Source organism: Pelodiscus sinensis, chromosome 5 (assembly GCF_049634645.1).
Source record: "Pelodiscus sinensis isolate JC-2024 chromosome 5, ASM4963464v1, whole genome shotgun sequence".
Taxonomy (NCBI): Eukaryota; Metazoa; Chordata; order Testudines; family Trionychidae; genus Pelodiscus; species Pelodiscus sinensis.
In genome coordinates, this window is record NC_134715.1 from 48,493,436 (window position 1) to 48,637,614 (window position 144,179).

At 39.0% G+C, this 144,179-nt stretch overlaps 1 long non-coding RNA gene across 1 annotated transcript; it reads left to right on the forward strand.

The window, feature by feature from the left end:
• The first annotated feature begins 27,913 nt into the window (after positions 1-27,913).
• Positions 27,914-80,669, forward strand: LOC142829590 (uncharacterized). The gene is made up of 4 exons (XR_012904140.1): positions 27,914-28,144; positions 30,330-30,379; positions 35,689-35,789; positions 80,649-80,669. It is a non-coding gene; the product is annotated as an uncharacterized LOC142829590 (long non-coding RNA).
• Positions 80,670-144,179: the final 63,510 nt, after the last annotated feature.

Sequence of the window (144,179 nt, forward strand, 5' to 3'; positions counted from 1 at the left end):
TGCTAGGACATACTGCTTCTCCAATTAAGAAAGATCCGTTTGTTTTCATTGGAGTTATCCAATCCACATGTACAAATAAAAAATAAGTTCTCTTGCCTGTCATTCCATATTCTTGCTCTGTATATTTACTATAATATTTGATATATAATAGATGACAAGATTTGCTGTGCTGGGTTAGGATTTTTAAAGAACTCCCTGATAATACTGTGGTGTTTTTGTGTGGATGGGGTTCTATTTATAAGCATTGTTCTTCCCCTTGGTCCATGAATATTACTTGATTTTCACAGATTAAAAGAGAAATTGGACTTTCCTGTGGCATTTGGTCTTTGATGGTTGTTTTAACCATATTTAGAACTACATGTAAGATCTTTTCAGGGCTCTGAATATGTAGAAGTTCCAAAGTAAGTAAGTTTAAAAAAGAGTTCAATCATAAAAATCACTTATTCACAAAAATAGCAATATTTAAATTGGGTTAACTAGTTACTACAGCCTCCGGCCTCTTCACCAACTAGTTTGATTACTTCCCTATTTCTCAGAAATGGAGAAATGCCAGAGGCAAAATTTTCTTCACATAATACATGCACAAGACTAGCATATCATCACTCACTTATGCTGACAATGCACTCTGGGCTGGTGGTGGGGGAAATGATGGCACACTTTAGTGAAAAATGGTTCTTTTAAAGAAGAGGAAAGAGATTTCAGAATGTGTGCTTGTTTGAAAGGAGAAAAATGGTTAAACATTCATTTTACTCACTGCTTGTTCTAGGCTCTAATTTAAACCATTCTGCCTGCACTCTTACACAATAGTATTAAATACTGTAAGATAATTGAAGCAACTCTCAACATATTCTTGTTTCTTCCTTTCCACTCCCTTACCCTCAGCCCACAGCAACACTTTTTCCTTGTCTTGAAACCTAAGTAAGTTGGATGTTTATAAAAGAAAAATTATAGCATTGGCTACTGCCTTCCTCAAAAAGAAGTCTACACTTTGCCTCCTTTGAACTTGTGTGAGACATAGCCTTTTCTTCTAGGGAAAAAGTAATTGGTGAAAATGAGTTGAAGTTAATGTAAATGCCTTTAGAGGCTAAATTTAGAGGATCACTAGGGACTTATCTAAACTTACAGCACTGCAGTGGCTCAGATGCACTGTAGTGCCTTCTGAAGATCTCCCCCCCCCCCCCCCCATTGGCATAAGTACCCCATGGTCTTGAGAGATGGTAGCTTAGTTGATGGAATGAGCCCTCCTGTTGACCTTGCACTGTCTACTTCAGTGATTAGGTCAGTAGAACTGTGTTGCTCAGGTGTGGATTTTCCATGCTGCTGAACAACATTGTTACTACCAACCTATGTTGGCATGTACATCAAGCCTTGAACTACAGTCCTGCAACTGGATCCACAGAGGTATTCCTCTACATCCATGCAGACTCAAACTTCAAAGGGAAGATGTAGTGGTACTTCTAAATAATCCAGTTGCATATTTTGGGCCTAGTATATCAGGGGAATTTTTCCTATATAGAAAAATTTTAATCTGTTAAAAACTGCTGTCAGGGCCTATACACATGAACTAATGAGAAATCATTAAGAAATCATCAATAATAATTTATAATGTGTGGTAAAACAGTGTTCTGCAGCAATGGGTTACTGCCAAACAGATAAACCATCTGCAGAGAACCTGTTATACTATCAAGGCAGGTACAAAAAATTTAGAACTCCCATAGGAAGGGAAGTAAATAGAAAAATAAAGAAAGAATAAAGACTTTTCAAATTTTTTCATATGAATCAATTTTAAAAATGGTCCAGTTCTTTACCCATTTAAGAACTATGTTGTCAAATTTGACAATGCAAAATTCTCTTTGAAATTAAACAAAAAAAAAGCATGTTATGGCATATAACTGTCTGCACCCATCAAATGTGTGTTTCCTGTCTTGTTTGCTCACAGAACTGGAAGCTAATCTAAATCAAAACACTATCAATATTGGTGTGTATAATTAATTACTATTTAATTAAGCTTCTAATTAGAAAAAGATTGAAGAATCAAAATTGGGATCTTAGAACTAGCAATTGGGACTTGGAATAGAGGTTAGGACTTGGATTTAGACTCAGTAGGTATGATCACTGCAGTCAAATACACATGTTGCTAAGTCTGAGTTTTAGTTAGAGTTGAGTTGAGCGAGGGCTATGGGGTTTATAAAATATTAATGTAGATATTTGCTTCATGGGGGATCTTGTGAAATCTAACACCACATTTGCAAAGGACAATTAAGGACCATCTCTGGAAGAGAATATACCATGTTGTTTTTATACCACCTGTAGGAAATCTACTTCCATTCAAAAAGTTGGAAATTCAGATACACCATTATAAAGAAAGTTCAGTTTGCCAGAAGTTTATGGAAAAATGATTTTTGGAGATACTTTCATTTAACTTTTTAATTGGCAAAAAATATTGTCAGTGCCAACACTAACTTTAAACTACCTTTTTACAGTTCATCCAAAATAGGGGAAGTTCGTATGTATTCAAAAGTTCTTCTGGCACAAGGCACACAACAGTTATGCATTTCTGATTCAGAAGACATGCTGTTTTATTAATTAGTGTACAAGGAATTGTTAGGTTAGATTATTATGTTCAATTAAGTATAATGAATATAATTAATATAGATGTTTTAGGTTGTTGAGTTAATAGTGCTATTAAATGCTGCTGCTGTTTTTGTTATAGTAGGATACCAGAGTTTAAGATAATGAAAAAGTAAAAAGTTTTAGTTTTGTGGACCAAACAGCTTTTCCTCTTTCATTATATTAGATACTTCATTTAACCAAAAGCTCATAACTTTAAACACAGCTATTAATTGTAATTCAATTATTGCATGCATGTACACTATATTATACAGAATTCCAGAAAATGTTACTCCATTTCTGTTTAAAAAAAAATGTTCTTTAAGTGCGGCTATAAAATCCTTTTTGCAGTAGAGGGGTAGGACTGAGCTCCAACTGAAGCATACAGGATTTGTATATTAACTCCTCTTGATATTGGTTGGTGTTACCTATGTAAATCTTTATGCCCTAGAGAATGAATTCTCTAAGCAAAAAATGTTGAAAGGAAACTTGGCTTGTGTGAATGAAGTTTTTTTTTCTATATGCTTTTATTTCCAGGAAGCAATCACTGAACCAATAAACAGCATGCAATCTCCCTTCACCCAAACCACTACAGTTATTCAGACAGGTAGATTACAATAGAATGGGGCCTTCAACTTGCGGGGGGAGGGAGGGAAGATGAAGAGAGAAGCTTTTTTTTTCTCAGGACCTGAGTATTTAAAAGAGTCCAGGGCTCTGAACCCTTTAAATTGTCACCAGAGCCCTGCAAGACACTGCCTGGCAGCACTGAGGGCTAGCTCAGAGAAGCCTTAACCCCTAGCTCTGCCCTTTCCTTTCAAGGCTCTGCCCCTTCCAGGGGGTTTGAAGCTGAGCCACCCCACATACACGTGGCCAAGTGAAGTCTGGTGCTAGTCTTGCAATACAAAGAATAAACTTAATCCTGTAAGACTCTAAACAATGCATTAAATGGTTACATTGGTGTACTCAATTTCTTTGGAGTTTGTTTTTGATCCGAGGAGCATAGAAACAAGACTAGTGAGTACACAATTCCTGTTGACTCTCATAGTCTTATGGGCAAGGTAACTAGACTTCTGCACTGATTTCAGGATGCCTGCATGGATGACTGAGTATCCTTTGGAATCTCTGTGGGTGATTGGGAAAGGAGTGCAGAATGCTGCTCTGGTTGGTGGAGTCAACTTATAGATGGAATGGGTATTGCAAAGTGGACTGGACCAAGTTTTGTGATGACTGGTATATAGGAGGAAAGAATCTCTGGCTCAGATTGAGAACATTGCTAACATGTGAGTGTGTCCTACTGTAGCCAGACAGGAATCCCCTCCCCCCCCCCCCCCCGTAACATCCATTTTTGCTTGCCTGCAGCATACAGGGCACACAGAGCAGAAGGCCCAGGCTGTGTGACCGTGAATGGCTGTAAACAGAGATATGCCAATTGCTGACCAAGAGGCTGCCAAGGAGGACTTAACCCACATTGATATGAACACACAGCCATCCGCGGGGGGCGGAATCTCTCGCCCAGTAAAAAAAGTCTAGTACTCACAATTTAGTTCTCTCTTGCACATATAAATTATTTGAAACTTGCTTGTAAGAACTGGCACCACAAAACGGACCAGTACAATTTGGCATCTTAAGATAAGAAAGAGGATACGGGCCCCCAGGGGTATAAAGATGGGTCCAGCAGCACATTTACTCTGAGTGTCAATCTACCATCCATCTGCTGGTCGGGTTAGGTGTTTGATCTCCCGAGGTTCCAAGGGGACTCCCAGCTCGTATTCGTCTTTCCTAGGAATTGAGAGACCGGCCCTGGCCTGACACGCTGGAGTCGAGAGGCACAGAAAGGGGTAAAAATTGTACCTGGATGTGGTCCTTTGTCTTAAGTGTACACATAGACTTAGAGCTCTTTAGAGATTAAGCTGTCACTTGGTACCATTATTTCTATTTTCTATATTTTCTTTATAACCATTTTTAAAAATGGTTATTTGCTAACAGTTAAGAAAGAGAGCAATAGCCATTGTAACCATATGCTTTTATAAGTTTTTTTTAATAAATCTGTAACTGTTTAAGCTTTAACCTGACTCCTTCAGTTGCTGTAACAGAACCAAGCACAATTTAAAAGAACTTCAGCCGGTCATAAAGGACAGGTATAGGAAGAGCTTGGGCATTTGGATCTGTGTCACTCCCAGGTGACAGATCCACTGGGGCACTTCTCAGCCTTTCCTAGGCTGCCCGCTGCGAAAGAACCCTGTGTTCTAGCAGCTAAAATCTGAGGTGTAATAAGCCCTTCCTATAAAGGGGTGTCTGTTGGCCAGCTCGCTATCCTCTGCGATGGGACCCCGGTCCTAGCAGTAAAGACACAGATGTTAAACCTTTTCTTGGATGGACACACACACACACACTCTGCCCTGACCGTCGGCTGACACCTACTTATGCATAGGACTGTCAGTCACTCATTGAACTCGCTAGCTATTCAAGAACTCCATTAGCACATACACCATGAACTGTTAAGAGTGATGGTGCCATGTACCACTCATGAATAATCTCTTAATTTACCTTGCAATAAAACTCCTCTGGTTCAACAATAGCATGGCTAATATTCATTAGTTATGTCAGGGTAAAAATATTTGTCAGAGAAAATGTTAGCCTTAATGTCCATGTGACTTCTTCCCCGTTTGTAAACTACATCCTCTCACCTTTTCTCCTGAACTGAGCTGGTGTAAATGGGAATCCAGAAGAGTTGGGGCCTCTATACACTAATGTAATTGTTTGGAAGAGCTTTCAGTATATGCAACTTTTTCATTTTTCAGCATACACAAATATTCATGCCTTTTCTGGCAATCTCTGATCTACTCCATCACTTATCACCTTTATGCAATTAACCTACTTCCTAAAATGTCTTAACCTGTTGGTTCCCACTCACGACAGACAAGCATTGGATTACAATTCTGTTTATTCTAAGTAATCTACATACAAAATGAAACTTAAGCAGATGTTGCTCTTTCTAAGTAGAAATTCCATATTCATGTTGAGCAAAAATGATATAAGCTTTTGCTAATGGTTTTTCCCCCAATAGAATTACCCTTTCTGTCTCAGTTCCTGGTAGATAGTAAGACACTGCTGGGTTAGATAGAACCCAACAGCAACCAATTGCTGATTTACCATCTGTTGTGGTTTAAGGTACAGAGAGAACAAGAAACAGCTTGTTCCCAGCGCTTTTTTCCTTCCCGAGAGCTTTTTTCCTCTCCCAGTTCTTTAATGTACAAACAATACACAATTCCTACACATATCCTAGATATGGTCTGGTTACTCCTTCTCTACAATGCAAAGTTGCCCACTCACAGGACTTTTTCTAGCATGTCTCTTGAGATTGAACCTTTTTTAAATTTGGCAGAGCCTAAAGTCCTAAAGTGCTGTTTTAGAATTAACTATGTTCTGCATTTTTCTTTACCCAGTAGGAAAGACTAGCTGTTAAGGTTTCCTCTATTTGTTGCTGGGGGGTAAGACTGAGAATGTGTGCTTACTTCATGAACGTGGGGGAGGGAGGGGAAGAGGCAGTAAGTCTGGCATGCACACACACATAACTTGAGAGGGTTATTAGTGCAGCTTAATTTGTTCTGGAAAGAGACTAAGTTATTCTCTTAACTTGAAAGAGGTAATAAGGGGAAGGATTGGAAAGGCAAAACACTAATGATTTAGACTCGGAGGAACAGTGGTGTAGTTAAACACCATCTCTTTCTTACACACACCTTCAATGACTGAGTATTTTTCAAAGCTTCAGAGGGATAGCAGAGTTAGTCTGTAACAGGAAAGACTTAAAAAAAAAACAAATCATCTAGCAGCACCTTAAAGACTAAATAGTTACAAGAGGTTGACAAGAACAATTAGCTTGCACTTGGAAAGGGAGATGACCAACACCAGATTCTACCCAGACATCAAGAACCATTAGCACCTTCATTGTTTGGTTGGTTGATAATGTGCAAGCCATCCAATATCAGGATTCATATAATTTGCATGAGAACTAAACTTGTGAATGAAGTTGTTCCAACCCTTCTCTGTGGAATTGGTCTGAAACAAAACAGCAGAGTGCCAGAAGATTAAAACTAGATGTGTAGCTGTGTTAGTCTAGATCAAGCAAAAAACACTTGATCTGAGGAAGTGGGTCTGGTCCATGGAAGCTCATCACCTAATAAACCATCTTGTTAGTCTTTAAAGTGCTACATAGTCCTGTTTTTTGCTTCAGAAAGATTAAAGTGTTCTCTAACAGGTTTTTGTGTGTTGCATTTTTGGATATCTGATTTGTGTCCATTAATTCTTTCCCGTAGAGACTGTCATGTTTGGCCAATATACACTGCAGTGGGGCATTGCTGGCATTTGATGTCATAAATCACATTAGTGGATGAGCAATATTTGTAGTATAGATAAAAATGTTACTTGGATTTTAGAGAAAGTATTGACTGAAACCCAGGCCTCTAGTTAAGTAACACTGAACTTTTTACATATCCCTAAACAATAGGTTAGATATAAAACCTAAGAATACCAAAACGTTTAATTTATTACCATACATTTTCCTGGCAGCTCTTCCTTCACTGCCTTTAGATTTTTACAGTGTATATGTAGGGAGCAAGAGAGTTTGTGCATGTCATACTTTTAGCAATACGGAACTTTGCTTTGTCTGAAGACTCAGTCATACAATTAACTCAGTGAGGCGGGGTTCAGCTGGCCATTCCAGGCTGCACTGACCCTAAGTGGGCAGTACCAGCCAAAGTGACCTTGCTGGCCACATATGAAACATTGTTTTTTCTCCTAACCTTTACAGGGGTTCCTGGAGGTGATTTCCTTCTCTGATGGATGAGAGTTTTGGCTTAAGTCTGATGCCTCCTATTATGTGGATAATCAGGATGGTTCTAGAAAACCTGTGCACCAATTTCCCAGGAATTATTATGGCACTAAAATTTCTGTCTTCTAGTAATGATCTCAGATTGAAGTTGCAGATCTTACAGAATAATTTACTACATCAATTGATAGTTCTTGTTCTAGAAGACCCAACCTCCCAGTTCACCATTTCTTTCATAACCCCTAATTTAAGATGATACCTCAGCATAAATCATGACTCCTTTTTTTTTCTGAACTCTCCTGAACCTTCTCCTATGTGCTCCATGGGTCAGCATAAGCTTGTGCAACCTTTTATGTATGTATGTATGTGTGTATTTATTTTACATTGCTCATAATATTTATAGTCCTGTCAATCCATCAGGGTTAAAATATTCAAAAACTTTGTCCTGGAGAAGAGTGGAATTAGATTATGTACTATGTTTTCCTCTCTTACCATGTTCAATTCATACTACATTTCAAAAATTTTAAGAAAAAAAAATCCATGAAATCCTCCTCCTTAAAGCAAGAAAATAATTCAAAGTCTGTGCTCCCCACTCCTCCAAGACAGGCTTAAGAACACCTTTCAGAATACAGTTCTGTTGGTGCAACATCTCCTTCTTTCTGCCCTCATTCAAATTTAGTTTTCCTTCTGTTCTTGGACTGTTTTTCCTGGTCTGTTTTCTCGTTTCCAGTTTGTAGACTGATGGATTTCCAGGGATGATCAGTCTTTCTCCAGGTAGATTGAGAGAGGATTCAGCTAGAGATCTGCCCACATTCCTAGTGGGATCTGGTTGTTTTCTCTTCACTGTTCCCTTCCAGGGATTGGACTCCAACATTTCCCCTGCTTACTGGACTATCTGCTAGTGTGTTGGATATTCTTTACAAATGTAGACTATTTTTTTTTCTTGTTAGTAGAATACAGCAAGCCAATTAGCTTACCTTTGGGAATTTCTCAGGGTTGAGCTAGCTTTCTTTGCATAGCTCAAGCAGCTGACCTTTCATCTTCTGTTCATGACTCATTTCTCCCTATCTCTTCGTTATTTCTATTCTGTAAAGACTGTTTCTCTGTGCTTTACTTGTACTGCTCTCAGTTTTTGACCATTCACACTGCATCTGTATCCCCCTTCCCTAGATCATAAAGGGAACCAATTCTAACTCGTGGCTCCTCAGACTTTCTTGGGTAGAAACGCGTGTCTCTTTCCCTTCTGACCAGGATTTTTCCAGGTTGCAAGTTTCCTACTTACACTGGAATATTCCCAGCAAACCAGACTGTTTGCCTGAAAAGGCCAGTGCCTTCTCTTTGCATTATTTTCACAATTTTTTATGAGCAGCGCAATTGCCAGCAGTTACGCATCTCCACACAGCTCTTTCTAAGAGAAGACACTTATATTTAAGGTGAAAGCATTGCAGATAATACATTAAATAAGTTCTTACACATATGCTAAAAGCCCTGCCATGTGTTACCAATTAGCCTGAAGAGGCCTGAGTAACCCAGTGTCCTTCCAGGCTCTTCCTGGAGGGATTGCAGCTCCTCTTGGCAAGGAGCTTCTTTCTGATCCATAAACTAGGGCTATTTAGCTCAAAAGTACATTTTGTTTTCTGGAGAATCAAGTTTGAACCCTTATAAACAAACCTTTCTGAGGGTGTTACAACATGAGTGAATTTCCCTGATCAACCCTCTCCCCAGTGTCATATTTACATGATTCTCAGTAGCCACAATAACTCCAGAAACTTTCTCCTATTGAATTGCATACTATGTATCTATGCCACCATGATACATAAATGTAATATAGTACAATTTCATAAAAGTATCACAGAAAATTGGCATAATTTGTTAATGTCATATTATACCAATTGTGAATTTGGCCCATAGTCTGAGTTGCAAAAAATAAGTAGATGCCTAAAAACTTTTCTGTCCTTTGACACTTTAAAAGAGTAACGTGACTAAAAATATACTAATGAGCCCTGAGAGAGGTCTGAATTAATGGGAAAAAAAGTTGCTTGCGCAAAGCTTCAACTTCAGCTTCAAAATTTTTACAGAAATGTTCAGTCCTGAATATGAAAGACCTTAATTCTCCCTTTCTGTCTTCCTTTTTTTAAATGTATCCCTTAATGCATTTTTGACTTTTGTCCAGACAAAAATGATTCACTGTTGCAAACTGCATTACACTTCAGTTGCTTGCTGAAACGATTCCATTTTTGAAGTTTGCATGAGCAGAATCTTCTTCCATATCCAAAAAACAGATCCCAAACTTGGATCTCAAAAGTTCATCTACATTGAGATGTAAGGTTAATGTATTCTATTGTAGGTTTCTTCACATATCTTGTTTTATGTCTATTGCCACTGTAAGAGGGGAAATTTCTCTTTGTTCCATGTAGGGCCAATGGATGCAAAAGGTTGAAGCAGGAGAATAGTGGGAAAAACTTTGTTTATATGTAATGAAACTTCAGTATTAAAGGGTCACTGCCACTTATAAATGGGGATTAGTATTCACTCACTGCACGTTTACAATTCGGATGACAAGAGACTTCTAAGAGGTGATCTAGATCTAGTGTACCCAAAGCACTGTTTATGCCAAGTGAACTAAAGAACTTACACTTCTTCAAGGTGGATACTTAATCTAATCATCTTAGATCACCAAAAGAATGACTTTTTGGCTGCAACAACTGAGCCAGCTGCAGCAAAACCAGCAGTGATCCCCTTTCTGCCATCACCATTAAATGTCACTAGAGTCAATTAGAATTTTTTGTATTTGCCCAGGCAGCTGTCCAAAGGTCAATAATCTATTACTAGAGGGAGGAGGACTTGATGGTGGTTTGACTTGTGCATTGACTGAACAGCAATAATGATAGGTTCAGTTGCACCTCTTTCTGGGCAATACTGAACCCATTCCTCTCCTTTATAACATAATTACTTACTGCTTAATCTGTGCCAAGAACAACTTTCAAGTGTGTTTTTAAAACTATAACATTAAGAATAAGGAAGTGGTGATGCTCTCTTGAGGAAGTGAGGCAGTTAAAATAAGAAATGGGGGAAGAATGTGATGCGTATGTATTACAACTGATCTAAAGCCTGTGATGTGTATTGTCTAGTTCTAGTTGTCTGTCTGTAGTTTAGTTCTAGTTGTCCGTCTGTCTAGTTTAACATGAAGCCAGGTTCAGCATTAAGGTCAGAATTTCAATACTGCCTCCATTCGTATCTCCCATTCACAACTCTCATAGAGTCATAAATGCAGGAGCATTTTTTAAAATCTCTTATCTCAAATATTTGCCCTAAGCTTTAGATAAAAATTCTACACTGGAATATGATGTAAGCTGTAAAATTTCAGGTGGATTACTATGTTACATTTATTATTACTGTTAATCCCATGATCTTTAACTTTCTAAATCTCAGGCAATAACTTTATTCCTTTATTTATTCCCAAACAAAACTTCAGTATCTTGAAGTGAAGGGTGAAAGATAATGCTTGCCTTTTCATTTCTAGTTTCTGCAAATGCAGTTGCATACTTTTTTTCGGAGGGATTCATATATGACAAAGTGGTTGAATGAGTTACACAGTCATACAAACTTCATGGCTGAGCTGAGGCATGCATAGATAAACTTGTGTAGGTATGTAGTCATGTCTGCTCCTAATTGGCAAGCATATCCAATACTTGCATGGTTAAATTTTAAATTCAGTTTCCGTGAAAGCCTACCCATGCAATATTGCAATTAGCTTTGCACAAACATTAGCACTAGCAAAGCAAAATTTCTCAAAAGTTCATGGAAAATAAACCCAGAACGTGTACAACTAAAGGAAAACCATGTAAGTATTTTAATGACTTTTCAAGAAAATGTTAGTAGTTTTGCCCAGGTTTATTGTGTAGTACTTTTTGCCTAGCTTTTTCCCCAGAGCCAAATCCATTCAAGCAAAAAGATGAGTCTGTGGCACATGTAAACAAATATAGGGGGACCGGCATTGTTTAAAATTTTATCTGAGCACAGATTATGTATTCTAACAATTGTTCATGTACACAAGATTGGCAGATGGAAATTTAAAGGGCTGTCTGAAAATTTGTTCCTGAAGACCAAAAAAAAAAAAATGAAAATTACAGATTAAAATATTTGTACAGGTGTTTCCTTTATGTCCATTCTATCCTGTGGATTTCAATGGGATTATAGGTGTGCCTCTTACAACAAATCTTGCCCTAAGAAGACAATAGCCACTGAGTCCTATTTTTCCCCCCTCGATGGTCGGAAAGCAAGACTTGAGTCCCTGCATGAAGCCCAATTTCACATTTTTACAAACCCTTCATGTGGTTGAATGGATGGGTCAGAGGTGGATTATGGGAGATAGAGCCTTTTAACCTCTCCTTCAAAAACATTTCCAGCTAAAATTGAAAATTTAAATTGTTACAAGTTTCAGAGGGGTAACAGTGTTAGTCTGTTTCTGCAAAAACGACAAGGAGTCCTGTGGCACCTTGAAGGCTAACAAATGTATTTGGTCAAAAGCTTTTGTGGGCTGGAACTCACTTTATCAAATGCATCTTAATGTGCTTCTGGCAAGGTGGTTTCCAGCCCATGAAAGCTTATACTCAGTCTTTAAGGTGCCTAAGAACTCCTTGTTTTTTAATTATTTTGTCTGCTTAGTGGCCTGTATGAAAGAAGATGCTAGAGAACAACAAGATAGTTACTCCAAATCCGAGAGATTTTAGAAATTTACGCCTCTACTGCCATGTTATACTTTTCCTCTGCAAAAGAGCTTTTTTTCAAGGCTGTCAGTCTAGTATATTTCATACATACAAATAACTAATAGCAGTTGGCTGGCTGCAACTGCTTTACTTAAGGTCACTTTTTAGCACCCTGTTTTTATATGTTCAGAATTATGACAATCTCCTGGGAGACTGAAATTTTCTATGCCTTTGCCTAGAGGTGATTTTTTTTTCAGAATATTTAAGGAAAATCACTTCAGTCATTCCTGAGTAATTGCAGAATAAAAAAAAATATACTTAGTCAGCATTTCAGGACATGTTTGCTCACGAGTAATCTTTAACACTGCATGAATGTAGTTATTTTTATACTTACAAAATTTCTGGAAGAGAGAGTACGAGACTTAGGAAAGGTATGGATTATATCTGGTGAAACTCAAGGCCCATTGAAATGCATGATGAGTTATCTGTGATACGAGTATCCATTGTCCCTAACCAGGTACAAAATTTAGACCTACAAATAATATTAGTTGATCAACAAATGTACTGCTTTGTGAAAAATCACAACTCTGTATTCAGTTGCTTTAGTATTGGTGGATGTATAATCAATCTGAATTTGTGATGCAGTGCATACATACTAATTTTAAATAAATAAAATCAACTTAATTCAAGAGTCACCTTCCTCCTCTTTTTGAATTTGGAAAGCTCAAAATCATTTTAATATTCTAGTATATTTTCAACATCTTTTCTATAGATTATAATGTTTTTCTGCTTGCTTGTAGAGAAGTATGACAAAATACTGCACAACTCATAACTCTCTGGCTTTCATGAACATGATTTTTAAAAGCTTTTAAAATAAAGAAACAAAGCAGAACAGTATTGTCTGAGGTCAAAAGTTATTCAAGATTCAAAATTGATTTTCTAAAGATGGATATCTCGTAAGTCACCAAAAATATTCTTACCAGTTACTACTCAATACTGTACTTCTATGGGAGAAATAGATTATATTGAAAAACTCAAAGAAATATCAGAAGGAACTAGGGAACAGAAAGTCTATATGTGTCAAATAAATGACAGAAATATATATGTAAGAAGACAGATTAGAAACATGTATATGTTGAGGGAAATGTGTGATCAGATTACAGTGACAGACATGCTTACAGAAAAACACTGTCTAGGAGATAAAGAACCTGATTCTGACCTTAAGTGATTTTTTTACAATGGAGTTAATTCCATTGACTTCTATGGAGTGTCTTCTGACTTGCATTAATAAAACTGAAAGAATAATCAAACTCTATAGAGTTTATATATGTGATAGAGGATATGTGGTATGTTAAGAACTAGCTGCTATTATATCTGAAAGACATAGTAATTTATCAAAAGGAATGAGTGTTAGTGATGGAAGAAGTATATTGAATTAATGACTGGCTTAGTATTAATGGGGGAAAATGTGGTATTCTGATAATGATTTAGGCTCTCTAGCCAACCTGAAAAGCTAAAATTTGAACAAAAAATCCTAATAAGGGGGTTGCTTAATAATTGACTAGAGATGTATAGTGGAAATAACTAAGGAATAATGCATATTAATGAATATAGGTTGATATTGCTTCCTTTGTATGTTTTGTTGACTACAGGCAGTCCCCGGGTTATGTACAAGATAGGGACTGTAGGTTTGTTCTTAAGTTGAATCTGTATGTAAGTCGGAACTGGCGTCCAGATTCAGCCGCTGCTGAAACTGACCGCCAGTTCTGACTTACATACAGAATCAACTTAAGAACCCCAAGCGTCCCCAAGTCAGCTGCTGCTGAAACTGATCAGCAGCTAATTCCAGGAAGCCCGGGGCAGAGCAACTCTGCTTCGGGCTTCCTGTAGTCAGCGCTGGTCTGTTTCAGAAGCGGCTAAATCAGGACGCCTAGGGCAGAGCAGCTGGGGTGCTGCTGGGTTGCTCCAGCAGCGCCGCTCCTCGGCACTACTGGACCAACCCAGCAGCACCCCAGCTGCTCTGCCACAGGCGTCCGGAGAAAAGCCTAGTCTGCTGGGAGGGGGGGGGGTACTAGCTGCGCCCCTCCCCCCCCCCCCACACACCCCAGCAGACCAGGAAGACACGGGCGGCAGACCGAGACGCACCGCGGTCCCGCCGCCTGGGTCCTCCGCGGCTTTGCTCCCCGTCTCCCTGGTCTGCTGGAGACCAGCAGACCAGGGAGACAGAGGCTTTGCTCCCTGAGGATGCCGGCAGCGGGACAGCCGCGGGGCGTCTGGGCTGTCCCGCTGCCAGCTTCCCCCGCAGCTTTTGCCTGCAGACCAGGGAGACACACAGAGAGCCCCAGAGTACACGGGCGGCAGGACCGCGAGTTCCCGCAGTCCGTGTACTCAGGGTCAACCCCATTCGTAACTGCAGATCCGACATTTATGGAGCGCAGTGACCTGTGACTGTGGTGATGTTTGAACCATAATATGACTGGCCATTCTAGAAATGTTTTTAAAATTTTAACTTTGAGTCCCTCTCTCTCTAAGAATTATCTACAATACCTTTCCTGAACACTGTAATTTTAAGGTTCAGTAGCCAGGAATCCTTCCTTTTCCAATGATATTTAGTGCACATTTGTAGATACTAAAAAGACCACAAAATATGGCTTTAAACTTGTCACTGTTCAGGCTTGAACAAAAATATGCCTGCTTCGGTTCTAGGTTAGGCAATATTCAACTCTCACTAGTGACAACCTTTTCCTATGATTAAAATGTCATGACTTTTAAAGCTGTATCTCACAAGTCTTCAGGGATGGAATTCAGAACTTTATGCATTTGAAGGGGGAAACTGGAGTATCTGGTTAATTCAATGAAGCACTTGTGTCTAGTCTCAGAAAGCTTCCTAATAATGGACTTAGCATTTGTGACATTTTAGACATAGAAAATAATTTGGGGTAATTTAGAGACATTCATGGCTTACCTGGAGCCCTGTACAGTTGGATTCATGGTAACTAAAAGGCCTGATTTACTGATGGTGGGTGGTATAAAATTAGGGATGTCAAAAGGGTTGTTTTTTTTTTTTTTTTTTTTTTTTTTTAGAAATCACAATTGCAAGATTTAAAATGATTAACTTTTTTTTTAATTGCACTGTTAATAGGAAACAAATATTAAAGCTGTTATAAATACTGGATTTTTCTACAGTTTCAAAAATATTTATTTCAGTTGTAACAGAGCAGAAACTGTATCTACCTAAAAGTGGTCACAATATATTTTTATTACAAGTATTTTTACTGTAAAATATAAACAAAATAAATAGTATTTTTAAATCATCTCAGAGTGAAATTGCACTTTTTTGAAAAAAAGAAATTGCAATTAATTTAACTGTTTTGGTTTTCAGTGTAATTATGTCTTAAAAAAAAAATAAGACTAGAGTCAGCAAGCCTAAAAATGAAAGGGCATATGAATGGTCGCATAGATGACATGTAAATACTTGCAACACTCGGTTCTCATGTTCAGGTGACATGATACATAAGAATAAGGCAGCATTAACTCCCAGAAATGTAAAGAAACTTGTTTATCTTAGCAACTGGCAGAACAAGAAGTAGGACTGAGTGACTTTGTCTGTGCAAACATTTCACGTTATTTTGATTTTTGAAAGCAGTTACGTAAAAAAAAGCAAATTCCACGTTTCATTTTGCTTTCATAATTGAGATGGACAATAATACAGTTCAAATATTTGCAATAAGAATATGAAGTGAGCACTCCACACTTTGTATTCTGCATTATAATGGAAATCAACATTTGAAAATGAGAGAGAAATCCCCAACAATTTTTAATTGAGTATTCTATTGTAAAACAGTGATTAAAACTGTCGACCTTTTAAAAATCTTGCTAGTTAGTTTTGCTTTAATAGTTTACCTGTGACTGACAGTCTTAAATCTGTGTGTATATTTCAATCTCAGTGTGAAGAAGATGGAGATGATAGCTTAGGGAATCTGCATACGTTCAGTGAGTAGGTAGAACTGCTGAACTTCAGTGTGCTATGAACAGTACTTAACTGGCAAAGAGGAGAAATAATGAGCAATTGGCCAAACCAATAATAAGCTACTTGCCTACCATGGAGCCAGTGGGGAATACACTGAGTCATGATGATTCAGTCTCTGGTTGCTCTACTTTTGGGACCATACATTGGCCTCTTTTTCAAGACATATTTTAAAGTTACAAACCGGGCCAAATATGTTAAACAATCCTTATAATCTCTGTGAAATATTTTTTTGCAGTATCTATGGGGAGAAAAGGGAGAGAGGAAGAAGGAAAAAAGACAAGAATACATTTAATATTTTTAGTAGCACTTACTTGGTTTGAGATATGCATCTGACTCTTGGCTTTGCCACTTATGAGCAATGACAGATTAATGTCAATAAAACCTTTTTACTACTTCCAATAATCATGTATTCATTCTCACTTCATCTCCCTCTCCCTGAGGTTCCTAATTTGCTACCATTTGGGTAACTCTGGTTGCTAAAAACTTAGTTGTTCTGTTATCTTTGATGATGATTTTAAAAAAAAGGAAAAGTGGAGTGGAGAGAGGTTTCTCACATTGAATGTTAAGCTGAGATAAAATTTAAATATAACACCATGGGGGGGAAAAAAGGACTTGTAAAATTAAAACTATGGAGAATAAATGTCCATGCAGTGTCATTAATTCTTCAGGATAAGAAACAACCACCTTTTCTTTCCCCAAAGAAAATGACTCATGAAAAATATAATTCAAACACATTTTCAAATGCATTTCAGTTTTCTTATGTTTTGTAGCTCGAAATCCAAAACCAATAGAGGGATAAAAACTGGCATGGTCTTAAATAAGTGGTTGTGATTTAAAAACTCAGTTTTATTCAGGGATACATGAGTACTGATTGTGAATTGTCACTGACTTCAATGGCAATCAGTACATAGCATAAGCTAAAAATAAAGAATTAGTCAAAATAAAGTATCTTGTTAACTGAAAGGAAACCACTAATAGCACCAAGCTTGTGCTGATTTGTGTAATATTGAGTTAAGCAAATCTAAAGTTAGTTTGTTTTGATCTATTAAATTGTGCTGTTATTGTAGTTATCATCCTAGTACCTCATTCAGTAGAATGAATCATTTGTGGAACTGAAGTATGCTTATTTCAACCCATATCAAGTTACCTAGCCTTGTACAAACTAATTTCCCATTTCCCCCCCCCATCTATATTTTCCACTTCTCTGTCTCTTGCACAGATGACACAGCCTTTCTATACCCTATGAACGGGTCAACAAATACATGGACAAGGTTGATTCAGTGCACACTATGGCTACGTCTACACTGGCCCCTCTTCCGTAAGGGGCATGTAAATTTCAAGAGTCGTCGTAGGGAAATCCGCGGGGGATTTAAATATCCCCCGCGGCATTTAAATAAAAATGTCCGCCGCTTTTTTCCGGCTTTTAAAAAAGCCGGAAAAGAGCGTCTAGACTGGCCCCGATCCTCCGGAAAAAGTGCCCTTTTCTGGAGGCTCTTATTCTTACTTCAAAGTAAGAATAAGAGCCTCCGGAAAAGGGCACTTTTTCCGGAGGATCGGGGCCAGTCTAGACGCTCTTTTCCGGCTTTTTTAAAAGCCGGAAAAAAGCGGCGGACATTTTTATTTAAATGCCGCGGGGGATATTTAAATCCCCCGCGGATTTCCCTACGACGACTCTTGAAATTTACATGCCCCTTACGGAAGAGGGGCCAGTGTAGACGTAGCCTATGTGTTTGTTCAACCTTGCCTATAGTAAGACTTTAAGAGAGCCTTTAACAAGTCCTGCAAAAAAGACTTAAGTAAATAAGCAATGTTGGTATGACATGGAAAGTCTTTTCATAGATCAGTAATTGGTTACAATCAACCTGTGAAACTCATTGCAAGGGAATGTTGTAAAGGCCACAAGTGTAACTGGATTCAAATAGAATTAAGTTCTTGGAGGTTAAGTCCATCAATGGTCATTAACCAGTCTGGTCATGGATGCAACTCCATGCTCTGTGTGTCCGTCTGTTTCTGGCTGTCAGATGTAATTGGATGACAGGGGATGGCTCACTTGATGATTACCTTGTTTTATTCATTCCCTCTGAAGCATCTGTCTTTTGGCTACAGACAGAAGATAAGACACTAGGTTAGATGAACCATTGGCCTGGCCCAGTATGGCTATTCTTATAACCCACACTCTTATATGTTGTTCCTAAATTATGATACTCAATCCTCCTAGATACTTATATGGTCCTTGATTTTTTTATATATATATTAGAGAACATCTCTAGTATTTATTCTTCATCACAACATTTTTTTGTTGTGATGAAGTACCTTTCCCGATACAAAATGTGACTTGTCCAAGGTTGCAAAGACTGTAGCAGGAACTGAAGTTGAATCTTCTTAAATAAAAGGCCATCTTTTCTCTGCATCAAACCCTCTTAAATTACTCTTCCAGGAGAACTATACGTGTCTTGGCTAGTGGGCTACATCACCAGCCTAGGGAATACAATCCATCATGCCCAGTTCAGCTTATAGCTCTTACTTCAGTGTTCACTTTGCTCTTAAATATAGAGAGGAAACATGGAACAGCAACATAAAGTAATAGTCCCGTTTTCCCAGGTCAAGAACAGAACCTCATAGCCAAACATCTTTGACTTTCAAGTGAACTTCAGATTTAAATTCATAGAACTGCATCCACTTACAATTATGGTTTGGATTCAGTTCACAAACAAGAAAGAGCCTATACTCTGACTTAGTGAAGACAAATCTAGATTTTGATCCAACAAAGCAGAAATCTGATGATATGAGATTTTTAGTCTTCATGATAACTAAAATTGCATGAGAACATACTGCAAGATTTTGCCCTTCCATCCAACCCCAAAAGCCTACTCAAATGGAAATCTTAGCCTACACAATACTGAATTTGTGTTCTGACTAGAATGTTTCTACTAATACTAATATTTTATGATTTTTCAATTTATGACCAAATGTCTCCAAGACTTTTAGGCATATATTCTATAAAATGCAACAATGGATAAAACACTTTGCATTTATCATAAACCTGGAGGATGAGTAATATTTTCTTATACTTGAGGTTGCAGCATCTATAAACTTTATATTCCAGTCTGTATTAAAGAATAATTCAAATCTGCCTCATTACTGGAACTGCCAAAGTATCTAAACTTAACTTTAAATTTCATCTGATTTTAATATGAGGCAATACCAAAAAGCTTAGCCTGATTTGTATGAAATTCCATAAAATAAAAAATGCCTGTGTATTTAGGTGCAAAAACTGGCTTCTTGAAAGTGGCTGATTGAAATAAATAGAAATAAGAGCTCATAACACTTTTTATTGAATTATGAAGTGGAATATTAGGATTCTAAATGAGGAAATTTTACGCAATTGGTTTGAATAACATACTTTTAAGGGTATTATTGGTGAATATCTTGATCTATCACTGCACATTGTTTAACACTATTGTAATTTCAGAGTCTGATTTACAAAAATTGGAGATCAAAATTATCTGTGTACCTGTGTAACCCATACACCTGGGCTACGTCTACACTGGCCCCTTTTTCGAAAGGGGCATGCTAATTTTAAACTTCAGAATAGGGAAATCCGCGGGGGATTTAAATATCCCCCGCGGGATTTAAATAAAGATGTCCGCCGCTTTTTTCCGGCTTGGGGAAAAGCCGGAGAAAAGCGACTAGACTGGCCCGATCCTCCGGAATAAAGCCCGATTCCAGAGGATCTCTTATTCCTACTTTGAAGTAATTTTGAAGTAGGAATAATAGATTGTCCGGAATAGGGCTTTATTCCGGAGGGTCGGGCCAGTCTAGACGCTTTTTTCCGGCTTTTCCCCAAGCTGGAAAAAAGCGGCAGACATCTTTATTTAAATCCTGCGGGGGATATTTAAATCCCCCATGGATTTCCCTATTCCGAAGTTTAAAATTAGCATGCCTCTTTCGAAAAAGGGGCCAGTGTAGACGTAGCTCTAGTGTGGTTCACTGTCCCATAAAGTGGCACCTAGACCACAGCAACAGCTAAGATCAAGAGACTTCTACAGCATGGGCTGAGTCAGCTGACTTTTAGCTCAGAGGGTAGAGACTCTTATACTAAGCTTCAGAGGTCTCAGATTCACCCTGTGGTAGTTATACCTGCAGACCAAATATTGTGTGCATGTGGTCTACTAGCTATCTAGTTCCTAAACAATAAGGTTGCATGTTAAAATTAATGGTGAGTTTTAAATATCATAGGCTAAAATCACTGGAAATCGTTGTCAAAAGTAGATTTGACACGATCGCATTATGTTCATTTGAGGATATCTGTGCTTTACCTACCACATTTAACAGATGAGTGAAACCCACACTGATGTGTCTAAGGTGCACAGAGACAATTCTATTAAGATACCTTGGAATGGTTAACTCCTATGAAGGCTTAACCAAAACTATCTAAATCACTCATTAGAATTTTTATTTCTACACAGACGGAGACCACATGGGTGTATCTGAGCTTTAGCTGGGATTGCTATTATAAAATGCATCTGTGATATCTCTGTAAATCTTAGCAAATATTTAAGGAGGTTTTTTCCCTAGAAATTCATAGGGATATTGATTCCACAGCCTTGAATGTAGTAATTTAGGCCTTCTCTATGCTGAGAGATAAGGCTGAATTTATTAAGGTTGATTTTTGTAAGCACCTCAATTGTTTGAAGTCGAATGTGCATTAATGTGCGCAAGAATTTGACTCTGCTCAAAGTAGCATGTGCCCCCAGTAAGGTGGCTACCATCGACTTTGAGAGTGGTGCACAGAGGGTAGCTATCTCACTGTTCCTGAACCCCTTTGCATTTTAGGTTGTACTCCCAGTGTACACTAGGATCAAAACTGTGCAGCAGGTGGTTGAATGTCATCTGTGTTCCATCGTGCACTCATGTCTTCTTACCACCCCTGTTTGAAAGCAATGGCAAATAGTGTTTTGCACCCTATTTATCCCCGGTTATTTGTGCAGACACCATAGCAGCGTAACAGATCCCATTCAACATAAAAGAATTATAGCAATTATATTAACCATGCCTTATGATGGAGTATATCCAGAGCATATCCAGATACAAGAGAGAATCTCAGGAGACCATGAACATACTCTCTTGTGAAGAACTTGAGTTGTGACTGTTGCATGCTGCTGGCATTAGATCCTTTGGTCACAGTGGAACATCAGTTCTGGTGCCATAAAACAAGCATAGACTGTTGGGACCACATAGTGACACAGCTATGGAACAATCAGCATGCATAATGTCACTTTCACTGAAGTTTGCAAACTTGCTTTTTCCCACTCTGAAGCACAAGGAAATCAGATTGAGATGTGCTCTGACAGGAGAGGACTGAGTGGCAAGTGCCCTGTGGAAGCTTGCAATGCCAGACAGGTACTGGTCTGTTGGGAATCAATTTGGAGAGGGGAAATCTGCAGTGGGGGATACTGTGAACCAAGTAGCTCAGGCAATTAATATCCTTTAATGGAGGGTAGTGACTCTGGGGAAAGGTGGAGGGCTTTGCTGTGATGGGGTTCCCTTACTGTGGTGGGGCAATAGGGATGTACGTTCTATCTATCTTGAGGCCCAACCACTTTTCCAAAGACTACATAAACTACAAGGGGTACTTCTAAATGATGCTGTAGGCTCTGATGGATCACAAACATCAACATAGAGTGGTGGGGGGAAAGTGTATGATAGGCACATCTTTAGGAAATCCTGCCTCTTCAGAAAGCCATAAGATGGAAATGTTTTCACAGATTGGAAAATTAACATTGGAAGCATTGAAATGCCAATAGTGATCCTTGGTGACGTAGCCTATCCCTTGCTTCCATGGCTCATGAAGCCATACACAGGCAACCTGGACTGCAGTAAGGAGCAGTTCAACTACAAGCTGTGCAAGTACAGAATGGTGGTAGAACATGGTTTCTGCATTTAAGGGAAGGATCTAGAGTCTATTGACCAGGTTAGACCTCAGCAAAAGGAACATTCACATTGTAGTGGCAGCCTGTTGTCTGCTCAATAGTATTTGTGAGTAAAGGGGAAAATTTGATGCCAGGGTTGGGGGAGCCAAGGCACAGCACCTAGCCCATAATTATAAGGAGAGCACAGGCTTTGAAGGACAGCTTTATGAATGGCCAGACAGAGTTTTGAGGATTATTCATGACACTCTTAATGAGGTACCCCTGCATTGTGTGCTTGCCTGTAAGTCCCATCACCCTTCAACACAAGCAATAAATAGACCGTTCAGATATTGTGTGTGTGTGGGGGGGGGGGGTGTTTTTTTTTGTTTTTTTGTTTTTAATTTAAGGAACACATCAGGGACAGAAAAGGAGATCAGGGTGGGGCTGATCATGTGTGAAAACAGCCTTTTGCTTCCCTGGGGGGTGAGTGTATGTCTGTCCTTGACTACCCTGTGTCTCCCTCCCCTGGTTTTCTAGAATGCCTGTTGCAGGAGGCTATGGAACTTGATGAGGAGGGAATGTGGGTCTGCAAGGGCTGTAAGAGGTGCCTGCATATGTAGCTGTCCTGGAAAGCTGCCGTGCAGTTTATCACATTGATTGTGGTTGCCAAGACTCTCTCCCGGTTCTTCATGTCTTCCAGCTCCCTGCAGGCTTTCCTGTCCTTGTGCTCCACTCACATCTCCAACAGCAGCATATTCCTCTACTTACTTAAGTGTTCTCTGTTCACGTGGGCAGATTTCATTTGCTCTTTGAACATGTCCTCCCCAGTATGTTTTTGTCTGCAGATTTGTGCCAGTGGGAAGGCAAGGGGAGTTATGAGGTATGCTCACTGCTATACCTGCTGTAACAAAGTGAAGGGCAACCTTTACGAGAGAGATACTGATGAGCATAAAGTCTAATCTGTTAAAAGGAAGATCCATCAAAAGCCAACAGGGATGTGTTCTGTACAAGACCACAGTTATGCTTTTAAGCAGCCACTATGTGGCAGGTACAGCACAGAGCTCTTAGAGGAACAGCTGGACTCAGTTTGGTGGCAGACATTGTAAGAGACAAATTGGGGCTGGAGTCTGCAGGGTTCAAGAGGGTCTGGACGTGATGGCAGGGCAGGGGTTCAAGTGTGTTTGGAGCACATGCATGCGCACACACATGTTTGCCAGGAAGTGCAATTTTAACTTCCCACAGAAGCAGGAGGGAGGAGGGCATATGGGCATGACCCAGTGAAGATGCTTAAGCCATCCTCCATTGGGGATGAGCAAATGGAGGTTTACTGCAGTGGCATCAGCTAATAGCTTCCCCTGCTTCATCCAGGTTGCCAATCAAGATCAGTCTTCCCCAAATCATGAAGAGTGATAGGGAGCAGATGCTGACTGAATATGTCCAGATGGACCTTATGTGGCAATGCTTTGTGCTGCAATGATGCCAGACTGCATACTGCAGGCTTGGCTTGAGAAGGTGCCCTGTTGTGGAGGATGAAATAAGTCAGGCATCCTCAGCAACCTTGTGAGAAGGATGAAAGAGTTCCTCTGTGAGAGCTTTATGGAGATGTGCAGGGAGGATTGCTGCTATGTAGGCAAAGTGGTTGTCTCAGATCACCCCTCATAGCATGCTACACCTGTGTTAAGGCAAAAAAGTGTGAACTCACCAAAAGTGCCCTTCCCAGGATCAGGGCCTGACTGAGAGATGTCCTGGGTCAGAGGGGATTGGCTCCAAAATTTTTAAAGGGTCCTGGCTGTTGGTAACATCACTTTTTCTGCTCACCTGCTGACCATTCTCTTCCTCCTTTTCCTCATGCATGCTGTCCTCCACACTGCTGCCAGAGGAGTGTCTTTGGAGGAATCTATGGACTGGCTAGGGAAGATGGTCAGTCCTCCTCCGCCCCCATAGGATAGCATGTAGCTTCCCATAGAAGCCGCATGTTTGTGGTGGTGATCTAGACTCTCTGTCTATTTGCTTTCTTTGTCTTCAGGTACAATTGCCTCATCTCCTTTATTTTCATGTGGTGTTGCTGGGCATACCTGGTGTATCCTTTCTCCTCCATGCCCTTTGCAATCTTGGCATAGGTATCTGCTTTTCTTTTGCTGATTTGTATTGCTGCAAGAACAGAGTCCTCTCCCCACACAGCAGTGAGGTCCAAGATTTCCTGCACACTCCTACTGATGCTTGACTGCAACCCTGGGAATTTGTGGTCAGGTGTGCTGCTAAAGTGTGTGCTACCTGCTCTGAGATCTGCTCGCCACACAGGATATGAAATTCAGATTTCCCCTCTTCGCCAGGAAATCAGTAGAGTTTAAAGTCCTGGCCAGACTGAGAGCAGAGGGCCATTGTGGGACACTTCTCACAGGCCAAGAACATTGACTTTCCCAGAGCCATGTCTGCACTACAATAAAATTTAACTATGCAAGGCTGAATTTAGCCTTACTTCTCATGAAAAGCTGGAGTACCAAAATTGATTCTAACAGCCCTTAAAGTTGATGGAACGGGCTTGGTGGTGTGGATTCATTGTTCAGAAATTCAACCAAATGTGGCTAAGTTCAACCTAAACTCCCTGCATAGACCAGGCCTTTGATAAATTATTTGACTAATAATTGTGACCTCACTGGAGTTTGCAGATTTGATGGACTGAATATAAAATATCTGAATACTAACAAAAGGATTTCTATGATTATCTTGGGGATGAAGTCTTCCCAGTGGTTTGTGGTCCTAGTCACATATTGAAACATTAGACATTAAGGATTACTTATGAAAATGAAGGAAGTAGATTCAGTTGTTTGACTTCTATTAATTTTCTTTCAGTTCAACATACCATTCATATTTAACAAGCCAAATTTACCATTAGTTCAGTGCAGGGGCCAAAGCAGAGTTTCTTAATTTTGGAATATAATATTTATATTGTAATTTCTTTTCAAGCTACTGGACTCTGCATGTAGTATGTATAGTGTATTGTTTATAAGTGTTGTAGAATTGTTTAACATTACGATATCTAAGTATTATTCTTCTTATTTACTTTTATTGAAATACCATAGTTCCCAGAAGGCCTAATCGTCTATCCAAAGCTATGCACAACCATATAACAAATGCAGCCACCACCCCCAAATAATTTAAAATCTGATAAGAGACATAACAGATGGACACCACAAGCAAATGTGGGGAACGCAAGAACAGTGAGATGACTGATCAGCAGAAGTAGGACTGTCACAGTATAGGCTGCTCAAACACTGTCTAATTTTTGCAGGCATCATAGCAGAGCTAACTTGTAAGAAGGACAATGTGGTTGCTCTTCAGATTATCATTATTTTGTTATACTTGAGACATGAAAAATGATCTAATTATAGAAAATAGAGATGGAGCATACTGCCTAATCTGTTACTCTGTCAGTGCTGCTTATTCTCTTTGATCAAGCCTCCAAATTTAGCATACTTTGTCTGCTTAAGTACATTTGAAACCTGTAGGGAAAATGTTTTACTAAACTTCTGTGATTGAGCATATTCAATAGAGTAACCTTTTTCATAAAACCTACAATTACAGCATACTCTTTCTTCAGAGGTTTAGTTAGAACTAAATTTGTCAATAGAAGTGTTTTGTATTTGTGTGTTAACAAAGCATTTCTCAAAATGTTTTTCTCAAAATTTTACTTGAAAGCTAATTCAAAAAGGCTTGGATGGAATGGAGTCAGATTTTTAAAGGTACTTAGACAACTAAAGAGGCAGATGGGCACATACTGGGACTTTTAAAAAAGTTCTATGGCAGGTGCCTAAATATTGTAGGCATTTAAAAATATGGCCATCTGTCCAATTAAAAACTGGCTAATCTACTATGTATTTTAAAGTTTCAGAGTCTGTTAAACTGCTGAACAGTAAGAGCTAAGACTACCAAATTGGGTATTCAGCTTCCTCTTATCATAACTTAAAGCAAGTAAGAGCTTGGTTGTTCTGGGAAAATGGGATGTGCTCAGAATGGGATTGCTTCTCATAAAACCATACAGAAAAGAAAGAATCACCAGGAAGGTGAAAGGGGCTGGCTGGAGTTGTGCCCCTAACCCTCATCTGGGACTGTCCCAGTCCTGAACTTCCCCCTACTCCCTTTTCAGGGAGGACAAGGGTTTGAAGTCCCCCCCCCCCCCTTCCCTGATTCATATGGGACCATAGTCGGCTGTTCCCCTTCATGGGGCAAGGGGAAATTTTGCTGCATTCCTCAGTCTGGTTGGGGAGCACAGGGGCAGATGAACCTGAATTTGCCCCAGCCAGGGGACCCACCCCATTCTATACCTTGCTATACCCTCTGGAGCTACAGAAGCCATGGAGAGGTGCTTCTCTTCTGTCCACAAGCTGCTGTGGTGAGAGGACTGGGATGCTCCTCTCAGCTTAGGGCAGCCTGCAAACTGAACTCCTCATCCCCAGCCTTGCCCCAGAGCAATGATTTAAATGAAGAAAAATAAAAAAAATGAGTTAAGGACCCAAGCAATGCCTGGTAAATCTTCTTGTGGATCATAAATGGAGAGTAATGAGAAATTGATATTTATTGAGTATGGTGGTACACACTAATAGAGAACTGAGATCTGCATGTTAACATCTATACAGATTGTTTTGCAGGGGGAGCAAAGAGCATGTTAATAAAATTTGCATATGATATTAGAGTAGAATAAATTCAGGCTTTGAAGCCATAGACTTGAAGTGGGGGTACCGTATCAGATGTTGTACCACAGACATTGAAACTCAGGAACATTCTCTGCTAGGGCTGCATATATGGCATAAATATATTCTGAGATGTCAAAACAGATGGTTTTCTTTTAGACACCTGCCTTACTCTGAGGGCTGGTGCAGAATTGGAGGTCTGATGACCCCTCATCTAGGGCAAAATCTTGTCTCAGTTGAAGTCAATTGGATTTTGTCAAGTTTTCCTGCTGAATTTCTCCTGGATTTGCTGAGGAGGTAGGGGGATGTGTGTTTAAAGGTTAAATGTAACGAAGTGCTTTTCCAACTTATAGGGAGAAATGTGAGGTTTTCTGTTAATGTCAACAGGGCTAGGATTTTGCTCATGAACTTTCAGAAAGAGTGTTGAATAAAAAGTATTCATATAAGTCTAAACAATATACATCCATCCATATGCTAGAGCATGGCTTTTTAATAGTTTTATGGGTAAGTGTCTGGGAGGAACCCACACTGCTCAAGTGTCTCAAGTTTTTGACATAAGGAAAAAACAGTGCTTTCACAAGCAGTCAGTGTCACTTTAGAGAAAAAGGTTGGAATGGAATAGAGAACTTGCTCTCTTGTTAACTGTGTGCCAGATCAAGAGTGACAAATACAGACAATGCCAGCATCGACAATGCCGGTATCTACAGCACCTAAAACAGCAACTTATAACAGTGAGTCAGAGTACTCAGTGTCTGATTGCATATCACAGAATATAATGTTAATATAGTAATAGAAGAAACACTTTTCCAGGGACACACATGGGGGAGAGAGTAAAAGACAAAGAAAAGGAGGACAATTTTCATAGTAGTAAAATATGTGGGTGAAAAAATCTTTGGGGAACAGGGGATTTTTGCTTGTTAGAGTTTGGACTTCTGGTTTTGTTACAATATAATACTTATTTTAAAAAATGAAAAATGCCTATGCTGAAAAACTGCATACTTCTAACTTAATGCTGCATAAAAACTGAGATTTTCAACTTTTCTTATTTCAACACTCACTTAATACCAGAATCAAAACATAATACTTTATTTTGCTGCTGTGATGAGTAGTTTTTGGTTAATAGCACTCTAATATGTTACTGAGTTTACACAGACATTTTCCTGTCTAACCCATGATTTAGCAAACAATTAATGCCCACAGTGAAATTTGTGTGACAAAATGGAACCACTAATATGTTTAATCTTAAGCATGTGTGTACGTGTTTGCAGGATATAGGACTAAATTGATGCAAGACAAGTTATTGGACAGTGAGCTTGAGGATTACTGAAGATGGGGGAGAAAAGGAAGAACTAGTGGCTTTAAAGGTGGGATTCTTAGTGCAAACATTATTTATTTGAAGTTAAATTGGAGTTCCTAGTGTCATTATCAGAGGGGTAGCCGTGTTAATCTGAATCTGCAAAAGTGGTGAGGAGTCTTGTGGCACCTTATAGACTAACGGAAGTGTTGGAGCATAAGCTTTTGTGGGCCTCATCCTCCCTGATTGGATCTACCTCATCATCTCTAGCCTGATTGTGGCATATTTATACCTGCCTCTAGAAATTTCCACTACGTGCATCTGACGAAGTGGGTCTTTGCCCACGAAAGCTTTATGCTTCAACACTTCAGTTAGTCTATAAGGTGCCATAGGACTCCTTGCCCCTAGTGTCATTTGTAACATGTAAATATTTGACATTACTTCTAGCACTGAATAATTTTAATCTTCAGTGGTATGCTCAGAGGCATTAGGTTATGGAATAACTGAAAATACTTATGATGGATTTCAGTGGTGGAGTAGCTATGTCAGGCCCAACATATTTGAGACAAGACGAGTGAGGTAGTATCTTTTACTGGACCAACTTCTGTTAGTAAAAAAGACAAGACTAAAGTGACCTGAAGAAGTTAGTTATAGTTTGAATGCTCATCTCTTTCACCCACGAAAACTGGTGCAATAAAAAGTATTGCACTACCCACCTTGTGTCTCATAGATGTTGTTCCAATAGATGTTTGTTTTTCCCATTACTGGATTCATAGTGAATTGACTCTTCCAGTTTCTTCATCACAATTTATAGCAGATGTATTATTTCTCTTCTGTTTCTATTAAAGCTGATTTAAATACATTCTTTGTTTCTGCACTGAAACCGAATAATTCTTTGGATAGTCACTACTTGGCTGAGGCTTCAAAACCAGGTGTGGCAAAATAAGAGCTGAAAATAATTTGCTTACTCATCCATTTTCCTGGTACCCACATACACTTGAGAAGAAACTGAGCTTAGCTATGACATCTGGCACGTTGGCAGCATTTAGACAGAAAGGAAAACAAATAAGCCAAACGACCTCTTCAGAAGATTGTCAGCAGCAAAACCCATTTTAGAAACAAAGGAGCTATTAAATGAAGAAATGTATTTATTTGTTTAGTACAAAAGGTCAGAAAGCTACAACCTTTTTTTATAAAAGTACTCCTCATAGAAAAAAATCTTAGTGTACAAGGTCCAATGCATCTTTAGTTACTGTGCTAATGTTTAAGCAAGAACTTAAGTTGAGCATTGAGTGGGTAACTTGACTATTTACATAATAAAATTTTATTTTTCAGTTGAAGCTGCTCTGTACATTTCATAAATACACTCTCAGAAAAGAGGATTTTCATGTATGCTTTAAGGACAAAAACTTTATAGCTTCATTTAAATACATTCACTGAGGCTTCATTTACTCCTCTTTTCCTATGCAAATTATTAGGAGGAACAAAGTTTCCAGCATAGCTCACCACATATAATGTACTAATGCCTGACCCCAGTCCTGCAACCACTTAAGGATATGAATAACTTTACGCATGAGAGTATTTCCTGTAAATTCAACTGGATTTTTCCTGTACATGAAATTTCTTATGTATATTAGAATTCTCAGGATTATATTGTTATAGAGAGATTACATAGCACAAAATATATAACATTATTTGCAAAGAATTTGCTTTCAGAAAAGTAATGAGAATAACTTTCCAATTTCAAACAATGTTAAATATATAATCAGATTTATAGAGCAATTACTCCTTTTATTAACCCATAAGTTTCAACATTGAGTAGAACACTGCACTTTTTTTAAGAGACTTTGCTAAATGTCTACATTGCTATCCAACATATTCAATTTTATTTTTTTATTCTTTTCTTGAAATCTGTCTATTCAGTGTGTCCTTTTGCAAATATGACTCTTGTCCCCGAATAGTAGTCAGCCATAACTTGAATTGCACTTTTAGGCTGCAAAATTATTTGTAATATTTGCCCATAGGTTCATCCTCCTTGTGTTTTTTTTTTTGGGGGGGGGGGTGTGCTCTTGTGCAAAAAATGTGACAGACATATTGCTTATGGTAATAAGTCATACCTTATGTTTCTGTATACTTAATTGAGACTGCATACTTAATTGAGACTGCAAATTCCTCTAGGCAGAGACATACTCTCATTGCTATTTGGCGTCACATGAATAAATAACTCTTTAATCGTTACTTTTATCTTTTGGCAGATGAACACTCCAGTGGGATAGCTACCTATGGACTGCATTTCATATTAAATGTAGGTCTGAGTCCTTTATTTTTCCTCAAAACCACAGGTTAGTAGGTTATTTTCAGACACCAAAACACAAATAGACTTATACAGGGTAACAAGAAGATATTCTACAAATATATTAGACGCAAGAGGAAGACCAAGGACAAGGTAGGCACATTGCCAAGTGAACAGGGAGAAACAATAACAGGAAAACTTGGAAAAGGCAGAGGTGCTTGATGAGGTTGTTTTAGCTTTCACCAAGAAGTTTGATGGTGACTGGCTGTCTAACATAGTGAATGCTAGTGGAAATGGGGTAGGTTTAGAAGTTAAAATAAAAAGTTAAAAATTACTGTTAGTTGTCTTGAAGTCACCAGGGCCTGATAAAATGCATCCTAGAATATTCAAGGAGCTGACAGAGGAGGTATCTGAGCCTTTAGCTATCATCTTTGAAAAGTCATGGAAGGCGGGAGAGATTCCAGAAAACTGGAAAAGGGCAAATATAGTACCCATCTATAAAAAGTAAAATAAGAACAATCCAGGAAACTACAGACCAGTCAGTTTAACTTCTGTGTCAGGGAAGATAATGGAGCAAGTAATTAAGTAATTCATCTGCATACATCTGGAAGATAAGCTGATAGAAATCTTCCAGCATGTATTTGTAAAGAACAAATCACATCAAACCCATCTGATAGCTTTCTATGATAGGACAGCAAGCCTTGTGGATAAGGGAGAAGAGGTGGATGAGGTATACCTAGATTTTAGTAAGTAGGTTGCCAGATGGCTTCAAAAAATACTGGACACACTTGATCTCAGTTGGCGGGGGGGTGTGGACCGGCCAGGAGAGGAGCTGACTGGGAGGAGGTCCGGGGGTGGGGGAAAAGGGAGAGAACGTGCCAGCAGGAAGCAGAGCTAGTCGGGGGGAGTGGGGCTGGCCAGGGGAAATGTGGGAGGGGAGATCCAGTCAGCGGGAAGCAGGGCTGGCCGGAAGGAGGTCAGGGGTGGGGGGTTAGAACTGGCCGGCAGGAAGCAGGGCAGGCCAGAGGGGGAGGTTGGGGGAGTGGGACTGGCTGGAGGAGATTGGGGTGGGGGGAAGAACTGGCGGGGAGCAGGGCTGCTTGGGTGCACGCAGATCCCGGGGTGCTGCCCGTCCATGTACGATCCCAGTGAAGCACGAGCGAGTGCAGCCCCAGGGGTTCCATCCCGCCCCACTCCCACCCTCCTCTCTACTGCATAGTTGTGTACTGCCTGGCTGGTAGATACACTCACGCAGTGCGAGTGTATCTACCAGCCAGGCAGTACGCAACTACATACTGATACTCATAATAATAAAACATACTTAATTAGAAAATACCGGACATTTATATGTCCAGTATCTTCTCAATTTATTTCCGGGACAGAAACCTCAAAAACCAGATTGTCCAGTTCAAAACCAGACACCTGGCAACCTATTAGTAAGGCATTTGACAGGGTCTGAGATGACCCCCTTATTAATAAATTAGGAAAATGTAACGTAGATGGGGTTACTATAAGGTGTGTGCATACCTGGCTGGATAACTGTTGTCAGAAAGTAGTTATTAATGGTTCACAATCATGCTGGAAGGGTAACAGTTGGGATTTCACAGCAGTCTGTTTTGGGTCTCACATGATAGTCTTATCAATAAAGTAGGCAAATACAACTTAGATGGGGCTAATATAAGGTGGGTGCATAACTGGCTGGATAACCATTCCCAGAGAGTAGTTAACGGTTCACAATCCTGCTTGAAAGGTATAACAAGTGAGGTTCCCCGGGGGTCTATTTTGGGACCAATTCTGTTCAATATCTTCATCAACGATTTTAGATATGAGCATAAGAGAGTATGCTTATTAAGTTTGCAGATGATACCAAGCTAGGAAGGGCTGTAACTGCTTTGGAGGATAGGATCATAATTCAAAATGATTTGGACAAATTGGAGAAATGGCCTGAGGTAAACAGGATGAAGTTTAATAAGGACAAATGCAAAGTGCTCCACTTGGGAAGGAACAATCAGTTTCACACATACAGAATGGAAAGTGACTGTCTGGGAAAGAGTACGGCAGAAAAGGATCTCGGGGTTATAGTGGACCACAAGCTTAATATGAGTCAACAATGTGATGCTGTTGCAAAAAAACAAACATGATTCTAGGATGCATTAACTGTTGTGAGCAAGACACGAGAAGTCATTCTTCCACTCTACTCTGTGTTGATTAGGCCTCAATTGGAGTATTGTGTCCAGATCTGGGTACCACATTTCAAGAAAGATGTGGAAATATTGTAGAGGGTCCAGAGAAGAGCAACAAGAATGATTAAAGGTCTAGAGAACATAACCTATGTTATGTTCAAGGAAGACTGAAAGAATTGGGTTTGTTTCGTTTGGAAAAGAGGAGGCTGAGAGGGGACATGGTAGCAGTTTTCAGGTATATAAAAGGGTATCACAAGGAAGAGGGAGAGAACTTGTTCTTCCTGGCCTCTGAGGATAGAACAAGAAGCAATGGGCTTAAACTGCAGCAAGGGAGGTTTAGGTTGGACATTAGGAAAAACTGTCAGGGTGGTTAAACACTAGAATAAATTGCCTTGGGAGGTTGTGGAATCTGTCTCTGGAGATATTTTAGAGTAGGTTAGATAAATGTCTAGACAGTATTGGGATGGTCTAGACGGTACTGGGTCCTACCACAAGAGCAGGGGACTGAACTCAATGATCTCTTGAGGTTCCTTCCAGTCCTAGTATTCTATTATTCTATCTTCATCCATTATTTAGATGATGACAGAGAGAGTGCAATTATTAAGTCTGCAGATAATACCAAGCTGGGAGGGGTTGCAAGTGCTTTGGGGGATAGGGTCAAAATTTAAAATGATTTTGACAAATTAGAGAAATGGTCTGAGGTAAACAGGATGAAGTTAAATAAGGACAAATGCAAATTACTCCATTTAGGAAGGAACAATTAGTTTCACACATACAGAATGGGAAATGATTATCTAGTTAGGAGTACTGCAGAAAGGGATTTAGGGGTCATAATGGACCACAAGCTAAATATGAGTCAACAGTGTAACACTGACAAAAAAAGCAAACATTCTGGGATATATTAACAGGAGTGTTGTGAGCAACACTTGAAGTCATTCTTCTGCTCTATTTGGTGCTGATTAGACCTCAGTTGTGTCCAGTTCTGGACACCACATTTCACAAAAGATGTGGAGAAATTGGAGAAGGTCCAAAGAACAACAAAAATGATTAAAGGTCTAGAAAACATGACCTATGAAGAAGACTGAAAAAATGGGGCTTGTTTAGTTTAGAAAAGAGAAGGCTAAGAGGGGACATGATAGCAGTTTTCAAGTATCTAAAAGGATGTTACAAGCAGGAGGGGGAAACGTTGTTCTCCTTGGCCTCTGATGATAGAAGAAGCAGCAAATGGGCTTAAATTGCAGCAAAGGAGGTTTATGTTGGACATTAGGAAAAACTTCCGAACTGTGGTTAAACACTCCTGGAATAAATTGCCTAGGGAGGTCATAGAATCTCCATCACTGGAGATATTTAAGAGCAGGTTGTATAGTCATCTATCAGGAATGATCTAGATTGTTCTTGGTGCTGCCATGAGGGCTGGGTACTGGACTCGATGACCTCTCATTCCAGTTTTACTATTCTATGATTCTCTGATTCTCTGACTTATCAGGTGTTAGTATAAGTTCCCCTCTCTAATAATGCAAAATAAACAATTAAATGAATGAAAAAGCCCATGACTATCACTCTGCCCCAAAAGGCAATAAAACAGTATTCAGTAAAATATTTCTTTCATAGATGAAGACATAAAATAGACTCTATTCTTTTACTACCAACTTATTTGAAATGTCTGGGTTCCCCATATAATTAGTTTAGAAAATGACTATCTACCACAAAATACAGCCTTATAGCGAAGTTGGTAAATGTTGACTCTTTATTGAAGACCACTGAATACAGAGCTACAACCATAGTTACTTAGCACTTCAGTGAATCAACTCAACAAGCAGGATGCTGAAAGACATCAGCCAAAGAAATAAAAGCCTAGAAACACGTCAACATCAGAACACTGTCATTTGCTGCTCAGTGATACAGTGAGAGCAGCAGGCTGCAGCTACTAGAAATTATTGAAAGCTGATGAAATCTTCTGTCGGTGTCATGGGCACCACAGCTGTGACTCAGACTAAAGTTGTTTCTCAGCAAAGAAGAAAAAACATTGGTTTGAAAGAAATAGGTTTCATTCCTGTTTTTCATCCTCTGAAAGTAAAATTGAAGCTTATTTGTAAAATCCATTGGTTTCTCTCTATTGGCAGCAGTTACTGCTAAGACATTTTATGCAACAACTGAGATGGGAAAAATAGAAATTTGCAGGGAGCTTGCTTACTTTGTAGGCAGCTTTTACTTAATATAAAAAAGCAATACCCAAAGTGAAGCCTGCAGAGCTTTCAAATATCATCTGTTGCCACCCTCCTTTGTAACTGCAGAGTAAAGACAAAGAAGATCAGTAAAAGGTTTTTATTGGTGGTGAACTCCTACAAACAAGCAGTTTTTGCTCTTTAATCAAGGAAGTGTACAAAATCAAAGACAATGGTAATTAGAATCAATATTTGCTAAGAATTTCTGTGGTTCTGAGGTTACCATATTTTCATCCTATATGGATCAGCTATTTATACTTGCATGCATATTACATGCCATATATAACGCAAGGGTTAAGGTTATGTCCTTAAATTAATTCATTTATGTACATTTGTTTGAACTTTTGCAAAGTTTGGGTAACCTTGAACTGAAAAATAGTTCAAATGTGGTTTTTAAAACAAGCAGGTTTTAAGATCTTTAGCAAGATTCTAAAGTGAGGATGAAGTGCAGGTTTTAAAACCATTCTTCATTAGTTTAAAAAAAAAATACTGAATATTCTATAGGCTTCTGGAATCCATGTATATCTCCACAATTTCAGTGCACCTCTGCCTGGCTAGCACTTCACCAGAGTGAAATCAATTCATAGAATGACAAGGTTCAGAGGGATAGTGTGCTAGTCAGTTTCAGCAAAAATGTGGAGTCCAATGGCACCTTAAAGACTAGCAAATGTGTTTGGGCATAAGCTTTCATTGGCTGGAACCGTTTTGTCAGATGCATAACAATCATGGAAAGGGACATCTAATAAATGTTGGGAAATAAGCTGTTTTAAGTGCAGAGATAAAGAACAGATGGTATCTCTAAACCATGGTCCATGTTGTATTTTCCACTTAATGTGAGGAGATTCAGCAGAGGATATACAGCAGCTGGATCCACCAGAGGAATGTTAATTGACTCAGTCCAAAATTCTTCCAGGATACTGAGGGATTGGGAGCTCTGCTGCCCTTTGAAATAATGTGAGGTACACTCATTCGTCTGATTCATCTGTGTGAGGATGGACAAAACTTGGCTTTTAGGTAATATACATAATATTTAAATAAATATATGTTTATTATAAGAGATATAGTAATATGAATTGCCTCTTTCTTAGTAGGAGATGTTTGCCTTATTTCAAAAGAAGTGAGAGACTGCTGAATCTTAAAAATTATATTTATTTCTCAACTGACACTTACCAGGTCTTCATCCCTTCTTGCACACCCAACTTCATCCTAATTCAAATATTTCCTAAAAAGATTTAGTTTGCAGTTTTATATAGTAGAAACACCCTACATATGCTATTGCTTAGGACATTCAATTTTCATATACACAATGGATAGAGGGGATGAAGACTGGATATTTGCTATCCACAGTAGGAAACAGCAGCTTTCAGGAGCTAGCACACATTGGAAAGAAATTTTTCATATTAACTGTGGTGTTATCAATCTACTCTTGTGAGTCCACCCTTATAGGCCAGTGAGAAAACACTAAGCACTGCTTGAATACAAAGAACATTATCATCAATGTATTTAAACAATAATGGCCATGTTGATGTCCACCTTTTTGTCCCAAATTGATTGAACAGAATTAGGCTGCATCTAGACTGGCATGATTTTGCGCAAAAGTGACCGCTTTTGTGCAAAATCTTGCTGCCTGTCTACACTGGCCGCGAGTATTTGCGCAAGAACACTGACTTTGTAATGTACAAAATCAGTGGTTCTTGTGCAAATACTTCGACGCTCTCGCTCAGGGATAAGCCCTTTTGTGCAAATATTCTTGCTCAAGAGGGCCAGTGTAGACAGCAATATTAATTTCTTGTGCAAGAAAGCCCAATGGCAAAAATGGCCATCGGAGCTTTCTTGCAGAAGAGAGCATCTACACTGGCACGGATGCTTTTGCACAGAAGAAAATATTTTGTGCAAAGGCACATGCCAGTATAGACGCTCTCTTGTGCAAATACTTTTAACGGAAAAACTTTTCCGTTAAAAGTATTTGCGCAAAATCATGCCAGTATAGACGCAGCCTGAGAGTACAGTGGAAAGAAAGAACTGCAAGAACAGTCCTTAACTGATTAAATTTACATGGAAAATCTATTTTTTTTTAAAAAGGAAGCTTGTTGATATAACATTGACTTTAGCTCAGAGGTAATGGCAAACAGCTGGAAAAGAATCTCACAAATAAATTTCAGCTCTTGCTTTGATTTAGAATATGCTAATAAATGTGTACAAGTGGCTGCCATTAAAGAAAATATTCTGGAGAGATTTCTAAAAATATGGGCCTCTGCTAAGCGATTTCCTGCAGGGTACATAAAATCATAGCTTGCAAGAGGGCTCTTTTATAGGTATTTCCAGTTTGGTAAGCATCTGGTAGTTGTAATAGGCTTGCTTTGTTATATAGGATGTGTGTAGGTCTTTATTACAAACACATTTCTTTTTTTATATGCTGTATATATTTTAGTTTGTCTAAAAGCCTGAGTACCTACCTCATCATATCTGACTGTAGAAAGATGACCCTATTTCAGAGTGGAATTTCAGAAATGTTTGAGAGGAAGAGTGAAGTCTGCAGCAGGGTTAGCTGGAGCAAAAGTTCAAAACCTGAATTTTCATCAGTGTCTTTTCTGTGTGGGTAAACATGCAACACACCAATGGCATTAACTGTAATGTTTACATATAAAATACAGTTGATATTGTACTGTCAAAGAAAATCAAGCAATTTTTCTTTTTGCAAGGGTCTGTGGCACTAAAAGGTGAGCTTATGCAATCATTTGAAAATCCCCAAATTGACAAAGTTGTGGTACTAAACCACTATAGCTGTTTGATAACCCTAGAGGAACCAACAAAAAGCAAAATCATACATAGAATGTGATGGCATATTTATTTAGAACTGGGGAGCCAACAGCCAAGCCGAGCCCTTGGGTAAGGTGTGTGTGGGAAGGGGTGGCTCTGCCCTCCTGGAAGGTGTGGGGCCTCATTTACAAGGAGCAAGACTGGGACAGAGTGCACCATGCCAGCCCCCCACAGCCTTTAGCATCTCTTGGAGCATGGTATACCCCCGCAGCACCTAGAGCCTCCTGAAGCATGCCATGCTGTGCTCTGGCAGTGGTTTGGGCCCATGGTGGTTGCCCAGTCTGCCACCCCTGCCCCACGTCAGTGGGACTGATTTTGAACTAGTCACTTAGTCTTAAAAGGCAAATAATTTTTAAAATCTTGAAATACATTGTTATGAACATTTGAAAGTTCCATTCAAAATTGTTACTTTAACACAGTAGTACACAAGTTAAAAATCAAAATTTACTAATCTAAGCAATGCCATGACTATTTCCGGAGAGGAGGGGGAGATTCACAATTGTTTTCTACAGTAAACTACTGTACTACACTGTAATCTTGAAATAGAGAGGACTTAATACATTTCTTTAGTCAAGGATTTGTTTGTGTTTTTCCCTAAAACATTTTATATTGGCCTATGTCAGATATAGGTTACTGAAGTAGGGTATACAATGGGTGTGACCTAATATGGCAATTCCATTTTGCAATGAGAATCATTGTTCCAGCTAAAGAATGAATAGCACACTATAATTCAAAGTCAATTAATGCAACTTCTTAATGAATTGGAGTGGCTGTGGGGAGTATCTCCATCCACACCTGTGTGTTTAGTCCATGAAGCTCCCATATTTTCATATAGGGTGAGAGTATGATGCTCCCATACACTCAGCCTGGAAAGTGAGGCTGTTCAAGCTTTATGCAACACTAATGTGGTACATCATATTCTAATGCTTCAATAATGAATCTAGAATTTGCAAGCATACAAGCCACCTACTGTTTGTGAGTTTAGTAGTGATTGAATTGCCTAACTGGGGATGCATATAATTCTAATATCAATTTGAATAACATAGCCTTGATTTTTATGAAGCCTTGTTGAGAAAAATAGTGTGAGAATGCAATTAATAAACAGCAAGGTTTTAAGGCTTGATTGTTTGAGTGGTAGCAGTTTCAAATATAAAATGATAGCTCACTTTCAACAAGTTACTAATTGTAAATCAAATCCTGAGATGTTTTGTTGGAACTGTAGATGGAGATGAATATCATTATTGTTTTCATTTCATGGAACTTGCATTTTGATAGAAAAATGTATGATAGTGCTTTGATTTTAAAATTATTTTTATTGCACAGTGTTTATCATGCTCCTCATTTTTACTTAAATGCCCTCTAAAAGAGTTTTCACTTTAATGGTAAAACAGATTAAATCAAAGCTAAGAGCATATTTTCTTAATTTCTATTATAGCTTATTATAGTGCACATGTGTGAAAGAGAGAAAGTATGGTTATCTTAATGGATTCATTAAAAATACTGTTGCCAGGAAAAGAATTTTTAGTGACCCTTTAGCGCAATACATATTTGCTGTGAAAAATTATCTAATGAGAAAAAAGACTAAATATGTGATGATTCAATTATTGCAGATAGGAGTTTGCCTAAAGAAAAAAATACTTGAATGAATGTACGTATGTATTATGGGTAACTTGCATGATTTCAGAGACAAATTTACATTGACTTGGGCACTTTTGAAAATTTTACCTGACTCTACGAAATATTCTATATAGTAATCTTTTAACTTAATGAGGAGGTAATCATTTATTTTGGATAAAACAATATACAGATTTTTCTGTCACTCTGTGTTATTCCCTCCACATCAGTCATTGCCTCCTTTGCCTCATCTTATCTCTTAACTAACTCCCCAATTGTCTTCATCAGCCTACATCATGGGTGGTCAAAGCTACTGACTTTGAGAAGGAGGGAGAGAAATTGTTCTCCTTGGTCTCTGAGGAATAGGACAAGAAGCAATGGGCTTAAACTGCAGCAAAGGGAGGTTTAGGTTGGACATTAGGAAAAACTTCCTAACTGTCAAGGTGGTTAAACACTGGAATAAGTTGCCTCTGGAGGTTGTGGAATCTCCATCTCTGGAGATATTTAGGAGCAGGTTTGATAGATCTCTATCAAGGATGGTCTAAATGGTACTGGGTCCTGAGGGCAGGGGACTGGACTCGATGACCTCTTGAGGTCCCTTCCAGTTCTAGAGTTCTATGATTCTATGATTCTCTGAGCTGTGTGATGATCTTTAGTAGTTTGAGCTAGATACATCTGCATATCACAGTATTTCAGCCCTTTGCAGAGGTACTGTTGGGGTTTGGGGCATTAATCCCACTCTTGAGGAAGCCCCTAGTACCAGTAGGCACTCCTTGCAGGGATCTAGCCCTGACACCAACTGGCCTGCAGGGCAGAAACCCTAAGACCCACCATACTGCCTTAAGGTTGAAGCTCTAGCCTCTTCCTGTCCCGGTGTGGAGGATGAAGAATGTGAGATAGAGGGTGCTGAAGTTGTGAGTGCACTATGTATTTATATCTTATTGTCATGGTTTTTCTGTCTTATTTCTAACTCTTAGCATTCTGATCGAGTTTTTGATTGCTACTGCACATGGAGCTGAAGCATTCAGATAACTATTTGCAGTGAATCCCAGGTATCTTTCTTGAGAGGTAACAGATCCTTTAAAAACCATTATTATACATATGTAGTTGGAACTATTTTCCAACATGCTTTATCAACATTGTATTTCATCTGCAATAACTCATCTCAGATAGTTTTGGACTTAACTATGATCTGTAAACTTTGCCACCTTTACTGTTCACTCCCTTTTCCAGATCTTTACTGACTAAACTGAAATGCATATGGCCCAGCTGAGATCCCACTGTTTACTTCTCTTTGTTGTAAAACCTGGCCATTATTCCTATAATTGATTTCCTATCTTTTTTTTAACCAGTTACTGATCCATGAGAGGTCTGACTTATTAGTCATCTAGTGACTTACTAGTTTTTTTGAAGTAGGAATAAGAGATCCTCCGGAATAGGGCTTTATTCCGGAGGATCGGGCCAGTCTAGACGCTTTTTTCCGGCTTATCTACAAGCCGGAAAAAAGCGGCGGACATCTTTATTTAAATCCCACGGGGGATATTTAAATCCCCTGCGGATTTCCCTATTCTGAAGTTTAAAATTAGCATGCCCCTTTCGGAAAAGGGGCCAGTGTAGACGTAGCCAAATTGTTTAGCCCTACAAGATAATTAACTGTTGATATGCAAATACAGCTCAGGCTGGGATGGGGAAGGAATCCGGGGTGTGGTTATATAAATCCAATTCAGCCAGGGCTGATGAAGGGTGAATTGTTGGAATGGAATGTGGTGTATTGTAACTAATTTGGCTGTTGTGGGGTCACAAACCATGCTACCCCTAAATGCAGGAAATGTAAAATATGACACCAGTGCTTGCAGAAGAGACACCATCATTGTACAGGGTCTCAGAGACACCATCATTGTACACGGTCTCAGATGAAGAATAAGCCTCCCTCTTCTAGATTTGAGTGGATCAGTTGGGGGGGGGGGAAGGGGCTTGAGCCAGACTGCTTCATGCCTGCCAGGTATGAGCTGTAAGACTCCTCTCTCCCCCGCCACGCCCGTCCTTTCCTAAGGATAGACCTAAAGCAGACCCTATAAGCTGTGTCTCTGTTATTCCAGTAGAAGCTGGAATCTTTTGGCCAGCCTAGGTGGTAGCTAAGAGTTGAAGTCACTAAGAGCTGAAGTCACTAGTTTGGCCTGGAGCCAGACCCATTGCAAACAGTGGGCCGCTGGTAGGAGCAGTGAAAGGCAGGCAGCCAGCAGGGCAGCTGGCAGAAATTGGTGGCAGGTGGCCAGCAGGGCAGCTGGTGGGAGTGACCAGCAGGCATCTGGCAGAAGAAGCGGCAGGTGGCCAGCAGGGTGGCTGGAGGAGTAAGTGGACCACAGGAGCAGCACAAAGGTGGCATGGCCTCAGGCTCAATGAGTAGAATCATCAGGGTGAGGGTCAGGGTCTGCACTGACTAGACAGAGCTGTAAGTGAGGTGCTTGAAGTGGGGTACGGAGAAATTCTGAGTAATTGAATGGGACCCTTACATTGTTGGACTAGTGAGCCTGAGAGGCAAAGGACATTCCTCAATCGATTTTAACTGGGATGGTTACTCATGGGTTTTCGAGCTCTGGTTGTGGTATTTTTCTAAGTTAATGCCATGTGATTCCTCTCTCTTTTTCATTAAAAGTTTCTTTTCTGCACTCAGACGCTGTGCTTGCGAGCGAGGAAGCATTGCCTCTGAGGCGCCCAGGGGTGTGTGAATTTAAATATCCCGTGCTTCATTAGCATGACCTTGCTGGTGCATTAGTTTGAATCATAGCTGATTTGAACCAGGAAGTGCACACCAGGATGCAGTAGTTCAAACCAAAGCCCTTGGTTCGAACTAATGTTACTCCTCAAAATGAGGAGTACCCCAAAAAATGAGGAGTAATGTTAGTTTGAACCAAGGGCTTTGGTTCGAACTACCGCATCACGGCATGCACTTCCTGGTTCGAATCAGCTGTGATTTGAACTAGCTGGCTGGTGAGATCATGCTAATGAAACGTGGGATATTTAACTCTCTGCTTCATTAGTAATTTTGGTCACCTACGTTTGCATCCCTATCTCGAGATAGGGAGCAAGTATAGATATACCCTTAATGGGCTGTGATTCAAATACCAAAAAAATAAACATCTGAATGGAATGCAGATCCTTTAAGTACAGTATGTTGACATTATTATGTACTCTGTTCTACACGGAAACAGTATGATTCTAAAATTGACTTCATGTTTTGTGATCATAATAATGATGATCTTGCTGCTAACTTTAGTTTGTTTCTACAAGTTACTATGTCCAGGAGCTGGTTTTGGATCAGTGTGTGCATCAGATAGCAATGGCGTATAGTGTGAGATTACAAGGCTCATGTGTTCAAGAAAATCAAAATTCATTTGTAGGAAGTTATTGTTCTATTGCTAGCCTTTCAAATAATTTATAGTTCAAAAGTGCACACCTAAGAAATATTTATTTAAAATCAATGGTTGGAAATTTGGTAGTGTGTGTGTTGTTGCAATTTTGCCAAATGAATAGACATTAAAATTAACCCAAATGTTGTTGTTTTTTCTGATAAACTGTTTCCAAGATGTGAGACTATATTTTATGTCTGTCTATTGACATCCTATGATGCTTGAATTAAAGTTTTTATGGGAGTCAGAAATTTGGTTTGCAGTGTAGCAATGATTTTCAGGAAGAGACAGTACCTCCCTTGTGCCACCTGTAATCAAAGGGAAATATATAAGACAAGGTGATGTTAGTAGTTTCTTTATGAAGGATAGGTATAGGAGAAAAGGTGTTTTGTGGTTACATCTGGACTGGTATTCAAATGATCTGACTTCTTTTTTCCCAAATGTGTCATATATTTTCTGAGAGGAATGGTTCCCTAAATATAAACAGGGAATAAAATGGCTATGGTTAAAATACATTCATTTACATATGTAAGGTGCTCAGGTATTATGGTCAGTAGTGTCTTAGCATGAGGGAGCAGCTGCATGTGCTTTGGCTCCTGATAAAGCATTCCTATCTGCTTGGTGAAGGAAGCTACTTTGTGTGATAATAAGTTCAGTAGCAGTAGCCTTGTTTGAATCCTTTTCCCGCCTTAAAACCAAGAATTGGAGATGAAGATCATGAGCTGCCTCCAACTCTGTTTTGTCCCTTGGCTTTGGAATTTGGACTCTTACCTCTAACCTTTGTTCTGCCCACTAGGCGTGACTCCTGCTCTAACTAGTCCTGACTCCAGCAATGCCCACTAGTTCAGACAACTTGGGGCCCAGTCTCTGACTTGGGACCAGACTTAGGGGAGTTTGAGCAGCCCATTCAAAAAATGGAAATGGGAGCGAGAGCTGATGAGTATCCAGCCTGGAGATTGGTATGGATCCATCCCAGGACAGTTTTTCTCTCCCATAGAGAAAGGGTATCTCACAAACATTACAGCTCCAAATTACTGACCTGCAGGAACAGAATGTGGCACTGCCTTGGCGGGCCCTATTCTCACTTATTCTGCCCTCTCTCCCCATCCGTGGGCCAAAGATTGTGAACCGAAGATTGTGGTGTGTGTGGCAATCAAAGCAAACAAGTTTCCTTCTCCTCGCCTCCTGTGACTCAATGTGTACATCATGATCTATACCTACATGCACCCTTTAGTAAGCTAATAACACAGTCCAGCCCTAAGAGTTCAAAGCAAAGGATGATAGGCTCACTAATGCAGAGAAAGCACTGGGAAATATTAACACTCAGACAGGTACAATGCTTCCTGGAACCTCCCTAGGTGCACTTACCCTGAAGTCTTTTAAAGAATGCATCATTCCCTCCTTAGTGTATCTGAGTAGCTTTGTTGGCTGTCAGATGGGAAGGTGGCATTAGGACTGTGCCCCTTTTGCTGGGAGAAGCAATTTGAAGGCAGCCCTTACAGTATTTCTTAAGTCAAGTATTAACTTACCATCAATAGAATGAGTTGGCCATTAAAAAACATCTGTAATTAACTGTTTAAAACCCTACTAAGGCAATTTCCCTCTCTTGATTAACACTGAAATGATGCGTGACAAATAAATTCTGTTCTTGTTCTTATTTACACCTCTGCCTCTGTAATTTTCACTCCAACTCATCTGATAAAGTTGATTTTACCCAAAAAAGCGTACGCCCTAATAAATCTGTTGGTCTGTAAGGTCCACAGGATTCCTCATGGTTTTATTTTTAGGGCCACTTTTCGGTGTAACCGGTTCAAAGATCAAATTTAAAGGGTCAGAATCCTCCAAGAACAAAGACTCCAACATTTTCTAGTTCAATGTTTTTCAGCACAGTTAATCACTGCCATTATCAGGATCAGAAATTTAATTACAATTTTTGTCAAATTTATCTTGCACATTAGCCACTATCTCTGCAGTAAATAGGTTTTGACCTAATCCTCAGTGAAGTCATTCTGACAATGTTTTCCTGGCAAGCGCACATATGCTACCCATGGCTTCGATGCTCATTATCTCTTTCACCTCTGATCATCTGCAGAGTATGCCTCTGTATAAGATGGAAGTTTAATATCCCAGAACTTTTCTATTGTTTCTCTCTGTATTTTCCCTCACAAATCTGCATGCAAGTAAAGAGCATACTATATGCTTGATTTCAGGAACCTCAATCACTGATGAGGAATCATTCTCCTCTTTTAAGACTATTGAAAAAGTTTGCTCCACTAAAGTTAGGATTCATTGATCCATACACAGAGTTAAGGCAGTGTTGGTTGTAAGAAATTCGTATCTTATCTTTTTCATTAAATGTTCACTGCTGGAGAGCATTCCAGCATTAACAATTCTAACATAATCAACAATTCAATTGCCAATAGAGTTGCTAGAATGCAAATAAGTTTTAACTCAGGGAAAATATTTTTAAAATGCCTGGAAATAAGTGTAGCATCCCAGGAATTTTTGTGCCCTTTAACATTAAAGCTATCTATTTTAATGCGCTTGAAACAATGAGATGTTAGCGATTTACCTTATTAGTAATTTCAGTGTGTGGAAATCCAAATGTGTTAAAACAGTCAGGCTATGTCTACACTGGTATGATTTTCCGGAAATGCTTTTAACGGAAAAGTTTTCTGTTAAAAGCATTTTCAGAAAAGCGCATTTAGATTGGCAGGACGCTTTTCCGCAAAAGCAGTTTTTGCGGAAAAGCGTCCATGGCCAATCTAGACACGCTTTTCTGCAAAACCGCTCCGATCGCCATTTTCGCGATCAGAGCTTTTTTGCAGAAAACAGTACTGTGCTGTCTACACTGGCCCTCTTGCTCAAATTATTTGCGCAAGAGGGCTTTTGCCTGAATGGGAGCAGCAGAGTATTTCCGCAAGAACACTGACGATCTTACATGAGATCGTCAGTGTTCTTGCGGAAATTCAAGTGGCCAGTGTAGACAGCAGGCAAGTTTTTCCGCAAAATCATCTGCTTTTGCAGAAAAACTTGCCAGTCTAGACACAGCCTCAGGCTCTCCTTTTTATCCTTACCTGGGCAGATTGTACGCAGAATATATGCTGTAAGTTTTGGAGGCAAGGGTCTTCAAAAGAGACCAGTTTCCTCTATATAATTAATTTACTTTTTTAAATAAATTTTTCCTTTGCCATTATATTGAGAAGCTATTGACTGAAAATCTCATTGAATTCATTAGAATCGGACATGGTGTCTCATGCCATGAGACTTATTGAAATGATTAAGATGCAGAAGGATAACTGAGTTAGTCTCTACAGGATAAACTTAAACAACAACAGATAGTCTAGTAGCACTTTAAAGACTAACAAAACATGTAGGTGGTATTATGAGCTTTTACGGCACAACTCACTTCTTTAGATGACCAGAGAGCTAGATGTCCAGAACCAAAAATAAGGAAGGAGGGTGGAGAATGCAACAAGTGGGGGGATTCAAGTCCTGGTTAAACTGCAGGGCCTTTGGCTGAAAAATGAACCCTAAAATAGTAGTGTCCTTGCTGTGACTTAGAAGATAGTACATAGCGATCTTTTCCCAGGTTTTCAATATTTTAGACTTTCAGTATGTTCTTTGAATCCCTTCTAGAGTCTACAGAAACTACAGAATCAGTGTTGCTTTTATAGCTCTTACATTAAATTGATGTTTCCCTAGACTGACTCTAGTAACAACTAACAACCAATTTCTAATCATTTTCAACAATATACAAACAAGCTTACCAAGCACATAATTCTCGTACCAGAGGAAGTAACCTTCGTTAGGGATAAGTAAGAAATGAGTTATTTGTTGGTTGTAGGAAAATTTACGGAGCGGGTCTAATCAAAGTGAATTCCTTGCAAAAAAGTATTGTGCATTTCTATATATCCTTCTTATTTATTTCCAGATAAAATGTCCTCTATCTAGGATCTGAAATGTAAACTCAGCTCTTTGGTACTTAAACATTTTGCTCAGTAATACAGAAACTACAAGTCAAACTATGCTCTATGATTTCTGTACAGTTCCATTGTTTTCAAAGGTTCTGCTGATTGGAATGTAGTGTTGACGCACAATAGCAGAACAGAGTTCACTCCATATAATAGCCATGGCCATGTGTGCATAAAAACAATAACAATGTTTTAATCACTAAATCTAATTGATTTAACTTAATATAAGTTGCATCTCTGTAAGTTGGACTTCTCTGGTCTGGCATCATCAGCAACGCCATAGGTGCCATGGGCTGGAACACTCATGCAGAAAAAACGGGCCAGGAGCATTGCTGGAATAAGGAACAAAGGAGTCCTGGCACATTGGGGTCTGACATATGGAAGCAGAGGAGCCAGCATTTACCTCCCCATTTCAGGCAATTTCCCTAGTTCTGGATTGATCAGGTCCCCAAGGTGCTGGACCAAGGAAGTTCAACCTGCACAAACAAAGAATGGATCTGGTCAGTAAGAAGTGCCTCTTTTACAGAATTTTTAGAATTAGAACCATATTTTACACTCCCAGAGATATTTCAAAAATTAGTTGCTAGGGAAAGGCAAGGTGGGTGAGGTGTCTGTTATTGGACCTACTTCTGTTGGTGAGAGACACAAGCTTTCAAGATACACAGAGCTCTTCCTCTGGTCTGAAAAAAGTAGTTAGTGTCACGGATAAATACAAGATGGAGCAGATAGTTTAGCATAAGTAGCGATCATATAATCTAAGAGACCTTAAGGCAATGTCTGGTTTCACCTAGGTAGTTGTTGTTAGGGCATCTATTGCATTGGATGAGGAACACCACTGTTGAAAAGTGTGTTGGTAATTGTAATAATGGAGATTTGTCTGTAGACTTTGTCTGTTTATGAAACCAAACCATAGTTACACACCCTAATAAACTCACATAGGAAAGAGAGACCAAAACACATGTGGGTGAACACTTGTTTCAGAGTCATCAGTCTATATCTGACCTATCAGTCCTCCTCCTAAAATGCCCTGATTCAGAATAAAATTTGTGAAGATCTTGGAGTGAAAGGACCACATAAAAAGTAAACAGTATACCTTGTAAACAGCCACCCATATTCATTCTGTGTTCCTAAAGGTTCTCCAAGATCATGGTGATGAGTTCAGCAGAGAGCTTCACAAATCTTCACAAACAGTGGGAAATAGTATTACTGAGTAGGAAGAGATAGAAAAAACAATCTGTCTAAGATTCTGGTCAGATGCCAGGTACCAGTTAATGTATAGTTACATAGCTAATGAAACAAAACCAGTTCAACTTTTTTTTAAAAAAAAAAAAGTATCTTGTTTTAATGGGATGAGCATCATAGATGAATTTGTGTTTTTTCAATCTTACTCGTAGAATATTTTCTGAAGGTTATAAGTCAAACCAGTTATAGTGTATCAATCATTCCAGAATTACATCCCACATCAGACATTTAAGATATTGTGTTCCTCATAAGTTAGCTTTCACGAATATCCCCTTGCTGTATTATTTGTATAAACCACAGTATATATAAAAATGTTGAAGTCTCATGTCTTTTGTTTATATTTACAAATGTATTGCCTGAACTGATGTCTTTCCTACCCTGAAATAAGGTTTTAAAATATAAACAAAGAGGTATCTCTTGGCCCACTGATGGCTCCTACCAAATATAAGCAATTAATCTTGTTTTGATGTGAGACCTGTTGGGGTTTGTAGACTTTACTGGGCTTTCAGATGATGAGCTGATCATGTTCCTGTGTACATGGGGTGTTTCAGGAAAACTGTCACAAACAATGAGAAGTAATTGAACACTATTAATTGGTGCTACCAAATTAAGAAGAAAGAATATGACTGATTCCACAGGTGGTGGAAATTTGAGCACCATGTAAGTAAAAGGCAAAGTACAGAAAATCTCACATTACAAGATTTTTTCCTAAATTGTGACTACAAATTTAAAATATTCTATACATCTCATAAAAGATCAATATTCTTAAAGTGTCTGAGCAATAGCAGGATCAAGCCTTTAGAGAGAGGCTGCACGATGTAGCAAATGAGGCACTATTGAGAGCATAGACCCAAAACAGAAATACAGAACAAGCACAGCTGAGGATGATGTGGAGGTTGCAAAACCTAAAAGGCATATGTATGCATTTTTATAGACATAGCTGTGGTTTTGTCTATTTGGAAATGTGCAGTTTGAAAAATATTATATATACATAGTAAAATGGTCTATGGGGAGGGTGAAGAAAGTAAAAAGGGGCAATGACGCTTGTAATCAATCCTGTCTTTAGGAAAGGAAGATTTTGTGTGACCTGGATAGATATGCAAGCCTATGTTAGTTGTATGCTTTGCCTACAGATTTCTGGGATGGGCAGGACAATGGGAATCAGTGTATCAAAATCATCTCGGCCACACAGCATGATACATAAATTACACAGTATGTGAAAAGGTCCATGGAAAGGAGTTTCCAAACCTTTGTTAAAATAACATGGACAGTACCGGTTGAACCTCTGTAATCCGGGACTGTATGGTCCGGCAACATTTGTCATCCAGCAAGACCACAAGTGTTCCAGGACCAGAGCGTCCTGGTGGAGGGCTGACAGCTGGGCTTCCTGCTGCTGGGCTGCCCAGCGCATTGCAACTGGGCAGCCAGGCACAATGCAGAGGGAGTGCTGCCTGATGGGGCCAGGAGCTCAGTGCTCCACAATGGGACTAGGAGCTCAATGCTCTGCAGCAGGGCTGGGCTGGGACCTCAGCGCTCTGCAGTGAGAGCCTGGCAGGGTCAGGAGCCCAGTGCACAGGGAGCTAGGCTGCCCGGCATAGCAGTGAAGGAGGTAGAGGGGTCCAGCAGGGCAGCAAGGCTGGTGGTAAAGGAAGCTGGACAGGAGGCTGGCAGCTGGTCCAGGGAGATGGTAGCAGGAAAGCCGGATATGACTTCCTCTGGTCTGTCAAAATCCCTCATCTGGAACTGGTCAGCTCCCAAGGGCGTAGGACCAGGGAGGTTCAACCTGAGTTTAGTATATTATCTAGTATATTATTTAGTATATTATCTAGCCTCAGATCTGGAGCTGTATTTAAACATCTGCAGTTGTCTTGATATGCCTTGCTTCAAATCACCGAAGAAACAACTTTATCTGAATTCTAACAGTATCAGGACAAGGAAATCAAATCTGAGATGTCTGTGGCTATAAATGTTCCATTTTAGCAAAAACAGTGTGCATTTGCGGAGACATGTTTATTCCAAATTTGAAAGTATTTTACAACTGACAATAGCACTCATCTGGAATACAGAAATATCAGGGGGTATGTCTATACTTGCACCCTCTTTTGAGTGAGGGATGCATATGAAGACATTTGAAATTGCAAATGAAGCCGGTATTTAATATCCTGTGCTTCATTCGCATATTTGTGTTATGGTGCTATTTCGAAATAACAGATGCTGTTAAGGCTGTTATGTCAAGAGAAAACCCTTCTCTCGAAATAACTAGTGTAAACCTCATTGTATGAAGAATAAGGGTTATTTCGAGAGAAGGGTTTTCTCTTGACATAACAGCCTTAACAGCATCTGTTATTTCGAAATAGCACTATTTTGAAATAGCTCCATAATACGAATATCCAAATGAAGCATGGGATATTTAAATCCCGGCTTCATTTGTAATATCGAATGTCTTCATTTGCATCCCTCTCTCGAAAGGGAGTGCAAGTGTAGACATACCCTTGCAGATCAACATTTCAACATCACTTTTTTTTTTTAAACAGGTTATCTGAGATCTGACCTATAATTTACAATAATAGTTATATTTTATACCCTTTATATTTTTTCTGGCAATATTGCTCCTTGGAAGTAATTCTTTTTGGAATAATTGACAGCATTATGCATGTTAATTTTATAACAGCAACTGCAGTTTTGCCAAGACACATAACCATTTGGAAAAAGTATTTTTATCTCTGAGTATCACTGGGTGTGCGGAAGTTCCTTATCAATAATATTTTCACATGAACACTCTTTTCCTCTCCCCCATATTTTGGACAGCTTGTATTTTAAAAAACCACGCACATCTATTCCTTAGGATATGTTTTTATCTGATCCACTCCAGCACAACAATGCTCTTGTTATTTACATTTAAAATAAATACTCTGACAGCACACTCTTCTGAGGAATACATAAAGAGAAATACAGAAGTCTCATCAAGCTGCTTGTCATCCTCAATTGTGCTTGTGCTGTATTTGTGTTTTGGGTCTATGTCCTCTATGGTGCTAAATTGTGCAGCCTTGTGTAGGTAAAAGGCTTGTTCCTACTATCCTGCAGGTGCTTTAGGGATACTGATATCTCATGGGATGTCTTACATATGGAGTCACAATTTGAGAAATCCTTGTAGGGTTTTTTGTTTTGTTTTGCTAAAATATCTATAGTGTATTGAATACTTCCTAAGAGCTTCTGAGATCCCACTATTCCTATTGCTATCACTAGTAGTTCAATGCACTCAGGCTGATATGGGAGCACACTCTAAAATATGAAATGATGAAAATGTTGATGCTGGTGAGTCATTCTATAAACTATTAACCAGATTAATCTGATAGAAAGTTATCTAGTAAAGATGTAGATTGTTTCAGGACTTCAGCTATCTGTGTGCTATGGCCATGTTATACTTACCAATAGATTGACACTGTTGAAATTGATGCAGACATGTTGATATAGTGGGGCTATTGAATACCAACTAAATCAGTCGCAGAGTGTTCTCCTGTCAACTCTAGCACTCTAGCTCCCTGAAAAAGTAAGGGTAGCTGTTGGGGGATAGTTTTCCATTGAGCCAGTACAGTATAGAAAGAGTGGTAAATTGACCTAAGCTAGATCAACTTCGGTTACACTATTCATATAACTGATGTAGCATAATTTGGGTCAATTTGGATAATTTGCTGTGATAGTATAGACAAGTCCTTAGGTGTCTTTGTTCTGGTAAAATCACTATTTGCTTCCTTTAGTAGTTCTAGCAAAATACTTTCATTTACAAAGTTCAAGAGATGTTAATTGCTTTGTATTTGGCTTTTCAAGAAAGATTTGTGTACCTTATTCCAAGTACTGTGGGTGAGTTAGCTGTACGGAATAGGATTTGAATCTAATTTCTAAACTTGTGTGTCTAAATTATCCTTACCAAAGCTACCTGCCTTTCTTCACTTCCTTAAGTTCAGTTACATATTTACAACATTTTTATTTTTTCACCTGTACCTGATGAATATTTAGTTAATATACAGACACCAAGTCACTCCCTCTTTTCACTGTTTCTCTTTCTCATTCTCTTTTTCTCTACTGACATTTCAGTTATTCATTTTAGCCAACCATATCACTGTGATTACAAGTGACAACAAGCCTTTCAGTTCTTTGTTGCTTCCTTACGTGGTACAGCTCATTCTTCAGAACGGAGGTATCTTAATATTTTGGTGTACTCTTGCCTTTATTTCACTAAGTTTTGACTTGATTCTTCTTGTTACTTTCTAGTAACATCCTAAATTATCTTCCTTCTACATCTCAAATTTGTGTTTTTTACCCTTCTTTCTACACATATGTGTTACTGATTTTTCTTGCATACTAGTCGCTTCTTTCTTTCTCTGTCTCTTTCGGGAGCATCTCTATTTTTCTTTCTAATTTACAGCTCTCTTGCTTAGCCCTACTTAGCTTTCAGTCTAGGAAATTGTTTTGATTACAGGGAAGCTGCCTACCCCTTTCAGTCCAAATCTCCTACACTCAATTTTAGGTATTGACTTATCACCACAATCCTGATATCTTGTTTTACTTACCCTGGGTCTTGACAGTATCACTGATATGATAAATCAGTTAGAAGAAACTTGTGAAACTGGTAAATGACAAACTACTAATGCCTGATGCAGATTTCTAGGCTTGCAATTTAATGAAGCAAGAAACTGAAGGTTCCAGACTATTGTAATTGAAATTTTGGATGTCCAGCTGGCTAGTAGTTGGAGTGCTTGACTTTCTGTCTTTTGCTGTCTTCTGCTTCTGTGGTTGAGAGAGGGGGATCTAGGCCATCCCACTCCATTGGATCCCAGTTCAGCTCCCAGTGAGGACTCTGTCTACTGTCCTGGACCACTTTCTAGTGTTGTTCCTTCTATTAGGATTGTAGCCCCTGATAGTCCAATTCCTATGATGGCTTGCCGCTAGCAGTGCCCTCTCACACATCTGAGTGATGTCCTGTTATTGTCTCTGGTGTTCCAGACTGGTCAGCTGTAAGTTGAGTGGGGTATGAGCCTCCACTGTCTCCTGAAGTGAGGTGGCTGTTGCACTTTGGCCTGCAGGGGCTAAAGCAGGCCAGAGAGGTAGAATAGAACCCCAGCCAATCAAACAAGGGCTTGTTGGGAGCCAATCTGGAGAAGGCTTGCCAAAGTAGCCTGGGGAGGGAGATTGCTCAGCAGAGCAGATAGTAGATGCTCCATGAAGCAATAGGGAGAAGGACTGTCTTAGGGAGCACCAATGTCAGAAAAATGTCAGGTAGAAAAGTGGAGGAGTGACTAGGGAGCTCCCTGTTAAGAGTTGCTGGGTCAGGGCCCAGAGTAATGGGTGGGTCTGGTCCTTTCATCCTTTTGCTCCACTGGCTGCTAAAGGAACTGGGCAGAAAAGGACTGTACTTTGCCCCTGAGAAATAAGCTAGACCATGAGCTGTAGTCTGCCTCTGCAGCAGGGAACTAAAGGGCTACTGGTTTTTCCCCATGGGCAGGGCCGGCTTTAGAAAGTGCGGGACCCAATTCGAACCAAAATTTTGGTTAAGCGCAAAAAAAAAACAAAAAAAAAAACAGTCCATCATACAAAAACAACTCACAACCCTTTTACAGGGCACAGTCCCCGCCCCCCTTCCAGCCACACTCACGGGCTGACTCCCCCTCCTGCAGTGCACAAAAGCCACCGTGCTCCTCCTCTGGGGCCGACACCCCTTCCCACAATGCGCCCGGCACAGGTTTAGGACGTGGGGCTCTCTAGCTTTATGATGTGGGGCCCTTTTAGGCACGGGGCCCAATTTGGGGGAATCGGGTGAGTTGGCCTAAAGCTGGCTCTGCCCACAGGATTGGGGAAGGGGAGAGTCGGTGCACAACTTGTGGGCCAGACCCTGAAGCGGACACCATAGTCCAGTAGAGATGCAGGTCCAAGATCCTGAAGGCAGTGGAATCAGCAGAACAAACAGTGGGCAAGACATCATCCCAAGAAGGTGCATGGGACTTAGATTGGTTTAATTCCCCAGAATGACCTAGGTGTTCCTGGGACTCTGTCTTTTGTCTCTTGGTGCTTGTTTCCTGGTGGGGCAGCCTTAGCTGGCAGGCTAGTGATCCTTCCTTCAGGTAGGGAGGTATCTAGCTCCTGCCTCTTTGCCAAGCAGACTCAAACTGAACCTTACTGCCTCCTTTTTCTCTTTCTCCAACCCTGGCATTGGTAGCAGATATAATGGGATGGGACTATCTCGGTCTAAAGGTGTTTTAACCCCTTCCATGCTGGTGGGAGGTTTCTCATGGAATACTGAAGTAGCAAACACACAGATTTGTTTTGTTTATTACAAAAGCTTTCACTGAGTAGTCTTTAAACATTATATCTTTGTTGAAATCTTCCTGATCTGCTCTATACCAATCTTTTTTTGTTTGATTGGCGAGCGAGGCGGCGAGCCAGAGAGAGCCAGCCGTATTCCAGGGTAGCCAACTTATAGGATCCGAGACTCAAGTCCCAGTTCCAAATCAAGCAAGGACTAACTACTGAACTCCAAAGTAGCCATTAGATTTTTCTAATTGTTTCATGACAAATTTCACAAGTGCTTAGTTTCATTCTACAAAGGAGCAAAAATATTGACATTTCAAGCTTTCAGGAAATGGAATTTTTGTTTTTTGACACCCCCTAATATTTGATATTTGTTATTATAGTCACTTTATTCAAGGGACTCGCTCTTTCAAAAAGACGCTTAATCTGTAAGTGGTGTTTTGGTGCTTAAATGGATTTTGCCAAAGAAAAGGGCTCTCATTTCAGTGACCTGAGATTGAACATCTTTCTCGCTTTTCTGTATACTCAGCCAGCAGGTTGAAAGTTTAAAAAAAAAACAAGATTGCAGTATAAAAATACTATATACTACACTTCTGGGTTTGCTGCAGTGCAGCCAATATCAGGTTTGAGAAACGTGCTGTGTTACTGTTGCTTATCGTGTCCTTTGCCATTAGTGTCCTAAAAGAATTTCCCTAGCACAATATGTTGTAATTGCAACTACTCAGTGTCCACCTGAGAAAATTACTCTTTCTATTAAAAGCAAATGGATAGAAAAGATTCCATGGATCCTGTTTCTACAACATCATGTTTTGAACAGCATAGAATAAGCCCACAAAGGTGCAGAGAAAAATGAGGAATAGTTTATAGTATGTTTATATTTAAGCATGCCATTCTTTTCTTTAAACTCATTCCTTTCCCCTTTTCACAGATGTATTCTCTCTTTCTCCTCTTTTCTCAGCACTCCAGTATGAGGCCCAGATTCTATTAAGATAAGTTATAGCACATGAAAAAATCGCTCCAGCATGATTTCCTTAATAAGAATCAGATTTTTAAAAAAGTGTGCCACGTGGATATTCAGGGACAGATTTTCAAAAGTAGCTCTGACTGTTCTCAGTGGATGAAGAACACATTTTTAATATCTGAGCTTTCATATTTGAAATAGTTTGAGGGATGTTTAATATGAAGTACTAACGAGTCTCTTCATAACCAACACTCATCTGAAATGATGGTGCATGGTCCCTTCCAGTTCTAGCATTTTATGACCATGAGATTTTTCCCTACATTAATTTATGAAAATGGAGGGGAAAACCTTTTGTTTTTAGACGTATCCACAGACATTTTATAGTTTTTGGCAGAAAAATTGAAAACCAAAAATGTCTGGAAAGAGAAATACTTTAGCCAAAATTATGTGGATTAAAAATAAGATCCAGAAAAAAAAAACAGTGAAAAATATTTGTTTGGTTAACTCTTCCCCCCCTTTTTTTGGAAAATAGCTTTTGAAGGACATTTTTCTATGAACTCTTATCACTATAATTTATAAATGGGATGCTGAGGTAAGAATGGATTAGTGCCTGCCAAATAGATACAGGGTTAAGCCCCGTGCAGCTGGGAGTGTATAATTTTCCTAATATTGACATTTGCATGCAAAAAAATCCTCAAAATATGTCGCTTCTGGTTGTGGTTGACCAAAGTGAATTGCTGAACAATCAGTCAAAATTGAACATTGTATACATGAGGAAAAGTCAAGATCATGACAACTGGAGGCCCTGGAGGTTTTTCACCTTCCTCTGTAGCATGGGGCACAGGTCACTAGCGGGAGGATTCTCTGCATCTTGTGACCTTTGAACCATCATTTCCAGGACTTCGATATCTGAGATATAGGTGAGAGGATTATTCTAGCAGTGGATGAGTGAGATTCTGTGGCCTGCATTGTGCAGGGGGTCAGACTAGATGATCAAAATGGTCCCTTCTGACCTTTAAGTCTATGAGACTGGGTAGGAGTATTTTAAGTACAGACAGCTGGTAAAAACTCAGTAAATCAAAGCATGGTTTAATGTTTAATTATTGAACAAAGGAGATGGTTCTAGTTTGGGAGAAGAGTTCATTTATAGCAAATCATGGTGAGTTGGTTTTCCTATCTTTAGAGAGTTATATGGACGTCATTATTGTAATGTCTGAGTGCCTCACAATCCTTAATGTGTCTGTTCTCACAAATTTGAAAGGAAGTACTGTTCATATCCTTTTACAAATGGGCAATTAACACACACAAAAACCTAAATGACACTCCCAAGGTCTCATGGGTAATCTTCAGTAGAGTAAGGAAGCAAATCAGGGTTGTCCAAATCTATTGGTGCTAGTCATTTACAAAGAGCCAAAAAAAATGAGGCTTTTTTTGTTTTGTTCTCTGCATTAATGGGCAGAGAGATTGAGTTGGGTTAGCATGCTGTTGATATCTAACTCCAAAAGTGCCCCAAAGGGGGGAAAAAAAGAAGCAGAAACTTCTGACTTGGAACTACTATCAGATTAAGTACAGACTTAGCAATTAATTTGTGAAGAAAAGTGTACTATTACTATTGCTCCATGTCACAGGGGTCTGTGTCCCACCAGGGTCCCGTGGCCACAGCCACCAAGCAGTCTGGGGTCAACTGCCCTTCTGCATCTTTAAGTTTGCGCCCCTCCAGGGCAACGAGGGGCTTGAGGGGGACCTGGGCCCACTCTCTCTTCAGGTCCTGACCCAGGGCCCCCCACCCCAAGAATAAATTTTGCATATATTAAAGATTGTTTTATATCCCTTAAATATTTTACCTAGTCTTACTGTGGCTGTCCGTCCTGTTTGACTCCTATTTACGTCTGTGGATTTTTTGACCATGAGGTTTAGCACAGTATGTCCCAAAACATTTTCCATCGCTTCGGCTGATCTTATATTCCATGTTTGTGACTAAAGAGCTCCCTATATGTAACTGCCTACATCCTTAGTAGTATCAAGGAAGTGCTTACTGCCCATCTGATATGGCTTTAAGCAAACCTCTACTGCTGAACTGATCTATCTATCATACATTCTTTAATTATGGTGTTTTCTAAAGGCATAAAGAGATGTACAGGAACCCTGGCTATATCTTCTATGCTGATAGCTGTGGAAGGTGATGTAGCAGCACCTCATCCAAACATTACCGTACTCTGGAGGAATCATGTGGTTGCCGACTAAGTCCACTTTAAGCACCAGAGCCATGCAAATGACCAATGTATTGAAAAATCAAGTCAATTGTAGACAATATTAACAATAGCTATCCAATAGTGGCCATTATACCATTGCTCTTTCAATCCTTGGCACAGTATTCTTTTACAGGTATTGCAAATCAAGCTGATGCACAGCCATGGTACCATATGTAGAAATATATATATATATATATATATATATCAAAGCTATAAATATAAGGCTCAAGAAATGTTTATTTTGAAATAGGGAATACTGATTTAACTAATTTCTAATGTCTTACAAATAGTAGCATGCTTCTTGGAGAATTTTCTACATGTAAAAGTGCTGTAAGACGCTCTTCACAGCAGTTTATTTTGGAAACACAAGTTGCTTCATGAGGTTGACTAGTATATACTGGGAATGACAGTACTTATAAATAAGCTTCTTACCCTGTAAGAATGTAAAAGCTGAACATTTGCAGCAAGCTTCAGCAGGAGCCTTTGGTTGTGTGCTGCTGCTACAACATGAGTAAGCCTCCAGAAGGGAGAGGTGGGAAAGGAAAATCCTTCTATGAAAACCGCATTGTAAACCAAAACTAGAATTTCAAAACTGTACAACACTTCTAGAACCCTATGATAAATGAAGAGAAAACACCTTGCCAATTATAGTTCTTCGTTCTTCTTTACAATTTTATGTTGTCAGGAAATTGCTAAAGTTTCAGTATTATCATTTATCAGGATTCAAGAACAGCTTTATTACATACTTCACATATTGACTGTATTAATACATTTGTCACAAGGAAGTGATTAAAAATTTTTTTTTAATCAGGTTAGAAGTCAAAGCAAAGTAGGAATAGGGCACTGAACTGTCAAGCCCTATTGACTCCAAACCTTTGTAGTCCATTAAAATAATACAATTTGCTTATTAATAATCAGTCACGGGTTCTTTCTCAAAATGGACTATACAGGACAGTTACTCTTTTTATCTGCGATTGAAGTTACAAGCAAAAGAGTAGCATAGATTTAATTATAGCCTTTTAAACAAAACAGATAATTGTAATACCTATAATAATTAACATGAATTTATCCAAATAAGCAACCTATCCAACAGGGCCGTGCAAATGTTTATTTTGAGTTGTTCCATAAAAGACATGAAAGATACAGGAATGAAGAAAGAACAGGAGAAGAACCTCAGAAGGTCACAAATCCATCTAGCTTCAGTTCTAAGCCTAAGAAAAGGGAACAAGGCATGGTATTATATGTCCTATGTTATGCAGATGTCTCAAATGTATGTCCATATTTGTTCTGATACTTTCATTATCATAAGGTTAATGCCTTACCAATTCCAGCTGTGGTATTCTGAGTTTCCATATTAACCATAATCATTAATATTAAGCATTTGTATCAATCTTTTCTTAATTATTCCAAACTATACTCAGGTATCTAACCACCTACTCATTGTCTAGCAACCTAATCAACAAAAAAAGTTTCATGGAATTTTGCAGTCTACTGTCCTTTTGTGGTCTTCAATGTACCCTCTCTTAATAACTGTGCAAAATTACAACCCAGGGTGTTATTCCTTTAGGCCTAGACCAGGGATAGCCAAACCATGTCTCAGTTTAAGTATGCAGCTTACAAGGTCAGTAAAATTGGCCACACCAGTCTGTAGTATTGTAACTAAAATGCAGCCATTTGCAGAACTACTTCAAATAGGCTTCCTACTAATACAGCAAATCCTAAATATAGCAACTCTGAGAACTCATTAACTTATGTTCTCCTACTTGTCACCTGTACATGTTTCAAACTAATAAGCAGAACATCAAGGTCAGTTATATGCCCCTGGTAATATTATTACACTATTATATTTATTTCAAAGAGCACATGCAGGGGAGCCTGGAGAGAGGTCACAGAGCAACACCCTGGTCTATGGCTGCATGATTGAATTTGGTGTGGAATTAAGCACATTGTCAGTGATTGAGATTTATATGATACTTGACATGTTTAAAAATCTTTTACATTTTTTGGTTAATATTTCAAAATATGTGTTTCATTTTAGCACTATCAACACATCTCAGGTACAGAGTGAATAAACTGGCATCCTATTTTCTTTCAATTTAACCACAGGGACTCCTCTAATTATTTTGGCATTACTTTGGTATCAACATATGGTTTAAGTTCATTGGGCATTGCTAGGGGATGACAACTCAGGATTAATTTATATCAGTTCACAGTTTCTCTTTCTCTACTCCCTGCCCTCCATTTCAAAGGAGCAGATGGATATGTATGGATCTAAGGTTCAGGATGCAGAACTAACAGGCAGTTTTCTTATATATACTGTGATCTCATTTATCATGCCAATAAATGACAGCTTTAATATTCATACTCTACTTTTGTTCACCATGTAATCATTGTCTGGCTAGACCAAAAGAAGGACGAGAGACCTTTGACTTGGGTTTAATCAGGCCACAACTTTATTATTAGATATCTGAGTATCTGAGTGTGCTGTGAATATAACCCATATTTATTCTGTAATTACCCTGAGGCCTTATAGAAGTTACCCTCCTTTTTCCATCCAAGTCCCTGCAGCAAATCTATTGCTAGAACCTTACTATAACCCTGCTTCTCCAACTGCAAGTGCTGAGCCTGTCAGAAAAGGGGAAAGTGAAAATTTCTCACACCAAGCAAAAAAACCCTGAAATTTCCCTTAACCCAATTATCACAGCTCATTTTGTACAAGGGGTGAGCATTTTGCTGTGTTCCCTCTCCCTACCTACCTACACAATAGGCTCCTATCTTCTTTAGAACTGACAAACTAGGCAAATTCCGTCCTTTTTGTTTGTTTTTACTTACATAGAGAGGTGAATGTCCCCTGCCTTTAGCAAGGAAAACTTAAAAGGTGAGTCACTAATGGCTCTAGCCAGAGCACAGCACTGTTTCCCCTGGAGCTACTCTCCAGTGACTACTTTACTCTTTATCCTTGGGAAGAGAGAAATTGCTCTCCTTCTTTAATTTTCCTCTTTTGCTTTCACTTAGACACACATGAAATGCTGAAGACCTGCTGAAATGCTGTATTGACTCCTGCTTTAGCCCCCTGCATGTAAAAGGAAGACTCAGGTGAAGAGTTGTCATTTTTAAACCCTGAATTCCTAGAACATTAGTCACTTTTTGCCATTTTCATTCCCCCCCCCCCCCCCGCGCCAGCCATAAAACAGTTTCCTTCATCTTTTGGCCAGCCAGCTAATGCCCCCATGCCCACCCACAGACTTAAAAACAGAACAGTCATTCACAACTGTATAAATAGGGATATTGCTTATTTTGTTAATAGCGAACAATCAACAGTTTTAAAACACACAAAAATTAATCAATGCAAACTGAACCTCACATGTAGGGAAAACATTCATTCCTATCACATATACCATACCGTAGACTGAATTGTTGTCTCTCACTCTGACTCCTTTTCTATTATTTATTCATGTTCTCCATGAAACTCCATCTTTTATTTTTCAAATCATTTGTAAAGTTTATTTATATGAATGACATTTGTAATTACTAAGAATTTTTAAAGAGCGAGAACTCCATCTGTTCTAAAGGGCAACCTACAAAAAAGTATATATTGTTCAGTGCGTCTAACATGATTTCCTTAACTATTTTACTTGATTTAAATATCTGTCTTTAAAAAAAAAAAAAAAAAAAAAAAAGACAAACATAGAACAATTAACCCTGCTAGTGAAATATTTTCTGGTGTTTTCACCATTGCAAATGTGTAAGAACAGAAAATTGCTGGGTATATATTCCACTTATATATATATAATAGCATACATTTATGCAATCTCAACAAATTATGTAAAATTATAGTTAAGGCTAAAAATCCCAAATTTAATCCCAAGGGAGACTAAATATTTAAAGATTTATTGCTTATTTGCCTCCACCGACTGAAGTTTAGTACCTAGAAAAAATTATCTTGAGAAAATTATTATGTAGAGTTATATTTTATGTTGAGCAATTTAGACATTTCAAAATTATTACTTATGAGAGAATTTCTATATGGTCAGCTACAACAGTTCTATTGTCAGTGATGATCATATAGATCGTACCTCCAAAGACTGGTACTCTCTGGTCTGGCAACCTCTGTTATCCGGCAAGACCACAGATGCTCCTGCATCAGGGGAGGAAGGCCAGTGGGGCAGGGCAATAGGATCAGCAGCACAGCTGGGAGCAGCATGAGACTAGGGCCAGAGCCCTGTGGTAGCTTCCAGGTGCCCATGGTAATGCAGAACTGTGCAGGAGTCCCCCGGCAGCACAGATCGGCACTGGGCAGGAGGCCTGCAGCAGCTCCAGAGCTCCATGGCAGCCCCCGGGAGCTTGAGGCTGCGGTTGGAGCCCCATAGCAATGCAGGACCAGAGTCCCCTAGCAGCTTCTCAGAATGTGGTGCCTGGGCCAAAGCTCCACAGTAGTTCCCTGAGCATGGGGCCAGGGCACCGCTTCAGCCCCCGGGAGCATGTGGCTGAAGTTGAGCCCCATAGCAGCACGGGGCTAATCATAGAATCATAGAATAATAGGACTGGAAGGGACCTCGAGAGGTCATCGAGTCCAGCCCCCCGCCCTCAAGGCAGGACCAAGCTCCACCTACACCATCCCTGACAGATGTCTATCTAACCTGTTCTTAAATATCTCCAGAGAGGGAGATTCCACCACCTCCCTTGGCAATTTATTCCAATATTTGACCACCCTGACAGTTAGGAATTTTTTCCTAATGTCCAATCTAAACCTCCCCTGCTGCACTTTAAGCCCATTACTCCTTGTCCTGTCCTCAGAAACCAAGAGGAACAAATTTTCGCCTTCCTCCTTGTGACACCCTTTTAGATATTTGAAAACCGCTATCATGTCCCCCCTTAATCTTCTTTTTTCCAAACTAAACAAGCCCAGTTCATGAAGCCTGGCTTCATAGGTCATGTTCTCTAGACCTTTAATCATTCTTGTCGCTCTTCTCTGTACCCTTTCCAATTTCTCCACATCTTTCTTGAAATGTGGCGCCCAGAACTGGACACAGTACTCCAGCTGAGGCCTAACTAGTGCAGAGTAGAGCGGCAGAATGACTTCACGAGTTTTGCTTACAACACACCTGTTGATACAACCTAGAATCATATTTGCTTTTTTTGCAACAGCATCACACTGTTGACTCATATTCAACTTGTGGTCCACTATGACCCCTAGATCCCTTTCCGCCATGCTCCTTCCTAGACAGTCGCTTCCCATCTTGTATGTATGGAACTGATTGTTCCTTCCTAAGTGGAGCACTTTGCATTTCTCTTTATTAAACCTCATCCTGTTTACCTCTGACCATTTCTCTAACTTGCTAAGGTCATTTTGAATTATGTCCCTATCCTCCAAAGAAGTCGCAACCCCACCCAGTTTGGTATCATCTGCAAACTTAATAAGAGTACTCTCTATCCCAATATCTACATCATTGATGAAGATATTGAATAGTACGGGTCCCAAAACAGACCCTTGAGGAACTCCACTTGTTATCCCTTTCCAGCAGGATTTAGAACCGTTAACAACAACTCTCTGACTACGGTTATCCAGCCAATTATGCACCCACCTTATTGTGGCCCTATCTAAGTTATATTTGCCTAGTTTATCAATAAGAATATCATGCGAGACCGTATCAAATGCCTTACTAAAGTCTAGGTATATGACATCCACCGCTTCTCCCTTATCCACAAGGCTTGTTATCTTATCAAAGAAAGCTATCAGATTAGTTTGGCATGACTTGTTCTTCACAAACCCATGCTGGCTATTCCCTATCACTTTATTACTTTCCAAGTGTTTGCATATGATTTCCTTAATTACCTGCTCCATTATCTTCCCTGGGACAGACGTTAAACTGACCGGTCTATAATTTCCTGGGTTGTTCTTATATACTAAATATCTATAGTAGCCAATTGGAGGGCTGGAGCCCCACAGGAGCTTTGGGGTTGGAGCCCTGCAGCAACACCCTGGAGTGCAGTGCTGGGGCCGGAGTCCCACAGATACCCCCGGGTGTGTGGAGCTGGTGCCCTGTGTCTGGAATCAGGAACTCTGTTAACTCAGGGAGCCAGCAGCAGCTGGGCAAGCTAACCAGCCAGGTTGGGAGGAGGGGAAGCAAAGCAGGGTGAGATTCAACAAGGACAAGTGCAGAGTCCTGCGCTTGGGACGGAAGAATCCCAAACATTGTTACAGGCTGGGGACCAACCAGCTAAGTAGTACTGCAGAAAAGAACCTGTGAGTTACAATGGATGAGAAGCTGGATATGAGTCAACAGCGTGCCCTTGTAGCCAAGAAGGCTAATGGCATATTAGGTTGCATTAAGAGAAGCATTGCCAGCAGATCCAGAGATGTCATTGTTCCCCTTTATTTGGCTCTGGTGAGGCCACATGTGGAGTATTGTGTCCAGTTCTGGACCCCCCACTACAAAAAGGATGTGGACACATTGGAGAGGGTACAGTGGAGGGCAACCAAAATGATTAGGGGGTTGGAGCATATGACCTATGAGGAGAGGCTGAGGGAGTTGGGTCTGTTTAGTCTGCAGAAGCAAAGAGTGAGGTGGGATTTGATAGCAGCCTTCAACTTCCTGAAGGGAGGTTCCAAAGGCTGTTCTCAGTGGTGATAGATGGCAGAACAAGGAGCAATGGTCTCAAGTTGTGGTGGGAGAGGTCCAGGTTGGATATTAGGAAAAACTTTTTCACTAGGAGTGTGGTGAAGCACTGGAATGGGTTACCTAGGGAAGTAGTGGAGTCTCCATCCCTAGAGGTGTTTAAGTCTCGGATTGACAAAGCCCTGGCCGGGTTGATTTAGTTGGGATTGGTCCTGCCTAGAGCGGGGGGAAGGACTTGATGATCTTCTGAGGTCTTTTCCAGCTCTATGATTCTATGGTGGCAGGGGACCTCCCCTGGTCCGGCAAATTCTCTCATTTGAGACCAGTCAGGTTCCGACAGTTCCAGACCGAGGAGGTCCAACTTGTAGAATGTAGGTAAGATCATCAAATCACCAGCAAAATATCACCTTCCTTCCCTGGGTATGTTTTTTCACCTACCTCTGTATTGAAATTTCCTTGGAACTTTCTTGGTTTCCTTAGAACATCTTAGTCAGTATGTTACTGTAGTGAATGAGTAGGAGGACAGGAGAAGAACATAGAAGAAGCTGTCAAAGAATTTCTCTAGTAGTCTGCAAATATTTTGAAAAATTGAATGTGTTTCAGGAGTATGTGATGAATGCAAAAGCAGGACAGGTGAGAAATACAACACTTCTTTAAAAGATTTTAAGTTAACTTTTATATTTAAGACCCACGTGGAAGTAGCCATTTACTAAAGGGAAAAAACCAACAACTTCTGTTATGGTTGATTCTATGCTCCTTTAGTATATTGTGGTATGTCAGCATAGTACATACATGAACATTATAGCTGAAAAGGATAAAAAGGGCTAAATTTTAAATTAATTTTCATGCTCCTTATAAAATCTTTCTCATAGATTTTTACCTCTTTCCTTTTGTTTTTTCTTTGTTTTCTCTCTTTTTAGGAAAGTTCTGTAGAAAGTGTTGTGACTTCAGACCTCTGCTTCTTTCCCCAGTTGGTCATTTCCCCAAGCCTATGATCTCTGGCTCCCAATGTTCCTTGTTAAAAGAAATCACCCAAAACCTTGTGCTTACTGTTTAAAGTAGAATGTCCCCCCTGAGGTAGGAATGTTTTAAATGCCACCCTCCCCCCGCACACACACACCTATTAGTGACCCTGAACTCAGTGGAACTAGAGTGTGGTTTCTTGAAGTGGGAAGGCAGGCAGTGAAGAGAAAGTATCAGGATTTAATTTCAGAGTCTGTTTAGGAGGTCTGTGTGGTTTTGTGCCAAAGAGCTGTGCTCCCTAGGAATGCCTTCTTTGCTGATGCACAAAGGGGATGTGAAGGCAGAGGTGGTACATCTGTGATTATTTAGATTTATTGGCTGTTCTTTCCATCCCCTGCATGAGTGCGTGAATATAAGGAAGATATTGTAGCCCCAAAGCTGCTGCCCAATCCACTGTCGAGCTCTGCTGCTACTGAGGCCTCAGACAATTTTTTCCACCCTTATTTCCCACAGACAATCTCTGTACAAATCTTGGATAATTGTTTAGCTCTGGGCATATGTACTTTTGTATTAGATGGGCCAGATCCTCCGTAGGAGTAAATCAACTGCATCCATGAGTAGAAGAGCTGGCCTTTTATCTCCAAATAAATTAGAGTACTCCAATAGAGATAGATATTGATTATTCTGACTTGTTCACTGTATAAAACAAGAATCAATGGACAATTGTGAAAACTTAGCTATTATGAAAACATTTATAGTTGTATGAATATATAGAAAATTGGACAAACTCCCAAAAGAGGCTAATGATGAGATTGCAATAGGAGATACATTGGCTGAGCAAGGTGAGGCAGAGAAAGCAGAATGGAAGCAAAAACAATAGGGTGCCTGAGGGATAGCCCAGAAACTCTCGAACCCCTTTTAAGCACTTTGACTAATCTATCTATATTGTCTATCTATACCAACAGAAGAACAGGAGACTTTTGACAGGGGTTTAATCAGCCACAACTTTATTTTTAGATGTGTGGAACTGCCCAGCAGATAAACATAAAGCTCAAGTAACCCTGGCTGTGTCTTTACTGGGCCACTTATTCCGGAAAAGCAGCCGCTTTTCCGGAATAACTTGCCAGCTGTCTACACTGGCCGCTTGCTTTTCCAGAAAAGCAATGACAATCTACTGTAAAATTGTCAGTGTTTTTCCGGAAAAAATATGCTGCTCCCATTCGGGCAAAAGTCCTTTTCTGGAAAAACTATTCCAGAAAAGGGCCAGTGTAGACAGCACAGTAGTCTTTTCTGCAAAAAGCCCTGATCGCGAAAATGACGATTGGTGCTTTTCCGGAAAAAAGCCCGTCTAGATTGGCCACGGACGCTTTTCCGGAAAAGTGCTTTTCCGGAAAAGCATCCTGCCAATGTAGATGCACTTTTTCCAGAAATATTTATAACGGAAAACTGTTCCGTTCTAAGCATTTCCGGAAAAGGGTGCCAGTGTAGGCATAGCCCCCATGTTTATTCTGTAATTATCTGAAGGGCTTTTACCAGCACCATTCTTTTTTTCCATCAAAGTTGCTTCAGCAATACATTAGCTGGGACTTTACCATACCCACCAGCTTCCACCAGCTCCCCTTCTTTCTCCATCCAGGACACTCCAGTAAATTCATTGCAAGAACTTTGCCATTCACCGCACTCAGAGGAATGTTAAGGTGGTCTATAAGAATGAGGGGGGGAGGGAAGGAGAGTTGACTCCCTATCTTACAAGGCATAGGAGTCACCAAATACCACTAATTTGTTCCTTTACAGAACATCTCTTTTTGAGTCCTTTTCTAAGCCATGTGTCTGGTCACTGTATATTTTTTCTTATGGAATACCTGCACTGGATATCTGCCACAAGGAGGTGTCAGCCATTAGCTTGGCTGCCTGCTCACCTCAGTAGCTGACTGTAAAAGGTGCAGAGGTACTCCTTTTAAACTCTACAATCCTAGGTGACTCTTTTAAATGTATATTTTCATACACACGCCAGACTGTAACACTGTTCCTCTCATTTAGCCAGGCAGCTAAAACCCTCTACTTCCACTTAAGGTGCAGAACAGTCACACTAGCTGGCCTTTTTTTCTGTATACTAAATTTATGGTATGAAGTTAATAAGGAAAAAGGAGAATTCATTTAATAGGGCTGTCAGTTAATCACTGTTAAGTCATGCAATTAACTCAAATTAATCACAGTTTAAAAATAATTGTGATTAATTAGTTTTGATCGCACTGTTGAATAATAAAATACTAACTGAAATGTATAGAATATCTTGTTTTTTCTACATTTTCAAAATATAGTGATTTCAATTACAATACAGAATACAGAATGTACTGTGCTGACTTCATAGCATTATTTTTATTGCAAATATTTTGCATTGTTAAAATCAACAAAATAAATATTTTTCAACTCAGCTCATACAAGTACTCCCTTAACCTTGAAAGTGAAACTCACAAATGTAGATTTTTAGTTTTGTTAAACAACTGCACTCAAACAAAATAAGGTCTCCAACTCCACTCAGTCTTTCTTCTTGTTCAGCCAGTTAAGAGAAGCAAGTTAGTATATATTTGCAGGAGATAATGCTGTTTGCTTCTTATTTAAAATGTTACATTAAAATAAGAACAGGTGTTCACATAGCACTTTTGTAGATAGCACTGCAAGAAATATGTGCTGAACATTCATATGCCCTTCATGCTTCAACCACCATTCCTAAGGACATGCTTTCATGCTGATGACACTCATTAAAAAATAATGTGCTAATGAAATTTGTGACTGAACTCTTTGGGGGAGAACTGTATATCTCCTGCTCTGTTTTGCTCAGATTCTACCATATATTTCATGTTATAGTAGACCTGGACGATGGCCCAGCACATGCTGTTTATTGTAAGCACACCATCACTGCAAAAATGCTAAGAAAGTGCCACTGTGAAATTTCTAAAGATAAGTATAGCACTTCACCAAGGTATAAGAATCTGAAGTGCCTTTCAAAATCTGAGGGGGGTGAAGTGTGGAGTATACTTTCAAAAGCCTTAAAGGAGTAACATACTGATGCAGCAACTATAGAAACTGAACCACCAAAAAAGAAAGTCGCCCTTTTGCTGGTGGTATCTGATCAGATAATGAAAATAGACAAGTGTTGGTCTGTACTGCTCTGTATTATTATCGAATTGAACCCATCACCAGTATGGATGCGTGTCTTCTGGAATAGTGGATGAAGCATGAAGGGACATTTGACTCTTGAGTACGTCTGACATGTAAATATCTTGCAGCACTGACTACAGCGGTATGCCATGATTACCAGATCTTACTTTCAAGTGCCATGTTAAAGAAGAAGTGGGCAGCATTATCTTCTACAAATGTTCTTTGTCCAAGAGAATGGATGAACTAGTAGTAGGTCTGAGTGAACTAATAAACTCTGAAGTTAGAATTCATTTCACTTTTTTCCTTGTTTCAGTCAAAAAACAATTTGTCTAAACAATTTTTACATTCTTATTTTAGACTTTCTGAATGTAAATTAAGAACATGAAAAATGTCATTTGTGATGAAACCCATATTTTCATGAAAATAACTTTGGCAACATCCCCCCCAAACCCTCACCACCACCACTAACTTATCACTAACTCTGAAGCTATCATTTTGGGGCTTAATATGGCAAAGATAAAATGCAAAATTCTATTTTTTCATTGCACAGTGTTACAAAAGGCAAAGTTTGCCCGTTTATATTGAAAAATGTTTTATATAGACAAACAGGACTGAACATACTACAGGAGGTTTTTAAGCTATTTATTTATTAGTTCTTAACCAGGAATGCCTTGTATACATTAAAGAAAGAAGGTATCTCCAAACAGAAATATAGTTTGAGCTTTGGACTTCTAAAGATTTCAGACTTAGGCACCCAACTCACATTAGCTTTCAACTGAAATTGGACACCCAACTTCCTTAGGCCTCTTTTAAAGTACCAGTGACACTTCTTCTAAAATTGTGAGTATATTAATGTGCAAGGAGGACACTTCCAGTGGTGAGCTGTGCTTATAAAATACACCTAACTTGGAGAAGTCAATTTCCTGACTGTTAAAAGTTATTCTTTTGGATATTGGGAATTGATACTTTCTCCAACTTGAAAGTATCAAACCTTAGGCACATAGTGTTCACTACATCCCACATTTTTCTTGTTGGGCTGGTATTCCATCAGTGGATTGTGTCAGGATGGTCAGAACCTTGACTTCATATGCCAACTCCTCTTCATGTTACCACTAACTACTGATTCTTTCAGAGACTTGAGTTGTATCCTCCTTAGTCAAATAATTTTGCTCTCGTATCTAAGTTTGGGAGGTTGACAATGAAATCTTCAGTTGGTCTTCTCCATGTATGACCCCGGAATTTTAGGAGGAGACCTGAGAGAGATGTGCTGGGCTTATGATTTTAGATTAGCCTTTGACTTGGGAGTGTGGAACAGGAAGACTACCAACACTCAGCCATTTCTTTGAAGATCATTTGGTCCTATGAGATTTCATTCCATGTAAGAAAAGTTTGGACAGATCAATCAAATTAATCTATTAATTTGTGGGGACTCTTACAATTCTCACTTTCAGCTGACAACTAGGATCCGGATACTGGTGCCTGGGGAGAAAAAGCAAGAGTTAGGCATAGGTTTCTAGTGACACTAATATGGATCTCTTAATGAATAACACGTTGCCAAGCATGACTAACAGATGCCCAATGAATTAAGTTTCCCAAAGCATATGCTTCTGTTCATCCGTCATTAATTCCTTTCAGTACTTCAAATAAACAAACAAAAGATCCTGCAAGGCCACACCAGTATAAAGCTGAGTAAGAGAGCAGGAAAGGACATCCCACAGATAATATCATTTCCATAAGTGCCAAACATTATATGTGGAATGGGTTTCAGACTTCGGCAAAGGAGATCTTTTGGCCGGTATAACCTACTTACTTCAAATAATAATATAGAAAATAGAAGAAAGACAGATTTCAACCTCCTCGATGTTCAGGAAAGCTGAAAGAAAATAGCATATTGAGGACATTAAATAAACTCTTCTCTGATCAGTTATTTAAACAAACAGTTTTTCTTGCTTGTGTATACACATATATTAATAGAAAAATCTTTCCTTTTTTCTGTTGAATCTAAAATTATGGTTTTTATATTAAAATGCCTGTAAAATAGGTAAAATGACTCTAACAAAGATTGGTTACCATAATGTATGGCAACTAATGGTTTTATGACATAGCTTCCACTGATGAATATGTCTTTTGATGTGCATACATAGAATTCCTGCATATAGCCAATTATTTGACAACATTTACCTCTAGTGATGGTCTGTGAAATGATAGAACTTCAGACATCTTATGGTCTTAATTACCAATCAGAAGATAATAGGTCTCAAAAAAGCTGGAAAGATGTAAATGGAAAAAATCATCAGTGTAGAAAATTTACCAGTGTTGTAGGAATAGATATCTATACTGGAAAAAATTAAAGTATAAAATCAAAGAAAGAAACTAGCAAAATTTTATCAAACATTTCAATTGATTTTATGCCATCAAGAATACTTGGATGGGAAAATGACAATATAAACCTAACATGCTGGAGATGTGCTGTTGTTGGTAATTCAGTAGGGTGTGTACTAGTCATCTTTATCCCAGTTTCTCTGGCCAGATGAGAACTGTCTGATGCAGTTCCATAGGAACTGAGTGCTCAGCTTTGCACTGCAGGCACTCAGCAGTGCATAGTACTGGTACCCCTGAGTTCTTTGCATTAACTGCATTCCATGAGACTATGGATTAGGCTGTGGATCAGTAATATAACGAGCATAGCGATGCTGGAAATATTGCCTAAAATGGGATGTGAAATTGAGATTCTGACATTTTAGCATTACTTTAGATTCCATAGCACTTTATTTTGTCTTCAGAGTATAACAGTTGGTACCCTACATTTTTTTTCTCCTCTGCTAAACTGGTTTTCAGTGGTGTTTAATTACAATAGTATTGTACTCCATTGCTTATTGGTTATACATGTGCTTAAACAGTATGGGAGAACTGAAGATGAGAAATTCTCAAGTACAATTTTCATAGGTCCCTGACAGATCTCAATAAATAGTTCTTATTAATTTAAATTTAGGCATCTCAAATCCTTGAGGTGGCTTTGAAATCCTTGCCTTGTACTTACGGGTTAATTTTACTGGAAGAATTTATTGAAATAATGAATACTTAAACCTCTTGTGTCAATTGCAATTCTTTGTACAGTATCATAATACTCAAAAGTAAATCTATTTACTTTCTAAAATTGCGATATGTAAAAAAATTGACATGGTTGTGCATACTTTTTCTGAAAATTTGTAATCCACATGACAGTAACAAAATCCATAAATGCATTACTGTAAGTGGTCGGTTGCCTCTTACATATCTAAAGGCTATATTTTTTGACATTTGTGCAAAATTATGTAACCCATATTTGGGTGTGGATCTCTATCACATGTAGTAGTTTGTGCTTGCTCTGTGTTGATTATACAACTGAACATCTGAAACTCAGCTGCTGTCAATTTATCTGTTTAGTATTCCCCTTCAGTGTATTAGAAGTATATGTGTGAGTAAAAGTTCCCAAAGTCAGGCTGTAGATTCACTAAGTCTCATCATTATATGGCAACAGAGCAGATGTGATTAGTTCCTAGGTTCATTCATGTTCTTCTGGGGCACATGGTGAGTGTGAATGTGAGAGAGGAGGACAAAACTGCTATGATTTCATGGATGTTCTCTATACTCACAGTGAAGAGGATATAAAAGTTGGAAATGTAGAATGAAATCCTGGCTCTGCTGAATCTAGGAGTCTTGCCGTTGTATTAAATGAAGCCAATATTTCACTTCCTTTCACTTGTCTTCGCAGAGTTACTGAAAGTAAGATTGCCAATATCTGGACCTATATAAATATAGATATAATTTCATACACTGGTTAGAGCAGACAAATAACATCATTATAGAGAAGCCAAATGATTGCAGATTCTTCTTCTTGATACTATCAGTTTTCCTGCCAGGGTTAAATTTGTATAAACTGTAAAATTCAATGGACCACGTGTTTCATCTGAAAACTTCTTGAAGTCTGTTTCACCAAAGCTTTCTTAATTATCAATGAGAAATAAGAATAGAACAGGGTTGGAACAAAGTAGCTAAATTAAATATATTTCAAATTTATGTTCAGTGAAATAATATATTTTATTTCGATCGTACCTCACACAGTACTCCATAGAATTCACAGAAAATGATATTGCTTAAAAGATTAAAAGCATTTAAGTTAAAATCAGTATAAAATTAAAGTTAAATTCAACATCCCATTTTGAAGGCCATAAATATCACGGTTTCCAAATTTCTTTTAAAATTGTCTAATTATATAGCTCCCTCATAAACTGTAGTCCTAGGATATAGCGCAAATTATAAAACACACAACAGATTAGAGTTCCTACCAACAATCCTTGGACTTCAGAAAGCATGTTCACTATATTGGCTACCCATCATCTACAATAACTGAGCTGTCACATCTAACAGTAATTGTAGGTGATGGATCAGGCTTTTGGTCTTGATACCCACTCAGCAGGGCATCTGAGTATCTTCCAATAAATTAGAAATGGAAGAAATGGCTTGATTAGTTTAAGGTGTACAGCTGAGAGGACCTTAGTAAAGGAAACAAAGCTGAAGAAATTAATTTTACATTAATTCTGAAATGGGTGGTCTACGAAAAATGAATACCATAAACTAGGTCCAAAGATTGTATGTAAAGGTTGTTTCCTGCATTCATGGACATCCCTTTAATGGATGCAGGTTGTTTTTTACAGTGAAACAGATGTATGAGGGAAAGTCATGATCATTGGTCCCTCTATCACCACCTGCAAAGCTTTGTTCATATAATACATCATCTTAACCCAGGTGTCAGCATTCAGTTGAGGGGCCAATGCAAATGATAGGGCACTAAGTATTTATAATGACATATATTGTTAGGAAAATGAGGTGCTGCTGGTTGAATCATACTAAGATTTTAGTGTGTGTGGCTTCATCCCAAAATATAACCACTGGCAGTTAAAACTGATTTTTAAATAATTTTTAATTGAATAGAATCTTAGAAATTTTTCAGGATTTCTTTTTGCTTTCAGTGTGTCTTCCCACAACCCTCTTTCTTTCAGTGCCAACAAACAGAGAAAAACAAAATGAAAAAGTAGACAAAAGTATGGCGTGGAGGGGCAGTGTGGAGACAGAATTCAACACCATAAACCATGCTTTTTATATCTTATTTTGAAAAATTGAACCTCCAAATTGTAACACGTAAACTGAAACTTCTCTCAAAACTTATATATTTTTTTGAAAAGTCCAGTTTTTGTTGTGGGCAAGGGGGCATTTCAAACAAATATTTTCTATTTGTAAAGCTGGAAGGTTTGAATGTGAGTCACTGTTGTTGGATCTCTACCTTTTAGAAAGCAAAACACTTCTGCTAGTGTGCTAGTGATAGAAAGAAAAGGTTGATGGTATTTGAGCATCCAGTTGCACTAGGAAATCTGAAAGACAGCCAAGGCTCTCAATAAGAGAACAAACATACCTCTTGGCTGATATCCTTGATTAAGGATTCTCTCTCTCTCTCTCTCTCTCTCTCTCTCTCCTTCTAGCAGTATCACCTCAACCTTGCCTGCGTTTGGCTTTGGTCAGCTGTTTTTCATGCAAATATAGATCTTGGCAAGGTGCTGCAAAGACTAGCAGATGACACCATTCATGTCTGATGTAAAGGAGTAGAGATGGATGTGTTCTCTGTACTACTGACCTTTCAGTCCATGTGCTCCCAACCAGCTCCATATGACTAGTGAATAATGTTGGGTTGACAGCTGAGCCTTGTAAGACTTGAATGGTGTTGACTCTGAAGGTGAAAACAGTTGTTCCCAATGACCCTCTAGGTTTGGACTGAGAAGAAGAGCCTAAGCCCATGCCAGTGTATTTCTGCTTGTGCTTGCAATTCCTTAAACAAGGATATAGGTAAGCAGAGGTTTTAAATGGTATAGAGAGATTGGGAAGTAATATTATAAATGTATTTCTATTATCTGTTGACAAGAGCACCACCACAGGACCAAGTACTGTATCTCTTTGTACAGAAGCTTCATCTGCTGCCTGACAAGATTAAGTATGTGAAAACAATCCCATCTTCATGTGATGAAAATAAAGTTCATTGTAGTCAGACAGCCGTATGAAAGATCTGGCCAGTGTCACAAAACCAACTGTAAGACTTCTTTCAGCAGTATAATTCTGTATCAAAGTGCCTTTCATAAGGCGTCTATAAGAGTCTGTTAGGGTTTTCAGCGCTCATGATTTATAATGAATCGTCCCAAGAATTTCACTGCCCTTAGATGTTTGAGCCAGCTTTATTGAAAACATCATGAGGGCTATCTAATCTCTCAAGCCCTTCCATCTCCTTCTCATGAATGTCCTCCTTCTAATGGTTGCTCACCATCTAAGCAATACAACCCTCATTATAAAGGACTTTGGTGTCCAGTTGTCTTTGCGCTGGGCCTAGGTATGCTGTCTGTTTGCCTGTATAAACATACTATAAATTATAGGGTCCAAATCTCAACATGCTTACAGAACATTAGGATATGCAAAATTTTACCTCAGCTGAAGACAACTGAATAGATTCCTAATTAAAATTGTCCAGAGACTTACGTCTTTCATTCCTACTTAAATTAGATAGTCCAGATTTTTTTTGCATTTCCTATAGAGAGAAAAGTCCATTCTTAAGTATGTAATAGGAGAAACCACCTTGAATTTCTTAGAATCATAGAATAATAGAATTGGAAGAAACCTTGAGAGGCCACCTATGTCAGGACAAAGCACCATCTAGATTATTCCTAATGGGTGTTTGTCTAACCTGCTCTTGAAAATATTCAATGATGAAGATTCCACAACCTCCTTGGGCCATTTTTTTCCAGTGCTTATCCATCCTGACAGTTAAGAAGTTTTACCTGATGTCCAACCTAAACTTCCTCTGCAATGTAAGTCTGTTGCTTCTTTCCCTGTCTAAGGAATTAAGGAGAAAAATTTTTTCCCCCTCCTCCATGAAACAACATTTTAGATACTTGAAAGCTGTTATCAAATCCCCTCTCTCTTCTGTTTTCCAGTCTAAACAAACACAGTTCTTTCAATTGTTCCTGATAGGTCAAGTTTTTTAGACCTTTATTAATTTTTTTTTACTTTTTCCAATTTGTCCACTTTTTTTCTTACTGAAATGTGATGCTCAGAACTGGATACAATACTCCAATTGAAGCCCAGTCAGTATAGAGTAAAACAGAAGAATTACTTCTCATGTCTTTCTTACAACACTCTTGTTAATACAACCCAGAAGGATGTTTGGTTTTTTTGCAACAGTGTCACACTATTACCTTGTTGTCCACTGTGATCTCTAAATCCCTTTTTTGCAGTACTCCTTCCTAGACAATCACTTCCCAGTCTGTATGTGTGAAATTGATTGTTCCTTCCTAAATGGAGTACTTTGCATGTGTCCTGTCCTTATTGAATTAAACCTATTTACCTTAGATCATTTCTCCAGTTTTTCTAGATCATTTTCAATTATAATTGAAAATATATATTTTTCAATTATATATGCAGCTTCATATCATCTGCAAACATTTTAAGAACTCTCTGTCATCTAAATCATTGATGTAGATATTGACCAGAACGGTTTCCCAAACTGATACCTGAAGAACTCTGCAGAACTGTTGCGTCCTTCAAGCATGACTGTAACCCATTAATAACTACCCTATGATAACTGTTATCTAACCAGTTATACAACCACCTTATAGAAGCTCCATCTAGGTTGTATTTCCCTTGTTTATTAATGAGAAGGTCATGTAAGACTTAACAAATGCCTTACTAAAGTCTAGATGCACCACAAGTGCCTTCCACTTTCAAATTCTCAGCCAGTTTCTCCTATTTGTTAAAATCAAATCTAGAGCAGCCTCCCCCCAAAGAGTTTTCTCCATCTTCTGAAATAAAAATTGTGTCCAATAAATTCCAATAACTTGTTGGATAATCTGTGCCTGGCTGTATTATTTTGTCAACAGGTATCTGGATAGTTGAAGTCTCCCATCACCAACGAGACCTGCATTTTGCACAAACTTGTTGGTTGTTCAGAAAAAGCCTCATCCAGCTCTTCTTCCTGGTAACATGGTAGATCTCTACCATGACATAACCCTTATGGTCTACCCTGCCGTCCAAGTGTATACATTTTTAATATATAAAGTAACATCTGCCATTTTCCCTGCCTGTCCTTCCTGAGCAAGTTGCACCCTTCTATACCATGTTCCAGCCATGCATATTATTCTACCAAGTCTCTATGTCATGGCTGTGTTTTACTAGCATGATAAGATCTTTCTGCTTATTCCCAGTACTTCTCACATTTAGTTCTCACAGACAACTAAGATACCGATTTCACTACACTTCCTGCAGTTCTGTCTTGTCTCTCCTTTATTCCTTCTATTGCCATCTATTCTCCCCCCAACTTCTGACCCTTCTCCCAGGTCTTCATGTTTTTGATCTACCTTGGCCTTTAGTCACCTACCCCTATCAAACCTAGTTTAAAGCCCTTTTCACTAAATTAGCTAGTCTGTATCCAAACTCACTCTTCCCCTTCCTCAGTAGATGGACTCCATCTGTTCTTAGCAGTCATTCTTCCAGTTGGTCAAAGAATCCAGAGCATTCCTGGAAACATCACCTTTTCAGCCAGATGTTCACCTTCATGATGCATCTTTCTCTGTTGATCAAAGGAATACCACCTGCACTTCAGGCTTTTTCATCCATGCTCCAAGGGCCCGTAGTCACTTATGATCTGCTTAGGATCGTCTTTGCATAAAATCAGTAAAAACAAAAGGAACAGTGGCTCACAGGCACTGCCTACAAGATTATTATCCTCTAGATCTAAGTGACTTGTAGGCAGTTTAAAAAAAATCTCCTACCACAATTTTAATGAAGATATAGTGTTTATAATAGCCATATCATCAAAAAGCAGTCATAGGTAAAATGAAGACCTCCTTTTCATGCAGAAATACTACAAATCATGTTAGCTGACTTTTCATATATTAATGGAAATTACATATATGAAACCTGAATACTTGTAGTTTTGCAAGACAAATTAAAGAGCATGGATTTCTGAGGTTATTAATTTAGAGCAAAATATGACTATTTCTGATTTTTAGATCTAATTTTGAAAATATAATGTATATTAACTCAGTCGTCATTTAATGATGCATAAAGTACCATCGAAAATAAGTTAAATCATTGTATTAAAATTCTTTTCTTATACCTTTCATTGACTTCAATGGTGAAAAAGGACAGAAGTGTGATGGCTTAGTGTATCTCTTCTTCTATGCCATCATATTTCTTTTTGACATTATCTGTCTTCTGATTAATTGTGCTATAAAATTAGTTGAACTGACATATTTTAGGACAGCTTATGACTTGTACCTCATTTTCAAATATTCATATAGTAAGATTATAGCCCTTTCATGATTAATGCATTGTTTATAGAATGTGGATTAATCTTTAAAGTATATGACTTCGAAGCTGTCAAATATTCTGACTAGGTCTTTGCTGTGAATTAGAACACAATCTAATGTCAATCTATGGAAAAATCATGATACATCTCTCTCAAGCTGCACTATTCATTGCTAACTATTTTGGTCTTTTTCATAAGATTTTGTACTGTAAATAAGAATTTAAATACATTTTTTCACATAAGTAAATGTAGTTTGGTACTTCATGAAATTAACTAAAATATATTTCTTATCTCCATCCATTGTTTAAAGCAAAGTTGTAACAAAGTATCACAAGATTCTGTAGTAAAAAAAAAAAATCTTGCAAGCGAAGTTGGGTGCAACCATTGTGTGTTACTTCTATAACTAATAATAGAATGCTGTATGTGATCAGAGTGGAACAAAGAGATAAAGCAAATGGAATTTAAGTCAAACTAGTCTTATGATCTTCAGATCTGTTGGATATGTTTAGCTGCACTCGTACTTGCATCTTTTCATGATAATAAAATCTTCGTAGCCATCCATTTTTATTATCAAAGGGGACAGTCCACTGAACTAATGGAGGTTAATAAAAATACCTTCCTCAAACTTTCAGTCTTGAAGATGAAGAATTAATTAAATTGTATTTGCTATAGATACAATTTAACTTTTTCTTTGAGCTAAGATGATGTAGTTACATGCATGCAGGTATTTTGATTCTAGCCATCTATAGCGGGGCTTTAAACAAGTATTTAAATCCCATCTCATCTTTATTCATTTTCTTTACTCCTGGATGACAAAGGAGATGGATTCTTTAAATGGCATTTTTCTCTACCTTTGTTCATGGTTCACCATTACTTACTTATCCTTCCAAAGTAGGATTATCTATTTAGAGCTACTCATTTTGTTTTATGATATCTAATTTTCTGAGCCAACTTTCCTTTTATTCCATGACTCTTGCCCCTTAGATGTTGTCATTAACCTCAGATATGGAATGTTGTCAAAAACACTTTCCAGTATGGAAACAACTTTCATTTCATTACAAAATGTGCAATTGTGTTCTGAAATATTTCTTAGTTTGATCTTCAAGGTTAGTATATCTTTCATTTGTGATGTGAAAATGTAACCATTTAATTTCTGACCAAATTTACAGTTTTCTCCTGCTACCAAATATACTTCGTTCAGATACTATGCACATTTCACTCACCCAAAACTTGTGTAGCTTATCATTTTTAAACCAATACTCTATCAGAAGAGGGGTGTATGTGTGTCTAGTGTGGAGGAGGGTGTGTTTAAATCTTTGGGCACAAGCAATACATTATTTAAATGACCACTCTATCATTTCAACAATTGTTAACATTTCTCCTCTGACTTAAGATATGAAATATAATGTTTTGTCATTTTGATCTTATAATACACATTCTATGCTTTCTGAAATGATTTTAGTCAGCGTTTGAGAGTCAGCCTAATGTTTTCTGATCAAAATATAAAACTGCACCTGTTTTACATTTGGACTAACATGTGGAGCTCAGTTTGATATGTTGTTTTAAATATGACAAGAAAATTAAAACACTGAATATCTCAGAACACAAAAGCTATGGGATGTGATTTAAAAATTAAAATCCAGTGTGTCAGTATAAAATATACATTACACAGTGTCACAAGTGCTATCAAATAGGACAATACAATACTTTGCTTCTCAAAATCCCTGAAATTTACAAATCAGTAGATTAATGCAACTGGACAATTTATCTTATCTTGTAATACAAGACAGCTCCCCCTTACAAAATCTGAACTATCAAAGTCTGTAAAATATAAACTCTTTAAAAAAAACCAAAAGCCTCTTTACATAAATTCACAAACTTCCATCTGGGCCAGATCAAAAGATTTAAAAGTGATTGCACTGAATAATGAGTAATGCGAATCATAGAATACTAGGACTGGAAGGGACCTCGAGAGTCATCGAGTCCAGTCCCCTGCCCTCATGGTAGGACCAAATTTTGTCTAGACCATCCCTGATAGACATTTATCTAACCTACTCTTAAATATCTCCAGAGATGGAGATTCTACAACCTCCATGGGCAATTTATTCCAGTGTTTGACTACCCTGACAATTAGGAACTTTTTCCTAATGTCCAACCTAAACCTCCCTTGCTGCAGTTTAAGCTCATTTCTTCTTGTTCTATTCCCAGAGGCCAAGATGAACAAGTTTTCTCCCTCCTCCTTATGACACCCTTTTCGATATCTGAAAACTGCTATCATGTCCCCCCTCAATCTTCTCTTTTCTAAACTAAACAAACCTAATTCCTTCAGCTAAATAGGGAGGTCAGACATGTTATAGTTGAATGAGCTCCAGCCATACACAGGCATATATACTGGTCTTTGAAGTAGGAAAAAAATCTTCACTAAACAGTAGGGCCCATTTTATATCCTAGCACCATTGCTTTTTTTTGTATTTAAAAAAAAAAAGGTGCCGGTACTCCAAGGGAAAAGTTGTTGAGCTCCGACTGGAGGTGCCAGTATTGCATCTGGAGGTGCGGGTACTGCATACCGGGCAGTACCATCACACAAAAAGCACTGCCTAGCACTATTGAAATCAATAGGAATTCTGCCATTAACTTCAATAGTCCTTTTCCTTTTATATATTTGATTAATTTGTATAGATTATTATTTAGAAGCTTCAGGACATTAAACAAAGAGTGTGTTGAATTCTATGACATGAATAATAGTCCTTGACCTATGCAATTCACCCGATTTAAGAAATTCTATGGGCTATACTGTATCTAATAATCCATGCTGTTTGTCTATAAAGCTTCAGATTTTTGGAGGGACCCATTCCCTCTCCCCCACATACACATTGCTTACATAGGTATATATAAATGTGGGAAACTGATGAGGGATGATTGTTACAATAAATACAGAAGAATGATTGGGAGAAGAAAGACCTTCTGAAAGATGATATCTTGAAGAATTGTTAGTCCCCTCAGCTGTAAATAATTATGCCTTCACACATAAATCAAGCAAATTGAGAATGTATAAAAATGACAACCAATTTACATTTCTTTTGGCAACGACGGTGGCTTTGCTTGAAAACCCTACTCCACTGGAACTTGGGTAATGACACTGTGCTTTCCTCCAATTACAGTGAAGAAGATACACAGACCCAGCAACTTATCTTAAGAGGGTGGTAATATAACTGTTCTTATTGTATTGTTCTGTACTAATCTCTGATAATTTTTTATTACTTAATTTAATTTAGCCTACTCAACAATCTTGAGTCATCATTAACTCAGAAGCAATACACCTCCACAAACTAATCCAGCAAGAAAATAGATGTGTTCCTTCTAAGATTACTGGCTCACAGCATGCATCAACTTGGAGTAGGCCAGTGCCTTGGGAGTTTTGATTATATACACTCAAGCTACTTTTTTTTCACCCAGTCCCTTTTTGGTTGTTTGAAGGTGCATCAAGTCTTAATGTATCATATGTGTGTATGTGTTTCAGTTCGTTAACTGCTTATTAGTCATTCCTTTTGTAGTTGAAATACATACACGTATATGATACATTAAGACAAGAACTTGATTAATAGTGCACTAAAATAATTTGGTAATGAATTTTGGTGGTTTTGAGAGATGTTGAAAGAGGAGTGGTGTAAAGAGAATAGGGCAGAAATGTCCCAGTATATTTATGAATTGGAATCTTAATGTTCCTTTTTTCAATTGATTTCTTTAATTCCCCAGAACAGTCAGTCAATCCCATCTAGCATTCACTTAATATAATTGCTCTTAAGAATTGCTTAATTGCTTTTAATTGTGTGCCCAGGAAATTTTACTCTTTAATTTGGCATGTGTCTTTGAGAGGTGTTCAGTATGATCTATTGTATTAGTACATTGTATCAAATGATTAGTCTATCTTACACCACTCATCTCCCTCTTCTTCCCTTTGCCAACAATAAATGATCACTAAAGAAAACTAACCCTAAAGTGGAAAACAAGTCAATTAAAATGTGAGATTACAAACACAGAGAAGAACATTTAAAATTATCAAAAGTACCTTACGCTGAATATTACTTGAAGATGGCATATTCCCTCTAAACTTGACAAGATTTGCCTATTTTTTTCTTCCAGTTGACTGAGACATCCCTCATGTACTATGAATTTGGTGAGTGATCCTCTGAATATTGCTATTGTTAAAACACTATCCATAAATAAAGCACTTCAGTTAATAAGACCTTAGATTTATGATTACAAAAATGTTATGAGGCAAGATCTAGTTAGAAAAGCAAGTGGTCCAGCTATCACAATAATGACAACTAAGAGTCTGCCTACACTGCAGCATTATTTCAAAATAGTTAATTCGAAATAACTTATTTCAAAATAACACATCTACACATAAAATGCATTTCAAAATAGAAAAATGCTATTTTGAAATAATGCATCCACACTGATTGGATGCTGAATCACACTTAAGGCCAGCTGAAACCAGTTCCATCAGGGTATCAGGTCAGTAGTTGATTTCTGTGGCTGCTCTCTGAGGCTATCTGAGGCTTGTGCTTAAAGGGACCCCCTTTGTGGCCAGTTCTCAGGTTTTCCTGCTTGATTGCTGTCCCTCAATGAGGTAGGCAAAGCATTTTTTTCTGAAATTCCTTTGGTTGCCCTGACTCAGGATACCACGGAACTCAGCACCATGGAGACAGAGCTGCCTCCGGGCACTCTGGTGCTCATTTTAGATGTCTTGCTGCAAGCCTGGCAGCAAGTGATGGAGACTGCTTGGCAGCTTCTGTGGCATCCCAACCCCCCACGTCCTCTTCCATACCCCCTGGGGGCTGTGGAGGAGCAGCAGCTGGACGCCATCATGCCCTGCCACATCTGGTGTCTGGACACCAGCAGTGACTGGTGGGACCACATCATCCTGGAGCTCTGGGGAGACAAACAGTGGACCCAGAAGCTCTCCATGCCGGATAGGTACCGATCCATGGGGAACCAGTTTGGCATGTGGAAATCTATTGTCGGAGCAGTGTTCATGCAGGTATGACAGTCTCCGGCCACGGTGGTGGGGGAGTGCGAGAATGGGATGGGCTGCCCTAGGGAAAAGAGGGGTAGGGTGTGCCAGTACCCTCCACGGGAGGGTTTGTTTTGTCTCGGCCACACTATAGACTACCCGTGGTGGCTGGGATTGCAGGGGGGGTTGCTCCTGGGGAGGGGGCATGGGCCAGTGGCGGGGAAGGAGCACTATCAGCCACTGGCACCCCAGTGACTCTTGGTGGTTTTGTGTGTCCCTCTGCAGGAGGTCAAGGCCATCAATAGAGTGCTGCTCTGCAGTCATCCACCTCACTGATGTGGATGTGGTCATCAAGGGGTTAGGCACCTTGGGCTTCCCCAGCTGTGGGGAGGTGGGGGTGGGCAATTGATGGGACGCACATCCCCATCCATTCCCTGGAACACCAGGCTTCCCTGTACATCAACTGGAAGAGATACTTCTCGGTCATCCTGCAGGCTGTGTCTGACCACTGGGGCTAGTTCATGGACATTAACGTGGGCTGGTCCGGCAAAGCACACGATGCACGGGTTTACCACAACTCTTTCATGTGCGAGAGGCTGCACACTGGGACTTCTTCCCTGATCACCATATCAGGATCGGGGACATGGAAATGCATGTCTGCCTGGTGGGGGATGTGGACTACCAACTACAACACTGGCTCATGAAGCCCTACACGGGACACCTCAACCCCTCCCGGCAGACCTTTAATGCCAGGTTCAGCAGGTCCCACATTGTGGAAGAGGAGGCATTTGACTGGCTGAAGGCCCGATTTTAGATGCCTATTTACCTTCCTCAGTCTCTCTGAGAGGAATATTCTGCATGTGGTGGCAGTGTGCTGTGTGCTGCACAATTTGTGTAAGTGGAAGGGTGAGGCTTTCCTGCCAGGCTGAATGGCAGAGGCCGGCCACTTGGCTGGCCTGTACGCACAGCCCCACATGGCTGCCAGCTGGGAGGCCCATCCAGGGGCTACGTGTATTCGGGAGGCCCTGAGGGAGAGCCTCCAGACAAAGGAAGAGTGAAGTCTCCCTGGCATGCCCCACTGGGGCCTTGTGCCTTATTCCACCCTCACATCCTTCCACTTTCCCCTCTCTAACTCCCCTTCCTGATGTCAAATAACACGTGTTGCCCAAAACCCCCTCCTCTCTTTATTGACCATAACTGGGGTGGGGGGATGATGAGGGTAGGAGACGGGAGGGGGAAACCTGGGAGCAGGGAGCTGGAAGGGCGAGGCAAGGGGAGGAAGTAGAAGGAGAAGCTCAGGGTTGGGGGTCTTGCTGGCCCACCTGTATCCCAGCACTGTGGATGCGGGGGCCTTGGCATCCCCGGTGGGGAGCTGACATGGAGGTGGAGAAGGAGCGGTAGAAGAAGTGGGAGGGAGCGCAGGAGTGGGAGGAGGAGCGATAGCTGGGGTGGCAGCAGGGGCTGGAGCAGCAGCAGGCAGCAATCTCTGTGTCATGGTCTGCAGGTGGTCACGGATAGCACGGCCCTGGTCACACAGCTCCCACAAGCTCTCCCACCGCAGATGGAGGTCTTTCTGCACCCAGTGCTCCTGGCTGTGGACCTGCCTTTGCAGTAACCCCAGGTGCTGCCTCTGGTATCCCTCCTGGTTCTGGGCGAGCCTGTTGGCCTGGGTGCGGGAGGATGTCCTGGGTGGGGTTGTACGCTCTGCACTCGCAGCTGATGCAGCTGTGGAGAAACCAGAGAGGTGGTTAGTTATCCCTGGGTCCACATTGGGTGAAGCCCAGCTCCCCTCTGCAAGGTGAGGACATCAGGTCTCCGCACCATCATGTCCTGCTATCCCGAGGAGTGTGAGCTGGCCCAGGTCTTCACCCATGCCCCTGTGCTGTATATAGTGTGGATGTGGGGGTGGAGGATGTGTCCTGCCTCTGTGTAGAGGGGGCTTATGCAGGGAAAGCATTGGGCAGTGTCTCTCCACGGGATAGGGAGCATGTCATGTGCCTTCATACATACATGCATGTGGGTAACGGGCCACATGCCCCGGCTACCATGGCACATGCACAGATTTCTGTGTGATCCATGCTCAGCAAGGCCCACACGTGCGGTCCCTGCACTCCCTTTCCCCCCCACCACCACCGAAGGAGACTGTGATGGCACTCACATGTCGAGGCCTCCCTGGCCTCAGATGATAGTGTTGATATTTCTGCGGGTATGCGGGTCCAGGGTGAGTGACATGCTCCCTTCAGGCTCCTGCAACTCCTGCCCAGCCTCGTCCTCCTGCTCCCTGCCTTGGTCAGGGCCCTCTGCCCCAGGGTCAATGACCACTGGGGGGCATGGACCATCTGGCCCCCCAAGATGTGGTCCAGGTCCTCAAAGTAGGGGAAGGGGTCTTTGTCTGCCCCTGGTTGGGAGCTGCCCCCTGTGGCCCTGGCATAGACCTGCCTCATCTCCTTAATTTTCATGTGCACCTGCTCCGGGTTCGCATGTGGCCAGGCTGTCAGCCATCCATCTATAGACAGCTGTATTCCTCCATCTAGTGTGGAGATCATGGACATTGGAGGCCTGCCCACAAACTTCTATCAGGTCCATGATCTCCACACTGGACCAGGAAGGTGCCCACCTTTTGCAGCCCTTGGGAGGCTCCTGGGAGCTGTCACACTGCTTTTGGGGAGTGGTGGAGGGCTGGCTGGCTCATGCTGGCAACTGGGTCGGGGCAGTGCCTGTGGGCTCTGGGCTGGCAGGCTTAGAGCTGGCACAGGCCCTGTGGCCAAACTGAATCTACCCCTTTAAAGGCTCCAGGGGTGGGGGGTGGGGCAGAGGTGTTTTCCTGGTTCGGCCCAGAGTGGCCACCAGGGCACCCTGGGAAGGGCTGGAGGCCCCCTATTTCGAAATAAGCGATTATTTCAGTTTAGCTATTTTGAATTTGGCATTATTCTTCATAGAATGAGGTTTACCAAATTCGAAATAAGCGCGCCGCTATTTTGAATTTATTTTGAAATAGAAGTTTGCCTGTGTAGATGCTGGGAAATTTATTTCAGAACATCGGCTGTTATTTCAAATTAACTTTGATGTGTAGACATACCCCAAGAGAATATGGCCTGGGGTTTATTCTTTTCAGTGTATAAAACTCATTGCTGGATGAGACTCCCATTTTTTTATTTCATAACAAGGATTAAAAAAATCAGAGGATTCAAGTTTCTGCGTAAAAATTATGGCTTTGAACAATATAGTAGTAGAAAGCAAAATTGCTCTGGCAATTCAAAAGACAGTCTCTTGAACCTCTGTCAGAGGTATGGTCTTATAAATTAAAAGTAGAAATCAAAGATCAAAGTAATCAAAAGATAGTGAGGTATAGTAAATTATTGATTTGTTGATGCACACAAAGTCTTTTTCTCATTTAGTCATATTTGCTCTCTAGGGATAGCATCAGTAAAAATATTGCACTGTACAGACTTAATTTGCCCATCCATCCGCTACATATGCTGCTATTATAGCTAGAACAGGAACATCTGAGGCAGGCATGTGTATATAACTTGATTGCAATTGTGTTAACCACATCATCTTGGATTATCCAGCAATAATTCTCCTAGTGAAGGTCACACTTCCCACAGTAATCTGTATAACTTGGGGAAGGGCTGACCTGAGCTCCCTGTTCCCCACACACAATTAACCTTCTTGCAGCAGCCTTGCTGGAAGCCCACTGCCCATCCCTTATTTGTGGTTTACAGGAGGTGGGATGGAAAGAGCTGTCTTGTCCCTGTATCTGACATAGGATCATAATCACTGCCTTTTTTAGGAGATCTGTCGGAATCCACCTCTAACCAGATTTCTCTTATTCAATAATTACCTACACGGAGTGCCTGTCAAGTCATAACATGAATTTTCTGGTCTACCCTACCCACCAGGTCCAGGAGGAGTGGAGGGAATTTAAAAAAAAAAAATCTTTGTCAGATTTTCCTGGCTATGAGCCAAAAAAAAAAAAAAATCTTGTCAGCCACAAAAAGGCAACTAGCATAATGCCCACAGCAAAGCCTCTAAACCCAATCCTATTCTAATTCCAAGGGGAATAAAAGTATTATTTTGTATTTGCTTATGATGCAGAATGACCCAAGGTAGAGGGAAGAGTTTGTAAATCTACACTGCACCTTTAATCCAGCCAGTGAGTCCCCTATCCTATGCAAACTCATGAAAGAGATTAAGAGTCAACAACAACTGGACTGTGGGAAAATCAGAGGATGCAATCCTTAGGCTCCCCTCTTTCCTGTTGGACCAAAGCAATCCTCCCCACTTTTGAGCTTGCCATGTAGAAGGGCATGGGGAACATTTCCTTAAGCATAAGAACTTGTTTAAAGAATGAAGATATAGAAATATTTTCATATTAAGACAAATATTTTCCTTTCTAGATACACTATAAAACAGATTGCTAAAGCTCACAAATCTCACATGCAATTATTCCATCATATAATGAAAACAAACCCTTAAGAGAGCAATTTGTATTGAAGAAGATGGAACTTTGTCAGTTTGTCTCCTGTATTTATTTATAGGAGAACCTACTGCTAGTGAAGATACACTTAAGAATATTGATCTTGAAGTATTTCTACAAACCAGTGTTATACAGAATCATCCCATGCCACATGTCTCCTCTTTTGTTCTCTTATTTTTGTAATGCATTTATTTACTATTATGGTGAATATTAGCTTTCCTTTTCATTAGCCTCTGATATAGTTTCTCTCTCTTAGGGTGCAATTTCATCTCATTATTGCTGTTTCATTTATTTACGTTAATGAATACATATTCCATGATAAGAAGTGTCAAGCCTCATAGGAGATACTTAGAAAATTGACAGCTTGTGTAGAAAGTTTCTTTAAAAAAGATCAGTATTTTTCCACTGTGCAAAACTTAAGTCATACACACATAATAATTTTGCAGCACCATGTTCAAATGGATCAGATTCTGAATTATGTTCCACATACCCATGTGTCACATTTTTGGATTTTAAAGTGAGCAGATAGATCACTTTTACACCCATGGGTGGAGTTTGCCCCAAATTCTGTACAAAGTGGGCCATGTGAAGTGTCAAAACAAAGCTTATATTCTACTGATTCTATGTATGACACTCATGTACTTGTATGGTTTTTGTACATGGAGTTATGAATATGAGCTCTATTCTTGTACTCTAAATGTTCTCTGGGACAGAGCAATGGGCCTGGACTGCTTATTGTGAAGAAGGATTGTTCAGTGAATGGCTACACTAACTAGCACTGCTTCATGGACAATGGCTCTCGGGAGTGCCAATACATACCTGAGGAATGTGGCTGGAAGCTTGCAGACTAGCCAGTGCCTCATGGTTGTTTGCATGTGAAACACAGATAGGTCACTTAATCATGTGATCAGCTGCAATCTGGGAGAAACGAGGAATATAAAAATCCCTTGAGGGCATCTCCATCTTGTCTTCAATCTTGTTTCTGATTCCAGATGCATCCTTGCTAAGGACAGAGAGCCAGGAAGGATTGCTGACACATCCTAACAGGATGTACACCAGAGACTTAGTGATTGATGTATGTAATATACTCTCCTTAACAATCTTACACTCAACCTTTTCTTTCTTTTATTAATAAACCTTTATGTTTTAGATTCTAATGGATTGGTACAGCGTGCTCTTGTGGGTAAGATCTAAAGTGTAGATTGACCTGGGACTCTGGCTGGTTCTTTGGGACTAGGAGGATCCGTTTGGAGTTGGTGAGATTGGGTTTTATAACTTCTCACCTATGTGTAAGGTCCGGGGCTGATTGTGGCACAGGAAAGCTAGGGTGTCCAATGGGTTTTGCTTGTGAGGCTTCCTGCTGACCAGATTGTCAGCTGAAATGCTCTGTGTGACTGGTTTGTGGCCTATTTGGGAAAGGTCTCCAGTCGAGGGCAGTAAGTAGCCCTGGTTTGAAAAATTTGCCCTGAGCTGATCCAGTCTCACACCATGTATGCAATCTGATTCATGGAAACATTAACCATCATGAGTTCATTGAGAAATGAACACAGTATTTATTTATAGAACCAGTTTTTTTCCCTTCACATTCATTTAAATAACCCACACAAAACTTCCATAACAAAGCAAACAGGCAACAATGTTGAGGAATAATGGATGTGTAAAATTTACTTAAGCCTTCCATTGACATTTCTTATTCTTCCTTCCACCTTAAAAGTGGTTTATAAAGATGCTCTATGAATTATGATATGAACTGTGGATTTGCAGTGATAGGGAAAGGAGCCGATTTAGATGTTGAATGGAAAGCAGCAATACAGTATTCCCCACAATGTTTCACCAAAATGTCTCTGCTCTGTATCAATACAAGGGATACCACTAGGGATGGAAGGGCTGTATAAACAATATGTCCATCCAATTTCAGGCTCTTAGTTGTTAGCCTATGTAGTTATTTTGTGATGTCAACAGTTCTTAGGCTAGAGAACAGCCAGCATTTCACTCAATAGTAAACTGAGCGAGGTTGGAACTGTGGTGATCTAGAGATGAAAGATTCTAGAAACTATTCCCAAAGTCTTCAGCTAGCCACTTATCTCTCCAAAATAAAATACTACTAATAATCATAATTGTAACCCTTTTGTCAAGAATTTTGAACAGTCAACAGTCCAGAATATATTATTGTCACACATCAGAGGTATTTTTATCAAAATAAATGTCACCTAGAACTATTCACAAAAAAGCAAAGCACATTTAAGAAAATTGAAACACAAAATAAACAAAACCTGGCTTATCCTCCCCCCAGTATACAAATGGACATTGAGAAAGTTAAGAGCTAGAATTAAATCAGAGGGTAGTTAGGATAGAGTGTGAGTAGCCTAAGGATAATTGCCTAGGCTATGCACTTTGGAAGCATCCCCACATAAGATAAACGGTAAGGTAATATTTTAAGCATTAACTGATCGGTTGGTTATTAAGCTGGAAATGCCAAAAGATAGGCAGGAAGTTAGCCTATCTGGGGAAATGTCAGAAGGAAAGGTGAAAGAAATCCAAGAAATTACAGAGGTGAGATTTTCCCCCCATGTATTGATAGAAGGTGAAGTCTTATGCCGTGGGCAGTAAACAGCTAGACCTTGTCTACAGTAGAATTTTTTTATCTGTATAACTTATGTCACTCGAGAGTGATTAAGCCACATCCACCATCCCCAGTGATGTAAGTTATAGAAACTGAAGTGCTGGTTCAGACATTGCTATGTCAGTGGGAGAAGGTATCCCATTGACATTTAAGCCTTGGGAGCAGATTAGAGTGTACAGGAGCTCTGCTCTGCAGTATAAATGAAGCCTTAAAAAGAAAAGTAAAAATAAAGCTCTTGATATTGAACTTGCCACTAGTGTGCATGAGGACTGTTTTTAGAGAGGAATCTAGGAGAAAGTTCAGTGTCCTTGTCACATCCTGAGAATAGCTTTAGGAAAATAAGATTGTAATAGAATGATGAAACTTGGGTGTACTGGTAACAGACTGATATTTATTTCCTGCCCATAGTCACATGACATGAGTCAGAGTCTCAGAAGACTATATTCCTATCACATACCGGAGCAGTACCCACTTACTCCAGTTGCTACTAATACAAAGGTAATTCAAAATACCAATAACAAATATATTATGTTGGATAATTAGAAAATATAGCGAGAGCAGGACCCCCATTGTGCTAGATGCTGTAGACATACAGAACAAGGAAACCATCCCTGTCCTGAAAATCTTAATATGTAAGTATATGATAAAAAGCAACAGATGATCAAACAGACTGGGGAGTGCAAGTGAACAATGAGACAATGGTGCATAAATGGAAAAGACAGATGCAAGGTGTAGAGAGGGACAGAATGCACAGAGTGAACAATGTGATGACAGCAAATGTTATGTTCTTTTTTGGGGGAAGGGAGATCAGTATGACTGAAACTGATTAGGGGGACAAGCTAAATGGGAAGGGAAGAGAGATGAGGGGGTCTGGATAGAACAGGAGAGGAGAGTGACAGAGAGAGGTGAGGAATGAAACAGGAGAAGAGATTGTGTGGAGGGAGGAGACAGAATAAAGTACACAGCCAATCAGGGCAAAAAAAGAAATAGAACATTCTATGGTTTTGATTGGACGTTCCCTACTTTCCCTGCTTCTGTTTCCACCAGGTGGAGACTGGGTGGCTTATCTGCTATTTAATCTAAGGGGACACAGTGGAGAGAGGGAGGCATAAATTTTGACATGACAGGCTTCTTTTGGAAGATTTTCTGGAAGAGATCTTTTGAAAAACTTCTTCCAAAAGAGAGCATCCACACTGCCACAGTGCATCGAAAAAGTGACCTGCTTTTTTTTGAAAGATAGCATCCACGCAGTATGGACACTGTCTTGCTTGTAAGCTGTGATTACTATGGACAGAGTGGACACTAGGCCACTGTGTTTTTTTGTCTTCTTCTTTCGAAAGAACTCCCTCTTCCCTGAAAGAGTTCTTTTGGAAAAAGGCTTCTTCCTTGTAAAAAGAGGTTTACCAATGTCAGAAAAACCCCTTTGTTTCATTTTTTCCTCTAAAAGAATGTTACTGCAATGTGGACATAATTGAAGTTTTTTGGAAAAAACACCTTTTTTGAAAAAACTCTGTAGTGTAGATGCACCTGTGATGTCCCCACAATGGGTGTAGTGTTGCCCCTGAATAGCTATGAGTGTCAGAGATATAGAAACCCAAGTTTGGTTCCATTTTATATTATTCCTCCCAATGCAACAGCCCCTATTTCAGCTGTTGGTGCCAGCTGCCTGTTTCTTACTCTTCTCCTTCAGGGAAATTCATATAGCACCTTTGCCGAAATAAATTTGAGATACTTTCTTATCCTTAATAGAAAAGTAGGGTGAAGTTCACTTGTCTGCTCCTCTCCCTTTCTATTCACATGAACTGCAGTTTTAGTAAGCAGTTCCCTGTCCAGCACTACGGTTACTGAAGGAAGTGAGCTCCAGATGAACACAGTCTCTGCTCCTGATAGCTGTAATCCTTGGTACTTTATCACTCTTTCTATTCCTCTATATCGGTGATTTTCAACCTTTCTTCATTTGTGGATCTCTGAAAAAAATATTGAATTGAGGTGCAGCCCCTTTTGGAAATCTGTCTGCTCCCGTATCCTCAGGTCTGGACCACAGGTTGAAAACACTGCTCTAACCTACTGATTTTGTATGTGCCTTGACATCTGGAGATTTCCAAGCAGCAGAAGGAAAATTGTGTCTTTCTGGTAGTATAGCCGCTCATAACTGTACTGATCCAAGCCTATTCCATTAAGCAGATAATTTTTACATTAGCCCCAGATGGAACAGAGAGCTACTTAGGATATGAGTATCATTAAAATAGCTCCATGTCAAAGGAATTCCAGAGTATACTCTGCCTTGCTGACATACATTTGATGACTACGATAATTTAGTATTTCTCTTGAAATAAATCATTTTTTAATACTTTGTAGTATAATCCTTGAGTACTTGCATTTGCATACAGTAACCTGACCCACTGTACACAATTATAGAATTAAGTTGACATACGTGGCCTTATATCGATATAACACTGTAGTGTAAACCAGACCCAAAGAAGACCTCTATGTAAGCTTGAAAGCTGGTTTCTCTCACCAATAGAAGTTGGTCCAACCAGAGATATTACCTCATCCACTTCTAGTATCCTGGTACCAGCATAGCTATACAACACTGCATACAGAATGGAGAGTAATGGATTAAGATCTGCTCCCTCTTCTGTCTGGCCATGCCATCTTTAATTCCAAATTGCTACGGTTGTGTGGGCTTAAGTCAGAGCAATAACATTATTTGAAAGTAATTTGTGTATCTAATATATTTACTTCAAACCCCCCTGGCTATAGCATAAGAATAAGTGGTTGTTTAGATTGCTGAATCTCTGCCAGAGTATTTGGCATCCATTATAAATTGATTTTTTTATGTGTCTTTGGCAGTTGATAGGCTATGGTAATGGTTGTCTCAGATCCAACAGGGCTTTAAAATAAAAGTAATTGATTTGTTTTAATAATAATAAAAAGTGACTGACTTTTTGACTTCTTAAGCACCCTGGATGTACAGCAGAGTTTCTCATAGTGCCTTGTGAATTTATACTGTATGAATCATTGAGGAATATGGTATTTATATTGTATACAGAACAGTAGACACGCTGTCTGCATCTTTATATCTGCAACTGGAGGATTGCCAAGAATGAACTGAAAGATGATTGGAGAACTTAGTACTCTAGTGTCTTGTAGTGCACCTATAGAATGGCAAAAATGGCATGATGGTACAGATTTGTACTTGTGCAATAGGAACATTACTATTTCTTTGTCTTTCCAGGAAAAAAAACATTGATTCATGATTTTTTTTATATTATCCCATGTATTCTGAATTGGCTATTCATCATGATTTTTTCATGAATGAAAAAGTTAGAACAGTAGGCATTGCTTTTTTAAAATAATGGCTCTTAAGGTTTTTTCTTAAATCTTAGCTAAAAACTGTAAAGCAGAACAAAATAAGTGTCACCTATTTATGACAAGTCCTTTATAAAATTCATTGCTGTAATCAATGAATTTCTGTGGTGTTCAGATAGCAAGAGACTTTGAGGAAGACTTCAGGGAAAAACTATGAAGTTTGGTGTACACTACAAAGTTAGACTGATGCAAAGCAGCTTATATTAACATAGCTGTGTATGTATCTATGCTTACATTTGTTTGCCACTGATATGAGCAGCCCTTTATACACACCTAGTTAGACAGTGTGGAGCAACATTTGATGTACTTAGGTTGCCACTGTGCAAGCATAGACAATACATTACTTATGTCCACCCTTCGGGTACGTCTAAACTATATCCTTCTTTCAAAAGAGAGATATAAATTAGACATATCAAAATTGCAGATGAAGCCGGGATTTGATTTTCCTTCACTTCATTTGCATAATTGCATCAAGGTGTTTTATTGAAAAATGCTATTTCAAAAGTGAAACCGTGGTATAGATGCAGTTCTTTCGAAAAGAAAGGCCTGTTTAGAAAGATCCTGTACTCCTCAAAAAATGAGGTTTACAGGATCTTTCAAAACAGGCTTTTCTTTTCGAAAGAACTGCATCTAGACCGTGGTTTCATTTTCAAAATAGCATTTTTTAAAAAAAACCCACTGTGATGCGATTATGCAAATGAGGCTGGGATTTGAATTCCCGTGCTTCATTTGCGATTTCAAAATGTCTAATTTACATCCCTTTTTCAAAAGAGGGATATATAGCAGATATAGCCTAACTGTCCTCCAGCAGCTGTTCCAAGATTTATCCACATCTTGAATATTGTGAAAAAAATGCTGTGTGATTAGGGTGATTTCGTTTTGGATGACAACATGTTAAAGTTTTCATACTTCTAGTACAAAAACATTCTTTCTTGAAGTTTTTAAATGGTAAAGTTACAATTTCATATCTCAAAGTATTGCATCCAACTTGCAGGAAACATATATTAGACTTTGTCTCAACAGATAAAAAGGAACTAAAAACAATAGCTTAGGTGCAAGTGATCACTTTTATAATGTGCAAATAGACTAAAGTCCTGACCAGTTGCTTTAAAAGGGCCAATTTTCACAAATCTGAAAACAGCCAAATCTGCTGTGAGGAAAAATGTAATAAAAGAAAGTGAATTATATTTGGAAATTGTTTGAGAACACTTTATTACAAGTCTTAGAAATCACAGACCTGAAGCTGAAGAAGTATTGGCTAAACTACTGATTTGGCTTGCTGGTATAATGTGTACGTGTGTGCGAGAGAGAGAGAGAGAGAGAGATAACAAATGAAAGAGTAAGTTGAGAGGAATGAATATAAATCAGAAGGTAGGAATTATAGAGAATTGATCAGGAAAATAGAGATACATGGGAGAAATCTGTGGTGATCAGGGTTTAGGAAAATCTGGAGTTTAATTCTATTAGGAATAAAACATCATTAATGATGTTTTATTCCTGTTGGTTTGTTATTAGATAAAAATGGTAGAATTAACAACAATACAATAAAAGGTAGAATGTTCAATGTCTCTTTAGGGCAAAAAGAGATTTTTGAGTTTATTATTTAAGAACACACTTCCCACTCCATTACTGCCTCTTGGTGGATGTTAAACGGCAGCTACTAAAGTTAGACATTTTAAAATCAGTTGGTCCATACAACTTGCATCCAAGAGTTTTAAAAGAGCTAGTTGAAGAGCTTGCTTCACCATTTATGTGGCTTTCCAGTAAGTCTAGGGACACTGGGGAATTTCAGAAGACAAAGAGAAAGCTAATGTGCCAATATGTAAAAAAGGAAAAATAGGACAACTCAAGAAATTAAAGGCTTGTAAGTATGAAATTGACTCCAAACAAGATAACCAGCTGATACGGGATTCAATTAATAAAGAATTAAAGGAGGATAAAATCATTTAATGGAGCATCACTGAATGAATTAAAAGATGTCTAGCTGATAGGCCTTAAAATATAAGTGAGAAATCCTCACTGAGTTGGTATTTCTAGTGCAGTCTCCTATGCAATCAAGTTTGTAGACAAGAGAAAAATTAAGGGAGTGATAAATAATGAAGTGGACAGATCATCCACGCAGAGTGATTTCAATTTCTTGGAAAACTTATTGCAAGCAATATGTGAAAGTGTTCATCTAGATACAAAGAAATTGTAATGCATACTAACAGTAAAGGGGACTCTATCCTGGGGAAAAAGTCACCCTGAAAAAGATTTTGGGGTGTGAATAATCAGTTGGGCATGATCTTCCAGTGCAACACTGTGGCCATAAGAGCTAATGAGATCCTTGCCTGCATAAACAGGGTAATTTCAACATGGAATAGAATGTTTGTTCAATATGTTTTTGGTACCAGTGAGACTTGCTGAAATACAATGTCCAGTTCACAAATCAAGAAGGATCCTGATAAATTGGAGAGGGTTCAAAGCACAGTCCCAAGAGTAACTAAAGTATTAGAAAACATAAGAGACACTTAAGGAGCTCAATCTATTACATTTAACAAAAAGAATATTGGGAGGTGACTTGATTACAGTCTCTAAATATCTACAAGGGAACCACTGTATGATAATAGGCTCTTCTATCAGAAAAATACATAACACAATTTAAAAGATATTCTGCTCTAGGAATTATTTTGAGACAGTACTATGGCCTGTACAATATAGAAGTTCAGACTTCATGATTACAGTGATCCCATCTGGCCTTGGAAACTACGAATATATGTATGTGTTGTAAGATGAGGGTCTGAAATGTAAGCCCATGTATTACAGGCTGGGCATGAGGCCAGAGGCCTAGACAGCAATGGTCAAGACTTTACTCATATAAAGCAAAGTTAAGGTGTGAGCAAGTGGCAGGCCCTGCTCAGAGAAAATGTCAAGAACAGAGCTGATACTACAGAATCTCATACCTAAGAGGTACTAGGCACAGTCTAGGAGTACAGTCCAGAGGGCTCATAACAGAACGCTTTGTTAAGGAACAGAACACTTTGTTAAGGAACATCTTGGTACCAGCACACTCCTCACCCATAACACACGTACCAATCCAGGTTCAGGACAGAGTCTAAATTGACATGATGGATAGGCAATGACTAGCTAACAGAGAGTTGCAACCCGATACGTCTGGAGAGATGTGTGATTTGTTTGCACCTGTGTATAAAAGGATGATTGTTGACTGACCATGGGGAGGGGGCACTAGAATGCAAAGAATTTAGTTGGATGTTAGTCCATTGTCACAGCTTCATAAGTATTATGGCATAGCAGCGAGTCTATTCACCAACAACTATTATTGTCTGTCGCTTGGCAGTAAACCTTCTCGGGTGCTTTCGATCCTTATGTGACTTGTGATCTCAGAGGGCTCGTTAGGCGGGATCATCTCAACGGGTTCCTGACAGGTCTTCAATGATAAATTTTTGGATGGGTGTCTGTTGTGTTAACTAATTGCTTGGGGTTAACATGTTAGACGGAAGCACATGCACGCATCTGAAGGTTTATCATTGAAGACCTGTCAGGAACCCGTCGAGATGATCCTGCCTAACTAGGATCACTGGTGACCCTGACCGCTGATCTGGTAAGCAAGCAAACTATTATTCTCTGTTGGCATCACAATCTAACAAGGCAGAAAATTATGAGCTAAGTAACCCCCTTATCCTTTCCCCTCAAATCCCCACAGAGTTTGATGAAATCTGGACCTGTTGTATTGCCGGGAAGGGAGGGCCATAGGAGGTCAAAACAGAGTGTGGGGAGACATGGCAGAAATTGAAGTGCTGAAAAATAGTAATAGTAGTAAAAAGGCTAGTATTTCATGTCTCTGGCAGTGAGAGGGGTTAAACAGCATGCTACGCTGCTAGTCTCCCAAGTAATAGAACAGACTAATAGAACAAGGAAGTAAAAGAAGCAAAACAGGCAATAGAGCATTGAAAAGCTCAAGCTCTGCTGGCAGGGCAGCCGGCAATCCAAACACAATCTACTTGAACCAAGTAAAGCAGGAAAATTAGAGATTGGAAAAAACTGTAGAAAAAAAGAGAAGTGCCATCCCTTGCTGCAAAGCAACAGGCTTCAGAAACTTTCACAGTACCTGAAGCAGTGGGACAGAAAAGGACAAAGGTGGCCCTGACAAATTTAAAAGATGAGACAGGGTCTTCTGCATTGCAACCACAACCATGCCTGGTTAAATGCCTGGTTCCAATTTAACTTAAACTGAGACACGGACTTGTGCCTATCAGAATGTAAAAAGTAAGTGCCCAGGAGGGAGATGTAGCAAACAATACTTGCACAGAATTGGTAAATAAAATAGAGGGAAAAAATGGAACTGTTCACAGAGCTCAGGCGGAGACCAGAGCTGCAACTTGATCACAGAGAAATGAATAAAAAAGAATTTCAAAATTAAAAAGCAAGATTAGGCAGACTAACAAGAACTAATGCAGCAACTTATGGAGTTGCCCCAAAACACTTGACTGAAGCATGTAAGGGCACTCCCACAATTCATCTGGCATGCAGACATCAAGCAACAGCAACAGACACGGGGGGAGCAAATTCAGTTTTTACAAACCTGGGTAACTACACATACTCTAATTTTAGACTTTGGATGAACACCCTCAGTGTGGGTTCCCATCTTCTCTGACCCCTGGAATCACACTCAGGCAAAAATGTTCACTTTTTTCTGAAATATTCTTACACACCAATATGTTTTCCTTTATATTATTTCATAGTTTGCAAAACTTGCTGCTGCTGCCTTAAGACAACTTTGACATTTCACATCTCTTCTGGCTTTAGTCCAGGGGTGGGCAAAAGGGCGTCCGCTGGCCGGATCTGGCCTGCGAAGTGGGTGGATCTGGCCTGCAGTGGCCCTGCTGCTCCCCCACCCCTAAGCTAATTAGGGCCTGAGGGTGGGGGAGCGTGTGAAGCCTTCTCTGCTCTGTCCTCCCTGAGAGTAGCATGCGGCATTTCAAAGTGCTGTGTGCTCTTGGCAGGGTGGGAGGAGGCTTTGCATGCTCCCCCACCCCCAGGCCCTAATTGTCATGGGGGTAGGAGAGTGAGTGAAGTCTCCTCCCACCCTGCCAGGAGCACACAGTGCTTTGAAGCGACATGCTACTTGCAGGATGAGGGCAGAGCAGAGAAGTCTTCATGCACTCCCCCACCCCCAGGTCCTAATTGGCCTCAGGGCATGGGAACGGGGAAGTTTCCTCCCACTCCAGGGGCATGGGCATCTAGGGGGAACGTGGGGTGTAGCCGAAAGCAATCATTGTCTGGGGATGGGGAATCAGGAAATATATTGGCCCTGCCGCCTTCTGCTTGATCTCCTGCTCCTTCCTTTGTGGCCCGGGAACACTTCAAAAATTTCCAAAGTGGTTCCTGGCAAAAAATGATTGGCCACCCCTGCTCTAGTGTCTCTACTTTCCTAAATTGCTCTTCACCTCCTCCCCTTTCCTCACCTCTCCTCCCTTTAACTCTCTCTCTCTCTTAATTTTTACAGAAACCAAATTAAAGCAATTAAAACAAAACAAGGAACAAAAAATAAGGTAAAAACTTTACTTTGAATAAAATCAGTACGTTAATGTTTTTAACCCTTCAGGAATGCAACAGCTGAAATTACTCCCAATTTTCCTGAAGATAAGGTTGCTAAGCAACAGACATGCAGACTCTGCTTCTAATCCTAACCACTGGCAAATATTTGAAACATGGGCTTTCTTATTTGAAAACACCTGTACAGCAGAGTTTTACAATAAAGCTTAATATAAAGTAACAGACAATGCCATAAGTTACTAAATTAACACTAACACATTTGACTAATATTAATAGAAATTTGTATGCTTTTTATTAAGTTTTAAATAAGGTAATAACTTGCAGATTTAAATGTTTAACCCTTTTGCTTATTTTTCCAATTTTTAATTTTTTGTGTGTAACTATAAATGTAATTTTGGTGCTATTTTTTAAATTGTAAGTTGTCCTATATTTCATGAATGTTGTTTTTTGTTGTCACATAGCTATTTGTTTTTATTATTTTGTTACAACAAAAGTCAATTTTATAATTTTTTTAAAATGTGGTACCACACTCTTTTGCTATTATGTCTATGGTATAATCATATTATTAACATTTTTTTTTTCAAATTTAAAAAAGGTTTAAATTACAAATATATGTATATGTATTTCTGCCTTAACAGATAATGCAATTGCAAACAAACACAGTTTTCTTTTAGTAATCAATTTTTAAAAGTTTTTATTTTTTAATTTTGTAATTAAAAATGTATGGGGAAACCTCAACATTAAGGTTGAGGTAATATTTAAAAATTTAATTTTTGTATGGATTTTTAAAAACTTTTTTACTTTTAAATGCAGTTCTAAGAATGTCATAGCAATAATGCAGAAAGCTAACCAAACTTTTTTGACAGGTGGGAGTAATCCCGTTGGGTTCCTGAGATGTTCTGTTATAACCCCTCTGGACTGTGCTCACAGCCTGTGCCTAATACCTCTGAGTATGAATGTTTCTGTAATATCAGCCCTGTTCTTCACAATTTATGTGAGCAGGGCCTGCCTCTTGCTCACAGTTTAACTTCTCTTTTTATTAGGAAAGTCTTGACCATTGCTGTCTAGGCCTCGGCTTCATACCTGGCCTGTGATAGATGCGTTTATGTTTCAGACCTTCATCTTCCTACAGTATGGAAACAAATCATCTGAATAGCACCAGTCTCAAGTGGGAACTAATCCAAAATTTGCATTTAAAAAGCACACAATACCAACAGTACACATGTACAAACTCTCAGACAAGGTATTCTTTAATTTCTCTCAAGGATAACTATCCAAACATTTCCTTTAGAAATCCAAACATAAGCAGCTCCCCTCCCCCAAAAAACTACTAAGTAATCCAAACACAATGATTCATTCTGTATTAAACTTCATTTAATGTGGTTAATCCAACTTCATTATCTTGTCCCCTCTCACCCTTTCTATGCTGTTGATGACAAAGTTAATATTAATAAACCAATCAGTAAATCACACAGACACTAGAGGAAAAAACATTAATTATTTTCTCTATTACACTCTTTGTTAGCATTCAAATCAGAAGAAGTGACCCACAGCACCATTCACAGCATTAGGTAACATCAACAAGGTCTACATTTGTTTCACTGAGAATCACGTCAAATTGTTAATTGAACCAGAAGACAGCAATAGTAATTCTTAATGGTCAATAATAATAGCAATAATAATTTCACAGAAGTCAGTGGGAGTTCATCAGATAGGCAGCATGAAAGATTGTCTTATATTTGTTACGCTACCTTGCATTTTTATTTCTTAGCTTGAATCAACATTCAATGAGAATATATTGAATAAGAAACCTGATTTTAAAGCATGTATGATGAGAATAAAAATGAGGGAAGGTAGCATATCTAGGAACTGGAGGAACTAATTCAATATCAAACTGATGTGTCCTTCTGACAGCTTCCTTGATCTCCTTCAGAAGTTTGCATCCTTATATCTTCAGTCACATAGCTCCATACTCACACAAGAGACTGCTGACTAAAATCTGGTGCTTCCAATTCCTGTCCTTCAGAACAGTCACACTTATTATGGGAAGTCTGCTGGCTATACTGACCATGCTTTGGAGTATTCAAAAATGCAGCAGATTTCAACCACTCTTTAAGGCAGTTGAAAAGAAAACAAACAAACAAAAAAGCCTGTTTCAAACAATGAAATTTCAAAACTTTTTATAAGTTTTACTGCTCTTCCTATATAGGACTTTTTCACATTATAATGAAGTGTTCATTCTACTATGCCCATTAGTGTCTTGAGACCAGTTCAGTGAGAATAGCTCTGAGTGTAAGTAATTTTGTTAAAGTAAACGAGACAACTTATGTGTTTAATTACTTTGCTGAACGGGGATGTGTGGGATGGAAATAATTTTTTTCATAGTATACTGACCAATTGAAAAGTTCTGTGCATACCCTCTAATACTACAGAAATTAACAAAACCAACATAATCTTTATTCAACCCCATTGTGAAAATAATTGTAATAAGCTTTCATTATTTGATCTCACAATTCTGTACAATGTAAAATGCTAAAATGAAGATCTAGCACTCAATTTAAGTGACCTGCCCTTTTCTATATCCTTATTAGAGATAAGATATGTAGCACTTATATAATTTTCTTAAATTAATTTCAATCCTACTTTTCTAGTAAATTTGTGTAAATCATTGATGATAATGATTAAATTGCTTAATTTCTTATGCTAGATACACATAGAATAATAACAATATACTACATAATCTGTGTGATATCATGTAAGGAGAAGACTTGTTATATAGTGAAAGGGTAAAAGGAGAAATGTTATGGCTGATACATTTCTTAAACTTGGGCAATTAAAATCAGTTTAAGTTATAGTAATATATTTTGGATGCAGTCAAACATTTAGATTTTCAAACTATATAGTTTTGACAGATTTATACAGATAAACATGTTAAATTATTTTGAGAAAAATGAGCTATATGCAAAGGTAATTAAAATATTAAATGCGAGGAGCTATACTTTTAGAACATGAAATCATAAAATCTAAAACATTTTCAGTTTTTGCAGTATTCTATTATATTTCATCAGATGTATGAATGGTATTTAAATAGTAGCCACTTATGGCAATTTTGATGGAATAAATAGGTAGAAAAACTCAACAGTGCTGTCTTGCTACACAACACTAAATAGCTAAACATTGTTCTGGGTTTCGAGTACGGACACCTCAGCCTACTTAGTTCCTGAGAAAATGCACTATTAAAAATATTTTAATATTTTATTAAAGATGAAGGGAAAAGAGTTAAAACATTTGAAATGTAATGTGCACGGTACAAATACCACATGCCCCCTATCAAGGGTATAAATAGCAATGGAGATAGCGAGGCATTGCTTAAGTGAATAAAGACATTCTTGAACCTTTACACTATATAGCCTATCTATATTCTCTACATCCTGAAGCTGTGCCTCTCCTATTTATACTGCTATTTTTAATAGCTTGAGATTCATCTACACTGAGGCACTATTTCGGGATTCTTTCAGTATCCCAAAATAGCTATTCTGTGTCTTTGAAACAAGCCCGTTATTTCACAATATAATAGCCTCACTATTTTGATGTCCCTGTAAACCTCATTCCACAAAGATTAAGGGACATTTCACAATAGTGGTTTATTTCAAAATTTGGAGCTGTGTAATGCCAATTCAAAATTAATTTGAAATAATCTATGCAATTTGTGTAGCTCAAATTAGATAGCTTATTTCAAGCTAAGGATATAGTGTAGACACGCCCTTAGTGTTCCACTGACTCCTCACTGCTGGAGAGTTTTCTTGCCTTAGGGAAAGGTTTTAGTGTTTGGAAAAGGATCTAGAATTCCCTGCTGGTGGATCTTTTTCCTGCCACACGAACTGTCTGAGGTTTTCCCTGCTATCTCCCGTCTGCCAGAACCTTTCACTGATGTGTATAGCTACACTTCACTGTCAATGTAGCCTACTTTCCACAACAGTTGTAACTATGCATACTCATGTGCTGTCACCCATAATGCTCAGGGTAGACACAGTCTTTATGCGGGGTGGAGGGGTGAGGAGCTTGTTTGCCAGTCTGTTTGATGGTGTTCAAGAAGTTAATAACAATCATTTTTGGTGGGAAAGAGAAGTTAGGTGGAGAAAGTCTTGGTACTGTTGTTAAAATCCATCCCATTTCCTAGAAGGCACACAAAACAAATGTACTGGAAAAGTTTAAAAAAAAAAAAGAGAAAAAGAACAGCAAAGTTAGAAAATGTAGCTTCTGTCTCTTGTGCTGACTGTTGCTTACAACCTTACTGCAGGAGAAATACAAATATAATGCAGAGTCTAATCAGCCACTCTGAGACAAGGCATATTTGTATTAACACCAGCCTGTTTAGGACATTGCTTTAAGCTGCTTCATAGCATTTAACTGCCTTATGGGCTCACAGGCATGTTGCAAAATATTAAGACTTGTCTGGCTAAGCCAGATTTTTATTATACACAAGGCAAAAAGAGAGATTTAGGAAGGAGAAGTAAGAGGGACGTGGGAAACACCAGGAAGCAAAAATTCATATCCCATGTATTATTCAGGACTGACAGAGTCGATGGAGGTATGTCATCTGAGTCTGTCACTGGCCCAGCATGGTCAGGACATCTAAGCATCAGGATGCTGAAGGTCCAGCAATATCACAGTAATTCTTAAGGTCCCAGGGAATGGTGGGCAGCCATGAAAAGCAATTCACCTTTCTTCACACATCATTTTGATTTTTCTCTCCAAAGAAGAGGAAACAGCCTAAGGAAAGGTGGGCCAAACAGCCAACTCCTTCAGTTGTGTCCACCCATTAAGCCTAGTTTCTGGTGCACAAATGTATGTCCTTAATTTCTGATCCCACACTCTTCATTTAACCAGACAGAATCTTAACTTGGTGCTTGAGTTGTATTAGGTAGGCTTTTGTTTGGAATAGCTCAGTATTTTGTCTCCCTTTTGTACCTTTATCCCATCAACTGTTGCTGAAGGTAATTGGAACATTTTATAAAATTTTATCCAATATCTCACACGTGGCCTTAATATTGGAATAGACTGGGTAGGCTTCCATTTCACAATTAAGGACTTTAGATAATCCCGCTGATGAGAGTCTGTATGACTTAAGGTTATTAAGCTATATAACTGTGCCTATGGAACTAAATTATAGCTGTTCTGGACATGTACAGTATAATTGGGTATAAGTGCAGGAAGTCCTTTCTCACCTTGCCCAGGTGGAAAAGGCAGTCATTTTTAGTTGATAATGCTCCGGGAGTGGAGGAGGGGTTCCGTGCAGTTGGCAAATGGCAACTGCAAGCTCTTCCAGGGGCACTGGGGCTATGGCTTGGCCTTAGTTTCTTCTTAAAGACCTGTAGCTGAGGAGTCACATACATGTAATGCCACACACATATAAAATAACATAATAATGTACTTGAACAAGGGATATACTTGCAATAGTTAAAATGGGGACTATAATGCTAACATGGACAGTTGGGCATGTGTAGTAAAGAAACACAATTATAAATAGGACAAAGAACTCTGATCTTTCTCTACAGCCCAAGACATTTTTTTCCATGAGAGAGCAAGTCCATAGTTCAACTGTAAAACAGGTGCAGGATTTGCCACTCCTAATCAAATTCTCTCCAGTGCTCTAAGACATTGTGCTTGTTCCTTTGCTGTCTCCAGGATTCCTATCCAGATCATTCTCCTCCCTTTTCCCCCTCCCACCACAGTTATGACACATTTAGCCATATTTTACCCAAGAGAACAGTTCAGTCTCTAGATTTATTATCCATTATGGTCATGGCTGTGATGAGTAATATTTGTTCAGAGAGTTACGATTGTACCTTGAGTTCTGAAAGCATTTAGTAATCAAAATTAGATCTCAACAGATGGGAATAACCACAGTCCAAACATTTAAATCAACAATGAATTGTAAATAAGTTACTTACAGCTATTTTAAATTGCTTAGGACAAAACTATGGAAAACGAGATAAAAGGAACTAATACTTTGACCCAGGGTACATTTGAATATGTGGGTTCTTTCCTAAAACACTTTAAAACCATTTCTGTAAATTAAACTTTGAAATATGAAAACTCTCAATAGATCAGAAAATAAAAGCCAAGTGGTACATATTTTAGTAAATACTAAATCTCTCTTCAGGGCTTTTCACGTAATCAAAGTAGAAGTGCAACAGCTGATTCAAATAGTTGGTTCAAGTGTGTGCATTGGAGGAGATATTGGTGGTTCATAATTTGAATAAACTATTGTATGACAATAATGTAGAATAAACTCTGTGCCTCGGGGCAAAACCAACCTCACTGTATATAACAGTTTATTAGCTTTGTTATGTTTTTATGCAGAACTAAACTTTAGTGTCTGCTGGCTAAATGGAAAACAGTCAGAACATAAAAAATATCAAATGGCAACCCCGAATAATCTGCACATATCTATGAAATTGTTATTTTTCTCTTGTTGTATACTGTTCCAAGTACAGCCTGAGGCTTCCTCTGATCTCTTGGAAAGCATTAACATTTAGTGCCCCTCCATAAAATTATTATTTAGGCATAACAAGTTAATTTTATTCATCTCTTTTGAAGGCTTCATTCAGTTCTTTACAGTTACTTTGCCTCAGAAGAGCTTCGCATATCAGTACCTAACACTGTGGTTTATATTTTCATGACTGTCTCAGTCTCCAGCAGGCCAGGCCACCACAAATTGCTGAATAAGTCAATAAGGAACCTACAGTGGCCTAAGATAAAGATTGTGTTTATTTTGCATTGTTTAAAGGGATTCTTTAATTTTTACATGCAAGTTGGAACGCTGGCGATGGGGGGGGGGGGGGGGGGGAGTCGTAAAGTGCTACACCTGGAATTTGTGATTGTTTGGCACTCTTACATTAACAACAAATGTCGTTGAACATGACTGCTCCTCCAAGATAAAACTTGGTTTTTACTAGAACTGGTAAAACTATTGGTTATTAATGGTATTGTTCTTCATCTGGGTGGCAAGAGACCCTTGAGTTAGATACAGTGGTGAAATGAGGGCAGACACATGCATGGAACTAAATAGCAGTCTGCAACATTTATTAAAGTTTAGCGTAAGGCAGGGGTGTCCTTGTACCTGTCCATAATCACTACTTTCCTATATCAAGCTTTTAACTGCTTCCAGTGTGGGGGTTACAGGGTTCTTTACCACCTGCCAGGAATCTGCTCTCTGGCTTTGTCTACACTGCAGGCTTTTTGCGGAAGAGATATTTCACAAAAACTACTTGCACAAAAGCATGTCCACACCTCAAAAGCACATTGCAAAAGCAATATGCTTTTACACAAGAGTGTCCATACTTCATGGACTCTCTTGCGCAAGAGAGCTCTGATTGCCATTAACAGAATGGCTATTAGAGTATATGTGCTTTTTCCGATAGGCTCTTTTTGCTCAAGAAACCCCTGCAGAGTGTCCACACATGCCTTTTTGCTCAAGAGCTGTAGCGCAAAAAGGAGTTATTCCTCTTGCCAGGAGGAATAACTCTACTGGAAAAAGCCCTCTGTCCCGTCGATTTACTGTATTTTTTAATGTAAAACCAGACTTGAGGTGTGGATGCTCTGCTGTTTTTTGTGCAAAAACACCTGGTTTTGCACAAAAACCTTGTAGTGTAGACATAGCCTCTGAGTCCTCCTAGCCTCTTCCTCCTGAGGGGGACTTAAGATTTAGAAGGATGGGGACCTCTGTGCTGTGAGGACCACAAGGTCTGACTTATCTTATGAGCCCAGAATCCATAAAAACCAAATCCAAGGTCTTTTACCTCTGGGAGCTTTTCATTTTATCCTTTTAACCACACGAGGACTTGGCCATACATTATAACAATTAATAATTCAACCCAGCTCTCTGTGAGGTACTAGATTCAACCCTACTAAATCCACTCTGGGTTGAAGATGCTCCAAGGAAGGTAAAAACCTCCCCGGTTCCTATGTCAACTGCCCAATGGATGAAAGAAAAAACAACAACTGGGTGATTAACTAGCCCCACAACATCTCTCATATTGAGTTTCTATTCTTAGTTCCAAGAAAGTAGGGTAGGGCTGCAAGATTAGTGCTGATAGAGGACCCACATGGCCTCCACTTCATGTTGAGTTCTAGGAGCTTGGAAATATTGGCCCATCATCACCGCTCTTCTCCAGAAAATCTTATTTTTTTTCTATAGCAGGTATTGTTGGGGTGGGAGCTAATCATGTTAATTTCTTTTTATCTAATATTGATTTTATAACTTCTTATCTTCTCCATGAAAATTAATTTGTTATATTATTGTAGGGGCTTTCCAAAAAATGAAACTTTTATAATTAGAGGGATATACTAGAGATCTGGACATGGATGGTTCATTTTATTGTTTGAGAATATAGGAGTACCCTATATCACTAGACAAATGCTAATTTTTATTTGACCATAATTGTACCTGCTGTCAGCATCACTTTTGATGTGTAAAACAAGTGAATAACTGATTATATTTGAAATTCCGGTGTATTATTTCTATGTTTCAGTTCAGATTTAAAGAAAAATCACCAGTATCTACAATTAGGGCCTCACATGCAATTTTTAAAAAGCAGATTATAGCTATAATTTTTCCATGTATTTCTGCTTCCTTGTTTGCTAAGAACTTCTATTTATTGTTCTATCTTAAAGTTTTGTGCTGTCATACACAATCCTGTAGCACTGAGTGTCTTCCATGTACAATCAGTAGCATCAGTAAAAAAGTCCTTAGCAAACTTCATGGAGTTTTAGGCTCTTCCTTTGCGGTGGGGGAAAAGTGGTCAAAACTCTGTTGTTGGGGCAAGGTTTCAAAGCATATGTATTTTTTAGGAGGAATATGGCAGAGGACTATGAATAAAAGGGATTTTCAGATTGTATCACAATAGAAAGGGTATCTCAAAAGGGGAGGCCTTGCAATATTTTCTAAAGCTGGTCAGAGTCTGGATTCACTTCTGATCTCTTCCAGAAAATTATTCCATAGTCAGATCTTCTCAGTAAAGAATGCCTTGTTTCCAGCTCTCATCCACTTCCAATGTTATCCTAGAGGAATACAGCTATTGTAGTCATTCATACATCAACATTCAATCCTTTCTGTAGTGAGGGTTTGATCCCCGAATTGCTTTGAAAATTAGGACCCTGATGATAAACTGACATCAGAAGATGACTAGGAGCTGGGGGAGGGATTTAATCACAGATCTGCTCACAGTGGCTAGAGACAGGCAGAAGGCAGGTAGCTTCATTACTGCACCAGCTAGAGCCTGTACACCTTTACATTTGCTTTCAGATCAAATAAACTACAACAAGCCTGCTTGGAGATGGCAAATGCATAGATTACCATAGCCAGGATTTCATCTGGCAGAAAGGGACAATGTTTCCCTAAAAGTTGAAAGACAGCACTTTCAGAAAGTGATGCTAGTTGTCACTGATCTTAGGAAGAAGTGAAATAGGACCTCAAGGCTTTGCACTATTTTGATCAATGGAAGCTACATTTTTGCTTTCTGATAATTACTTTGGTCTTTCCTGCATAACAGACTGAGCCACCTGCTAATCCAGGAGATAATTTCTTGTAAGAATTTTGATATCTTAATAATGGTCACGGTTGCAGTAGTTGAGAATGAGGTACACAGGTGAACATCATTGACACATTGTTGGGAGCTAACCCTAAGGCATCTCACATTTCTCGCAGTGATTGCAAGTAGAAGAGAAGCAAGGGTAGTATGGATCCCTGTGGGACTCTTCATATAAGAGACCTTTGGAGAAGACAAACAAGTTCTCTGAGATGTTCTGAAAAATGAATGAATGGAGACACTGTAAAATTGGTCTTGTACTCACTTCAAGCATATTCATTGTTATCATCTGTGTCAAATGTTGCAGAGCTGTGAAGAAGTATGAGCATGGCATTTTTACCTTCATCTATGACTATAAGGAAGTCATTTTTAGTGACACTAGTAAGTCTCTTTTTTGTGCCCCAGTCAAAGCCCTGACTGTGAAACATCCAGGATGCTGTCTAATCTTACACATAGTTGGAATTTGGTGGCTACATCTTTCTCAGTTTTGTTATCCATGACTGGAAGGTTGGAGATGGGATAGGAATTTCCCACCTTCTGTTCTTTAGATTATAATTTAATGTTTTGTCATTACTATACTGGAACTTTAGGTCCTCTGAAATATTCTCCCCAATCAGTTGACGCTATGGTTTTTATGTGACCAGATGTGACACAATTCTTAACAATTTGTCCCACTTGTTATATTGCTGTGATTTTCTAAGTTTCCTAGAGCTGAGTAAGAGCTCTGTGTGAACTGGAAGCTTCTCTCTCTCTCTCTCTCTCCAAAAGAAGATGGTCCAAGTAAAAAATATCCCATCACCCACCTTGTCTCTAGCTGATTCCATATTTACAGCCTTACTAACCTAGTAGGGAGGAATAGAATAGACAGCAAATCAAATGCAGAATTGAAAATACTAAAGTTTTGGAGCATTGTATCATAATTACCAAAGTACATCAGGTATTTTTAGAATTTTGATAATCTTCTTTTATGACAGGTATGGTAATGAAAACAGAAAACATACAAAGTTAATTCATTTTAATTACAAAAATAGCAATGAGGTGAGATGATGGCCTATAGTTCATATTCTCAAAGTTATTACTTTGTTGGATTGGACTGGAAATATTAGTGACTTATTTCAATTAGTTGTTATAACTCATTCTTTTTCTCTGAATGAGGAGTAACATGAGGAGTAACAGTTAATTTGAGGGAAGGGTTTCCGATCAAACTACCGAGTCTACACGTGTCAAGTTAAATCATTTTCTCTGCAAAAGAAAGGATATGAGCAAAGCACCATAGTGGTTCCACAGTGAAAGTTGAACTGACATTTGCACTTGAAGAGTGGATTAAAGATTTTACTACCAGGACATGAGGTTTGCTTCCTCCTTATTCTTACATAAATGCCTGTTGACATTCCAGGGAATTGAGATTTTCCTTCCAAATAACATCTGAACTATTGACGTGTGAAGGTTCCTTCTAAGGTTGTGTTACCTACGTGGTGCATTTTCTATGAGGAACTCCATGTTTCTCTGTTTATTCTCCCTAATACAATAAACAAAATTATTCCCCTTAAATAGTCTAAGACCTCAGATGATGTACTTAATTTGAGGTATAAGATTTATACTAGTTGAGGATCTGATCAAATAATTCACACTATACATTGACAAAATTAAGCCTCTGTCATATCACATATTTAAAGGTATATCCTAGACAGAGGTGCCTTGTAAAGCATCTGACTTAGTCCTTCATGATATTCTGATTAAAATGATAATAATACTATACAAAGTAACAACAGAATATATCCAGTTAATCATAAAAAGTATTTGTGATCAAAAACACAAAAAGTAATTTTGAATGTTAATCATTCAGTTGGGTGTTTCTAATTGTTCCCTCCCACATGATTTGGCCCATTGTTATGTAATGTCTTTAATAGATGAGCTGGAAGACCATCATTACTCATAAAATGTGCAATTTGCACTTGGTAGAGAGGTAAAAAAAAATTGGGGATAGATCATTTACAGATTGCTCCGGTTTGCTCAGTGAGGTGGGCTTGTCTGAACATGTATTTCAGTAAAACAAATATAAGGTCATGTTGCTGGGAAGAAATAATGTAGTCAATTGGTATCAATGCTAGAGAAAGTAGAAAAACTATTGCAACCAATTGAAAGTAAAAGAGAAAATTAAGACACCAAATACTTGGTTGGGTCACTAGACACACACATACACCATCTCCCCTTTCTGCTCACCTCAAAACCTTAAAATAATCCCAACAATTTTTAATGAATTACTAGTAATTTTTTTAAAAAGGGTAGAGTTTTTAAACTGGGATACCTTTAGCATGAGGAGTAACAGTTAATTCGAGGGAAGGGTTTCCGATCGAACTATCGAGTCTACACGCGCAAGTTAAATCAGGCGACCGGCATTTTAAAATGGCTAACGGCTACAATTATGCTAATCAAGCATGGGATATTTAAATCTCATGCTTGATTTGCAACTTCGGTGTGCTTCATTTGCCTCCCTAGTTTGAACTAGGGGCCAGTGTAGACATACCCTAACAGAGTGACAGGGTGAAACAATGCTGACTTTGACCCAGAAACTATAAAGTAATTACTTAGCATGCAGTTTAGTGGATATTTAACCACCCATGCTACTTAATATCTGACAAGAGATATTAATATATTTACAATAAAATATAAATATTAGATATGGTCTGAAATCTGAACTCTTGAGATTTATGGGCTGCAGCTTTAGTTTTTTGATTTTTTCACACTTCAAACTGATTTGATATATAAATACAACAAAAGTTGTGGGAGTACACCAGAACTATAATGAAAAAAACATGTAGAGCTTCAACTTATCTATTAACTTTCCATTTTCCCCACAGAAATTGTTTCTGTCAATATTTTATTATGACAGGAGCGAATGGGAGAAAGAAGTGAAGTCTAATCTAAGCAGATGGTTGTCAAAACCTGCACATGGCAATTGAGAATATAAACAGAAATCAGAAGCAGGGAGTTTTTTCTCCCTTGTTTCATTTTATGTCATGAATAGTAAATAAATGTTACATTATAAACAAATGGAAAAAATAGTTTAAAAAAAAGAAAATGAAAGAAATTTAAAAAAAGAGATTGAAAAAAATTTGTACATGTTGAATTGGGATGCAATTAAGAAAGCATTAATCCCTATATGACTGAAAACAGTAACAATCAATATATTCACAAACTGATTATCTCATCTTCTGAGATATTATATTATAAAGGGATTCATTCTGACAGGAATAAAAGAATACTGTCAAGCTGTTCCTTGGTACTGATAGATGAAATATGTTACAGCTTGTTTTGTGACAATATGCCAAATGAAAATATTCAGTTGGTGCTAAGTGCCAAAGCAAGTAATGATTTAGTAAGCTTATAAAGGCAGATCCTTTGCTATCACTTTGACCTTTATGAATAGTTTTAAACCAAATTTTGAAGTAGAGCCTTCAGACTTCAGTGGTACTTAAATATGCCTTTAACCAGCTTAATGAATAAGAAGGATGCTTCTCTGTTTGGTGACACAGGGTTATAAATCATATCAAAATGTATACATTTTGTGATGCATATTTATTTTTTACTATTAGGTTACATAAATGTATATTATACTGAACATAAGCATGTGAATCATGGGTGAAAATTTCAATTATACATTGAACATGCATTGAATGCTTAAAAAGCAGGTTATCTAGAAAGATAAGAGATCTGTATGTAGAAGGATACATATATGTCTTACATTTTTAAACTTGGTCATGCATTGACGAAGAATGTAAATTTATGCTTGAAATCAAACAAACATAAAAACATTTATTTCAAAATAATTTGTATATGGATTTCCTTTTAAAAATACAGTTCTACATTTCCTCATCCCCTGTGCTAATTTATTCATCCCTTTTGCCTCCCTGATCCCCTGAAATGCTGGCTATTACTTCAATTCATACATTGTTTCCAAAATACTATTTTAATTATGAATATTTTTACTAGAAACTTTCTCTATCCTTACTGAAAAACAAATCTAAGTTCTGGCACCAGTTATCAAATATAATAAGTTTTCCATTCTGCTAGTCTAATGATAATTTGTCTAAAACTTGCACTCAGTGTAGGCAACTCATCAGCTGCTTTGATCTCTTGTAAACTAATTTATACTAGTTAGGATATTATTACAAGGTCTGTTAATCTTCCTGCTTCAGGTGACTTAGCTGATTAGCAGAAGAAATATGGATATTATGATATATTATTACTAACTTAGATGTATCATGGAGTGGGGAATGAAAAGTGAATGGATCTATACCTTGCTATTTTATAACTGGCATCACTGAGAGAGACTGGAGGGGATGCACATTGCATAGGCAGCGAGTTATATGGGCTCGTGGTGCCCATACTCCAGGAATATACAGAGCTGGGGCTCTGCTCCACCAATATTTGGAGCTGGGTCTCTCCCTGGGCCCTGTCTGGAGCAGGCCCCAGCCCCCACCTGCTGCCCCCCTCCATGGGTTTTCCTCCTCCCAGTCCCAGAGTGCCCCCCCCCCCAGCCCCGGAGCGCATGCATGACATGCTGAAACACCGCGCAACAACTGAGAGGGGAGACGCCTGGGCGTGGTGTGACACGTCACAGTCCAGGACTTTAAAACCACCAAGCACCGGCATGTGGTCTGGAGCCCTGGAAGCAGCTGGGGCCTGATCACAGACTCCAGCACTGAAAACTGGAAGGAAGAAGGTAGGGTAGGGTAGGGTAAGGTAGGGTGGGGGAAAAATAGGCGGAAGGGGTGGAAGAGGAAGGGGCTTGTGCTGAGGGGAAGGGGGCAGGTCAGGAGAAGAAAGGGGAAGGTACCAAGGGACAGGGTGGTGGAGAGACAAATGCCAGGCATAGGGTTGCCAGATGTCAGTCTGGTATTTTCCCTTCCTGTCTGGTGAAAAAATTCAGAGAATGCCAGACACCTGAGATGTCCAGTATCTTCTGTTTTTTTCCCCTGCCAGGAGGCACCTGGCAACCCTACAAACACTCAGCGCCCGGCCTTCCCTGCAGCCTCCCTCGGGCCCCCTGGCCCCAGCCCCCATGCTTACCTGGTTCCCCAAAATGGCTGCCAGCCAAAAGTCCTAGGGGAATCCATGCTTCCCCTGGGTCTTAGTGCTCTACCATTACTACCCTGCACTCACTCTTAAAGGGATCATGCTGTTTTAATGCTGATTTATTTTAATTTTAATTTTTGGTCCCCCCCACTCTTTTTCCTTCAACAGAATTTTTTCCCAGTGCTTTTTTGTTGGGGGGGGGGGGAGGATGGTGTTCAGTGTTTTTGTTTTAACCATCTGGCAACCCTAGACAGGCGGCCAAGTGGAGACTGAGGAAAAGGGCAGGAGGGGAGGTTTCAGTGGGAGGGGGGACAAGATGATGCTGGGAAAGGAGAAGGTAAGGGCATTGAGGGGTAGAGGGGGGAGGGGTAGACCCATTCTGTGCGCCATCAAAAATTATAGAAACCTGCCACCCCTGCACCTGGTAACAATACAGTCAAATCCTCCACACATGGAGCATTAATTTCTGGATAGACGTTATTAGACTTTTTTTAGAAGTGGTTCCTTAACTATCTGTTACAATGAAGGGTGCATTCTTATGTCAGCTTGAAAAGGTTTTCACTCAGACCACAAGTTTTTGCCCAGGTCAAAACAATAGAAAGCAACACTGAAGCAACAACAATAAGCTCAGCCACAATTTCCCATACATTGTATGTGTCATATACCCACACATTTTATGCTACATGCAGTTCTGGCTGCATCACCTCAGAAATGATGTATTAGAAGTGAAAAAAGTAAAGAGAGAGGCAACAAAAGTAATAGAAGAGCTTCTGCATGAGGCAAGATTAGAAAGACAGACTATTCAGATTTGAAAAGTGAGGATGTGATAGAGGTCTTAAAGTCATGAACATTGTGGAAAAAAATGAGTAGAGTAAATAATGCTCTTTATTTACAAAATACAAAGACTAGGGGCCATCCAATGAAACTAAAGGCAACAGGTTTCACCAATTAGAGAACAGAAATAAAGCACTTTCCTGGGGATTTTTATTAATTCCCTCCATGCCCTTCCCCGCAAAAGCAAATCAGCTGAACAACACTGGCCAATAATTCTCACTGAAATTTTGCTTATTTTAACAAGAGAGAAGGGCCAAACACTCTTTGACACAGTATCCCCATTCCTTCATCCTGGGTAGCCATGCGACCTGCTGGGACCCTTTAACTCTTTATAGGCTGTCATACCTTTACGTGTCACACATACAAACAATAGATTTTTAAGAAATATTTGTTTGAACTAAAATGTAAATGTACTGAACCCTAGTAAGCAATAATGGGTCTTTAACAGGAGAGGGTGCATGAGGTTCTGTGGCCTGCAATGTACAGGCGATTAGACTAGATGTTCATGACAGTCCTATCAGGCCTTCGTGTCTAGGAGACTATAAGATCTGTAAGTCACAGCAGAGTGTGAATTCACAGGTTACTGGTTCACATTTCAGGTGGGTAAAGCACTTGGGATTCAGTCTTGTACTTCAGGAAGAACTTAAAGCATCTAACAATAGGCTTTTTCCTGACTTACTTCTGAAGTGTTACCTCTTGGGCATTTTTTATGAATTGTTTCCCTCTCTTGTTTCAAGAGTGTGTTTGAGAAGACATCCCTCTTAGATTAAGGTGCAATTATCATATTTATAGCTCTCTCTTACCCCACAATGCCTTGATGTGCTTCTTGGTTGACTATCAATCAGCATACTCTCATATAAACTCTGAGTCAGATTGTTAATTGGTGTTAATTGATATGCCTTCAATGGCTTCCACTGAGCTACATTTACAGGGATTTACATCATGAGATGAGGATTTGGTCTGCATTAAAGTTATTAATATGTCAAATATAAATAGGAGATATAGCCAGGGACCAAAATAATCCTTGTGAGAAGATCCTATATAGTAAGCAATAAAAAGAATCCCAAGGAATCCTATTTAGAGGTTTAGCATTCTGAAGAGACCCAATTAATCAACATTTCATTAAGATTAACTACTCAAAGAATGTTAAGTTAATGTTTATGATATGTCTGCCTCAGGCAATAGACATCTGTACACTTGAGCTTCTGCAATGATCCAAAAATGGCTATTCCTTTGTGAATAAGATTCAAGCATTAGTTAAATTGAAAATATATGGAAAATAAATTAAGGTGAGGTCATTGTATATCTCTAAAGAGCACAACTGAAAATTGATGTTTGCAAGGATGTTCAAATCAGGAGAGTGGAAGACTGGCACAGGATACAATTATGTTTTTCACTTGTATTACTTCCATTGTTTCATATCTGGTTTTTGATCATAAAGGCTGTGTACAAGTCTAGTGCATTAGACTGATGTACAGAAGGAACACATGTAGTTACAGAAACATCTGACAGATGGAAAGTGCCAGAGGGATCTGAGGTCAGAGGATAACTGATTCTTCATAGAAAATCATTGAAAGGAAATAAATAACCGACACATGACTATATTCCACCGATCTTCTAGAGACTATACAGATCACTGGGTCTGGATACTTTGTAAATATCCAAAATCTTACCATAAAAGGGATTAGTATATTGTTGTAACACCCTATTTCCACACAGCTTCTATGATTTTTCTATGATTTTATAAAGTTTAAATTTAAACACATGGTACAGTATGACTTTCCTTCCTGCCCCACCCCAAGTTAATATTTTACTCATTTTGAACACACCACAAAATGGAATATTGGGTACATGGTATATGATTCTAACAATTATGACAAAATTTTAAACATTGGAAGTAACATACATTTTAAAACCACAAACTTACTTTCTCAAGGAAGTGGTGAGCTCTTTGCATGAGATAATATTATTGGAGGATTTGCTAACTATTATAGAAAAATGTCTATAAAATATATGTAAAAGGAAATAATAAGTAATGTTCTCTGAAGAATGTTTTAGTCAAATGGACACAAAACAGAGACAATCAATATAAAACATAGTCATCTATATTAGAGCTATATCATATGCAGTGTTGAAGCCATTCTAGTCCAAGGATATTAGAGAGACAAGGGAAGTAAAGGTGTCTCTTATGTTGGACCACATTTTGAGCTTACACAGATCTTGCCTTTCACAAACAGAAAATACTGCAGTAGAAGACATTACCTCATTCACCTTGTGTCTATGAAATAAATTTACATGTTTGGGGTCCAATCCAGCAAATGCTTAAGTACATGTCCATTTTTATTTACATGTGCTGTCAATAAAATTCAATAACAAAACTTCCATAGACCTTTCTGATACAGGGTCAAGCCCATGAAAAGTCCTATTAACTTCACTATTATTATTCACATAAAAGTAAATGATATGCTTAAAGGATTGGGCCCTGAAATAATTTGCATGCTCTCTCCCAGAAGTGGAAATAGTTGAGTACAAATAAAGTTGTTGCCCATCAGTGTGGGCATTATTTTTTGTTAAAATTCATTAGGAATTGTATTCCCAGGTCTTCAAACTTTTTTGCAGGGTATAAGCCTGTGATCTTGGTGTTGAAAAATAGCATATTGACCATTTCAATTTATCACTAGTTGTCATTAATAAAATGAGCCCATATATTTAATATATATTGTTTTATAAAACAAGAGGCTTCCATGCTACTTCTCCAGTGACTCGGAAGTATTGCAAAACTTCACAACAAGTTTTTACACCAAACTTAAATGCTTATGGTTTGTTAAAATGTTTTAATATCCATATTTGATGTAAGAGACTTTACTTTTCAAATGTCAACATAGCACCTAACAATTATAGTATTTTTGATAAAATCCCTGCAATGTCAAAACAACCTCTAGAATTTTATGTAACAGGGGTTGTGTGTGTTTTATCATTTGTAAAACACTTTTAATAACAAAATGGTGACACAGGATAGCAAAAGCTGTGATAATGTAAAATCTACCTTGAAGGTACTTTTGTCTCTTTCTGGTGGAGGGGTGGAACCAAACAATTAAATGATGCATTCATTTTACAAGGCTGATTAGAAGCTCTTCAAGTGCCTCAAGTGATGTAAAGTTTTAAATCTATTGATTAAATTTGCATCTCTTAATTTAGAAATGATAATCCATGTGGAGTGCAACCTAAACAGCAGAATCTTTCACTACTTAATTATTGATTTTTAATATGTCAAATGTACTAATTAAAATTGATATTTTATAGATTGCATTTTAAAATATTAATATATGCTTGATTTGCAACTGCCTACATCTGTGCTTATCCTCCACAATTACACAGGTCATTACATGCATCTTCAGTAGATAGAGAAAGAAAGCAAAGGTAAAGTATTAGTTTAATAGAGACTACTGTGAGATTTATAAATTTAAAGTTAGGATCACAAGATTTCTTTAGTCTAGGTTAAATGGAAAGGTAACTTTGGGTATGCTGCAACAACATACCTACGGCTAGCCTGACTTGGGCTTGTGGGGAAATCAGGCTGTGGAGCTATAAAACTACAGTGTAGACATCCAGACTGTAGCCCAAGCCTAGACATCTTCACTGCAATTTTATAGTCATGCAAACAAATTCCCTTGAGCCAAGTGAGGAGACATTGGCCAGCTGTGGGTTTCATTGCAGTGTAGTCAGACCCCTAAAGGTTAATTCTACTTGCTAAGGATCATTGGAGCTCAATGTTCTCTGACCATATGCCTTTTCTGCTTCATCTTCAACAGCCCTCTCTACCATGGGACTGTTATAAATACATAAATGTGCTTGTGGTTGGGAATACCAGCTTCTTTCCCTTGGTATGGAAGGGAATCTCAGGGATATAGATAGTACATACCAACTCCTTTTTAATTGAGTGGAGTCCAGGAAGTCTATGTGGATGTTCTGACTTGCTGACTCTGCAACACTGCAAAATACTGCCATCATCCTAGGTCTTGGGGGCTGTGAAAACAGGATTTTAATTTCATCTGTCTCCAGCTTCTGAAGGTGATAGGAAGCAATGGCATATCCTCAGTCCTACTTTCTACATCAACAGAGCTGCAGAGTATCAGTCAAGATTACAGGGAGCAGCTGTTCCTCAGAAATTCTCTGATCAAATTCTTACCCCAGAGGCACTGTAGATCTTTGTTTTCATACCTGGGAGATGGGAGCTCTGGTTGTTCTGTATGCTGAGATGCCATGTTTTCCTTGACATAAGTAAGAGCTCTGACTGTGTTTTTTCATGGCAATGGAAAGATGATAGTCAGACACTCAGTTGCAAAGCTGTAGACAGGACTGAAAACTTGTAATGTATAAGTAAAATCCCTAGGGTGGGAAGTTCTAAAATCCTCAAATTCTGAACAACCCCCAATGTGTCTGGAAAGTGGAGATCAAATCAACTGAGGAAAAAGCTTGAAACTCAGGCACCAATTATATGTTACCTCCCTCAGTCCTGAAGCAGATGGATGTCACTGTTAAAACCATCAACATTGAAATAGTGAACAATATGGACTCTAAATCATCACTGGTATTCATCTAAGTTAACAACAACTTTGAAATCAATATATAACCTCTCTTAAGACCAAATAAATAGGCTTTGCTTTTCACAGGATTTGTAAAAGCTTATGGAAAATCCTACTATTACAGTGCTGTAGTCATCAACTATCTCTTATATGAGGATGATAGCTGCCAGTGAGGGGAAAAAGGCTTTGATGAGACTTAAGATGGCTGAGAAGTCCAATAGGTTTTTCCATGTATATATAAGAGGTAACTGCTTTGAGAGAACACAACTGCAGGACAGCATGCTAAACCCTTTCCTTCCTCCTCTGTTATTTCTCAGCCTCCTGGGCAAAGCAATTATCTTCAAAACATGCTGAGGCTTGATATATAATGCAATATCATTGCAATCTACTGACGATCAGCTCTTCTCAATTTGTGGGATCAGTACTTCCCTCTTAAGATAAACTTTCAGGTTATCCATGTAGAATTTCCTATGTTTCTTTGGGATTTGCCTTGATTATGGTGCTGATGATCAGAATCCGTTCTACAGTGGTCTCATAGGGTACATCTACACAGCAGCATTATTTTGAAATAATGTTAAGATGGAGGACTACTTACTCTGACTCCTATGACGCTCAATTCACAAGGTGTAGGGAAAGTCGAAGGAAGAGTACTCTTCCTTTGACTTCCTGCTGTGTAGACAGCACCAAAAAGCTGAATTAAGCTATTTTGATTTCAACTACGCAATTGCCATAGCTGAAGTTATGTATTATAATCTGACATTTGTCCTCCAGTGTAGACATGCCCATTTGGTTTAAAGCCTTGAGTGAAGACATAATCTGAAAAATAACAATAATAATAATAATAAACACTTAGGATCAGATTCTGTCGTCACACAAGCAATGACTTAGGCTTGGTAGTGAGATGGTAATGGCAGAATTTAGGTATCTGGAGACTCCAGATGTATAGCAGTAATCGTCACAAATACAACTATTAGTTTTAAATGCACAGAAATATAGATTTCCACTTAGCAGATTCCATTAACATATATAGCCTTAGAAGGTTTTTCTTTGAAGACGAGGTTTGGGCGATGGTTTGCTTTAAAAGAAATAGGATAATTCCTTCTATACAGTAACATTCTTTAGTTTCAATGAATAAAATACAGTAAGCGTATCTGAGACACAAAAAATGAAAAAGCAAGCACATGAAATATTGAAATCTCATGGGTTCTGTGCAAAGATTTTGAGAGATTTCATGCACCTGCTTGTTAATAAAAAAGATAAATCCACTGTACCAAAGCTGGTATCACCTGGTGGATATTTCCCTCTACAGAAAAATGAACCAGTGTACTGCAAAACAGCACTGAGAACAACCACCACATTTCTTTTTTAACAGTTACAAAATGAGGCATCTACCATATAATGCAAGAATTGAAGATGGGGAAGAATATTGTAATGGGAGAGGGAGTTACATTTATTGCAAACAGCAATCTGTAAGAAATGGAATTGGAATGTGGCTCGCAGGTGTAACTGCTGACTTGAGAGCAGCAGTCGGTTATGTGAGCTCTTTCATGATTATGTAATTAAAGGAAAGCATTTTAAAATGTTAATAGGCACATTTTGCATTCTTGTACAGTGCATTACTTTTTTTCTCATTTCGAGAAAACAAAAGAAATCAAATATCTGTAGCACTGACAATTCACAATGCTGAATATTTTCTCCAGAGCTGAATAAAAAACCTTGACTATACAGTGGTTTATAATAAACTAATTGACTGTAGTATTATACATTTTTGCCAAAAAATCAATATTTGGCAGGGAGAATGATGTGTATAGTGGTTAAAACAGAGAAATGGGAGTCAAGAATGCTTAGTTATGTTCCATTAACAAGCTGTATGAATCTGGCCAAGTGATTTATCCAGCCTGTCCTGGAGGTTCCCTATTTTCAAAATGGGTTTAAGATTTACCTAGTGTAACTAAGATGCAATTAACATTTTAATTAATATTTACAAAGTGCTTTGAGATACTCAATGGAGAGATGTTGCAGCGAATTATGGTATTTGTTATATTGTACATATTTTGCTATTGTTTGAAGATCAGTAAACATAGGAAAAATGTTACTATTGCTGTATGCTTTCCCTGTATAGATTTTTTTTCCTTTTTTGAAATTAGTATAGAAAGTCAGTATTGCACATTAAGTCCTCTTGCAAATTATTTTTCAGAGTACAATTTTCTACCACCTTATTCACTTGTTACACAACAGATAACAAGGATGTAGGTTGGATGAGTGGCATTAGATTAAACAAGATCTAAACCAAACTTCAAATGAAAGATTAATTAAAACAGAAGTAAACCATTTTAAACTTCATCCCAATACTTTATTTTAGTTTCTTCCTGTGCAAAGAGCAGAAACTTCCAAGAAGGTTCTTAAGTCCAAATTCTACCTTCAGACAGAACATACTTAGCTCTCATCAAAAGAAATGTCGGCAGCATCCCTGGACACAAAGGCAGAATTGAGCCAGAGACACGAGACATAGCTTTTATTTAGTCATCTATCTGAAGAGTGCAGATCGTTATGCTTAAAAGAAGCACACAGGATCTTTTTTGCCAGGGAAAAGGCAACACGCTTCATTTATTGATAATGTAACAAAATAGCATATGCATTTTCTCTCTCTCTCTCTCTCTCTCTCTCATACACACACACACACACACACACACACAGACAGAGAGTGAGAGAGAGAGAGAGAGAGAGAGAGAGAGTCCTGTTGATGTGAGAGTTACCAGTCTGCTCCTTGACCCAACTTATTGGACAGGTAAGTTGAGTATGAGGGAGGAGCCAAGTTCTTGTCAGTCCAGACAGATACTCCATGTTGTAAGATGATAGAACTCGAAGACTAACACAACAGTTCCATCATTTATAGGATTTTCTTTCCATGCAAGTCTATGCATTTTGCCTTGTCAGGCCTTACTCAGTTACTCAGCAACACAGTCTTTCTGCAACATACCTTTATCTGGAGGTTGTTCTCACAGTCATCTGATATCCATATGCTGATGACCCCTCCTGAGTGTTGTCTTCAAGCAAAAGTTATCAGTTCCCTATCAAGGGTTGCTTGCCACTAACTTCAGGGCTCCTCAATGTGTCCCGGTCCAGTCTCCATCTTCAGTGTGCTTTAGCTTGGTTGATAATTATTTGGTGCTTCTGAGTCTCTGGCCCCTCCTCTGTCCATCAGGGCATACGGTGGCCTTCATGGTTATGTCTCTTAAAACATTCTTTCTCTGGTTCACAAAACACATTTACACAATTGCAGCATAGAACAAAGGGTACTTCTAGCCACTTTAACATTGAAAGACTTTGTCACTTTGTTAAACTTCTTTTTATTACAAGACTTTACTTAATACTAACATCACTATGCATTAAAATATTTCATCCCTTCACTTAACATCACAACATGCTAACATCAAATAGAACTGGAGCTAAGTTAACAAAGTTGCCATATGCTTCTCTGAGGCCTACATCTTGTGTTAAGTCTCTCAAAATGTAATCAAAACCTTATATTATAACATACATTCGTTAAAACTAACTAACTTATTACCTACAAGATTACAAGGTTACAAGATTTTCAGCAGTGTCTAGTGCCCACCAGCTCCCTTTAATGTCAATGGGAGCTGCTGGGTGCTGAAGTGTTGGGAGCTTTTTCCATCTTTCATCGAATGTTAATAGTAAAAGATTGATTATGGTTAGATATATATTATTTAACAATGGAAATGTTGAAAACAATATTTTCTTTTTGGAAACTTTTCTTGGTCCCATTCAAAACAGAAATTCAAAATGCCAAACAACTGCAAAAAGGTGTGTTTCTCATGTTAATTCTGATCTAGCTGAAAGCTGAAAGTACCAAAAGAAACCTAGTTCTCCAGAGATTTCCTTCTAGTTTGTATTTCAGATAAGCCTCCATATATTTTGGCTGTTTATCCAAAATAAGCCTTCAAACAATTTAAGGGTGTCATCAATCATTAATTCTTAGTAGTAGTTTTGAAAGAAAAAAATCAAGTTATATAGCTTCATGCTTTATTTATTTCACTCTTTTTTTATGATTGATTTTTTTTATTCCAAGATCAAAAATAATTCTGTAACAGAGTGCTTAGTAACAATCTCTATATAAAAAGCTGCCTGTGAACATAAAAAAGAAATTAATCTCTTTCTGACCATTTTGTGATTCTAAATGTGATGCAAAGAAAATAAGCATGCTCAAGTCAAATAGATAATTCCTCATGCTTTGATTACAGTTTTAACCTTTACCTCTATGCATTTGTATTTAAAAATCCACCTAAAGATTTTAAAAATTTTCCCCCCAATTTTTTATTTTAATAACCTAGACACAATGCTCTGTCAAATTATTTTAAATGATTTTTAAATGTGCATATTATATTAATCTGGATACCGTAATGATAGCAATACGAACATATAAACGGCATACTGGGTCAGGCCAATGGTACATCTAGCTTGGTGGCCAATGCCAGGTGCCCCCAGAGGGAATGAACAGAACAAGTAACCATCAAGTGATCCCAACTCTGTAGCCCATTCCCAGTTTCTGACAAACAGAGGGTAGGGACACCATTCTTAACATCCTGACTTATAGCCATTGATAGACCCATCCTCCATGAATTTGGCTAGATCTTTCTTGAATCCTGTTAAAGTCCTGGTCTTCAAACATCCTCTGGCAAGGAGTTCCATGGGTTGACTGTGCATTGTGTGAAGAAGTACTTCACTTTGTTTTAAACCTGCTGCCTATTAAGTAGGATTAATCTCCATAGGAGCACACAAAAATGGTGTATTTCTTCTGTATTCTGAACTGTAGCAACTATGGCCTTCAAACTTCAAATACAAGTTTTTAGAATCATTTCCAGTAATGGATATAATGCTTCTAGTAGGCTAAACAAGTATCTTATAAATAGTTATTCCTCCAAAACCCCACCTATAGAGCATACCACTATTAAAGTGATACTCATACATATTAGAAAAGAGCAAATCTGATTGACTTTGCTGGCACACTCAATAATTGGCTGCATCTAGACTGGCATGATTTTGCAGAAATACTTTTAATGGAAAAGTTTTTCCGTTAAAAAGTATTTCCGCAAAAGAGAGTTTAGATTGGCATGGATGCTTTTGCGCAAAGAGTGCTTTTGCGCAAAAGCATCCATGCCCAGTATAGATGCTCTTTTGCACAAGAAAGCTCCGATGGCCATTTTAGACATCGGGCTTTCTTGCGCAAAAAATTAAGGTGCCTGTCTACACTGGCCCTCTTGCGCAAGTATTCTTGCGCAAGAGGGCTTATCTCTGAGCAGGAGCGTCAAAGTATTTGCGGAAGAAGCACTGAATTCTTACATTAAAATGTCAGTGCTCTTGCACAAATTCAAGCGGCCAGTGTAGACAGGTGGCAAGTTTATGCGCAAAAGCGACTGCTTTTGTGCAAAATCTTGCCAGTCTAGATGCACCCAATAAGTACAACCACAAGTCATTAAAAAACGTGTTCTGTGTTCTAGAGAAACTAAAGTTCTGGCTTTGTTCTCATTTTGTCTGAACAAGTTTGCTCAGATGCAAATTTAGATACTTATGGTAGAGTTTTCAGAAGGGGAAAGGAAAATAAGGAATTATCTGGGATAAGAGATCATTGCTTCCTAAATAGCTTCCTAAATGATGAAAATTTAATTTCACTATAAAAACTATGATAACAGCATCTTTTATTCTAGGCCTTGACCATACTTCAACTTTTAAGTAACTTTGAAACCAGCTTCCTAATTATATGATTAAAAAAATGATTAGTAGCCTTAGTAACTAATGGAATTTCATCGTCCTAGGGGCTTGTATGAAATGCTGAAATTGGAACAATACACTTTTTTTCACAATGCGGGCAGATTTCCTGTCTCTGCACAATGTGGGCAGTTACTGTGTCTCTGTAACCAGTCTAGCAGTAGTCCTTACTCCCAGATTCACCATGGTTGGGTATCCTAGCTTGTTTTCCACAATATCCTCAGGGTGCTGCATCCCTGAAATAATAGTATTGAATAATTATCCAGTGATTCCATAAATATGCTTTATAGAAACACTGGGACTACGGCAACTGTGAGGAAGAAAAGCAGCTTTCTAATCATAACAGAATCATGCTTCTTCCACTGGGTATGATAACCATATTTATATTTGGCTATAAACTCACAGTTATGGTCTGGACAAGCTCTTAGTTATTTTAGAGGCTTATACTTGAGCTAATAACAAACTGGTCTCGCCACCTAGAATAGCAGATTGTATAGATTTAAATCCTAGATCTCTTATATAGGCCTGGAGTGAAATCCCATGGAATTCAATGCGCAAATAACATGAATGCCTCCATGATATACAGCATGCAATGCAAAAAGAGAAATTTATGGAAAGACTATTTGATGAGTGTACTATATGGCATGGCTCCACGGTGACAATATACATAAATAGTATGGTTTTAGGCATATGTAAAAGCCCTAGGCAAATCATCAGGTGCTGAAATCAAACTGCGATGGATGCCACATGAACACTTGCATAAATAGATAGATGAAAGGGATTTAAAAAGAAGGCATCAAAAACATTTGTCCGTTTGATACATGACTGATTTTTAACATGCCATCAACTTGCTGATTTTTTTTAAACCTGAAGTATATGAATAATGCAAATAAGATTTAGCTATGTTGATTTAGTAACACTTTATAAGGTAATTAGCTAATGTGCATTATAATTGAACTCTTGCACGTGACAGACACATGATTGCCAAACGAACGCTTTATGATTAATGTTGTTACAATGAATATCAAATGATTTTTTAATGATTGAACACTTAACATTTTACTGTTGATTCTATGGCATGCAGAGTTTAAGTTCTTTTAAGAATCAAATTTGAAGTGATAATCAGAATAGCTGCTTGTATTTTGATACAGAACATGCTTAGTTGGTGAAAGGTCATTAGGCACAAAAACGCTATGCCAGTTGGTTTTGCATTATATTGTAGAACAAAGCAACAGAAGAAAAGGTTATTTATTCTAAGAATGTCCAATGAACAATGACTGCATAGCATGACATTTATAAGATCCATTAATTCAAAATTTTCATTTGTTCTGATCCAGGTTTTCTTCTCCCTATCCCTAGCACACAGCACCTGTGATTATGGCAAGGTGTGGGGGTAGGGAAAGAGACAAAGGTTGTCCTCCATTTTGGAAGGTGAAGTTCAAGATTTCTTGGAACTGAAGATTTCAGTTAAACACACCAGCAACCAAAGCCTGATGTTGAATTATGTGATGTTTTAAAATGAAATACAAGCTTTTTGTGCTTTAGTGAAGAAAATCACACTCCCTCTGCTTTTATCAATCATAGAATCATAGAGCTGGAAGAGACCTCAGAAGGTGATCAAGTCCAGCCCCTGCTCTAGGCAGGACCAATCCCAACTAAATCAACCCGGCCAGGGCTTTGTCAAGCCGAGACTTAAACACCTCTAGGGATGGAGACTCTACTGCTTCCCTACATAACCCGTTCCAGTGCTTCACCACCCTCCTAGTGAAATAGTTTTTCCTAATATCCAACCTGAACCTTTCCCACCTCAACTTGAGACCATTGCTCCTTGTTCTGCCATCTGTCACCACTGAGAACAGCCTTTCTCCATCCTCTTTGGAACCTCCCTTCAGGAAGTTGAAAGCTGCTATCAAATCCCCCCTCACTCTTCGCTTCTGCAGACTAAACAGACCCAGCTCCCTCAGCCTCTCCTCATAGGTCATATGCTCCAACCCCCTAATCATTTTGGTTGCCATCCACTGGACCCTCTCCAATGCGTCCACATCCTTTTTGTAGTGGGGGGCCCAGAACTGGACACAATACTCCAGATGTGGCCTCACCAGAGCCGAATAAAGGGGAATAATGACATTTCTGATCTTCTAGCAATGCTCCTCTTAATACAACCTAATATGCCATTAACCTTCTTGGCTACAAGGGCACACTGTTGACTCATATCCAGCTTCTCATCCACTGTAACCCCTAGGTCCTTTTCTGCAGATCTACTACTTAGCTGGTTGGTCCCCAGCCTGTAACAATGCTTGGTATTCTTCTGTCCCAAGTGCAGGACTTTGCCCTTGTCCTTGTTGAACCTCATCAGATTTCTTGTGGCCCAATCCTCCAATTTGTCTAAGTCATTCTGTACCCTATCTCTGCTCTTAAGCGTATCTACCTCTCCCCCTAGCTTAGGGTATGTCTACACTACCACCCTAGTTCGAACTAGGGTGGTAATGTAGGCAACCAGAGTTGCAAATGAAGCCCGGGATTTGAATTTGCCGGGCTTCATTTGCATAAAGCCGGGCGCCGCCATTTTTAAATGTCCACTAGTGCGGACTCCGTGTAGCTGCGCGGCACGGAGTCTGCATTAGCGGACATTTAAAAATGGCGGTGCCCAGCTTTATGCAAATAATCCCGGGAAATTCAAATCCAGGGCTTCATTTGCAACTCTGGTTGCCTACATTACCACCCTAGTTCGAAGTAGGGTGGTAGTGTAGACATACCCTTAGTGTCATCTGCAAACTTGCAGAGAGTGCAACCCATCCCCTCATCCAGGTCATTAATAAAGATATTGAACAAAACCGGTCCTAGAACTGAACATTGGGGCACTTTGCTAGAAACTGACTGCTATCATTGATCACTACCCACTAGGCCCGGCCTTCTAGCCATCTTTCTATCCATCTAACTGTCCATTTACCCAATCCACATTCCCTGAACTTGCTGGCAAGAATATTGTGAGAGATCATATCAAAAGCCTTGCTAAAGTCAAGGTATATCACATCCACTGACTTTCCCATGTCCACAGAGCCAGTTACCTCATCATAGAAGCTACTCAGATTGGTCAGGCATGACTTGCCCTTTGTGAATCCATGCTGACTATTCCTAATCACTTTCCTCTCTTCCAAGTGCCTCAAAATGGATTCCTTAAGGATCCCTTCCATGATTTTTCCAGGAACCGAGGCAAGACTGACTGGCCTATAGTTCCCTGGATCGTCCTTCTTCCCTTTTTTAAAGATGGGCACTACATTTGACTTTTTCCAATCATCCAGGATTTCTCCCGATCTCCACAACTTTTCAAAGATAATGGCCAAAGGCTTCTCAATGACATTTGCCAACTCGCTCAGTACCCTCGGATGCATTAAGTCCGGACCCATGGATTTGTGTATGTTTAGCTTTTCTAAATAGTTCCTAACCTGTTCTTTACCCACCAAGGTCTGTCCATCTTCATCCCATCTTGCATCACTTAGCGCATTAGTCCAGGAGCCTACCTTGTCCGTGAATACAGAGGCAAAGAAAGCATTGAGTACTTCAGCTTTCCCCACATCATCTGTCACTAGGTTACCTCCTTCATCCAAGAACCTTGCCCCCTTCCCAACTCCCTCTCTAGACTCCCTGTTAGCACTCACCTGTACGCAAGCTCCTTGGTCGCTTACCCACTGCCTTACAAAGCCCTGGAGTGTCTGAAAGTCCCTCCCCCTACCAAGGCTCAGCCAGTCAGCAGAGGCTTCTAGAATTCAAACTTTAATTAGAAGCCAACAGTTTTCACCTGCCAATCACAGCACACACTCCATGAAGGGGATGGGAAGTGGAAGTGGAGGAGAAAAAAAAATCTTCATGTTCTGTTCTCTAAATAAGACTGCTACTGCCATCTTGTCACATTTTTTTGAGAATTATGTAATCTGTAAGTGAAATCAATGGAACAATACATGGAAGGGCCTACTAATGAATATACGAGTTGCCCTTCCTTGTCACCCATTTCCAGCCTCTTACAAACAGAGCCTAGGAACACCATTCCTGCCCATCCTTGCTAATAAGTATTGATGGACCTAACCTCCATGAATATATCTAGCTCTTTTTTAACCTTGTTAAGGGCCTGCTGTTTACAACATCCTCTGGCAAGGAGTTCCACAGATTGACTATGCGCTGCATGAAGAAAAACTTCCTTTTGTTTATTTAAAACCTGTTACTTATTATTTTTGTTTGGCGACTCCTATTTCTTGGATACAGGATTTTACCATATTTCTTGAAAACAATAAATCTCTGTAAACTGCTGTGCAATATTGTGCTGCAGTGTAAATAATAATCTACTATATATTTGAGAGAGTTTGTGCATCTATCTGTCTGGCAGCCATGAGTCTGTTTGTTCAAAACCTCCAAAACGATAAGAGCAAGGATAACCAGATTTGGAATGCAGTTTCCTCTTATCATAACTTAAAGCAAGGGTTTGGTTGTGCCAGGACAATGGGATGTTCATGGAATGCAATTGCTCCTCATCAAATGGAAAGCAAGGACTATGATAACAAGGACAGTTATATTCCAGAATGACTGCAGGAGGGAAGGAGGACGGGAGGGGGGGGGGGCAGGGGAGTGGAAGCAGCAAGTAAGTGCACCTGCCTCAGGTAGCATCTGATGGTCACTCCTACCCCCTGCCCTCAGCCCCCTACCCCCTGCACTGAATCCTGCACCTCCATCCCCTGCCCTAAGCTCCTTCTCATCTCCAAACCCTGGCTCCTGCACCTTCCCCCCCCCCCCTACACCTTGAAATGCCTGGCCTGAGCCCCCCACATCCTCAAGCCCCTACTCTGATTCCAACACCTCCCCACTCTCCCAGCACCCTGCCTAAAGGACCAGAGTAGTTCCAGGTAACTCTTATAGTTAACTATAATAATAATAATAATAATAAAAGAATGGACTTTCCCACATATGTTAGAACTAGCCTGTTGGGTCTTTTACAACCATATCATTCATCTTGTCAGAGGAGACTGCATTATAAGTAAAATCTTATTTAATAAGTAACAAGTGGGGAATGTGAAAGATGTTTCCCATCTCAGTGAGAGGAATATCTGGTTAGAGTACTGTGGGGGAGACAACTCCCGGGGCTATCAGGGTAAAGTGGAAGGGAGCTGCATAGGGACCAGCTTCTTACACGAGTCAGTCAGCCAGGAGAGGACAGGTCAGTCCTATTAGCCTGTTAGAAGAAGGAGAGAAGTTATGTCATTACTGACTCTCCTGAAGAGGGAAAGGAAAGATTTGTTAGTGTTAGAATGTATCCTAGGCTGAAGGGGGTCAGCTCTGAATATTTTTTATTTGTCAAGGCAATCATTAAATACCACACTGGATCCAAATACATTTCTTTTTTGTTGTTGTTTAAGCAGTTCAATACTCCCAATAAAATTAAAAATTCATCAATTTGTGATCTTCTGCTTTAAAATCCACCCCTGTGTCTGTATCATTCTTCTGTATGCCCTGAATGATTACATGTTTCCTTATTCTTTTAGAAACTGATCCTACAAAGTACAGAGTACAATCAACACACCTTGAACTCAATGGGAGCAGAAAGCTGTTAGCACCTTACAGGATTGAGCCAATAATGATTTGCCATTCGAATAGTGCCCACAACTGCACTAAGATGGCAGTTTCAGTTTTCTAAATACATAGATTAGACAGAAGATATTAAAGTGATCATTCTTACATGGAAGAATATCATAAAGCCTCGCTTCCATCAAATAATATATTCCTTTTCTCTCAACCATTATTTAATAGTAAGCGGAGAGGATGGTTTTATTTAGCTATTTTTTTGCATATTTAAATAAACTAGTAATATTTTTCATAAAGTCACCTTTAAAGCTATTTTAAAGCTAACATTTCTAGTGAGGTATGGATTTCAAAATCCATACTGAATATGCATCAAATTCTGTAATTTTCCAGAGTATACTCAGAGAACCACAAAAACATAACTCCCCTATTTATAGGGCCAGATCCAATCCAATTCTCAGAATTTGTATAGCAAGTTTTAGAAGGTTGATACAAGTTCTTCATAATGTAAATATTGTGTCTATTCTACCTGAAGACATAAAAATGCTCTTGCGAGACAAATGCCATGGAGTAAGAACTGCTCTAGCCTGTATAGCACTCGGGAGAAAATGAGGAAAGCAATCCAGGCAGGAATGTGCACAGTATGGGTAACCAGAGGAGTTTCTGCTATGGCACTAAGCAAGTAAGTACTAGATGCTGCAACATCACTGCATGATGCATAGTTCCAGGGCAAAGCAGGGTCTGGGATGAAATCCAGAGAGTTCATATATTGCCATGCACAATATGTGCAAGTCAGCACTGATTAAGTTGCTTGTATGGAAAAAAGCATCTAATAGTGCCCCCTGACATATCCCTACAGACATAACATTTTAAAATGGCTACTCTAAATAATCTAATCAGGACTTTCAGAATTGTGAACTGAAAGCCACTGCCTTATACCAAGATTGATCTGGCAATACAGTTTTTCATAAGATAGGCATTTTTATTTTCCAGGTCATTCATCATAATGGCTTAGTTGTGCATTTACGTACGATCTTAAAAAGATCCTAAAAAATCACTTTGTACATCTACTTATTTTTAATTGCTTCGTAGAGTTGTTTATAATGCTCATTGTTCTAAATTTCATCTTGATTATCAAAATGTTGTATTTTTTTAACCTTTGTCTGCAAAGACTTTTTTTAGCAGTTTGTATGCCACACCTTGAATTTCAGCCATATTTTTGTAGAACTCCATGTTTTAGAAGATTCCTGTGTTTCTTTAGCAATCAGACTAGCTTTTCACTGTAGCACAATGTATTTTCCTAAGTTGTCATTTCTTTGTTTTTTGTTGTAAAAGATTTTTTTAAAAGTTGATTTAAGTATTTTTATTAAAGGAAACAAAAGTGTGGGACAGAGGTCTGTTAGCATATATCCATGTAGGTCATTTAGCTGGTACCTGTGCATAAATGCATTTCTGCTGATTTTTTATTAAAATCTTCAGAGTAGCACCTGAATCTCAGCCTTAGGATTTGTCTGGAAGGTCAGAACTCACTATCTTCAGTGGTTTTAATACACTTGTCATTGCCATACATTTTTAAATAAGTAGAAGGCATCCAGTTTTATTTTCTGTTAATACATCATTTTTGTTATCCTTTATTTCTCTTATAGGAGAATCTAGTGATCCAAAATGAAAGGAAGCCCTGTTGTGCTAGGCATTACACATACATCTAGCAAAAGGCACATCTTGACCCAAAGAGGTTACAGTCTAAATAGACAGACAGAGGGCTAGAGATGGAACATAGGATATTCCTAATTTTTTACAGCTAAGGAACTGAGGCACTAACAGATTTAATGTCTTGCCTAATTTCACATTTGAAGTGTGAGGCAGAGCCAACTTCTATTTATTCTTACACTAGTCTAGTGCCTTAAACACGAGTATTTTAACTAATGGAAGAATTGGTTAAACTTAAAAAACAACGAAAGAACTAGCAGCACCTTAGAGACTAACAAAACCTGTAGATGATTTTAATTGAGATGAAATTGGAAGAATTGGTTGAGAGCCTGAATATGGAAGGCAACTTGGGTGAAAGTGATGGTAAAATGATAGGCTTCATGATTCTAAGGAATGGAAGGAGTGAGAGCACACAAAGGGCCTCAGAAAAGCTGACTTTAACAAAGAACTAGTAAGGAAGGCCCTCCTGGAAAGAAAATCTGAATTACAGCAAGAGTGCAAAAGAGCTGTCAGTTTCTCAAAAAGATTTAAAGCACTGCAGCAATTTTTCCTGATGCAAAAGACAAGATGAGAAGAATAGTCAGAGGCCAATATGTCTGCATCAGGAACTTTTTAATGATGTGAAATAAAAAAAAAAGAGTCATACAAAAAATAAAATAGAAACTTGAATAAATTGCAAAAGATGAGAACAAAAGAATAGCACAAAGATGTAGGGACAAAAATAAAAAAGGTTAAGGCACAAAATGAGTCTCACCTTACAAAGGACATAAAAGGCAAGAAAAAAAGCTTCTGTATACAAATCAGAAGCAAGAGAAAGAAAGAAGGTATGTGACTCATAGACTCATAGACTTTAAGGTCAGAAGGGAACATATGTCAGAATAGGTTAAAGAATATTTATACGTTAGATGTAGTCAAGTCAGCAGGGCCTGACAAAAACCACCCTTGGGGAACTAGCTCAGGCAATCTTGGAGTCATTAATGATCATCTCTGAGAACTCATAGAACATACTTGAGGTATCAGCCGACTGGAGAAGGACAAACATTGTATCTAATAGGGTGATGAGCAGTACCCAGCATCAGTGTTCCCTCTAAGCTGGGCATCAGCCCAGCTTCACAGGTGATTAATCAGCCCCACCCAGTCAGTCAGCTCTGTGCAGGGAGCCTGAGCCTCTGACTGGGCGAGGCTGATTAATCACCTGTGAAGTTGTGCTGCTGGGCAGCTTAGTGGGAACACTGCCCAGCATGGATTTTTTCAAGAATTAATCAAGCCAAATCAACCTACTTTCCTTTTTTGAAAGGGAGAAGGATAAGGGATGGTAGATATGATTTATCCTCATTTTGATTAAGTTGTTGACTATGTTTCACATACTGTTTTTGCAAGCAAGGTAGAGAAAAGTAATTGAGATGCAACAAATAAAATGGATTTGCCTCAGTTGATTAAGTGTACAAAAAAAACAGTAATGTATGGTATGCTGCCAAACAGACAATATATTTTACGGGGTCCCAAAGTCCTTTTTAAAATCTGGTACTGATCAATATTTTCATTAGTGTATTGGGTAATAAGGTGAACATTATGCTTATAAAGTTTGCAGATTATATTAAGCTGGGAGGAATAGAAAGCATTTTGGAGGAAAATTACAATTCAAAATGACCTTAGGAATTTGGAGAATTTTTCTGAACTCAACAAAATGAAATTCGGTAAAGAAAAGTGACATGTTTTAAAGTTAGAAAGTAAAAATCAAATACCTGAACACAAAATGGGGAGAAACTGGCTAGCCAGTAGTGCCGTAGGTAAGGATCTGGGTGTTATAGTGGTTCACAAATTGAATATAAGATAAATTGAATATGAGACATTATTTTCATGCAGTTGTGAAAATAGTTTTGTTAATACACTCAAGAAAATTAAGCTATCCTATGAAAAATTCTATATGGCACTGGTAAGTCCTACTCTACTTGGCACTGGTAATACTTTAGCTGGAGTAATGTGTCAAATTTTGGGCATCATTCTTCAAGATGGATATGAACAAATGGGAGAGTACAGTGAGAGTATGGAAAAGAACAACGTAAGTGATACAAGCTTTAAAAAACCTGAACTATGGGGAAAGGTTTAAAAAATGGGCATGTTTAGTCTTGAGAAAAGAGGTCAGAGGGGACCTGATAAAAGTCTTCCGAATAGTTAAAGGCTGTTATAAAGATATCAGTGATCAATTGTTCTCCATGCCCACCAAAGGTAGGGCAAGATGTAAACAGGTTAACATGCAGCAAAGGGAGATTTAGGTTAGATATTAGGAAAAAATCCCTCTAACTATGAAAATAAGTATTATAATAGGTTATGAAAGAGGATTTTAGGGACAGGTGCCAGGGATGGTCTTGCTTCATTGAGGAGGGCTGAACTCTATGGGTATGTCTACACTACCCCGCTAGTTCGAACTAGCGGGGGTAATGTAGTCATCCGCAATTGCAAATGAAGCCCGGGATTTGAATTTCCTGGCCTTCATTTGCATGAAGCCGGCCGGCGCCATTTTTAAATGCCGGCTAGTTCGAACCCCGTGCCGCGCGGCTACACGCGGCACGGAGTAGCTAGTTCGGATTAGGCTTCTAATCTGAACTAGCTGTACTCCTCATTCCACGAGGAGTACAGCTAGTTCGGATTAGGAAGCCTAATCCAAACTAGCTACTCCGTGCCGCATGTAGCCTCACGGCACGGGGTTCGAACTAGCCGGCATTTAAAAATGGCGCTGGCCAGCTTCATGCAAATGAAGCCCGGGAAATTCAAATCCCGGGCTTCATTTGCAATTGCGGATGACTACATTACCCCTGCTAGTTCGAACTAGCGGGGTAGTGTAGACATACCCTATAATCTCTCAAGGCCCTTTCCAGCCCCCTATTTCATTAACTGTATGATTATGCTGTTTTAAACTTAAACTCTGCTCAGTATAGCATCTTATTTGCTATACTTAAATTAATGGAATGTGTCATATTTAGCACATTATAATTTTGCCATATTATAATATATTAAGGGCACCTTGGTACACTAATGGTATATGAGAATATTTGAAAGAATTTTGCGTGGAAATGTTAACAAATCCAGAAGCTTTCCCTGATACAGCCATTTTGGCTCATTAGCAGTTCTGAGACACTCTTGTGAACTGTAAAGAGGTTGCTTTTCTGGTGGGTTTCCTAAGCTGAAACATGTCTCCAGAAGACAGGACAATTTTTAAACAATTAACGATATTATTCTTTCTTATTATCTCTTCCCATCAGTCATAGTCTTAATAACCAGCAATCAATGAGTTGGTCAAGATCAATTTTTGATTTGTTTGTTTTTTTGTCAAAGCAATTAAGAAATGTTAAAAAATGTAAGTGAAGCAACACTGAAGTTGTTACACCATGATCCCCATTCTCTTATCATCTAGCAAACAACATACCTTCCTAAGAGACTGGCGTAAATCTTTGGAAGATTCTGGTTCTCACCACAGAAAGGGTCAGACTATATGCTTGGGTAGTTTAGCTTTAAACAAACAAAAAGAAAACCCTGTAATATAAGGGAAAGGTGGGAGAAGGCTCTGTGAAAGTCCTTAAGATCAAAGCAATTCTGTTTCTCCCTACAGAGATTACAAAAACTCACCTATTAAAATAATTCTTTACATAGTGTTTGTATATATAATGAACAGTTATAAACAGATTAAGCTACATTCTGTGTGTGTGTAATTAGGTGATATTTCAGCTGAGTACTCAAATACTGCTTACACAGGTTTAAATACCTACACTCTGGTGTCTGTAACTGAATAATCTTTTGCAGACTACCATTTATTTATCACAATAGAGATGTTGTTTATCCCTATGCCATGGGGCCAATCCTTTTAATTGTTTCCCTGGGAAACACACTCCAGGTGGAAGAACAAATTAATCTTAAATGCTTTATATTCTGTTTTTCTTGGTGTTGATTTTGTAGACAAACCAAGGCTGGCAGGTTCTGCATCTCTAATGTTAAGTATCTATGGGTATGTCTACACTACCCTCCTAGTTCGAACTAGGAGGGTAATGTATGCATACCGCACTTGCTAATGAAGCCCGGGATTTGAATTTCCCGGGCTTCATTAGCATAAGCGGGGAGCCGCCATTTTTAAATCCCCGCTGCTTCGAACCCCGTGTAGCGCGGCTACACGGGGCTCGAACTAGGTAGTTCGGACTAGGGTCCTATTCCGAACTACCGTTACTCCTCGTGAAACGAGGTGTACCGGTAGTTCGGAATAGGCACCCTAGTCCGAACTACCTAGTTCGAGCCCCGTGTAGCCGCGCTACACGGGGTTCGAAGCAGCGGGGATTTAAAAATGGCGGCTCCCCGCTTATGCTAATGAAGCCCGGGAAATTCAAATCCCGGGCTTCATTAGCAAGTGCGGTATGCATACATTACCCTCCTAGTTCGAACTAGGAGGGTAGTGTAGACATACCCATAGTGAACGGAGTGATCTGTAGCCCTAAAATTGAAATTGGGACTATCTGTCACTAAGACTTCAGTTCTTGGTGTTCCTTCTGGTAGTCTTTTCATAGAAAGAGTTTGAACCTTATTAACACACAACAGTTTTTGAAATTCTTATTGCTTTATGTAGATAGCCCCTGCCCACATAACTATTTATATATCTGTGTGTAAAATAGTTAAGACAAACAGTCTAATTGCTATTGACTTGACTAAAAATTACACTTCTGCATGCATGGAACATGTATATGTCTCCGTCTTACAAAGGGCCAGATGATGCCTTGTTCTGCATACCAGAGCAATGCAGAAGAAAGGAGAAATGCACCATTGTGATGGTACACTATACCACTCCTTCCTGGACACAGGAACAAGTTGCTATGTGCCTCTTTTTGTGCAGATACACAAAATGAAAAATGAGAGGATGAGGAGTGAATAGAGACCTAATTCAGCTTCCATGTCCTGGGATGCAAGTTGTGTCAATGTATCATGTTGTATATACTGTAGCAGCTAAAGACCTTTTGCAATTTATTCCCTAACCAGAGAAAGGGGAGACAAAAAAAATGAGATATTATGACTCATCATATTATCATTTCCCTCCCAGGCTGCTTCAGGGTCAGTGCAATAACCTGCACTGAGCTCACTATGGGATAGATGAGAAAATGAAGATCTAGCCCTAAGCTTGAGCAACTATGGAGGCCTTTGCTGCATGTGTATAAATGTTTCAATTAGCTACATCTTCAACCTGCCTCCTAATCCTTCACCAATTACCTTTGCTAAACTGGAGGATGTAACTCACTATCTCTATTATTTTATTCAAGGGGAAATAATATAATCAATATCTTCCCATCTATATTGCCTCAGCATAAGAATGGCCATACTGGGTCAGAACGAAGGTCCATCCAGCCCAGTATCCTGTCTGCTGACAGAGGCCAATACCAGATGCCCCAGAGGGAGTGAACAGAACAAAACAGAACAGAGAATCTTCAAGCAATCCCTTTCCTGTCACCCATTTCCAACCTCTGTCAGAGGCTAGGGACATCATTTCCTACCCATCCTGGCTAATAGCCATAGATGGACCTAACCTCTATGAATATATCTAGTTCTTTCTTGAACTCTGTTAAAGGCCTGGTCTTCACAACTTCCTTTGGCAAGGCGTTTCACAGGTTGACTGTGAGCTGAGTGAAGAAAAAGCTTCCTTTTGTTTGTTTGTTTTAAACCTGCTACCTATTAATTTCATTTGGTGCCCCCTAGTTCTTATGTTATGGAAACAAGTAACTTTTCCTTATTCACTTTCTCCACACCAGTCATGATTTTATAGACCTCTATCATATCCCCTTATTCTTCTCTTTTCTAAACTGAAAAGTCCCAGTCTCTTTAATCTCTTCTTATGAGACCCGTTCCAAACCCCTAATCATTTTTGTTGCCCTTTTCTGAACCTTTTCCTTCCAGTGCCAATAAACAGCCATGTCTTCAGCCAATAAACAACCATAAATGTACATTTCGCCTTCACATTAGTTTTACAGAACTCTTTTATGCCTTCTGACTTTGAGACACAGAAATATAATCCAAAACCAATCACAGTAGCATTTGATAAGTACAGATTACATATGAGGCAGTATAAAAATATTTTAAGTGTTTGCTCTGGACCTGACCTTACATTCCTTATTCATGTGAATATTTCTTTTTTCCTTTAATGAGAGTATGTGTGATTTTGCCTAAGAGCTATTAAATGAATAAGAGTTAGAAGAGGGTCGGTAACTTTTAAAAGACAATGTAATTTTGCCAGTAGGCCACATCAACACATATCACAAATGGAAAATCCTGATGAAAACTGAGCATTGAATTTTCACAGTAAGTCAAAAGCACTGAAATAAATTCTGCTTTCATTTACCCCTAACTCTATACCATGTCAGTGGCATTATTCAGCACATGTCACACACACCAGAAATTTATTCAATTTTAATAACTTTAGACTTTCACCAGATGGGTATAATGACTTTGCATTATAACACAAATCTGTAATAAGGAAATTGGCTGGCAAAACCTGGTATTTAGATTTAAGCTTTAAAACAAACAAAAAAAACAAACCCAAGTGAACACCTAAGAAAAACATGCTTGCTGTTTGGGTAACCCCAATATTTCCATTTGTCTTTATGAGCTTGACCGTATATCTCCTTTCTTCATCCTATTAAAAAAAACCACAACAACACAGACACAGGGTGCAGAGGGTAACAAACAGTCCTGCTGAAGTGGGAGGCAATGTACACAAGTGTATCCAATCTTAGAAACATAGAATCATAATGCTGGAAGAGACATTGAAGAGGTCATCAAGTCCAGCCCCCTGCCCAAGGCACGACCAAATCCAACTAAATCAACCCAGCCAGAGCTTTGTCAAGCTGAGACTTAAAAACCTCTAGGGATGGAGATTCCACCACCTCCCTAGGTAACCCATTCCAGTACTTCACCACCCTCCTAGTGAAATAGTTTTTCCTAATGTCCAACCTAGACCTCTCCCACTGTAACTTGAGACCATTGCTCCTAGTTCTGCCATCCATCACTACTATGAACAGTCTTTCTCCATCCTCTTTGGAACCTACCTTCAGGAAGTTGAAGGCTGCTATCAAATTACCCCTCACTCTTCTCTTCTGAAGACTAAATAAACCCAAATCTCTCAGTCTCCTCTCATAGGTCATGCGCTCCACCCCCCTAATAATTTTGGACACCCTCTGCTGGACCCCCTTCAATGTGTCCACATACTTTCTATAGTCAGGGGCCCAGAACTGGACACAATACTCCCGGTGTGGCCTCACCACAGCTGAAGAAAGGCGAATAATCACTTCTCTACATCTGCTGGTAATGCTCCTCCTAATGCACCCTAATATGCCATTTGCCTTCTTGTCTACAAGGGCACACTGTTGACTCATATCCAGCTTCTCATCCACAGTAATCCCCAGGTCCTTTTCTGTAGAACTGCTACTTAGCCATTCAGTCCCCAGACTGTAACAATGCTTGGGATTCTTTCATCCCAAGTGCAGGACTCTACACTTGTCCTTGTTGAACCTCATCATATTTCTTTTGGCCCAATTCTCTAATCTGTCTAGGTCACTCTGGACCCTATCCCTGCCCTCCAGCATATCTACTTCTCCCCCTAGCTTAGGCTATGTCTAAACTGCAAGCCTCTTTCGAAAAAGAGCGTCTAGGCTACAATCAGTACTTTTGAAAAAGCAAGCCGCTTTTTCAAAAGAAAGCACCCAGGCAGTCTGGATGCTCTGTTTAGAAAAAGCACGGTTTGCATTACATAGCACCTTTTTTTGAAAGAGCACTTTTGAAAAAAGGCATTCTTTCTCATAAAACGAGGTTTTCTGCAGTTGAAAAAACTGCCGTGTTCTTTCGATTCACTTTTGAAAGAAAGCGGCAGTAGTCGAGATTCAGGGGAAGTTTTTTTCGAAAAAGGCCTTTTTTTAAAAAAAGCGCTGTAGTCTAGACACACCCTTAGTGTCATCTGCAAACTTGCTGAGGGTGCCATCCATCCCCTCATCTAGGTCATTAATAAAAATGTTGAACAAAACCAGTCCTAGAACAGATCGTTGGGGCACTCTGCTAGAAATCGACAGCCAACCTAACATCAAGCCATTGATCTTTACCCCTTGGGCCCGACAGTCTAGCCAGCTTTCTATCCATTTTACAGTCCATTTATCCAATCCATACTCCCTTAACTTGCTGGCAAGATTATTGTGGGAGACAGTATCAAAACCTTTGCTAAAGTCAAGGTATATCACATCCACTGACTTTCCCATATCCACAGGGCCAGTTTCCTCATCATAGAAGCTAATCAGATTGGTCAGGCATGACTTGCCCTTCGTGAATCCATGTTGACTATTCCTGATCTCTTTCCCCTCTTCCAAGTGCCTCAAAATGGATTCCTTGAGGATCCCTTCCATGATTTTTCCAGGAACTGAGGTAAGGCTGGTTCTGGATATAGGAATCCTGGCCTCAATTCCTGTCTGCCACTGACTGTCTTCTATAGAGTTGTTATTGGCCCGAGGGTACTAGCAAGGGCTCAGATTATCTGTGCCTCAGCTGTGATTGTGGCTTGTTCCTGGATCATATTACCAGTCAGTTCTGATTGTCTATTACTGTGAATTTCCAAAATCTGGTTTCTTGAGATGATATATTGCTTTTAGGAATGAAATAGTAGCATATGGCAATCTCATCAAATTAGAATAGCCACAATTACAGGACAGCAGGTATTTTCCAATGTCAGGATACCCAGAGGCACAAAGGGTTATCCGATATTTTCACTTTGACCTATCTTAATTTCTCCCTAGTAGCAAATCAGACCTAGAGCATATGGTAAGCTCACATATGAAAACCTTGATAGACTTCTATGTGGCAATTCTTAATTACCACTTCATTAGTGCTCAGGTGCTACTCATGCTTAGCAGTAGCTATGCCAAAAAGGCCTGGATTTTTGACATGCCAAATAGCAAAATTTAAACATATTTGTCTATCTTAAAATATGTTGATATTCTTTACAATGATAAGAGAAGATAGCACCAGCTGTTCTGTGACAAAGATTAAAAAATACAGAGCACGCTGTTAGGATAACTGACTAAGAGAACTGAAATCTGGTACGAATACATTGCCTGTTTATTTTTTCTCACTCAGAAGTTCCAAATTATGTACCTAAACTAGTGATAGAAATGTAGCTGTGTTAGTCTGGTGTAGCTGAAACAAAAAACAGGACTATGTAGCACTTTACAGACTAACAAGATGGTTTATTAGCTGATGAGCTTTCGTGGGCCAGACCCACTTCCTCAGATCAAACAGTGGAAGAAAATTGTCACAACCATATATACCAAAGGATACAATTAAAAAAAATGAACACGAAAGAAAAGGACAAATCAAATTTCAGAACAGAAAGGGGATGGGGGGGGGGGAGTTAAATGTCTGTGAGCTAATGATATTAGCGGTGATAATTGGGGAAGCTATCTTTGTAATGGGAAAGATAATTAATGTCTTTGTTTAAACTTAGGCGTAAAGTGTCGAATTTAAGCATGAATGACAGATTCTCTGAACTGTAATTCTAGAACTGGAAGGGACCTTGAGAGGTCATCAAGGCCAGACCTAGCACCATCTAGATCATCCCTAACAGATGTTTATCTAACCTTTTCTTAAGTATCTCCAATTATGGACAGTCCAAAGAGTGGTCTTTACTTATTCATGGTTAAGTAAAATATGCACAGAAAGAATAAATGGATACTTCAGATAATAACAATTAACATGGTTAGAGCAAGATTACTGTAGCATGGGGAAAACTGGAATGATGTCTTCCTCCATTCCTCTGAGGTCATGGTCAACAGTGGAATGCATAATTAGAGGTAATTTAATTTAAAACACATTTTCAATTCAACATTAATAAAATCTTGGTGATATTTTATGACTAGAATAGGAAAAACAGAGCTGTGCAAATATTAGCAATTAATGAAATAAATAAAATTCAGGCAAAGGAACAGAACATTGTTAAGGTGACTCCAAAATTTCATTTTGACAAATATTAATAGCATTAAAACATGGTTGAATATAGAAATAGTCTTCCACACTTGAAAATTATAGCACTTGTCCATTATCCTTGCTGATTCTATGCTTCCTTTTCTACTCTTATTTAGAGTGCAACATATACAGGGTTCTAATATTATGGTTTTGATTATTCACAAATACATCCTTCAAAAAAATCCTTTAAACTATAGTAATAAAACTTAGGTATGAATGTGTTTCTTTGTTTAGTAAACTTTGTAACAACCTTGACATTTCATCAATGTTTTTAATAGGTTTAATAAATAAAATATGCAAGGTCACTTAGACATTTTGGGTGAGATCTTCAGCTGACTTAAGGTGATATAACTCCTTTGAAGTACATTTTTATTAATATTTATAGTCTCACATCACCTAGAGACCGAGGTTGGGAAGCATTTGTGCTAGACACTGTACCAACACATATTGTGAGACAGTCATAGTAAAGGTAGCTGACTCCTTCTTGGTGGAATGGAAATGAAGATGGACAATTGCCCAAAAATATAATCTTGAGAGGCTTCTCAAAGAATGAGAGTGGTGAGAGTGGTAGATGAAAAAAGTGAGGGAGACAAGTGTAAAAGTCCACGTTTTTTCTTTTCCATCTTGTTGGCTAACATAACCTGCCACATACAAAGACTGAACTGAGTGTTTTTGCTTGGTTTACTCACTCATTTTCCAGCACTGATTTTTTTTCACATCTTTGTACACTTCCTCCTCAAACCAGAATTCCTGGATCAAGAGCAATATGTAAGGTTTTGAAGCTATAAAAGGCCAAAAATGTAAATGAGTCCAACTTTACTAATCAGTATTACTCCATTGATGACAGAGATGAGTAGCTCTAAAGATCTCTGAACAGATGGAAGAACCTGCCCTTGCCTAAGGATAACTTTAAGTACCGAAGTTAAGAGCCATATATATTTGTTTTGGGTTTCCTCAGCTTTTTTTTCCATGAAAAAACAAACTCACACAACCTCCCCCCCAAAACCTCTTCACTCCTAATTATTCAAATGAGTTTTGTGTTCTGTTGACCAAAATATCGCTCTGTAATAGGACTGCATGCCATGCCGAACTTGTTTAAGCTAATCAGAAACCACAAGTGGTTTAATAATTTATTGCATATAATACTGGTTGTCTTTATTTTACATTTAATATTGTTCATGGATACATTTTTTTCTTTAAGCCAGTTCAACCAGAAACCATTGTTTCCATAGGAAGCAGATGCAACAGGAAGTATTGGCTTAAAGTGATGAAGGGCCACAATATAATATGACAATACTACAGCTTTATTTACAAGAGTGTTATTTTGCTGTTCACCTAATATTACTTTATTTGGATACTCAATTCCCTTTCCTCTCTCTCTCTAGATTCCTGGAGCTCACTCAAAGTGTACAGAGCCTTAAACACGTTTTACAAGACAGGAGGATATATAGTCCTTAATCAGAGCTGCAGCAGAAGAGAGGGAGAGACTGCAGGTGAACTTGCAATATCTACAAACATAGAGATCAAGTTAAGGACAAAGGCAGGTCTGTTTAAGTACACTTTCACCTTCTTCTCTCAATTTTTTTTCATACTTGGGGCTATAATTGGGTTTTCAGTTATTTTTATTTAGCTGTCTCTGGTCGTATTTTTCCTTAAGATGTATCAGCCTCCAGATAATTTTTATACCCCACTCCTGTAAATGTTTTTGTATTTGTAGAAGATAAATAAAAACATATTTTGGCACATACAGTAAAGACCAAAAACTGGCAACCACTAAAGCTATATTATTGGTTTAGTGATAGGTTTGTGCTAATGACAACCAGGCAAGAGAGAAGCTCCAATACCACAAAAAAATTATTAAAAATGGAAGACATCAGGTCTGCTGTCTCTGAAGAGATCATGGGTAAATAAGAGTGATATACTTGAATACAATGAGAGAAATGGAGCTGTTCTTAGATGTTCAGGTTCTGTAAAATTGAGCATGTTGACTTTTTATAATTAATATTGATAGTATTAGGAGTTTGGTTTGCAAAGTCATCTAGTCATTCACTCAGAATGAATATCAATTTTCGAATATCAAGCACTAAGAACAAGTATGAACAGATGATAAAAACTCATTGGGAGAAATATTTTTCATACTATTATTAACAATTATACTTGTTGTCAGGTGGCTCAATTACTGAGATCAGAGTGAAACTAGGACACAAGACTTTAACAAGTTCTAAACTCACTTAGCTGTACTAAAGTGTCAAGGCAAGGCTATGAGGACTCCTCCACACTCAGATTAGTAAAATTCGTGATTAGACAATACAGGTACAGAAAAAGGAGGGGGCACATCTAACTGAAAAGTATGCAAATATTTGTTTAATCAGGTCTGATATTTATAAAATTATAGAGCATTCAAATGTAGGATTCTGATATGCTATTAAATAATATTGTGGATAGATCACTGAAA